The sequence below is a fragment of the Pleurodeles waltl genome, chromosome 10, assembly GCF_031143425.1.
Source record: "Pleurodeles waltl isolate 20211129_DDA chromosome 10, aPleWal1.hap1.20221129, whole genome shotgun sequence".
NCBI classification, from domain to species: domain Eukaryota; kingdom Metazoa; phylum Chordata; class Amphibia; order Caudata; family Salamandridae; genus Pleurodeles; species Pleurodeles waltl.
The window spans coordinates 569,191,229-569,335,407 of NC_090449.1; positions in this window are offsets into that span (position 1 = coordinate 569,191,229).

Genomic DNA, 144,179 nt, shown 5'->3' on the forward strand with positions numbered 1-144,179 from the left:
AGAGCAGTCCAGTGTGCCAGCAGCACCTCTGTTTCCAAGATGGCAGAGGTCTGGAGCACACTGGAGGATCTCTGGACACCTCCCAGGGGAGGTGCAGGTCAGGGGAGTGGTCACTCCCCTTTCCTTTGTCCAGTTTCGCGCCAGAGCAGGGGCTAAGGGGTCCCTGAACCGGTGTAGACTGGCTTATGCAGAATTGGGCACATCTGTGCCCAACAAAGCATTTCCAGAGGCTGGGGGAGGCTACTCCTCCCCTGCCTTCACACCATTTTCCAAAGGGAGAGGGTGTCACACCCTCTCTCAGAGGAAGTTCTTTGTTCTGCCATCCTGGGCCAGGCCTGGCTGGACCCCAGGAGGGCAGATGCCTGTCTGAGGGGTTGGCAGCAGCAGCAGCTGCAGTGAAACCCCAGGAAGGGCAGTTTGGCAGTACCAGGGTCTGTGCTACAGACCACTGGGATCATGGGATTGTGCCAACTATGCCAGGATGGTATAGAGGGGGCAATTCCATGATCATAGACATGTTACATGGCCATATTCGGAGTTACCATTGTGAAGCTACATATAGGTAGTGACCTATATGTAGTGCACGCGTGTAATGGTGTCCCCGCACTCACAAAGTTCAGGGAATTGGCTCTGAACAATGTGGGGGCACCTTGGCTAGTGCCAGGGTGCCCTCACACTAAGTAACTTTGCACCTAACCTTTACCAGGTAAAGGTTAGACATATAGGTGACTTATAAGTTACTTAAGTGCAGTGTAAAATGGCTGTGAAATAACGTGGACGTTATTTCACTCAGGCTGCAGTGGCAGGCCTGTGTAAGAATTGTCAGAGCTCCCTATGGGTGGCATAAGAAATGCTGCAGCCCATAGGGATCTCCTGGAACCCCAATACCCTGGGTACCTCAGTACCATATACTAGGGAATTATAAGGGTGTTCCAGTAAGCCAATGTAAATTGGTAAAAATGGTCACTAGCCTGTCAGTGACAATTTGGAAAGAAATGAGAGAGCATAACCACTGAGGTTCTGATTAGCAGAGCCTCAGTGAGACAGTTAGTCACTACACAGGTAACACATTCAGGCACACTTATGAGCACTGGGGCCCTGGGTTACCAGGGTCCCAGTGACACATACAACTAAAACAACATATATACAGTGAAAAATGGGGGTAACATGCCAGGCAAGATGGTACTTTCCTACACAACCCCCCCCCCAAATGAAGGACAATAAGACTAGCCATGACCTGATGAGTCTTCATTGTCTAAGTGGAAATATCTGGAGATTCCATCTGCATTGGAGTGGCTACTCCCAGGTCTATGTTCCACTGTATAGTCCATTCCCTGTAGGGATATGGACCACCTCAACAATTTAGGATTTTCACCTTTCATTTGTTTTAGCCAAAGTAGAGGTTTGTGGTCTGTCTGAACAATGAAGTGAGTGCCAAACAGGTATGGCCTCAACTTCTTCAGAGCCCAGACCACAGCAAAGGCCTCCCTCTCAATGGCAGACCAACGCTTTTCTCTAGGGGTCAACCTCCTACTAATAAAAGCAACAGGTTGATCCTGGCCCTCAGAATTAAGTTGTGATAGGACTGCCCCTACTCCTAATTCAGATGCATCAGTTTGGACATAGAATTTTTTAGAGTAACAAGGGCTTTTCAGGACAGGTGCAGAGCACATGGCCTGCTTCAGCTCCTCAAAAGCTTTCTGACAGCTTGCTGTCCATAATACCTTTTTAGGCATTTTCTTGGATGTGAGGTCATTAAGAGGGGCTGCAATGGAGCCATAGTTCTTAATGAACCTCCTGTAATACCCAGTGAGGCCTAGGAAGGCTCTCACCTGAGTCTGAGTGGTAGGGGGAACCCAATCAATGATAGTTTGGATTTTCCCCTGAAGTGGTGCAATCTGTTCCCCACCAACAAGGTGTCCCAGATAAACCACCTTACCCTGCCCTATCTGGCACTTTGAAGCCTTGATAGTGAGGCCTGCCTTTTGCAGAGCCTCCAAAACTTTCCATAGGTGGACCAGGTGATCATCCCAGCTGGAGCTAAAGACAGCTATATCGTCCAAATATGCTGCACTGAAAGCTTCCAGCCCTTGCAGGACTGTGTTCACCAACCTCTGAAAAGTGGCAGGTGCATTTTTCAAACCAAAAGGCATTACAGTAAACTGGTAATGTCCTCCAATGGTAGAAAATGCAGTCTTAGGTTTAGCATCTTCTGACAATTTGATCTGCCAATACCCTGCAGTCAAATCAAAAGTGCTTAGATACTTGGCAGATGCCAGTGTATCTATGAGCTCATCTGCCCTGGGTATAGGGTGAGCATCAGTTTTGGTTACCAAGTTGAGACCTCTATAGTCTACACAAAACCTCATTTCCTTCTTTCCATCTTTAGAATTGGGTTTTGGTACCAGTACCACAGGAGAAGCCCATGGACTGTCAGAGTGCTCAACCACTCCTAGTTCCAACATTTTCTGAACTTCTTGCTTTATGCAGTCCCTGACATGGTCAGGCTGCCTATAGATCTTACTTTTGACAGGTAAACTGTCTCCAGTATCTATAGTGTGCTCACACCAAGAAGTGGTGCCTGGCATAGTGGAGAAGAGTTCTGAAAATTGTCCTAGGAGATTTATGCAATTGTCTTTCTGCTCAGCAGTAAGACAATCAGCCAAAACTACACCTTCCACAAGAGCATCTTGATCTGTGGAAGAGAAGAGATCAGGTAGAGGATCACTGTCTTCTTCCTGTCCCTCATCTGTTGCCATGAGCAGGGTGAGATCAGCCCTGTCATAGTAGGGTTTCAGGCGGTTGACATGGAGCACCCTAAGGGGACTCCTGGCAGTGCCTAAGTCAACCAAGTAGGTGACTTCACCCTTCTTTTCAACAATTGTGTGGGGTCCACTCCATTTATCTTGGAGTGCTCTTGGGGCCACAGGCTCCAAGACCCACACTTTCTGCCCTGGTTGGTACTGAACCAAAACAGCCTTCTGATCATGCCATTGCTTCTGGAGCTCTTGGCTGGCCTGAAGGTTTTTACTGGCCTTTTTCATGTACTCAGCCATCCTTGATCTGAGGCCAAGTACATAATCCACAATATCCTGCTTAGGAGCTTTTAAAGGTTGTTCCCAACCCTCCTTTACAAGTGTGAGTGGACCCCTAACAGGGTGTCCAAAAAGAAGTTCAAAAGGGCTGAAGCCCACTCCTTTCTGGGGTACCTCCCTGTAGGCAAAAAGGAGGCATGGTAGAAGGATATCCCATCTCCTGCGGAGTTTTTCAGGGAGTCCCATAATCATGCCTTTGAGAGTTTTATTAAATCTCTCCACCAGTCCATTTGTTTGTGGATGATAGGGTGTTGTGAACTTGTAAGTTACACCGCACTCCTTCCACATGGCCTTTAAGTATGCAGACATGAAATTGCTTCCTCTGTCTGATACTACTTCCTTTGGGAAGCCCACCCTGGAAAATATTCCCAGGAGGGCCTTTGCCACTGCAGGAGCTGTAGTGGTCCTTAAAGGAATTGCTTCAGGATATCTTGTGGCATGGTCCACTACCACTAAGATAAACCTATTGCCTGAAGCAGTAGGAGGGTCAAGGGGGCCAACTATGTCAACCCCTACCCTTTCAAAGGGAACCCCAACCACAGGCAGTGGGATAAGGGGTGCCTTTGGGGTGCCACCTGTCTTGCCACTGGCTTGACAGGTTTCACAGGACTTACACAATTCTTTTGTGTCCTCAGACATCCTAGGCCAATGAAACAGTGGAACCAATCTGTCCCAAGTTTTCATTTGACCCAGGTGCCCAGCTAGGGGAATGTCATGTGCCAGTGTTAGGAGGAACTTTCTGTACTCCTGTGGAATCACTAATCTCCTGGCAGCTCCAGGTTTAGGATCCCTATGCTCAGTGTACAAGAGGTTGTCCTCCCAGTAAACTCTGTGAGAGTCACTGACATCCCCATTAGCCTGTTTGACAGCTTGCTGTCTGAGACCCTCTAATGTGGGACAGGTTTGCTGTGCCACACTCAGCTCCTCTCTGGCAGGCCCCCCTTCACCCAAAAGCTCAGCAGTGTCTGCTTCCAGCTCCTCTGGTGTAGGTTCTGCACAGGGAGGGAATTCTTCTTCCTCAGAAGTAGAATCCACTGTAGAGGGAGGGATAGTAGGAAGTGGTTTGCTTCTACTAGCCCTAGCTTTAGGGAGCACTTGGTCCATTGTTCCAGGATCCAAGCTTCCCTGTCCTTTTTGCTTTTTGGCCTGAGCCCTTGTCAAAGCAAAAATATGCCCTGGGATGCCCAGCATTGCTGCATGGGCCTCCAACTCCACATCTGACCAAGCTGATGTCTCCAAATCATTCCCTAATAGACAGTCTACCGGTAAATCTGAAGCTACCACAACTTTCTTTGGACCAGTTACCCCCCCCCAGTTGAGATTTACAACAGCCATGGGGTGGCTTTGTGTTATGTTGTGAGCATCGGTTACTTGGTACTGGTGTCCAAGTATGTGTTGTTCAGGGTGCACCAGTTTCTCAATCACCATTGTGACACTGGCACCTGTGTCCCTGTAGGCCTGGACCTCAACACCATTTATTAGGGTTAGTTGCTTGTACTTCTCCAAGTTATGGGGGCAAGCAACCAAAGTGGCTAAATCAATAGCCCCTTCAGAGACTAAAGTAGCCTCTGTGGTCTCCCTAATCAGACCAACCCCAACTAAATTACCAAAAGTGAGCCCAGCTACTCCCTTGGATTGGCTATTAGTAGGTTTGCTCCCACCACCACTGCTATTAGTAGGGACACTAGGTGTAGCAGTAGGGGTTATAGTGGTAGGAGCTGTGGTGCCTTTCTTTGGACAACTGGGATCTGTTGTCCAATGGCCTTTTATTTTACATAAATAGCACCATGGTTTCTTTTCCTTGTTCTGATTAAAGGAGGATTTGGACCCACCACCCCCACCAGAGTGTTTTTGTGGGCCTGATGAAGACTAATTTTTAGATTTGTCCCCACCCTTGTCAGAAGACTTACCATCCTTCTTTTTGTTGCCATCTTTGTCACCCCCTGTATGAACTTTTCTGTTCACTCTTGTTCTGACCCATTTGTCTGCCTTCTTTCCCAATTCTTGGGGAGAGGTCAGATCAGAGTCCACCAAGTGCTGGTGCAACAAATCAGACACACAATTATTAAGAATATGCTCTCTTAGGATTAAGTTATACAGGCTGTCATAATCAGTAACTTTACTGCCATGTAACCACCCCTCCAAGGCCTTCACTGAATGGTCAATGAAATCAACCCAGTCTTGTGAAGACTCCTTTTTGGTCTCTCTGAACTTTATCCTGTACTGTTCAGTGGTTAAGCCATAACCATCCAGGAGTGCATTCTTAAGAACTTGGAAATTATTGGCATCATTTTCTTTCACAGTAAGGAGCCTATCCCTACCTTTTCCACTAAATGATAGCCATAGGATAGCAGCCCACTGCCTTTGAGGGACCTCCTGTACAACACAGGCCCTCTCAAGTGCAGCAAATCACTTGTTAATGTCATCCCCCTCCTTGTAAGGGGGAACTATCTTGTGCAGATTCCTAGAATCATGCTCTTTTGCAGGATGACTATTTGGAATACTGCTGCTGCCACCATGGGGTCCAAACCCCAACCTCTGTCTTTCTTTTTCTAAATCAAATGCTTCCCTGTCTAGATCCAGCTGTTGCTTTTTAAGCTTCAGCCTGGACTCTTCCACTCTCAATCTACTGAGTTCCCTTTCTAACAATCTGTCTTCAGGGAGGGCGGGTTGGGCATGCCTTGACACAGAAGAATGGTGTAAATGAACAGAGGGAGACCTGTCCCTAACAGATGGCACTCTAACAGCCTGGCCTACAGAAGTCACACTCCTACTGTGATGAGAAGTAACACTTTTACTGTGATGTGAAGTCACATTAGTACCAGCTATGCTAGGTGGCCTGCTAAGGGGCAGGTTGGGAAGGTATCCTTCTAACCCTTTTCCTAGGGGTGCCCCAGAATCAGAGTGGGAACCATCAGCTAATTTCTCACCAGAAGTGCCAACTAAGGTCTTATCTTGTTCAATGAGCATATTAACTAACAGTTGTCTTGAGGGATTCTTCCCTACCCCTAAACCTCTATCTAAGCAGAGACTCCTTGCTTCCTTCCAGCTAAGGTTGTCATAAGCTATGCTAGCCAGATCAAGAGTTTGGCCTGTACCAGACATGATAGAAAAGGTTTAAGGGACAGAAAAAGAAAGAAAAAGTTTTCAGAACCTTTTAAAGGACAGAAAAAAAAACTTTTAAAGAACTTTTTGAAAGTTTTAGAGGTACTTTTCAGCACTTAGCAAAAGAGTAAGAGAAGAAAAGCAAAACTTTTTGGTTAGGTGTACATACACTGAACTTGTTTTGTATATTTTTCTCTTCTGAAAGTGTAGGAAAGTACCATCTTGCCTGGCATGTTACCCCCATTTTTCACTGTATATATGTTGTTTTAGTTGTATGTGTCCCTCAAAGGCAGTGGGCTGCTATCCTATGGCTATCTTTCAGTGGAAAGGGTAGGGATAGGCTCCTTACTGTAAAGGAAAGTGATGCCAATAATTTTACAGTTCTTAAGAATGCACTCCTAGATGGTTATGGCTTAACCACTGAACAGTACAGGATCAAGTTCAGAGAAACCAAAAAGGAGTCTTCACAAGATTGGGTAGACTTTGTTGACCATTCAGTGAAGGCCTTGGAGGGGTGGTTACATGGCAGTAAAGTTTCTGACTATGACAGCCTGTATAACTTAATCCTGAGAGAGCATATTCTTAATAATTGTGTGTCTGATTTGTTGCACCAGTACCTGGTAGACTCTGATCTGACCTCTCCCCAAGAATTGGGAAAGAAGGCAGACAAATGGGTCAGAACAAGGGTGAACAGAAAAGTTCATACAGGGGGTGACAAGGATGGCAAGAAGAAGGATGGTAAGTCTTCTGACAAGGGTGGGGACAAATCTAAAAATGAGTCTTCATCAGGCCCACAAAAACACTTTGGTGGGGGTGGTGGGCCCAAATCCTCTTCAAATCAAAACAAAGAAAATAAACCATGGTGCTATTTATGTAAAATAAAAGGCCATTGGACAACAGATCCCAGTTGTCCACTGAAAAGCACCAAGCCTCCTACCACTACAACCCCTGCTGCTACACCTAGTGCCCCTAGTAATAGCAGAGGTGGTGGGAGCAAACCTACTAATAGCCAATCCAAGGGAGTAGCTGGGCTCACTTTTGTAATTTAGTTGGGGTTGGTCTTGTTAGGGAGACCACAGAGGCTGTGTTAGTCTCTGAGGGGGCCATTGATTTGGCCACCTTGGTTGCTTGTCCCCTTAACATGGATAAGTACAAGCAACTTCACCTAATAAATGGTGTTGAGGTTCAGGCCTATAGGGACACAGGTGCCAGTGTTACAATGGTAATAGAGAAACTGGTCCACCCTGAACAACACCTACTTGGTCACCAGTACCAAGTAACTGATGCTCATAACAACACACTTAGGGGCATATTTATACTCTGTTTGCGCTGGAATTGCGTAGTTTTTTTTTACGCAATTCGACGCAAAACTAACTCCATATTTATACTTTGGCGTTAGACGCGTCTAGCGCCAAAGTCCATGGAGTTTGCGTAATTTTTTTGCGTGGACACCTACTTTGCGTTAATGATATGCAAGGTAGGCGTTCCCGTCTAAAAAATTGACTCCGAGGCATGTGCGCCGTATTTACACTCCCGGGCAAAATTCACGCCCGGGAGTGAGCGGGTCAAAAAAAATGACGTACGGCCGCTTTTGCGCCGTTTTTTAGCGCCTGGTCAGGGCAGGCGTTAAGGGACCTGTGGGCTCGGAAGGAGCCCAGAGGTGCCCTCCCATGCCCCCAGGGACCCCCCCTGTCACCCTTGCCCACCCCAGGAGGACGCCTAAGGATGGAGGGACCCATCCCAGGGACATTAAGGTAAGTTCAGGTAAGTGTTTTTTTTTTTTTTTTTGTGGCATAGGGGGGCCTGATTTGTGCTCCCCTACATGCCACTATGCCCAATGACCATGCCCAGGGGACAGAAGTCCCCTGGGCATGGCCATTGGGCAAGGGGGCATGACTCCTGTCTTTGCTAAGACAGGAGTCATTTCTATGGGGGTTGGGAGTCGAAAAAAATGGCGCAAATCGGGTTGAGGCAAAAAATTTGCCTCAGCCTGACTTGCCCTTTTTTTGGCGCCCAAGCTCCATATCCCCCTACGCCGGCGCTGCCTGGTGTACGTCGTTTATTTTCACGCACACCAGGCAGCGCCGGCGGCTTACGCCAGCTAACGTCATTGAATAAATACGGCGCCAGCATGGCTCTTCAGAATGGCGTTAGCCGGCGCTAATTTTTTTGATGCAAAACTGCGTTAGCGCAGTTTTGCGTCAAAAAGTATAAATATGGCCCTTAGCCACCCCATGGCTGTTGTAAATCTCAACTGGGGGGGGTTACTGGTCCAAAGAAAGTTGTGGTTGCCTCAGATTTACCTGTAGACTGTCTACTAGGGAACGATTTAGAGACATCAGCTCGGTCAGATGTGGAGTTGGAGGCTCATGCAGCAATGCTGGGCATTCCAGGGCATATTTTTGCTTTAACAAGGGCTCAGGCCAAAAAGCAAAAAGGACAGGGTGACTTGGATCCTGGAAGAATGGACCAAGTTCCCTAAAGCTAGGATTAGTAAAGGTAAAACACCACCTACTATCCCTCCATCTACAGTGGATTCAACTTCTGAGGAAGAAGAATTTCCACCCTGTGCAGAACCTACACCAGAGGATCTGGAAGCAGACACTGCTGAGCTTTTGGGTGAAGGGGGGCCTGCCAGGGAGGAGCTGAGTGTGGCACAGCATACCTGTCCCACACTAGAGGGTCTAAGGCAGCAAGCTGTCAAACAAGCAAATGGGGATGTCAGTGACTCTCACAGAGTTTACTGGGAGGATAACCTTTTGTATACTGAAGCAAGGGACCCAAAACCTGGAGCTGCCAGGAGATTGGTGATTCCTCAGGAATACAGAAAGTTCCTCCTAACTCTAGCCCACGACATTCCCTTAGCTGGACATTTGGGGCAAATGAAAACTTGGGACAGGCTTGTTCCCTTGTTTCATTGGCCTAGAATGTCAGAGGACACAAAGGAATTTTGTAAGTCCTGTGAAACCTGTCAAGCCAGTGGCACAACAGGTGGCACCCCAATGGCACCCCTTATTCCACTGCCTGTGGTTGGGGTTCCCTTTGAAAGGGTAGGGGTTGACATAGTTGGCCCCCTTGACCCTCCTACTGCTTCAGGCAATAGGTTTATCTTGGTGGTAGTGGACCATGCCACCAGATATCCTGAAGCAATTCCTCTAAGGACCACTACAGCTCCTGCAGTGGCAAAGGCCCTCCTAGGAATCTTTTCCAGGGTGGGCTTCCCAAAAGAGGTGGTATCAGACAGGGGAAGCAATTTCATGTCTGCTTACTTAAAGGCCATGTGGAAGGAATGTGGTGTTACATACAAGTTCACCACACCCTATCATCTACAAACAAATGGACTGGTTGAGAGGTTTAATAAAACTCTCAAAGGAATGATAATGGGACTCCCTGAAAAACTCCGCAGGAGATGGGATATCCTGTTACCTTGCCTCCTTTTTGCTTACAGGGAGGTACCCCAAAAAGGAGTGGGCTTCAGCCCCTTTGAACTCCTATTTGGACACCCTGTGAGAGGTCCTCTAACACTTGTGAAGGAGGGTTGGGAACAACCATTAAAAGCTCCTAAGCAAGATATAGTGGACTATGTACTTGGCCTAAGATCTAGAATGGCTGAGTACATGAAAAAGGCCAGTAAAAACCTTCAGGCCAGCCAAGAGCTCCAAAAGCAATGGCATGACCAGAAGGCTGTTTTGGTTCAGTACCAACCAGGGCAGAAAGTGTGGGTCTTGGAGCCTGTGGCCCCAAGAGCACTCCAAGACAAATGGAGTGGACCCCACATTATTGTTGAGAAAAAGGGTGAAGTCACCTACTTAGTTGACTTAGGCACTGGCAGGAGTCCCCTTAGGGTGCTACATGTCAATCGCCTGAAACCCTACTATGACAGGGCTGATCTCACCCTGCTCATGGCAACAGATGAGGGACAGGAAGAAGAGAGTGACCCTCTCCCTGATCTCTTCTCTTCCACAGAACAAGATGCTCTAGTGGAAGGTGTAGTACTGGCAGATTGTCTTACTGCTGAGCAGAAAGACCACTGCATAAATCTCCTGGGTCAGTTTTCTGAACTCTTTTCTACTGTGCCAGGCACCACTTCTTGGTGTGAGCACACTATAGATACTGGAGACAGCTTGCCTGGCAAACGTAAGATCTATAGGCAGCCTGACCATGTCAGAGACTGCATAAAACAAGAGGTGCAGAAAATGCTTGAACTGGGAGTGGTTGAGCACTCTGAAAGTCCATGGGCCTCTCCTGTGGTACTTGTACCAAAACCTCATTCCAAATATGGAAAGAAGGAAATGCGGTTTTGTGTAGATTATAGAGGTCTCAACCAGGTAACTAAAACTGATGCTCACCCTATACCCAGGGCAGATGAGCTCATAGATACACTGGCATCTGCCAAGTATCTAAGCACCTTTGATTTGACTGCAGGGTATTGGCAGATCAAGTTATCAGAGGATGCAAAAGCAAAAACTGCATTTTCAACCATTGGAGGGCACTACCAATTCACAGTAATGCCTTTTCGGTTGAAAAATGCACCTGCCACTTTTCAAAGGTTGGTGAATACAGTCCTGCAAGGGTTGGAGGCTTTTAGTGCAGCATATCTAGACGATATTGCTGTCTTTAGCTCCACCTGGGATGATCACCTGGTCCACCTATGGAAAGTTTTGGAGGCCCTGCAAAAGGTAGGCCTCACTAACAAGGCTTCAAAGTGCCAGATAGGGCAGGGCAAAGTGGTTTATCTGGGACACCTGGTAGGTGGTGAACAGATTGCACCACTTCAGGGGAAAATCCAAACTATTATAGATTGGGTTCCCCCTAAAACTCAGACCCAGGTGAGAGCCTTCTTAGGCCTCACTGGGTATTACAGGAGGTTCATAAAGAACTATGGCTCCATTGCAGCCCCTCTTAATGACCTCACATCTAAGAAAATGCCTAAAAAGGTATTGTGGACAGCTAACTGTCAGAAAGCTTTTGAGGAGCTGAAGCAGGCCATATGCTCTGCACCTGTCCTGAAAAGCCCCTGTTACTCCAAAAAATTCATTGTCCAAACTGATGCATCTGAATTAGGGGTAGGGGCAGTCTTATCACAACTTAATTCTGAGGGCCAGGATCAACCTGTTGCTTTTATCAGCAGGAGGTTGACCCCTAGAGAAAAGCGTTGGTCTGCCATAGAGAGGGAGGCCTTTGCTGTGGTCTGGGCACTGAAGAAGTTGAGGCCATACCTGTTTGGCACTCACTTCATTGTTCAGACAGACCACAAACCTCGACTTTGGCTAAAACAAATGAACGGTGAAAATCCTAAATTGTTGAGGTGGTCCATATCCCTACAGGGAATGGATTATACAGTGGAACATAGACCTTGGAGTACCCACTCCAATGCAGATGGACTCTCCAGATATTTCCACTTAGACAATGAAGACTCATCAGGTCATGGCTAGTCTTATTGTCCTTTGTTTGGGGGGGGGGGGGGTTGTGTAGGAAAGTACCATCTTGCCTGGCATGTTACCCCCATATTTCACTGTATATATGTTGTTTTAGTTGTATGTGTCACTGGGACCCAGTGCTCATAAGTGTGCCCTGTATGTGTTACCTGTGTTATGACTAACTGTCTCACTGAGGCTCTGCTAATCAGAACCTCAGTGGTTATGCTCTCTCATTTCTTTCCAAATTGTCACTAACAGGCTAGTGACCAATTTCACCAATTTACATTGGCATACTGGAACACCCTTATAATTCCCTAGTATATGGTACTAAGGTACCAGGGTATTGGGATTCCAGGAGATCCCTATGGGCTGCAGCATTTCTTTTGCCACCCATAGGGAGCTCTGACAATTCTTTCACAAGCCTGCCACTGCAGCCTGAGCGAAATAACGTCCACTTTATTTCACAGCCATTTACCACTGCACTTAAGTAACTTATAAGTCACCTATATGTCTAACCTTTACCTGGTAAAGGTTGGGTGCTAAGTTACTTAGTGTGTGGGCACCCTGGCACTAGCCAAGGTGCCCCCACATTGTTCAGGGCAAATTCCCCGGACTTTGTGAGTGCGGGGACACCATTACACCCGTGCACTACACATAGGTCACTACCTATGTGTAGCTTCACAATGGTAACTCCGAACATGGCCATGTAACATGTCTAAGATCATGGAATTGCCCCCCCAATGCCATCCTGGTATTGGGGAGGCAATCCCATAATTCCCCGGGTCTCTAGCACAGACCCGGGTACTGCCAAACTGCCTTTTCAGGGGTTTCACTGCAGCTGCTGCTGCTGCCAACCCCTCAGACAGGTTTCTGCCCTCCTGGGGTCCAGCCAGGCTTGGCCCAGGAGGGCAGAACAAAGGACTTCCTCAGAGAGAGGGTGTTACACCCTCTCCCTTTGGAAAAAGGTGCTAAGGCAGGGGAGGAGTAGCCTCCCCCAGCCTCTGGAAATGCTTTCATGGGCACAGATGGTGCCCATTTCTGCATAAGCCAGTCTACACCAGTTCAGGGATCCCCCAGCCCTGCTCTGGCGTGAAACTGGACAAAGGAAAGGGGAGTGACCACTCCCCTGACCTGCACCTCCCCTGGGAGGTGCCCAGAGCTCCTCCAGTGTGCTCCAGACCTCTGCCATCTTGGAAACAGAGGTGCTGCTGGCACACTGAACTGCTCTGAGTGGCCAGTGCCAGCAGGTGACGTCAGAGACTCCTTCTGATAGGCTCCTTCAGGTGTTGCTAGCCTATCCTCTCTCCTAGGTAGCCAAACCTCCTTTTCTGGCTATTTAGGGTCTCTGCTTTGGGGAATTCTTTAGATAACGAATGCAAGAGCTCATCAGAGTTCCTCTGCATCTCTCTCTTCACCTTCTGCCAAGGAATCGACTGCTGACCGCGCTGGAAGCCTGCAAAACTGCAACAAAGTAGCAAAGACGACTACTGCGACCTTGTAACGCTGATCCTGCCGCCTTCTCGACTGTTTTCCTGGTGGTGCATGCTGTGGGGGTAGTCTGCCCCCTCTCTGCACTAGAAGCTCTGAAGAAATCTCCCGTGGGTCGACGGAATCTTCCCCCTGCAACCGCAGGCACCAAAGAACTGCTTCACTGGTCCTCTGGGTCTCCTCTCAGCATGACGAGCGAGGTCCCTTAAACTCAGCAACTCTGTCCAAGTGAATCCCACAGTCCAGTGACTCTTCAGTCCAGGTTTGGTGGAGGTAAGTCCTTGCCTCCCCACGCTAGACTGCATTGCTGGGAACTGCGTGTTTTGCAGCTACTCCGGCTCCTGTGCACTCTTCCAGGATTTCCTTTGTGCACAGCCAAGCCTGGGTCCCCGGCACTCTAACCTGCAGTGCACGACCTCCTGAGTTGTACTCCGGCGTCGTGGGACCCTCTTTCGTGACTTCAGGTGAGCTCCGGTTCACTCCACTTCGTAGTGCCTGTTCCGGCACTTCTGTGGGTGCTGCTTGCTTCTGAGTGAGCTCTTTGTCTTGCTGGAGGCCCCCTCTGTCTCCTCACGCAATTGGTGACATCCTGGTCCCTCCTGGGCCACAGCAGCATCCAAAAACCTTAACCACAACCCTTGCAGCTAGCAAGGCTTGTTTGCAGTCTTTCTGCACGAAATCACCTCTGCACGACTCTTCACGACGTGGGACATCCATCCTCCAAAGGGGAAGTTTCTAGCCCTTGTCGTTCTTGCAGAATCTACAGCTTCTACCATCCAGTGGCAGCTTCTTTGCACCCACAGCTGGCATTTCCTGGGCATCTGCCCACTCCCGACTTGATCGTGACTTTTGGACTTGGTCCCCTTGTTCCACAGGTACTCTCATCTGGAAATCCATCGTTGTTGCATTGCTGGTGTTTGTCTTTCTTGCAGAATTCCCCTATCACGACTTCTGTGCTCTCTGGGGAACTTAGGTGCACTTTGCACCCACTTTTCAGGGTCTTGGGGTGGGCTATTTTTCTAACCCTCACTGTTTTCTTACAGTCCCAGCGACCCTCTACAAGGTCACATAGGTTTGGGGTCCATTCGTGGTTCGCATTCCACTTCTAGAGTATATGGTTTGTGTTGCCCCTATCCCTATGTGCCCCCATTGCATTCTATTGTGACTATACATTGTTTGCACTGTTTTCTATTGCTATTACTGCATATTTTGGTATTGTGTACATATATCTTGTGTATATTTGCTATCGTCATACTGAGGGTACTCACTGAGATACTTTTGGCATATTGTCATAAAAATAAAGTACCTTTATTTTTAGTATATCTGTGTATTGTGTTTTCTTATGATATTGTGCACATGACACTAGTGGTACTGTAGGAGCTTCACTCGTCTCCTAGTTCAGCCTAAGCTGCTCTGCTAAGCTACCTTTTCGATCAGCCCAAGCTGCTAGACACCCCTCTACACTAATAAGGGATACCTGGGCCTGGTGCAAGGTGTAAGTACCCCTTGGTACTCACTACAAGCCAGTCCAGCCTCCTACAATGAGCCAAAGATCAGTCTGCCATTCCAGGCATCCATGTGTGCTAGCCACCAGTGGATTTATTTCTTGGCTTCCGAAGATAAGGGTATGAGAGCCGAGTAACTGATATCTTTCTGAAGGGGAGAGATCTTTAGACATTGAAGGGCCCTATAATGAAAATAGCCTAAATCGAGGACGAGAGCAGGTCCACCATACGGACTATACATCTCAAAGATACCGTCTGTTTGGACAACATCAATTTCAGCTGTCTCTTTATGTTGTGGATCTTAACAGAGGGAAGAAGCAACTGGGCCAGAACAGAATCCACATGAACTCCCAGAAACTCCATCCACTGCGAAGGAATCAGAATGGACTTCTTACTTTTGCCAATGAAGCCCAAGTCCTGAAGAAGAGAAATTGTCCATTCCAGGTGAGTCAGGATTAACAGGGGACATTGGGACATGATGATGATATTGTCCAGAGAAGCCCATTACCCGAAGCAATTCCACTATCGGGCACAACACTTTTGTGAAGTCCCAAGGGGCTGAAGATAGGCCAAAGGGGAAGAGCTTGTAGCAACGACCCTTCCAAAGGAATTGCAGGAACCTCCAATAAGGAGGTAAAATAGGAATGGTCAAACAAGCATCCTTTAGATCCTTGCGTAGCATCCAATCCTTCTCTCGTAAGATGTCTCTTAACAAGTGGATGCCCTCCATCTTTAAATGGTGGTAGATAATCCAGCCATTGAAATCTTTTAGATTTAGAACTAAAGGGGACCAGATGCCGTTCTTTTCCATGAGGAAGATGGGACGGTGGAAACCGCGAGGATGAGGAAGAGCTTCCACTATGGCCACTTTGGCAAGGAATCTGAAACCTCATAGGGGATGAACTCCTGATCATGCAGGGAAAAATACATCTCGGAGGGGAAAAACTCCAACTTGAAACCCTGAATTGATTCCAGGACCCAAAACTCCTGAGTAATCTTTTGCCAATTGTGTAGAAACAATGCAGTTCTGCCCCCCAAAACCACATCTGAAATTGAAATTAGGCTCACTTGTAGAACTGGCATCCGAATTCGAGTCTTGGAAGCCTCTGGCTATCCCTCTTTGGAAACGGTTGCGGACTGTTAGGGGGCAGGAGAGGTAGAAGCAGGAGGAGGAATCCTGGTAACCCCCACTTGATTGATGATAGTAGCCTTTGGGAGGACCTTGGTAGTAGATGTGGCTGAAGACTCGCCCTCTAAAGTGTTCAGCCCTGGTTAAAAGGGGGCAACGAACTTTCCAGATTTAGGCAATCCCTTGAAAAACAGAGTTCCGAAGAGTAACCCTTGAGCCAAGGGTTGTGACTCTGAAGAAGCCAACTACATCAATTTGGGTCCATCTTAATAAGAATGGAACAACGCCTTCCACTAGAAATGGCGCAGTTGGCGTACCCATGAAAACATAAAGCCGTTGAGCCCATCCCACTGTAAGTTCAGGGTTAATTGGAGTACCAGATTCCTTCTGAAAACCCAACTCTAGAATGTTAGTAAGAGGGCCCGAGACATCCAAGAGCTTGTCTTTACAACCGCGCCAAGCACGGTCAATGCCCTTCTTAGGGTCTTTGGAAAATTTCTTCAGATAGGTCACCAGAATGAGGTCTATCTTTGGGGTCTTGGTGACCTTGGAAGAGAAATCAGGTCTGGGGCGCTCCGATCTAAGCTGGGATAAAAAGTCTTTGTCAAAACTGTGGCGTATGTGAGCTTTCACGTATTATGCCACTTCTGATGGAGGGGTCAAGAAGGACGACCCAGGATGTATGATATCCTCCGGCTCGAAAGTGAGGTCTTTCAGCGATTGGGAGGCCACCTATGAGTGGCATGATTTCATCTCACGTTTACGGGGGGAATACGTTTCTTTCTCAGGGCTCTGGGAGGAAGACGAAGAGTTGGAATCACCCTTAGCACTTTCTCTGGGGCCAGACTAAGAGGGGGAATAGTAGTGGTCCTTAGCCAAGAACCTCACCTAATGTTCAAAATTGGCCACGTGCGGGTTAGTATCAGAATTTGAGCTGAGAGGCTCTTGGGGGATTGAAAGATCTTTGTAGTTGTGAGCCAGCCTTGTTGTTCAGCAAAGCCCAATAAGTGATGCTTAGTAGGTTGGATAGCCTGAGCCAAGGCTGCATTGACTGTGTAGCTCAACTCAGTGTCAAGTGCACAGACAATGTCTTATTCAAAGGACCCCACAGAGTCATCATAGTAAATACCTTCCCCAGAATCCTCCTCATAACCAGATAAAATGGAGGAAGAAGGCACAATAGAAGCAAGAACAGGGATCTTAGTGAACAGAGAGCTTCTGCCAACAAATAATCTTCAAACTGAAGTGGGGAGGTAATACTTAACAAAGTTCCCACAAGGCAGGTGTAATCCAAGGTAATCCAAGGATATGGGTGTCAAAATCCAAAGAATGTAAGATGTGAAGGGAGATCTGCCTTTAGAAAAGTACTAGGCAGAACCTAAATTCTGATTATTACAGCACAACCAGGCGTAAATGGAGAGCAAAACAGCTGCGAGGCCAGAGACAGGAACACGCATCTCTCCTGTGTTTGTATATATCAAGATAATTAGCTGACTGAAGTCAGCCGTGCATGCATGCGCTCAAGGCCCGAGCACAGGAAATAGAAAGAGGACAGCGCAAAGGATAACGTACATCCTCGATGTCCAATCTCCCGCTCCACAAAAAGAAAAGCGTGGTGGCAAGCGAACCTCGCGGGGAGGATAAACGCTCCCCAAAGCCCACGGAATGGAGCAACGCTATCAGGATGTCACGCGCGCGTGCATAAAGAGCCTATGGGGCTAAATTGAAAAGCACATGCAAACAATGGCAGGCATAAACATAATAGAAGGTACTTAACTGGCTGCGGAGTAGCAAAGAAAGAGGAGGGTTTATGTCTAATGGGAGTTACATAGGGTTAGGGCTCTATGGTTAGTGATGTGATATGTACATGGTCATGGGATATGTAGTTGATATTAAACTTTGTTTTGATTGGCTGCTGAAAAATTAAAGCATAGAAGGAGAATCATAATCAGAGCCTCTGTTCCTGACATAGAATCAAGATAATTGTCATCCAAGCGCAAACCACAGGAGATCCTGCGTACCTATGTCGTGTATTACAGGAATGTGATCAGAAACCTCAGAGCACATGTGCTCCTATTAGGATACATAGGGTAAATTCCAAAAGATCCCCTGTCATGGCTGAAAACAATGCCAATGCGCAGAACTCTTTGCACCTGCACTAAACGTTATTGAGGACTCTCAGTGAGATCCCATATGCAGGCTCACGGCCAAGACAGCTGCCCGCAGGCCTTCAGCGCAGCTGCTTATATCAGTAAGTGGACAGGGCTGGAGCCCCCATGAAGGGATTCCATATTGGCATTGGATGGCAGCTCAAGGGTCCTCACAGCTCCCGGTGACTTTTAGAGCATGTGCACTGCCCCGATCCTTCTGCGGTGTGTGGGGGCCCTGAGCCAGCCATCGTGTTTCCTGCCAACTCAATGGTACGGCTCCTCACTTTGGCCCAACACAGGTCCTAAGACACAGCACGCAAGATTGCTGTTGGGAAGGGGGAGGCACTGACACCCTTCTCAGCTAAGGTGGGTGCTGCACGCCACAGGAGTGGGGTCCGTCATAACAGTCAGGCAATCAGAGTATTCTCAGTTTGGCCTCCAGAGCTCACAGTGCGCGGTTGAATGGCAGATGGGCCTCGTCACCCTCAGTGCCCTAGAGCAGGGTTCTGCAAAGTCGGCCCTGGAGAACCTGGTACATGCCAGATTTTTAGCATATCCACATTTAGAAACAAGATGTTGCAGAAATCTACATTTTTCTCAATGTGGATATGCTAAAAATCTGTCATGGACCCGGCTCTCCAGGACCGACTTTGCAGAACCCTGCCCTAGAGGGTAACCTTAGTATGGAGGCTCTGAGGAAGCAGGGGCCAGCCTGCAGGCCCCTGGAAAACACAAGGGGTGGGAGCCCAAAAGGAAATTGCAACCAGTAGGCCAGCACATTGGGTGGGCAGTCCATACAGCGGTCCCTCCTGGCAAAGCAGCAGTACTTTCGCAACCCCTGAGTCAAGGAACAGGCTTGAAGCAGGGCAGCAAGCAGTAAAGCAATCCAGGGAGTCCTGTGTGAAACCCAGCAGCAGCAGGTTGCAGGACAACCACAGCAGAGCAGTCCAGTTGGGTCCTTTGTGCAGTCCTTCTAACAGAGGATCTGTCCCAGTTCCAAAAGTGCTCTGAAAATAAGGAGGCTACAGCCCCTCTACTTATATTCCAAGTACCAGCTTCTAGCAGGTAGAAGAGGGTTCCAGTCAGATCTGACGAGCTCCAGGAATGCCCCTTCTCCTCCACCCAGGCTCCAGACGTCAGTAGGGGTTAAACAAGCCATTTGTGTAAGTGCAGGACACAGCCCATTTTGGTGTAAAGTGTACCCTCACTTCCAGCCCAGGAAGACCATCTGTATGCAGATGTGACCCTGTCACACTAACCCTCCCTGATGGATGGCTGTCTGGGGAGGATTCACAAAGCCCAGCTGTCACTCTACCCTAGATGTGGATTGGAGCCATACTGCAAAGCAACAGAGTTATAAGCACAGGGAAATGCCCACTTTCTAAAAGTGCCATTTCCAAATAGTAATATGAAATCGACCTACACTAGTAAGCAGGGTTTTTCACTACTATTTCAACCATACCAAACATGCCCACACCACTGCTTATGGATCAGAAATTAGCACTTTGACACTTGTAAGGGCATTTCCAATGCAATCCTTTGAGAGGAGCAGCACTCACAGTAGTGAGAGACTAAAAAAGTTGTCTGTCGCTACTAGGACATGTAATACATAATGAAAAAATGTCCTACCTTTTACATACACAGCACCCTGCCCATATGGCTATCTAGGGCCTAATTTAGGGCGATTTAGGAGTAGTAAAAAGGGAGTCTAGGTGTTGGCAAGTGGTTTGGCTTGCAAGTCAGTGTGGCAGTAAACTGCGCACACGGGCCCTGCAGTGACAGACCTGAGACATGTTTGAAAGGCTACTTCTGGGAGTGGCGCAATCATCGCTGCAGGCCCACTATTAGCATTTAATTTACAGGCCCTATGTATGTGATATACCACTTTACAAGGGGCTTACAGGTAAATTAAATAAGCCAAACAAGTGTAAGCCAATTATACAACGTTTTAGGGGAGAGAGCACAAGCACTTTAGCACTAACTAGCAGTGGTAAAGTGCCCAGAGTCCTAAGGCTAACAAAAAGAGGGTCAGAAAAATAAGAGGAGAAAGGCAAAAAGTTTTTGGATAACCCAGCAGAAAGGGCTGGTTTCCTACAATCACGAACCCAAAGAAACATAAGACCACCAGTTTGACACAACGATTTATAATATCTTAATTGTTTACGGGAAGGAGATGTGTTGTAATTTACCTTTTATTACTATGACTATCTTTGCAACCACGGTTTTACACCTTATCCTTTCCTGTTCTCCTCTTCCCTGTACTTCTTGCCAACCCTAACAGAAGTTGGTACATTCCTTTGTGTTTGACAGTTGGGCATGCTGTGATAGCAGTTTCACTGAGAGTGGAGCTTGGAGGGTTGTTTCTTTTGTTTCATGGAGCTTATCCTGAATACATCTATTCTGGCAACCTTCTTATTTTGTCGTCGTTCTAACACAAGTCTTCATGTACAAATGAGAACGTAGAGATAATGGCTTTATCAGAACGTGTTTCCCCTGTCTCCAGAACGTCTCTTGCAATTTTCAATTTTTGCCTATGAGTGAGTAACCTTAAACTAAGGAAATCGGCAAAGAGATGATCCATAAAGTCGGTAACTCCCATCAGGATAACAAATTTCCAGTTTCATCTGGGACTCGGGCTGCCTATAGCAGCGGTCATTTCCTGGGTGAAAAACCGGGGAACAACCTGCGGGAATGGAAATACCAGTTCTGTCATCTTATTCATAGAAAACCTGTAATTAAAAGATGGCCACTATTTCGTTAAATCTGAAAAGAGGAGTTAAAATGGGGCTAATTATGCCCGTTTGTAATCCCGCCACAAGTCGCAACAGAACCCTAAGGCCCGTATTTATACTCCGTTTGCGCCGAATTAGCGTCGTTTTTTTCGACGCAAATTCGGCGCAAAACGAACGCCATATTTATACTTTGGCGTTAGACGCGTCTAGCGCCAAAGTATGGGCAAATAGCGTCATTTTTTTGCGTGAACGCCTTCCTTGCGTTAATGAGATTCAAGGAAGGCGTTCCCGTCTAAAAAAATGACGGCGACGCAAATGCGTCGTATTTATACTCCCGGGCAAAAATCACGCCCGGGAGGTGGCGGGTCAAAAAAACCCGCATTTACGCCACTATTTAACGCCTGGGTCAGGGTAGGCGTTAAGGGGCCTGTGGGCTCAAAATGAGCCCACAGGTGCCCTCCCCTGCCCCCAGGGACCCCCCCTGCCACCCCTGCCCACCCCAGGAGGACACCCAAGGATGGAGGGACCCACCCCAGGGACATTCAGGTAAGTTCAGGTAAGTCTAATTTTTTATATTTTTTAATTTTTTTTGGGTGGCATAGGGGGGCCTTATTTGTGCCCCCCTACATGCCACTATGCCCAATGACCATGCCCAGGGGACATAAGTCCCCTGGGCATGGCCATTGGGCAAGGGGGCATGACTCCTGTCTTTACTAAGACAGGAGTCCTTTAAATGGCGTCTGGGCGTCGAAAATAATGGCGCAAATCGGGTTGAGGCGATTTTTTTGCCTCAACCTGACTTGCCCCATTTTAAGACGCCCTAACGCCATTTTCCCCCTACGCCGGCGCTGCCTGGTCTACGTGGTTTTTTTCCACGCACACCAGGCAGCGCCGGTCTGCTAGCGCCGGCTAACGCCATTCCATAAATACGGCGCCCGCATGGCGCTTCAGAATGGCGTTAGACGGCGCTAAATTTTTTGACGCTAAACTGCGTTAGCGCAGTTTAGCATCAAAAAGTATAAATATGGGCCTAGGAGTTTAAATATTACTTTTGTCAAAAAAGTTATTTCCTATGATTCTGCACTGGGCATTAATGGAGAACACAATCATTTGCCAAAAATGAGTCCATAGTTTGGAAAAGTCGTTTTTCGCCCTTCCTTAATTCGCCAGCAGCCAGCATGGTCAATAATAATTTGTAACACTGTTTGCCAGGTACGAAATCTTGTGAAATTCATGTGCCCTATGTAGGCGGCAAATCCCAGCCTCCTCATTACTTGCAATTGGAGACTAGTAGTTTAGATATATATTGTTTACCCACTGCAAACAAGAAAGGACAAATTCCTGGCACCTTCGAAAGTGAACAAGATCAAAGTACATTGCAGAAAGGAACAGAAAACTCACTTCAGGCATGGCAGCTCGATATTTGAGCCAGAGATGTTTTGAAAAAGAACTTGGCAGCAATCGGTGGCAGCCAGCGCCAAATAACACCATACATGTATTCTCCTACAAAAATCGCAGATATTAGAACGACTGATAGTAAAATGCCTTCTTTAAGGAATTGAGGTTTCTAATTCAATGCCTAAAACAAGTAGACGTTTTGATGTAGGAAATGCACAATGTAGCCATTTTGAATGAATGGAAACAACATGTTCTTGTAAATCAAATAAAAGAAAGAACAAGAGAAATAGACCTGATTATGTAACAAGTGACTGTAGTGCCAGTTTTATTTAGAACTTCACAACAGAACAGGGTTCACCCAAACTACCTCCAAGGATTGGGTCATATAGATATTAACAACATACATTTACGCTGTGGAATCGCTATGAAAGGCTTTTCTGTAATAAATAGAACTAATCACTATAGGGGCAATGAATTGTTATGAACATATCTGTGAGAAATTGGGTGGTTGGGTGACTAGGGTGTGAGCCCTGGTCAAGCAACAGCCACAATCCCTTGCTTGACGAATCACAAAAGTTACTAGTTTATTTGTGCTTAACTCTGGGGAGCTTGGCACAAAAATAAGTCAGGCTAAACTTAGAGGCAATGAGTTAAGTATTTATGCAGCACACATATAGCAATTCAGTGACAAAACAAGACAATAAAAATTGCAAACCAATTTAGAAAAATAAAGTATTTGACACCAAGACCATCAATATCCAATTAATAGAACCAGAGGCATGATTTTTTAAAGTTTACGGTTCAAAATAGCAAGTCCTCAGTTTTGGAAAATGGCCACCTGGGCACCTTTAGCACCTCAACCAAGGGTCCAGGAGTGAATGGAAACCCCTTGGGGGTTCAAGACTGACTCAGGCTAGGTCCAGGTGTTGGGTCAAGATGGTGAGAGACTGTTATGTCCCTTTGGCTCTGAACAGGATGCCAGCAAAACTAGCCCTTGGAGTCATTTCTTGAAGTTCTGTGTTCAGATTAAGATGCAGGGCGTCATAACACAGCTGGCGTCCAAAGGTTTCAGGGCAGGCTGCAGTCAGCAAAGCAGTCCTTCCAGGTACATCAGCAGTTCTGGCAGAGTGCACAACAGTGCACAGCAGCAGGTAGTCTTCTGAGAGCCCTTCTGCAGGTCCAGTAGTGAACTGAAGAATGGGTCTGAGAGCACTATTTTTATACCCTGGTGCCCTGCTCCTAGAAATTGAGAGACGTTTCCAGAAGGATTCTTTGAAGTTCCAGAATTTTTCCCCCTCCCTTGCCCTGGCTCCTACCTGGCTGCCCTGATAATACAGGGTCGTTAAGCCTATTGTGTGATGGCAGAGCCCAGTCTATTTAGGTGCAAGTGGAGCTGTGATTAGCTTCACCCCACCCACCATCAAGTCAATTAGTGGACCTGTCAAGGGGTGAATTCACAAAGTCTCAACTGTCAGTTACACCCAGTCATTTGACTAAAGGCAGGCTGCAGGCACAGAGGGTTAAGGGCAGGAAAATGGCAACTTTCTACAAGTAGCATTTTCAAACTTGTAATGCGAAATCCAACTTTACCATTAAAGAGGGTTTATCATTACAAGTTCATAGATACCAAATATGAGATATCTACCACCTCTAGTTTAGGAATTACACCTATTAAATATAATAAGAAATCTGTTAGAAATGGGGTCTTTGGTTGGCAGTGAGGTTACCCCCTGTTCAAGCAAGGACCCTCACTCTAGTCAGGGTAAAGGGAATCACTCTCAGTTAACCTCCGCTGCCCCCCTTGGTAGCTTGGCACGAGCAGGCAGGCTGAACTTCAGAAGCAATGTGTAAAGTACTTGTACCATCACACACAGTAACTCAGTGAAAACACTACAAAATTACACAACAAAGGTTTAGAAAAATAGGTAATATTTATCTAAAAAAGACCAAAACGACAAAAATCCAAAATACACAAGTCATGTTATGAATTTTAAAAAGAATGAGTCTTAATTCTTAGAAAACAGTTAGAACGCTGTTATTTCAGAAAAGTATCTGGGTGGCATCAAAATAGAACCACGCGGGTGTGTGTGAAACGAAAAAGGGCAGCAATGCATCGATTTCTTACCCGCAAGCAAGAACGTGTGTCGTTCCTCCTCCGTTCGGGTCTGCGTGCGTCGTTTCTTCACTCCCGCAAGAGAGCAATGCGTCGATCTGGGCGGGCACCTCGGGTCCGGGCAGGCTTTGGGTTGATTTTTCACGACCAGTGATGTTCCGTTGAAATCCAGTTGCACGGTGTCAAGAAACCCAAAAATTACTCTAAGCCCATAGCGCTACATTTATCCCTTGTGCAAAAATGGCGCAAGGGTGGGAGGCGGACCTAAATAATGGCGCTAAGCCTGTTTGGCGCCATTATTTAACGCCTGGGTCAGACCAGGCATTAAAGTACCTGTGGACCCATTTCCATGGCCAAACTCCATTGAATGGGCCCACAGGTGCCCACCCTAACACCTGGAACACCCCCACCAACACCAGAGAGACACCAGAGGACGGGGGACCCGTCCTGGGTAAGTATAGGTAAGTATTAATTAAATGTTTTTTCTGTGCCATTAGGGGCCCCTTACATGGGACACCTACATGGCACTGGGTCTAATGGCCATGCGTGTCCCCTGGGCATGACTCCTGTCTTTACTAAGACAGAAGTCATTTTTGGGTGCTATTGCATCAAGAGATGACGCTAGGCTGGTTAACGCCAAATATATTGGTGTTAACCAGTCTAGCGTCATTTCTAGTGCCCTAACGCCATATTCCCCTAAAGCAATTGCGCAGTTTTGCACCAAAAAGTATAAATATGCCCCTAAGTGTTAAGGTAGTCTAATTTATAGTGCTGTATTTTGCCTGAATGTTGTCCCAGAGCCCAAGTGATAGAAATTAAAGCAATGTGCACAGCTAATGTGTAGTGGATGGGATGCTCTTCTGATCAAGATAATGCTCGGAAGGCCAGAGCATGGGGAGCCTTATTTCGTGAAGCCTGAATATGGGATACGATAGTCCTTATTTTCTGGTGTGAACTCAGCAGGAGCCTACAAAGTCACAACCACCTCAGCCCTCATGTGACTGAAGACACTACAATTTCAAAACACAAAGGTCCATACTTTATACTTTTTTAGTGCCGCATTTGCGTCATTTTTTTATCCAAAATCGGAGCAAACTTACAAAATACAGTTGTATTTTGTAAGTTTGCGCTGCTTTTGCGTCAATAAATGACACAAATGCAGCGCTAAAAAAGTTTAAATATGGCCAAAGTCCTTCATCACGTTGGGGGTAAATCCTGCTTACCGCCACGGTGACGGCAGCCAACATACCACTGTGGTGGCAGATAACCGTTCTGCATATTACGACACACACACACACCATACCGACAGAATACAGCCACATATACAAATCCGCCAGCCCAAAGGTCAGTGATAAAGTGATGCCAACAGAACAACACCCACCACATCATGACCCACGGATCACCACGGCAGACATTCAATGGAGGTAAACCATTGGCGGTACACACCGCCATACTCAGAATGGACACCCAAAAACGAAACTACACAACATTGGCCAATTCAAACAACACACACCTGACACCCATACACACACCACCCACCCACACGCTATAAAACACACACCCACATTACCCACAAACCTTTATGTATACAAATCCTTGCCCCCAGACAGACATCAATACCACTGCAACAAATACACACACACCCATACATCCCTCACGCACTTCACTACGCACACCCAATCACAGCACCCAACACCCATACACTCAAACGCATCACACATCACCGATGTCCCCACAAAGGCACTCCCGTTTCACAGATGAGGAGTTGAGTGTCACGGTGGAGGAAATAGTCAGGGTAGAGCCACAGCTGTTTGGAGCACAGGTCCTGCAGCTATCCATTGCAAGGGAGATGGAGCTATGGCGGAGAATCGTGGACAGGGTGAACGCTGTGGCACAGCATCCAAGAACAAGGGATGACATCAGGAAGAGGTGGAATGACCTACGGGGAAGGTACGTTCCGTGGCAGCAAGGCACCAGCTCTCCATACAGAGGACTGGCGGTGGACCCCCACCTCCTCTCCCACAACTCACAGCATGGGAGGAGCAAGTCTTGGCATTAATGCATCCTGAGGGACTCGCTGGAGTAGCCGGAGGACAGGACACTGGTAAGTCAACATTTAACACTTATCACCCCCAATACCTGCATGCAATCTCACACCCTCACCATCACTCCCATCACTCCACTCCATCCCACACACTGCACCAACGCAGATGACTAACCCCAATGCCAAGCCCTGCATGCCATACCAATGCATGGACAGCCCTCCCAGCCCTGCATGGACACCCATCACCAAAGCATGTACAGCATAGGTGAACTAAGAATCCCACAATACATCACCATACACAATCAAAGGTGGCTGGGCAAAATCAACCATATAGGGGAGGATAGGAAAGTAAAACATGTCACAAGCATGAAGCATAATACATCTCTTACATACCCACAGGTGCCCCAGCCAATCTCAGTGGAGAGGAGGTGCCATGACTATCCAGTCCCCCAACAGAAGATGCCCCCAGTGATGACAGTAACTCTGGACTCCGGGATCTGGATCAACAACCTGGCCCATCAGGGACCACTGGACAGTCCACTCCCAGTCCACCACACAGCCTCCCCCATCAGTTGCCAACACCACATCACCCACCCAGCGTACCCACACCTCTGTCCCCAGGTCCGTCAATCAGCAGTGTGCCCACCTGTACAGGGACCCCAGTCCACACGCCATACCCAAGACCATTAGGGACCTGGGGTCAGGTGCAGTGAGCACACCGTTCAGGGGACAAGGGCACAGGGCAACAGGGACGCTGGGAGGACCGCCGTGCACCAGGGGGAGGACAGGCCCAGGGAACTGACTCTCCACGAGGTACTCACCAATGTCCTGGGTGCCTACCAACAATCCCAGGACACGATGGGCCAGATCCTAAACAACATGGAGGAGAATAAGCGGCTGCAGGAGGAACACCATCAGGAGATCAGGAAGGACTTGCAGACACTCATCACCACCATGATCTCTATAGCAGAGGTGCTGACCGACATGGCCAGCATCATGAGGGAATGGACAGCACACCAGCGGGCCCCTACCACTAGCCATTCTATTGACCAGCCCTCCACTTACGCTGCACCTAGTAGACAAGAGGCCCTGCCACAGGACCCACAGGCCACTAGCACCCCTTCCCTGCAGAAGGTGAACCACCCTGCAAATGTTCCCTGCGAACCAGACAGAATCCAGAGACACTGGCCAAGACCAAGACTACCGCCAGGAAATGAGACTCTCCTGATGTACCCCTTGTGTATCACCCTGTCACCTTGTCCACGTTGAACTGCCATTGCTTCCCTTCCTTTGGCCCCCTGGACACTGGACCTGTACTACAAACAGACTGGAACAATACCCTGGACTTTCGTCCACCATCACTGTAGGAAAGTACAATCTTTCTGGGCATGTTACCCCCATTTTTACCTGTATGTCAGTAGGTTTTTGCCTGGATCACTGAGATCCTGCTGGTCAGGACCCCAGTGCTCATATTTTATGGCCTAATGTGTGTGTCTGCAAAGTGCTTGATTGTGTCACTGAGGCTCTGCTAATCAGAACCTCAGTGCTTATGCTCTCTCTGCTTTTAAATTTGTCACTATAGGCTAGTGACTTCATTTACCAATTTCAACTGGCACACTGGACCCCCTTATAACTCCCTAGTATGTGGTACCTAGGTACCCAGGGCATTGGGGTTCCAGAAGATCCTTATGGGCTGCAGCATTTCTTTTGCCACCCATGAGGAGCTCAGACAAACCCTTTCACAGGACTACCACTGCAGCCTGCGTGAAATAACCACATGTTATTTCACAGCCATTTTCACTGCACTTAAGTAACTTATAAGTCACCTATATGTCTAATCTTCACTTGCTGAAGGTTAGGTGCAAAGTTACTAAGTGTGAGGGCATCCTTGCACTAGCAAAGGTGCCCCCACATAGTTCAGGGCCATTTCCCGTGACTTTGTGAGTGCGGGGACGCCATTACACATGTGTACTACATATAGGTCAATACCTACAGTATATGTAGCTTCACAATGGTAACTCCGAATATGACCATGTAAGGTGTCTAAGATCATGGGATTGTCCTCCCATTCCAAATCTGGTATTGGGGAGCCAATTCCATGCATCCTGGGGACTCCACTATGGTCTCCCAGTAGTGCCAAACCAGCTCTCTGAGGCTTGCACTGCAGCTACAGCTGCTGCCACCTCACAGACAGGTCTGCCCTCCTGGGGCCTGAGCAGCTCAGTCCAGGAAGACATAAAAAAGCATTTCCTTTGGGAACAGGGTGTTACATCCTCTCCCTTTCGAAATAGGTGTTACAGGATTGGGAGGGGTAGCCTCCCCAGCCTCTGGAAATGTTTTGAAGGGCACAGATGGTGCCGTCCTTGCATAAGCCAGTCTGCACCGGTTCAGGGACCCCTTGTCCCCTGCTCTGGTGCGAAACTGGACAAAGGAAAGGGGAGTGACCACTCCCCTGTCCATCACCACCCTAGGGGTGGTGCCCAGAGCTCCTCCAGTGTGTCCCAGACTCCAGCTATCTTGCTTTGCAAGGTGTGGGGGCACTCTGGAGGGCTCTGAGTGGCCAGTGCCAGCAGGTGACGTCAGAGACCCCTCCTGATAGGTCCTTACCTGATAAGGTAGCCAATCCCCCTCTCGGGGCTATTTAGGGTCTCTCCTGTGGGTTCCCTTCAGATTCTACTTGCAAGTTTCCAACAGGAATCATCTGCAACTACTACTTCATCCTCTGATCAACTGCAGCCTGCTACAGGAACTGCTGTAACAGCAACAAAGTATCCACAAGGGATACTTTTCTTCTGCAACTTCAGCTCCAGCTAGCAACTGCAACAGTTTCCACGGTGTGCATGCTCTGAGGACTCCCTGTCTACATCCTGCACCAGAAAGCTCCAGTTGGGTGAAGGAGTCCCTCCCATGCTCACGCAGGCACCTTCTAAGTCGATTACCGGTTCTGTTGGTCTCCTCTCACAGTGACGAGCGTGCTCCTTGGACCCCATTGACCCAGACTGTCCTGAGGTCCTGCTGTCGCAATTTGGAGGAGGTAAGACCTTGCCTTTCCCCAGAACGACAGTACCCCTGTGCACCGCGTCTTCTTCACCTCCTGAGGCCTCTGTGCACTATTTGAAAAATTCCTTCGTGCACATCCTGGCCCAGGTCCCCAGCACTCTATCCTGCAACGCTCAACTCGCTGAGTTATTCTCCAGCGGTGTGGGACCTTCCTCTGTAGTGCTACACCAACCGCATTTTGCACCTACTTTGTCCTCTTGTTCTGGCTATCTGGTGCTCTGAGGGGTCTCTGAAGTGCTGAGAGCCTCCTTTTCCTCCTCCCACAGAGTTAAGGCCCTCAGGTCTCCCCTGGGTCCAGATAGCGCCTATTAGACGCAAAACACGACTTTTCCAGAACCAATGCTTGGAGGAATCCAGTGCCAAAACTCACCTGCATCCAACTTCACAATGTGGGACATCCTTTGCATCTTGCTGGAACCCGCTGGCATCTTCCTAGGGTGCATTCCTGCAGTCTTCGTCCAACCGGGGACCCTTCTTTTGCACCCTATTCTGGGTTGGCAGGGGCTCCTTCCCTTCCTGGAACCTCTTTCAACTTCTCGACTTGGTCCCCTTCTTTTGCAGGTCTCCAGGTCCAGGAATCCAGTGGTTGTTGTTTGCAGACTTGGTTGGTTACTGCAAAATCCTAATCATGAGGTGTAGTGTATCCTAAGGAAACTTGCAGTACTTCACTCCTGCTTTTCTGGGCACTGGGGTGGGGTAATTTACTTACCGTTACTGTATTCATACTCTCCCAGCGATTCTGCACACACTACACTTGTCCAGGGGGAAATTCGTGATTTTCATTCCACTTTCTTAGTATGTGTTTTGTGTTGCCCCTAGACCTATTTTCTCCCATTGCATTCTGTAGCATTTCCTATTGTTGGCACTATCCTATGTCTAATTACTTACCGTATTTTGGTGTCTAGTGTATAAATTGTGTATAATACTTTACTCCAGAAGGAGTATTGTCTGTAAGATATTTTTGGTACTCACTACAACCCAGGCCAGCCTCTCACAATTACCCCATTCCATTGCACTTTAGCCTCAATTATATAGCACTACAATAAACGCCCTTGAACACAATTTGAGTAACACTGTTTTATGTGTCTTTAATGTGCATTTGTGGGAACCCTCACATCGAGTGCAAATGATCTGAACACTGTGATAGCTAACAACTAATGACCTGGAACAGTCTGTAGTGATCACATCAGGACAATGTTGTCATATCACCAACATCTGGAAAATGAGAAGCCATAGGTGACAGTATAAGTTGAGATGCAAAGGAAGTGAATGCCATCATGCCACAGGCACACAGATAAATCAATAGTCAGAGTAATGTTCAGTTCCACTGTCTCACCTGTTTGTCATTGGAAGTATTGTCGTATAACTGATGTTCTGTTGTCCTCATCCTCATTCTCTGCCTCCTCATCCTCACTGTCCTCAGGGTCCACTGCTGCCACTGGGTCATCTCCAGTCCCCTCCTCCTGCAGAAAAGGCACATATCGTCTGAGGGGCAGGTTGTGCAACATGCAGCATGCCACTACTATCTGGCAGACCTTTTCGGGTGAGTAGCACAGGGATCCACCTGTCAGATGGAGGCACCTGAATCTGGCCTGCAGTAGGCCAAATGTCCTTTCAATAATTCTCCTGGTTCGCCCATGTGCCTCATTATAACGCTCCTCAGCCCCTGTCCTGGCATTCCTCACAGGGGTCAGCAGCCACAACAGATTTGGGTAGCCAGACTCACCTGCAAGTATTGAGGGACAGCCTTTAGGCTTACACAATCCTATGGGGAGAATACCTGAAGGCATACACTGACATCCAGTGGGTGGGGGATCTGGCTCACCTATTAGCCCCACCCTGTGCCTCTATAGTTGGGCCATCACATTTGGAATGCTGCTATTCCTCAGGATGAAGGCGTCATGCACCGACCAGGATACTTGGCAGCGATGTGGGAGATGTACTGGTCCGACAGGCAAACCACTTGCACATTCAGTGAGTGGAAACTCTTACAATTCCTGAACACATGTTCATTCTGGTGGGGGGGGACTAACACAATATGTGTACCGTCAATCGCACCAGCTGTATTGGGGATATGGCCCATTGCATAGAATCCTGCTTTAACAGTGGCCAAATCCTCCACCTGGGGGAAAGCAATGTAGCTGCACATGGGTTTCACCAGGGCAGACAAGACCCTTGCCAGCACAATAGAAAACATTGACTGTGACATTCCAGTTGCCAAGCCCACTGTCACTTGGAAAGAACCAGTTGCCAGGAAATGGAGCACTGATAGCACTTGCACAAGAGGGGGGATCCCAGTGGGATGACGGATAGCTGATATCTGGTCAGGATCCAATTGGGCACACAGCTCTGTGATTGTGGCCCTGTCCAGTCTTTAGATGAGTATTATGTGTCTGTCCTCCAGTTTAGCCAGTCCACAAGGGGTCTGTACACAGGGATTCGTCTTCTCCTCCCATTCATCCACAGCGGTAGGTATCTAAGGGTCACAAGAGTGAGTAGGCTGTCACAATTTGAACAATGGAACCACAACCTCAGTGTACATAGTGGATTTATGTGATGGGACAGTGGGAATGACAGGTATGTGCAAATCTACGCAGTGACGCAGTAAAGGTTAATCTGATGGTTGTCCATCTCCATGACATGGTGTCCGCTTATCCTGTATCTAGGGACATGTGGAAGTGAGGTAACTCCACCAACGTTGGATGTCATGGCAGAGGGCGGTCTTGCACCGCTGTGCAATACCTCATTGGATAACATGGGGCTCTATGGAGTACAGTGGCCAATGGGGATCAGCGCCAGCGGTGAAGGTGTACACTGCCGTGGACATGACCGCCATTTTCTATCTGATTCCTCACTTGTTTCCTGACCTTCAACAGGAGATCATCTACACTGCGTGTGCTGCTGTGACCTGTGTCTGGAACCTACCATGGCCATGTGACCGGGGAAAGGGCCCCTGCCTTCACTTCGGAGGAGTTGGAGCGATTGGTGGATGTGGCCCTACCCCAGTACGGACTGCTGTATGGGCCTCCAGACCAACAGGTGAGCACACCTTGGGCGCGATGCATGTGAGAAGGATGCATGGAGATGTGTCTGCAAGCATCGTTTCAGTGGGGGAATGTCTTATGGTGGTGTACATGGTGTGCGCCGGCCGATGTGTGTGCCAATGGTGACGGAAACGGAATTGGTGGGCTATATTTGTGACAGGCTGGATTGTATGTGTAATTGTGTCCTCCCGTCTGTATCACCTCTGCAGGTCAGCGCCCATCAAAAGATGGGATTATGGCCTGCCGTCGTCAAGGAGGTGCAGACCCTGGGGGTCTATGGCAGACGGAGCATCCACTGTCGGAAACGGTGGGAGTCCCTGAAATGCTGGGCACAGAAGACCGCGGCGGCCCAGCTGGGGATGGCCTCCCAACGAGAAAGGGGTGCCTGTCGGAACCTGACCCCCCTGATGGCCCGCATACTTGCGGTGGCCTACCCAGAGCTGGATGGGCGCTTGAGGGTATCACAGCAGCCACAAGGGGGTGAGTACAGTGGGCATTACTACAATAATTGGTAGGTGGCATGGGTTCCGGGTGGTGGGTGTCAATTAGTGGGTGCCTCTTAATGCCCGGCCAGACATTGCAGCGTGATCCAGTTCATGGCTGATGGTTGAAAGGGAAAAAAATGTAACCTAGCTAGGTTGCATTCCATGTGAAACAGGGCTTATTGGGTTCTACGAGGCGTGCAGCTGGCAGTGTTTGGCCCTCATCTTGCTGTGGCATCTAGCTACATCAATGTCAGTGCAATGCATAGTGATCAATCCTGATCCCTATGTGCGACAGTGATGTGTATGCCAACAGTGGTGTTGGTGAAGTAATTGACCCTGTGTTCTCTTTCTCTCTCCCACCTTTTATCTTCTGTCATCCTGTCCATGTGTGCATTAGCGGAGGAGCAGGGGCACTGGCAAAAGAGGGAGCTGTATTCCACATGACCCAGGAGGCAGAGTCACCGATGCTGAGGGAACCAGTGGGGCAGAGGGCAAGAGGAGCACCATGGCGGAGACAGGAGGTGACAACACAGACTCAGATACCTCCTCTGATGGAAGCTCCTTGGTGGGGTGGCGGACACCTCTGTGACCACCCCAGCTGCAGGTAGAGCCGCCACCCCATACCAGCACCGCCCTGTCAGTAGCCCCTCAGCAAGTTGCCCGTGCCTGCTCACCCAGGAGGGTGGGCATCTCCTTCGCCCCAGCCACCTGCTGCCCTGAGTGAGGAGGCTATTGACCTCCTGAGATCCATCTCTGTAGGGCAGTCAACCATTCTGAATGCCATCCAGGGGCTGGCATCCCTGATGCAGCAATGCAATGCATTCTTGGAGGGCATCTACAGTGGATTGGTGGCCCAACAGAGATCGATTCAGGCTCTGGCCTCCTCTCTGACGGCAGCCATTGACCTTGTCCCTACCATCCCCCCTCCAACTACCACTTCTCAGTCTCCTCAACCCCAACCCATCCCATTCACACATACAGACGAGCATGCACACAAGACAACACACAAGAGTAGCTCAGTCAAACACAGGCACCACACTTCAACACACAAGCACTCAAGCAAACACCAGACATTTGCTGACACACCCACACCACTGCCTCCACTGTCTCCCCTCCTCCTCCTCCTCTACCTCCCTCACAGTCACATCCACACTCACACCTGCATGCACTGATTCAACAACCACCACCAGCATCACCACACCGAGCAGCACACACACATCACTAGCAGACACCTCCAAAACATCCATGCATGCGTCCCCTGTGTCCTCTCCAACCCTGTCTGTCCCCCCTAAAGCACACAAACACAAGCACTCAGACACCCAACAGCCATCCACCTCACATCAACTCCCCATGCACCTGCACCCAGCCAAACAGTCCATGCGGACAGTGGAGGCGCCTCCTAGTCGTGGAGGCAAGACAGTGATGGTTCCCACTCCACCAGCTAGGAAGAGTAAGGATCCCACAGCCACTGCCATGAAGGGGAAAAAGCCCTTGACTCCTGCCATGAAGGGGAAAAAGCCCTTGACTCCTGCCATAAAGGGGAAGAAGCCCTCGACTCCTGCCATGAAGGGGAAGGAGCCCGCACCTCCTGCCATGAAGGTGAAGAAGCCCTCGACACCTGCCATGAAGGGGAAGAAGCCCTCAACTCCAGCAGAGGCTGGCAGGGTGACACCACCACCACCACCAGTGGTCACAGAGCCCTCACCTCCAGCTGAGGCAGTGCAGCCCACTCGTCCTGCAGAGGCTGCACCTTCACCCGCTAAGACAGTGCAGCCCTCACCTCCAGCAGAGGCTGCCCAGGAGACACCTCCACCTGCTGACACAGTGCACGGAGCCCTCACCTCCAGCAGAGGCTACCCAGGAGGCACCTTCACCTGCTGAGACAGTGTAGCCCTCACCTCCAGATGAGACAGTGCAGCCCTCACCTCCAGCAGAGGGCATGTAGGCTACCCTCCTGCGACTGCTGTACAACGAGTCCCCTCCAGAAGCAGTGGGAAAGTCACCCACTCGAGAGACTGTGGCCTTGCACTCCCCAGCACAGAGAATTGGGCATGGAGCCCCCTCCACAACCAGTGGGATAGTCACCCACTCCAGAGACTGTGGTCTTGCACTCCCCAGCATAGAGAAATGGGCATGGAGCCCCCTCCAGAACTAGTGGGAAAGTCACCCACTCCAGAGACTCTGGCCTTGCACTCCCCAGCACAGAGGAATGGTAGTGGAGCCTCCTCCAGAACCAGTGGGCAAGTGCCCCACCTCAGCTTAGGTGCCCCCCACCCATCCTCCCCATGAGGTGCCTGCCCACTTACAACATGATGCCCCTGCAGAGTTCTGTGCAGATGATGTCAGGAGACAAGTTGGGCTTTGGAACTGTGCCCTGTGGCCATGTGGGCCCCTTGTACTTTGGGCTGGGCATTGGCCCTTTGTGGACAATTGTACGTATCTTGTTCATGTGGTGGCTTTTCCCTTGCTAATACACTTTCATTACTTATGTAATCTGGTCCCTTTTTTATTGTGCTGTTTGTCGTGTGTGATTGGTTTAGGTCTGCTGCTGGTTGTGTGGATAGTATGTGCCTGGTGTGTGTTGTGCGTGTGTGTGTCACTCTCGTTTTCCTCCCCCCCTCCCTTGTGTGCTAGGCTGCTGTACTCACCGTTATCGTCTTCGTCAGTGTTGGTGTTCCAGGTGGAGCATGGCGTAGAAGAGTATCAGGAGGACTTGCAGTTCCGGGTCCATGGCAGCGGCGGAGTCCTCTGTGTACTTGTTGGTGAGTCTTTTGTTTTCTGTGTTCGGTTTCCACCATGCTTTTGATGGCGTTGGCACCGCCCCAGAAATCGTGGCAGTGTGCTGTGTATTAATATGGTGGGCAGTATTTTGTCTTCTGCCTAGCTGTTGATGGCTACCGCCATGGTGCGTGGTGTTAACGCCCTGGCGGATGGTGTGGTACATTGGATGTCTATAGGAGTTCTCACCACGATGGTCATAATTTGGCGGTAATTACCGCCGGCCTGTTGACAGTATTTCCGCCACTTTCTCACTCAACGCCAAAGTTATAATGAGGGCCTTTGTCCACCCATGGTGAAAGGTTAATCAGTTAGGAAAAATTACTTTTTGATGAGTTAAAAACACATGAGCAGCTCTCCCATATTATGTCTCCAGATGAGTCCATGTCACTAAGGAGACAGTGTTCCTGTCCTGGGTTTTCCTTTAGTAACCTAATACATTCTAAGAGTTGCAATCCTAGATCACTTGAGTTTATACAATGGGCTTCCAACTCTTGATCCATCTAAATCTCAACTCCTATGAGTTGGTATAGTTAAATAAATTTAAAAAAGACATATGAAATCTCCCACAGGGGTTGTTCTGCATTGCAAGACTTGGTGAAACAGCGAGTGATTAACAGCAATGCCTGCACCACTGAAGGTGAAGAACTTTCGTCTCTGAACACATTTCATGATTTTTAGAACATGTTTCCAAATATTCCTTTGAATGTGATGTAACATTTCTATACAGTACCACTATTGCAACAGATACAAACATGGCTTTCATCTTTGTTGGCACTACCATTTACACTTGGTTCATTGGATCAAGTGGCAGATATGATCAAGAACATGGAAGCACGCTCATTGGAGTAATTGCCAGAAATAATCAAGAACTTGGAATCACACTCTGACAGGGATGGCATGTGACCGCAACCAGTAGCGCGTCACACACAGGTCCCCGCTCTCTGCCTCGCATCCTTCACCGCAATCCATGGAGAATGCAGCAATCATGACAACTGATTAGGGAGTAACTAGCCACCTGCCACAGAGGAAACCAGTGACATTGAGTGTTTCAGTTGGCAAGGGGAGAAATAGTTGGCTCGTCTGGGTTATTGTTGTACCCCCTACCTGGACGGACTTCGAGATCTGCAAGAGAGCTTACCCAGCTCCCCCATGGTCATTTGAGCTAACACACCCTACAATCTGCAGTCTGCTGGCTGACATTGATAAGCGCAGTACCGCACTGAATAATTATTTTCACAACTTATGGGAAGCTTTTATGTGAAGCGTCTGGGATATTTCTGAAGACTGCAGGTATGTGCAGGTCTAATTAATAAGCAGACCTTGAAATAAACTGGTTTGTGGACATTGATAGTTTTGAAACAAGGCCTCCCAAGCATATTTGACTCTAAGGGAGATGAGTTATGCCTGCAAAATTGCTCAGAGGAGGGGATAGACCTAGCAAAGCTTTTTTCTCATGGGAAGGTCTGCACTTTTCAGGGGGTAGCCCAAAGGACATTTTAAAAGACAGTGGGGGAGTCACCATGGTAACTTGAGAGTGAAAAACATGGAAGCACTCTTAGAGTCAAGCCCATTCCAGAATGTACAGCAAGAGGTTGGGATACTTCACCAATCAGCATCACAGAGTGCTTCTCCAAGGGGAGAAGGGATATCACTGGCTGGGTCCCCTAAGTCGGCCAATAGGGTAGAAGATGGACAACCAGAGACTACAGCGACAACAAAGACTTGTAAGATGGCGTACCTCTTCTCCCTTTTCTCAAGCTGGGCAAATACAACTGGCAGCACTGGGGAAGCTGCCAATACAGAATCCTCTCCTGTGAAGGACAGGACTGATGGGATTCTATCCGAAGACCCCATGGCTCTGAGGGACAACAAACTCTGAGAGAGGAAACAATCCCCCCGAATCTCATTTTAAACGGCTTCCCCTTCGATAGTGCCAGCAGTTATGCATCATCCTGAGAATAATCAAAATTGAAGTGCTGCAGACACAACAACCAAGAGCGAATTGCTAGCCGGCCTTACAACGGATCCTTCAGGAAATACTGAGGGAGATGAAAGAGATCAAGAAAACACAGCACAAAACTACAAAGTTAATGGCTGACCGCTTATTCAGCCTAGAGGAGATGAAATCTCAGGTACTAGAGAGAATGGACGAAATAGAACAACGTATTTGAGCCTGCGAGGACTCACTTGAACAGACTTCAGGGGCAGTGGTGAAAATAGAAACACAATTGATGATCCTCCAGACCAAGCAAGAAGACCTAGAAAACCATTCTCATAGGTCTAACTTAAGGAACCCAGGAATACCTGGACATAAGGAGGACGTGACAGATGCCATTAGCTATGTGAATGATATGATTTGCAAATTTGTCCTCTCAGGATTTGACCATTGTACTTGCGCATCAAATTCAGTCTCATCTTCCAGTGAATGTGAAGTATCCCTGTACTGAATTAGTGAATTTTGCCGACTTTCATGTCAAAGAGAAGATTTTGAGTAAGGCTATCCAACAGAAATGTTACATATTGATAACGAATTCTCAATCAAAATCCTCTCACACATGACTTTAGATTCAGCACGCCGATGCAAGAATTTTAAAATGATGATTCCTCTTTTTCAATGAGTAGGGGCACAGGCTGGTGTCATACAACCAGCAAAAGTTAAAGTAATACACAAGAGTCGCTTTCATGTGTTTGCAACCCCGGAAGAAGCTAAAAGATTTTTCAAGGAGTTGTCATGAGGCCACAGAGATTGTGATTAGGTCATTTATTTGGAATGAGCATTGAGGAGAAGGGGGTGCACAGGCAGGATGGTGGGAAGGCTGGTAGATCGGGAACAATTCCATGGTGCCCAATAGTGGGGTGAGGAGAGTGCTCTGGGGGCCAGCAAGTTGCACTCAGCAGCAGGGGGTGCAGAATGAAGGGTTGTGGGTGGTCAGTGGGGAGAAATTGCAGAAATAAAAAAGAGTTTACTATGGAAAAGTTTGTTATCAAAATATTTTGAATTGTTTGGTATGCACTGAATTCGGACATATGGCCTCATTACGAGTTGGCTGTCGGACCACCAGACCACCATGTTGGGGGTCTTTCAGACTGTCCTATTACGAGTCATACAGGCAAGACTGCCAAACAAAAAGGCACACCGGCAGCAGCCCAGAGGCCTGGCAATAGGCGGTCTGACTTCCACTGCCGACAGCACCGCAACCAACCACTGACCATATTACAAGCACACAGTCGTCATGACAGACCCCCATGGCGATCAGCCAATGGGGGTCCAAACCACGGCGGTCCGCAGTCACCAAAGTAATACACAACTGCACATCGGATGAATTTGAAATCAACACAGTTGACACACATCGCCACATTGGACAAATGTGCAAAGGACGCTATAAAACACACCACTTCACAGACCACAGTTCTTTGCATTAACACTGCAACAGACAGAAGCCAGAGTAAATTATTTTCCACAGAGTACAGATACTAGTCACCACTTTTTTTCACCATCCTATACGACACCCTGCACACACTTTCGTCCAGTCACACCCTTTTGCACTTCCCCTCTTTAGTAAGTCACTGCAACCCGTTTTCTTTTTTTTTTCCAACATAGCACGTTTAAAAAATCCTAATTTCTCAGAAGATTAGTTAAGAATCATGGTGGATGAAATCATAACAATAGAGCCACAATTGTTTGGAGCACAAGTCCAGCATACTCCTCTCAGTAGGAAAATGGAAATGCGGGGCAGGATCATCAACGGAATCAGTGCTGTAGCCACCACCTTGTGCAAAAAGGAGGATATGAGGAAGAGGTGGAACGACCTCAGAGGCAAGGTCCATTCCCTGGTCTCCAGTCACAGCTGCAGGCCCAGAAGACTAGAGGTGGCCCTCCCAGTGCACCATTACATTTCGTTGCCTGGGGGGAGAAAGTCTTGGCTATCCTGCATCCTGAGGGCTTAACAGTAATACCTGGGGAAGTAGAGTCTGGTAAGTCACAATACTAAAAATGTCACCAAAATGCTATGTCACAGCTCACCTTTTGCCACTTTTACTGTCACTCCACTCATCAGCCCAGTGTCCAAGAGTTCAAAGACCTCTATTTGGCAACTCACATTTGAAGTGTACTAACTTTGGGAGTCGACCCTTGTATGGTATAAGTAGCAGAGGGAGTGTTATGACTACAACCCAGAGCAGGTACTACTCTATAACTCTAAACACCAGACCAGTGGTCACTTCTCCAGATACCCCTGTTTGGTACATATCAATTTAAGGGGACACAGCTGGGGAGATAACATTTGTCAAGTGTGTGTAGTACAGGTACTGACATGACTATAACTCCCAGCGGGCCCTAGTCCTGTAACTACAAACACTAGCATAGTGGTGACATGCTACAATATATCTTTCAGTGAACTCTTAATTGAAGTGTACTCACCTGGGGGGAGAACATTGGTCAAGTGTGCCTACTATGGAGAGTGACCTGACTGCAACTCACTGGAGACACTGTTTCAGCAACTCCAAACATCAGAACGGTGGTCGGTTGTCCAAAGACCACTGTCTGGCAACTCACAATGTAAGTTTACTCAGCTGGAAGGATACCATTTGTCAAATGTAGGAATTAGAGGTAGAGACATGACTACTAAGGCCAGGAAGGCCCGTGTCTGTAAAACCAACCACCAACCCTGTGTTCTCTTGTCCAGATACCATTGTTTGGTAACTCTCAATTGAAGTGTACCCATTTGGGAGGACAACATTTGTATAGTGTGTGTAGTGTAGGGAGTTACATGACTGTAACTCACAGGAGCCTCTGCTATTGTTGCTGCAATCACCAGTATAGTGTCCTCTCTTCCAAAGACTCCTGTTTGATAACCCACATATGAGTGTACTCACCTGGGGGGGGGGTGAGAATATTTGTATAGTATGTGTACTATCGATAGTGACATGATTGTAACTCCCAGCAAGCCCTGTATCTGTAACTGCAAACACCAGATAAGTGTACTTGTATCCAATGACCCTGTGAATCAACTCTCAATTGAAGTGTCCTCACCTGGGAGGATACCATTTGTATAGTGTGTGTATTACAGGAAGTTGCATGACTGCAACTCCCAGGAGGCTCTCCTACTGTCACTGCAACCACCAGTCCACTGTCCTCACCTCAAAAGGCTCCTGTCTGTTAACTCACACATGAAGTGTACTCACCTGGGGGATAATATTTGTATAGTGTGTGTAGTACAGAGACTGACATGACTCCAGCTCCCAGCTTGTACTGTTTCTCTAACTCCAAATACCAGCACAGTGGTTACTTGCCCATCTACCCCTGTTTGACAACTCATAAATGAAGTATACTCGCCTGGGGGGATAATATTTGTATTGTGTGTGTAGCAAAGGGGATGACATGACTCCAACTCCCAGCAGGTCCCCTTTCTATGACTCCAAACACCAGAACAGTGGTCACTTGCCCACATACCCATTTGTCAACTCACAAATGAAATATACTCACCTGGGGGAGAACACTGGAAAAGTGTGTGAATTAGATGGAATAACTTGACTGCAACTCACAGGAGGCACTGTTTCAGCAACTCAAAACACCAGAACAGTGTTCTTCACCGAAAGACCCATGTTTGACAACCCTCAATGTAAGGTTACTCAGCTGGGAGAATACCATTTGTAATGTGTGTGTGGTAGAGGAACTGACATGACTGCTGAGGCCAGGATGGTCCGTCACTGTTACTTCACTCACCAGCCCAGGGTCCTCTTATCCAAAGACTCTTGTTTGGTAACTCCCACATGAAGTGTACTCACCTGGGGGGATTACATTTGTATGGTTTGTGTAGTACAGGGACTGACATGACTGCTAAGGCCAGGAGGACCTGTTTCTGTAACTCCAAACACCAGCACAGTGATCTCTTGTCCATAGACCCCTGTTTGGCACCTCACTCCCAAATGAAGTTTACTCAGCTGAGGGATACCATTTGTCAAGTATTGGGGAGTAGTGAGAGTGACCTGACTGCAACTCCCAGCAAATACTGTTTCTGTAATTGCAAAAACCAGCCCAGAGTTCTCTTGTCCAAAGACCCCTTGTAGGATGCTGGCCTGGTTTGTAGTGGGCACCTAAAGTACTTACACCTTATTCCAGGTCCAGTTATCCCTTATTAGTGAAATGTAGGCAGTGTTTTAGCAGCTTAGGCTGTCTAGAGGTAGCTGTAGCAGAGCAGCTTAGGCTGAACTAGAAGACATGCCAAGCTCCTGCAATACCACTATAGTTGCACAGTACTTATACACAATAAAAGACAATACTCAGTGTTACCAAAAATAAAGGTGCTTTATTTTAGTGACACAAGGCCAAAAATATTTTAGAGACAATACTCCTTCTGGAGGTAAGTATTATGCACAATATAGACACTAGATCCCCAAACCAGGTAAGGAAATAGTCATAGAATAGTGCAAACAGTAGAAAATACAATAGAATTCAATAGGCCTAGGGGCAACACAAATCATATACTAAGAAAGTGGAATGAGAATCAAGAATTCCCCCCTAGGCAAGTGTAGTGTGTAGAGGGGTGCTGGGGTGTAAGAGAACACCAAAGATAAGTAAAATACCCTACCCCAGAGCCCAGGAAAGTAGGAGTAAAGTACTGCAAGTTTCCTCAGGACACACTACAAGTAGTGATAAGAGTTATTGCAAGAACCAAGCAAGACTGCAAGCAACAAATGGTGGAATACTGGACCTGAAGACCTTTGAAGAGAGGAGACCAAGTCCAGAAGTCGCAGATGATTCCAGGAAGGACAGGAGCCCCTGCCAACCTGGAAGATGGTGCAAAAGAGGATTCTCTGGTTAGAAGAAGTCTGCAGAAGAGCACCAAAGAAGATGGTTGCTGGTTCCTGCATTATAGGAAAGTAGCCTCTTTTTAGCATGGTTATCCCCGCTTTTGGCCTGTTTGTGAGTGTGTGTCAGTGTGTTTTTACTGTGTCACTGGGATCCTTCTAGCCAGGACCCCAGTGCTCATAGATAAAAACCTATATGTCAGTGTGTTTTGCCTGTTTCACTGGGATCCTGCTAGCCAGGACACCATTGCTCATAGTTTGTGGCCTAATGTGAATGCCCGTGTAGTGCCTAACTGTGTCACTGAGGCTCTGCTAACCAGAACTTTAGTGCTTATGCTCTATCTGCTTTTAAATTCGTCACTGCAGGCCAGGGACTTCATTTACCAATTTCAATTGGCACACTGGACCCCCCTTATAAGTCCCTAGTATATGGTACCTAGGTACCCAGGGCATTGGGGTCCCAGGAGATCCATATGGGCTGCAGCATTTCTTTTGCCACCCATAGGGAGCTCAGACAAACCCTTACACAGGACTGCCACTGCAGCCTGCGTGAAATAGCGCACACACTATTTCACAGCCATTTTCACCTTTAGGGCACCCTTGCACTAGTAAAGGTGCCCCCCACATAGTTCAGGGCCATTTCCCCGGACTTTGTGAGTGCAGGGACGCCATTACACGCGTGCACTACATATAGGTCAATACCTGTATGTATCTTCACAATGGTAACTCTGAATATGCCATGTAACATGTCTAAGAGTTCATGGAATTGTCCCCCATTCCAAATCTGGTATTGGGGAGCCAATTCCATACATCCTGGGGGCTCCACCATGGACCCCCAGAACTGCCAAACAGCTCTCTGAGGCTTGCACTGCAGCTACAGCTGCTGCCAACTCACAGACAGGGTTATGCCCTCCTGGGGTCTGGGCAGCCCAGATGAAACTATCGAGGACAAGATGGACAGCTCACCCATTGACTAAAACAATGATCCCAAAGGCCTCAAGATGCATCACCAGAAGAGTATTAGCAGCAAACGCATTAACACTACACTAGGCACATGATGACTCCAGTCACATTTACAACAAAGTACCAGGTCTGCCTGCATAACAATCAACTAGGCCTCAAAATGGCCAACGACTTATCTTGCCTGACCACTGTTTTTCCTGCACTGGTGGGAAGATGGCATTTTCAGGCCATCCTCCCAAGGGCTAATGATCTGCACATTTTAGCAGCAGCATCACTTAGATGGAATTGGCATGTTTCACAAATGTCAGGTGAATACAAAAATTGGGTCTCTAGTTGGCATTCAGTTTACACCCTGTCCAAGTAGGGACCTTTACTCTAGTCAAGGTAAGGAAGCAACCTTCCTACGATAACCCTTGCTCACCCCCTTGGTAGCTGGACACAAGCAGTCTGGCTTATCTCTGAGGAAATGTGTTAAGTATTTGTACCCACACACACATTAACACAGTGGACACCACACCAGTATAGACAAATAGGTAATATTTATCTAAGTAAAACAAGACCAAAACGACAAAAATCCAACATACACAAGCAAAGATAGGATTTTTTTAAATTTTAAATCCCAATAAGGAGCTTAGAAACACATTAAATCCAACTGGGGCTATCACAACGTCATTGACAAAGTTGTTCCCAACAGTCTGACGCCACTCGCGATGGAGTGTGGTGCAGGTCATGGAGTCACAAGGACCCCAGGTACAGTACCTTAGAAATGAGGAAACAAAGATGTTGCATGGAGTCAGCGAGGTGAGGTGTTGTTCCTTACTGCTACTAGGGAGTGGAGGGGAGGTGTGGCTCCTTACTGTGAGGCAGGGGAGGTGAGGCCTGTTCCTTAAGGTTGCAGGGGAGGTGACAAGGAATCTGTTCCTTACGATCTAGTTGGGGTCGATGAGTCCTGAGGGTCAAGATGCGATGAGGCGACATCGCAGTGTAGTGGTCACACCACAGTGTCACAGGTGCCGTGGTCGAGTCGGGTGTCGAGTCGGGTGTCAGGGATGTCGGTGACACACCACTAGTGAAGGAGTGCAGCGCCGGTCACTGAGTCGCATGCACCCCAGGTACAGTACATTAAAATGAGGAAACAAAGACGTTGCACAGAGATAGGGAGATGAGGCAGTACTGGAGCCGCTGTGGCATTGATTCCTTATTGCTACCGGGAAGGGGAGGCTCGGTCTCTTAATGCGAGGCAGGGGAGGTGAGCTCCTTATGGTGGCAGAGGAGGTGATACGGTGTCGGTGGCGAGGCATTGGTTCCTTACGATCCGGTGAGGTCGAGGAGTCCAACAGGTCAAGACGTGATGGGGCGACATTCCAGTGTCACGGTCACACCACAGGGCCACAGGCACCGTGGTGGAGTCGGATATCACTGACGTCGGTGACATGGCACTCGGGACTCACGATGATGCAGGACATCAGAGGCCCTGTGGCAGCTTCAGGCCAGGAGCGCTGGGGCTGCGGCATTGGTCACGATCATTGCACTTCATAGGGGACCATGGCTTTGGGTGCAGGCAGTGGTGCGGAGTTGGGCAGTGGCGCCTGTTCTGGAGTCGTCCGGAGTCAATGTGTCTGGTTCTTAATTTTAGGCCAGCTTTTACTCCCAATGGCCCAGGAACTGGAGATGGCACCACTTGGCTATGCAGGGTCCTGAGCAAGAGAACCCCCAGGCTGGCAGGTGAAGTCTTCGATGTCCCCGAGAATTCTTAACAGGAGGAAAGCTCAGTCCAAGCCCTTGGATAAACTTCACAAGCAGGAAACACAGCAAAGTCCAGTATTTGTCTTCTTAAAAGCAGAAGCAGCAACTGCAGGCCAACCCAGCAAAGCACACACAGCAAAGGGCCAGTACTCCTCCTCACAGCTCTTCTGCTCTTCTCCTTGGTAGAGTCTCCTCTTGATCCAGAAGTGTTCTGAGATCGTGGGGTCAGCAGTCCAATACTTATACTAATCTCTTCCTTTGAAGTAGGCAAACGTCAAAGAAAAGTCTTTATAGTACACAAGACACTGCCTTTCCTGCCCTGGTCCCAGACACACTCTAGTGGGGTGGAGACTGCATTGTGTAAGGACAGGCACAACCCTATTCAGGTGCAAGTGTCAGCTCCTCCCACCACTCTAACCCAATAAGATCCATCAGGATATGCAGGCTACCTCAGCTCCTTTTGTGTTACTGTCTAGAGTAAATTCACAACCAGTTCAACTGTCATCCTGACCCAGACATGTATTTCACAGCCAGGCAGAGGGACAGAATAGTTAAGCAAGAAAATGCCCACTTTCTAAAAGTGGTATTTTTAAACACACAAGTTAAAAACCACCTTCACTAAAATATGTACTTTTAAATTGTGAGTTCAGAGACCCCATACTCCATATACCTATCTGCTGCCAATCAGAAATTTGACTTGAGATATTTCAAGGCAATCTCCAGGTAAACCTATGGAAGAGATAGGCCTTGCAATATTAAAATCCGAATTTGACAGTATTTCACTATCAGGATATCTAAAACACACTATTACATGTCCTACCTTTTAAATACACTGCACCCTGTCCATGGAGCTACATTGAGCCTAGACTAGGGATGCCTTACATGTACTAAAAGGGATGTTTTGTGCCTGCCAAGTGTGTACATTTGTCAGGTTGGCATGGCAGTTTAAAACTGCACACACAGGCACTGCAGTGGTAGGTCTGAGACATGTTTACAGGGCTACTCATGTGGGTGGCACAATCAGTGCTGCAGGCCCACGGTGCGTTTAACTAGGAACATACTGGTAAATAAAATATGCCAATCATGGATAAACCACTCACCAATACAACTTAGACAGAGAGCATATGCATGTTAGCACTGGTGAGCAGTGGTAAAGTGACAAGGGTCCTAAAGCAAAAACAAAAACAGGTCAGGAAAAATAAGAGGAAGAAGGCAAAAAGTTTTGGTTTGACCCTTCAAAAAGGGCCAGGTCCAACAACAACCAACGTCATGGCTACTTGCCACAATATGAGTAACTGCAGAATAGCTTTGTACAATGTCTATGCTTAATGTTACACTAAATTGTTGGAGGTAGATAGATGTCACAATACAACCAGTAATATTGTATCTTTCACATCAACAGATCAAGCTGCTACTGGGCACACAAAGGCCACAGAAGAGACTGCCACAATCCTCTTGGATGACGTCCTCAGTGAAACAGACTCTCCTAGACGTCTGGACGTGGAAGTCGATTCTGGCCCATGTGGGCAACCTGGTCAGACACCAACAGTGAGTCTCACTGTGGCCACATCAACACCTCCGAACCCAGTTGCCTCTATTTCACAAGCAACCTTTCGCCCCCAACCTGTGTTCCGAACACAGTGTCTACCATCCCATGACCCCCAGTCCTGGATCCTGAGTTGCAGCGCAACACTTCTGACAATGAGGGTCCAGGAACCAGTGGGAGAGGGCACCCTGTGGGAAGGACACAGGGTCGTGGGCGTAGGGTGTATGGGAAGGATGCTGTGGGCCAGCGGGGTGAGGCCACTGGGGCTACTCCTGGTCAGGACACCATCAGCCACATCTTGGGGGTCAATCAGGAGTCCCAAGGCGTGATGGACCAGGTTTTGACCAATCTCTGTGAAATAAAGCAGCTACAGAGGGACATCCATAGGAATATGCTTGAACAGTAGGAGGCTTACAATACGAACATGGCCTCCCTAACCAGGGTGATGAGGGTCATTAACACCACACTGAGCAGGGCTCTACAACACCACTATATCCATTCCTTTGGTGTATCAACACCAGGCGCTACTTCATTGGTGCAGCCACTGGAAGGGAGGTCCTACCAGAGGAATAAGACCCAGACACCCCTGCTTCTGTAGCAGCAGATCACTCCCCCCGCCACGAGAGCAGGGATATCCGGCAAAGAATCCAGGCAGTGAGGATGGCAAGACACCCACCACTGCAAGCAAGTGACCTCTTCCTAAAGGAACTTCTTTGTGTGCCACACATTCACTCTGTTGACTGATCCTGAACTACCCATCAGTTTCAATGGGAGGAGTACTCTGGACTTTGGATTCCCAATGGTGTGACATCTACTTCAATGATTTCATTCACCATGACTGACACCTTCACTTTATTATTTTTTGTTTTTTCTGTCAAAAGTGTATTTACTGCATCAGTACTGTTATAAACTCACCCATCACAAACTCATTGTCTGTTTGCTTAATTTCAACATTTTGCTATGTAGAGATGTAAGACCATGTGAACCATATTATGAAAACATAACTTAGTTGTGCAAGAAGGGATATGTTACAGGAACACAGCGTCCTGCTCAGGATTTCAACCATTACACACAAAAATGTCAGTACGAGTGTCTGGCCACACCAAACATTTTATTCAAATGTACAGCACATAGGCTGTCCATATGTCTGCACCTTTGTGACATAAGAATGTGTGATTCAGATTGAGTCAAAGTACATATTTCAGGGTACAAACCCAAGACAACAGGATAGGAGGGATTTGGCATACATTGTCCTGTAAAATAGGCAAACATTAAAGTGTATGATGTCAGCAGCTTCAGCCTTATCACATACCACACCAAAGTAATCCAACATCACATAATTCAAGATACAGCCAGATGGCAGTGACGCAGTCCCTGATCACAGGTCCATCATAATCCAATGACCATGCACCTGGTGGTATGACACAAACATATGTCAGTGTTGTGGCACAGGCACTGTGGCCTGCAATGATGAAACACATCTGCAGCTACATACAGGTCATACAAGAATGGTGTTTAGTCAATGTGAAGGGTGAATTACTTGCCTAAAAACAGTGACCTCAAATGCATGCCCACATGATGCACTTGGCCCAACACAGCACACAAAATAAGTCCAATGTGCACTTCTGACCTTCCACCCAACTCTGTGCAAGCTGCCTTGGCACAGGTCTCATATACACCAAATCTGTGCCCTACATTACCTGGAACACTCCATGCCCACTTTGTATGTCAGAACAGCATCAGATACCTGCCACTGTCACAACTCTGAAATGCCCACATGAGGATGTCATGGTGAAGGTAGTGGTACAAAGACAAAACAAGGTGTATAGGCTTGAAAACATACCTATTACACAAACTACAAAACAAGCTACTGGAAATGTAATTACATTGCAATGAAACTGACTTAAACAAACCAATATCATCAAGGTGGGGATATGTCAAGGGCTAACTCTTCAAGCAGCCTTTGGCTGAATATTGCAGAGTATCAGCTCCCTAGTTCCTGCTAAAACACTCCAAACCATTCTCACAATTACAGTTAATGCTAGTCACAGTCATTACATCACATGACATAATTACACTCATGACAAATAGCTGTTGATGAGATCTTCCTGCAAGTCAGCCCCTTCCTCTTCACCACTGTCATCCTCACTTGGCATTTCAGGAGTCTCACCTGGTGGCACTACAGGCTCCAACTCCTCTGGGATGTACAGGATAGTCCTCCGCAGGGTGATGTTGTGAGCATGCAGCACGCCACAGTGATCTGACACACTTTCCTGGGTGAGTAGAGGAGGTCTCCACCAGTCCGGTCAAAACACCTAAATCTGGCCTTCAGGAGCCCAAAAGCCCGCTCTTCTATCCGTCTTGTTCTCTCATAGGCCTCATTGAAGCTGACTTCCCCTGCCATGGTTGGATTCCTTCGTGGCATCAACAACCAAGGACAGTTTGGATATGTGGAGTCTCCTCCTAAGGAATGGGACAAATGTGCAACTATGAGACACTCACTTCATGATTGTAGCACCAGACCTTGCACACACAAACATGACAGATGTGACATACCAACCACCCAGGGCCTCTCTGGGTACAATTGTGACGTCAGCTGGGATATGGTGCTGTTCTGAATTATGAAGGAATCGTGGACTGAACCCAGATAATGGGGCAAAGACGTGAAATGTAGAGATCCGCCAAACAGACAACTTGCACGTTGATGGAATGGAAGTTCTTTCTGTTGACCAAGCCAACATGTGTGCCATCAGTGTGCCCCATCAAATGTGGGATGCATGCAAAACCATAAAAGTCATCCTTCACATAGGCTAATACCTCACATCGGGGAAAACGGATATAGCTGTCCAGATGTTTCAACATTGCTGAGAAGACATCCTTCTACACCACACAGAACATAGGTAGGGACATACCAACAGATAGGACCACTGTATATTGGAAGGACCCTGTAGCTACGAAGTGCAATGCCAACATGACTTGTACAATGGGCAGAATGATGGTTGGATAACTAATAGCTGGCATCAGATCTGGCTCCAACTGACAACATAAGTCCACTATTGTTTGCCTATCTAGGCAGTATAATATTATTATGTAGCTTTGCTCCATGGTCTGAAGGTCTGGCAGTGGACAGTAGACAGGACGTTGTTGCATCCTTCCTCTCCCTGGATACCTATGCATGACAAGACATGATTTGTAACACTAGTCAGTGTGTCCACAGCAACATACATGATACATGTCAATGATATAAGGTAGCAAGGCATTTCTGAATGGATAGACATGGCAACCAGTACACATCACAGCTGCAAATAATACAAGGGTCACAGGTGACCCCCATGGTTTTCCACACATGTGGCCACAACATGTATATGGATCAAACTTAAAAATGTGCAACACAATTGCCCCTCGAAATGTGACTGGATATCCCTACTGCCAAAATGACCGTTAGCGGTGGTGGACTGTGCCCCACTGTTAAATGCTCTCTGTGCCCTGCAACATAATACAATGGTGTTTGAGTAGTAGGGCCTACATGACAAGACAGGAAAAGCATGTTTCTGAGGTCAAAAATCCTATTTTGCAGGTGTTGACGCAGTTTATAAAGCCACATATAGCATTTCACGCCACCAAAATGGCGGCTGCCTGACCTACTCCACTGGACATTAGAAACAGCCTGTGACCGCCAGCGGAAGTCTTCGCAGTGGTAGGCGGTTGCAACCAAGGCAGACACAGCCATAGGCTAACATTGCCAATGGCTTTGTCCGCCAGTGGTGACGACCGCACACGTGGCAGACGTGACCACCATGTTCTGCAGATTCAATCACTTGACTCCTGACACCGCTGCAAGCAACACCTCCACAACCTGATCTGCTGAGTGCTGCCTCTGGGAGCAATCATGCCACATCCAGCAGTTGATAGGGTCCCTGCCCTCTCTCCAGAGGAACTGTAGAGGTTAGTTAATGAGATCCTACTCCTGTATGGACAGCTCTATGGCTCACCAGAGGAGAAAGTAAGTACCTCATGTACACAATTTTCTCTGTACTTCACCATCCTTTCCCTCCTCACAGGCTAGAATGTGCCCATGTGTGCCAGTTAGACTACTCATGTGCATGTTATTGCAGTCTGTGTGGCATCAATGAGATGGACAGTGTGCAGGTGTTGGTGGCCAGTGCCATTTGTTAGGTTCGGTCACATTGTGTTGTGTGAGGTTTTTGAGCTGCTAGATCCTCCTTATGTTGGATGCACATAACTAGGTGAGGAGGCATTACTGCCATCCAATGACATCTCTTGCCTCATGATTGTTGTAAATGGCAGATAACATGTATGTGCATGACAGCATGAGCTGTGTACGCATGCTGTATGAGTCAATTGAGAGATGTGAGCAATGTGTATAGCGCCACAGATCTTTCAAATCACATCTGCCCTTGCTAATGGCATATCATGAGTCACTCTGCCCTACACACACACACACACACCAGATGACGAATTGTTGTTGGCTACATGATGTACTGTCATGCATGGAAGTGATGGGAATGGAGTGTCATGTAGTTTCTGTCAGCTCAACCTGCAGAGATCAGGGCCTGTCAAATGTATCTCCCAGGATGGAACCTAGTCTACGTTGTAGAAGAGTCACTGTGGCTATACAACCTTGGCGTGGCACTGCAGCCACTCCCTGTCCTCCAGCAGATCCTGTCCTGAGGCCAAAATGAGTCTCTGGTGGCAAAATCTGGCCTTAATGCATCATTCCTTTGACTAGATTTGGAATGGGTTCAGAGGTAAATCTTCAATCTAGTCCATTTGTGCATTTAACATCATTGTCAATGTGTGTCTTTGACTCATGACAAGTCCCTTACTTCCACAGCTCTGTTGTCACCTTCACACAGGTCATATGTGCCTTGTACAGGTGTATTGCATAACTGACAGTCCTACACTGCAGACAGTGCGTTAATTCCAGAGAGGCCATGATATGTGACTCAGTAGTTTGGTCACATAGAAGAAACTGTACAGTGCGTGCCTTTATTTGTTGGATGCCATCTCTGTAGGATGGATACATATGCCCAAAGGAGTGTTCTGTGGTACAGGTACATAACACAGAGCCCCACCCCCTTAACTGGCATGCTTTTGCATTTGATAGGCCACATGTCCACATATGCAAGAGGAAGATATTTTCTGTTCCCACCATGCCAGCCCCTAGTATGTTACTCGTGTAATGTTGAAGTTTGTACTCTGGCAGTTGCCTGTAGGGACTGCATGCAGTGAGTCATTCTCACAGAGTGTGAATGTGTTGGTACATTCATGCCTAATGAGTTTACCCTTCAGAAGCCACATAGATGTGTGGTGTTTCATAGTGGCTCACATCACAGTACAGGTTGCTAGAGCATGGGCTACCTGATATCAGTAAGCTTGCTTAGTCATTGTAGGACATGAGCAGGGTAGTGGATTAGTCTGCAGTTGGAAATATATATGTCTGTAGTCATATCCCTGCACTTAATGGCTTGCGCGTTTCACACTTGGGGAGTATTGACAAATAGAAAAGTCCTAGCTTGATGTTACTGATATTTCTGTGACTCAACTATTTGTGATGAAACGCGTGATTCTAATTTCATGATTTCTCTTTTGCATCCATGCAGGTCAACACCCATCAAAACCAGGGACTATGGCGAGCCATCACCAAGAAGGTGAGTCCCTGGGGGTCCACAGCCGGCGGAGTGCCCACTGCAGGAAAAGGTGGGAGGACCTGAGACACTGGGCCTGGAAAATCGAAGAGGTCCAGCTGGGGCTGTCCTCCCAGCGTGGGCGGGGTGCCCGTCAGACCATGATCACCCTTATGGCCCGCATTCAGGTGGTGGCCTACCCAGACCTTGATGCATGTTTGAGGATAACACAGCAGCCACAAGGGGGTGAGTACAGGGCATATTCCTGCCTGTCATATTGCCAAGTGAGTGTATTAGATTCTGACAGCTCCCCCCGATGATTAGGGATGAGCCATGTGTAACACAGTAGATTAGTGATTGTTTGTGTAGACATATCATGTGTTTTATACTGACGTGCCTTGCTTATTGGCCCGGGGACCTAGGACACAACTGTGTACAATCCGCAAACAACTTGCTCTTCAGGGTCGACATTTGGCTGTGTACAGTGATCAATCAAGTACTGTTTTTTTGTTGTAGTGGATCTAAATTCTATGCAATAGACCACTACTCCTCAATATTACAAGCTAATGGTAAGGAAGTGATGGATTACTGTCCTCAGCCATGTGTCTGGGTAGATGAGTATATTGGCATGTGCCACCCAGAGGCTAGTTTTCTTCAACATATTACAGGTAATGGTGCCTCACTATAGTCCGAAATGTGAAGGTAGCCATAATACATGTGACAGAGCATATATTGTACTTTGGGTGCAGCTACAGATCAATCATTTCCCTTGGTAAGTGGGGAATGTCCATTGACATGATTTATGTGCCACCACTGTTGCCAACATCACTTGTGCCTACATGTCAGCATGTGTCCCTTTCTGATTAGCAAAATATTTGTAAGCTGCTGTTTTATGCATGGTCTACCTGTGTTGATGAGATGATGTCTGTATTCCCTCACATATTTGTGCATGGCAACCTGTGTGTGGAATAAGCAATTTACAATGGGGGTACATTTCATGTTGTGCGACATACAGGAGTGTGTCACCATTGTTTATTGGCTGACTCATTCCCTCATGCGTCGGGCATGTCATTAGGAATGTACAACTGCAGTAGCAATGAGGGACATGGCAGGTAGGCCTAGAGTTTTGAGCCACAATGTGCATTTCCAGGCCATTGATAAGCCAGCATGTAGCAAAGTACACTGCACATGTCAAATGGGTAAGATTTGTAACCTGACTGTTGGCATGCATCATGGAGTGACTTGCAGTTATGTTGAAATCACATGTTTGGGTACAAGCATTCATCCACAGACAGACATCTGGGTCAGTATGACCATAATAGAGACAGTGATGTAGCTTCCAAATGGGCAACATGTTGAGGGCCTTAAACAAATATTTGCAAATTTCTGGGTCTCTCCAACATCCAAGGAAGTAATGGCGTCTAGTAATGCACTCAGAGTATGTCATTGCAGGGTCATTGCCAGACATTAGTGGTTATTACCGTGGGCTTGCTAATTCATTGTGTTGTGGATTTTGAGGACATCTCTCCCTGACGTATTGCACATGTTGTCAACAGTGCCCATTTCCATGCCGCATTTGTGGCCTAACTGAACAACATTAGTACTACCTCCATTGGTCCCTGTGGGACAAATATCTCTTGGTGAAGTATGCATTGTGGAACTGCTTCCAGTGTGACATGAGTATTTTCATGTCACCTTCTCCAGGCTACTGTACTTTTGTCATCAACACAGCAGGATTTTGAGCATCATATCTCAGTGTTGTGCTATAATGTATGTGACAAATAGATGTGTGCATGACCTTGTGTGATATCTGTGGGAATGGACTTCGCATTGGCCTACTATTGTATGACAACAGGTAACTGAGGTCTGCTCCATGGGGCAAAGCTTTGAGGGTGTTGCGGTCTCCTACAAGCTCAATTGTTACTGTGATTACACAACTTCTGCCATGCAATTGTAGTTGTCTAAGATCCTGATTTTCCTGTTGGCAACTGTTGACAGTTCCGATGGCATGCATGCATATCGTATGGCACATATATTGGTCAATTAGGTGGAGTTTGTTGCTGGGGCCTACTTGACATCATCGTAATGTTTGCTAATCAGAGCTGTTGTTCAAGTGTGACCATGGACATGTGATTACCCTATTTCTCTTTGTATTTGTAGCATCAGCCCAGGGAAGGGAAGGAGACAGGGCACAGCCGAGTGTGGAAGCATTTGGCCAAGGGACCTCAGGTCAAGACACCATAGACACGGAGGGACCAAGTGGCCCGGAAGGTGAGTGGAGTGTTACGGGGGAGACCGGAACATCATCTTCATCATCAAAATATTCCTCCAATGGACACTCCCTAGTGATGGCAGACCCATCGGGCATACCCCTGTACCATGTTTGTCTAACACCCCCTGTTCTATCACCACCATCCCTGTTGCTCCCCACCCAGTTGGCCATGCCTGTTCACCCAAGAGGGTGGGTGTCTCCTTTGCTGAATGCACCTCTGCCCCAGTCCCTCTTACCCTTGCTGCCCTCAATGATGAGGCTATGGACCTTCTGAGAAGTATCTCTGTGGGTCAGACAGCCATTGTGAATGCCATCCAGGGATTGACAAGTCAACTGCAGCAGACTAATGCATTCCTGGATGGTATTCATGTTTCAATGTCTGGCCTACAGAGATCTTTTCAGGCTTGGGCCTATACACCTATTGCAGACAGTCACCCCTCATCTTCTGTCTCCTCTCCACCTCCCTCTTGCCAATTCAAATCCCCATTTCCCTACCTACCCCAGGCAAACAGACTGATCCGCATGCACCCACCTGATCACACAAGAGCAGCACACACAGACACAAGCACCACAAAACACACCAGCATGCAAGCAAACAACAGACACCCACAGACACAACATCAGTCACCACTTCCCCAGACACCCCCACCTGCCCACACACAACATCATGCATACCCACAGGGCACCGCCACAACAGTTAGTGACACACCCACCACACCCATTCTACCTGCAGACACCACCCCAACAGACACACAGGCATCCACCACAACCATCATACTCGCAGAGACCATCCAAACAGACACATAGACATCCAGCATACCCGCAGACAGCACCTCAACAGACCACACACATCTACCACTCCATCCCTCAGCACCTCCACCTCCCAGACCCCTAAGGCACACAAATACACCCACCCACCCACACAACAGACACCACCCAAACACAAACATACCTCCCACATGCACACATCCATGACATCCACACCAACACAGCAGACAACCACTCCCTCGACCTCCAAATCCCCCCCAATTCTGCTGACCATCCCGTGTACCTAAGAAAGCTTTTTGTTTGCCCTTGAACTTTCCCCTGTTCCCTCCACCCATCCCAAACCCAAGAGACCCTGACCCACCTCCCAACCCCTCTCTTCCACCTCCAAGTCCTCTCCTGTCACATCTGCCCCCCTTGCAAACACCCATACCCCTTTCCCCAAGAAGAAGCCCACGCCTCCCAAGACGGAGTCCACCCCTCCCAAACCCAAAACCAAACCCACCCATCCCAAATCCAACCGCACAAAGATGATCCCTGAGGTGACTGCCTTCCCACTTGTTGGCCCTTCCTGTGGAGGTTCCCTGCCAGTAAGGATGGACTGGCCAATGGCCTTGGACTTTAAAAACTTTAAATTTAACAAACCCAAACAGTTTTTTTTTTTAGGTAAACATTTGTACTGCAACTCCTTTTCTACCTTTATGTTGTTCCTGAGTGACTTGTGTTGTCTTTCTACAGTTGTGTGTGTTTCAGCCTGCTTGCTGATCCATTTGCTGTTGTTTGCTGTATTTACCTTTGTGGCCAGTGCTGGTGTCCCCCAAGACAAGGGTATATGTTGACTATACGGATATGTGGGTGTAAATGCAATGGTGGTTTCATGGCATTGTGTACTGTTTAGTATGGTAAGTATTTCATCTTGTGTTGCCCAATGTGAGCATGCATGGTGTTAGACTTGACCCCCTGATATGGATTATAGTTTCATCTAATGTGTGGTAGCTTGAATTTTGTTTGTGCAGACATGGAGTGTCTTCATTTGTGCTACCTTTTTTGCATTTGACTGTGCATGTGTTCATTTAGCTTTGTGTACCTTGCAGCTACTTTATGCAGAGGTATGTCACATGCAGTTGGAGTTGTATGTGCTTTTTTGACTTGTACATTGTGCAGAGAGGTATGTCATTTGGGTCTAGTATTTTTTGTCCCAGAGATACCCGAAGGGCTAGTTCCTGTGCAAAAGTTGTTTAAGGGGCATGTGCAAAGTGATATGTGTCTCAGTGCAGCCTCCTTCCCTGAGTGTTCCTGATGTCCCCATCACTATGGTGCAGGTGTTGTTTGCATAGTGAGCTTGGGATATTTGTCTCTGTGTCATTTGTGCATCCCATTGTCCTTCTAATGTGTTGAAATGTGGGTGATTTGTGTCCATTGCAGGGCTGTTTACTGGGAGTGGTGTTTATGTTCAATGCAACATCCATGCATATGTGTGTTGAATGTGGCAACAGTCCATGGCACATAAGGAATGTGAGCGTCTGAGTGGTATTTGTGGATGTGATGTTAGTGTGTTGTTGGTGTTGTGTGAGTCAGTGTTGTGTACTCTTAACTGTCCCTGTGCATGAGATGAGCAGATATGTGTTTTTGTGTAGTGTTGGGGTGCAGTGTGAGTGGCCTGCCCAAATATTGTGACTGTGAATGTGTCCTTCTTTGTGCCTGATTCTGATGCGGAACACAGCGATAAGTGTCCTTGGTGCCTGTAGCGTGACCCCCATATGATGTGCTGACGGTGCGACGATCTGTTGTTGAGCGTAATGACACAGGTAGGAGTATGTACCTGTGGTCAGTTGTGCCCACGGATGATCAGCAGCAGTGGCAGGACACGTGTAATGGGCTCCATGGTGGCACTGGATGTGTAAGGCTGCCTGCGGGTTAGTGTCTCCGATTATACTCTGCTCCACCTTGGTGGTTGGACCTCCACGGTCACATTGGCAGTGTTCAACCTCATAACGTGTCCAGGGGCAACACAGGTTCTGGCGACCTGTTTCTGCAGCCTCGTGACCACGGCGGGCTGTGCTGCCTGGCGGTGCCGGCAGGACCATGGAGGTCTTTGCCCCACAGGCCTGTATGACTTGTAATACGGCAGTCGGACCGCCAAACTCGTAATGAGGCCCAAGGTCTGGTATGTATCCAGGCACTTCAGTATTCCCTCATCTTGTCACGTGTCACTTTAGGACATTGAGTCAAAGGTACTACTTAACAAGGCTACGTAGGCAGGGAATAGTTTAGCATGTGGTACTACTTAACAAAGCTACGTAGGCAGGGCATAGCTAAGCACATTAGGGACTTTTAGATATCCCTGCATCTTGTTGGTACTGTATGCCTTACCCGGACAAGCAATATTTATGCATCTAGAAACTCTACTACTTTGACATTTTATCACTTCAACACTTTTACAGGCAACACTTTAGGTCCTTTGGAGAATAGGATTTTGTTGTTTGTACGTCCACCTCAATATGTAGGGACCTTTATTGAGTATAAAATAAAAGAAGTATATCACGTTGGTATCTTCGAGGGTTCATCAGCTACCGAATCAGCCCTGCTTTATTATCAGGAGGCTTATCCTTGTTTTCAGACTAATAGTTGGTCTGTGCAGCAAAGTAAAAACTCTGTAAGCTAGATGACGATGAAGGGGAGACAGGCCATGGAATTGAAGATCGTCTCATTTAAGGCCAATTGCCTGAATAATAAATTAAAAGCGAGAGCAATTGAAAACTGGACCAAACATACTCATCTGATATTGTAATGATACTAGAGCCCCATTTTAAGGAAGGTATGGATCAACAGACTTGGATGTTTAAAAACAGGCCCGGGCATCACTGCGTTTCAAATGCCGGTGCTGCTCATAGGGGAGTAGCAATATATATAAATAAAAATGTCAAGTGTAAAATCTGTACGTTTCACACTGATAAGGATGGTAGGTGGGCCTGGGTCAACATTCAAATAAATGGGGCCAGGATAACTTTAGCAACAATCTATGCTCCCTGTAGTGGGTTCCCGCTCTGTAGGGGTTTGTAGTTCTGAATGACTCTTGAGACACCTGGTTCGGTTGTACGTTCCCTTTATTTGTGATATGGTTTAAGTATAACGATCACTTTTAGATACTGTTTTCCTCCTTAGTTAATGGCTTGGGCCTTCCCGTCTTCTTTACCACCATTAAAGATATATATATGGTCTTTTTGTTTTTAGGGCTTCCTCTTGGGTCGCCACGATCCCGTGTGGATGGTCTTCAGGACGAAACTGGACCCCGTCCCCGGATGATGATGGCCGGTTCCCCAAAGAAAAATGGAAAAACAGGTAAGTGTGGGTGTTGGGCTATAGGTTATATAAGGGTTAGTAGGTGGTGTGCAAGGACAGGGGGTGCAGGGATGTGAGAGGGATATACTTTGTAGTGTACCACAATTTCCCGTGAATATAAGACACTCTCTTGTTTTCTTTTATAGGAGGGTGGTTATCTTCACCACCTCTCCTTGTGCAATTAGGTAACTATACCCTGAAAGCTTCCCTTTTCTTTAATCCCTTCCTCCAGATCCCACCCCTGCGTTCCCTCCTTGCTCCTGCCCCGAATCCACTTGGGTAAGAGGTTTACCCTAAGGTACGATCGTACCTGTGCTAGCCACGCCCCCCCAGAGATGTGGCGGCGTTAATCGTATCTCCTGTTGATCTCCGCGGGGGTCTTCGGACCTTCCTCCAGGCTTCCCGGTGAGGCTGGTTTCCTTCCTCCTTCGCCCGACTCCTCGCGACCGTCCTCCTCCGGCTTGGTTCCTGTTCCTGCTTTCGGCTCCGTTCTCCGCTCGTCCTCCGTCTTGTTCCACGTTTCTTCTTCGGGTTCACCAGCGCGTTCCCTCTCTGGCTTCTCCTCTTTTCTATTTGCCGCGTCTGTGACCTGGATATCCGGATCGGAGAACACTTCCGGGTCGGCGATTCCCCAGACGGTACCCGTAGGGTACTGTTCCGCCGGCTCCGGTTTACAGTCCAGAAACCGTGCCGAGGAACTCCCGGTTACATGTCCCTCCCCACGATTGGGGCTGTTCCAGTCCCAGGGCTATCGGATAGCAGGATAATTAGTCAGCATGGCCCATTAACTCCCCCGGAAGGTGGCAGACCTGAAAGGAAAAAGGTTGAAGTTCCATGAACCATCTTAGTATACGGTCGTTGGTATCTTTTTATTTCGCAATAGCCACGTAAGAGGAGCGTGATCAGTATACAGAACAAAAGGTCGCCCCAGAAGGTAATACTGTAAGCTTTCTATGGCCCACTTGATGGCCAAGCATTCTCTTTCTATAATCGGATAGCGTTGTTCCCGAGGCAGGAGCTTACGACTGATGAAAACAATGGGGTGACTTGTGCCTTCATCACCTTTTTGAAATAAAACCGCACCCAGACCCACATCCGACGCGTCAGTTTGTAAATGGAAGGGCCGACTGAAATCAGGACAGCACAAAATTGGTTTGGTCGTGAGACATTTTTGTAGAGTTACATAACTATGGTGTTGGGATGGGGTCAACCTCGCTATTTTTGTGGGCTGTCCCTTTTTCAAGAGGTCTGTTAAGGGAGCAGCTAGAGTTGAATAATGGGTTATGAACCTCCAATAGTAACCGACCAGACCCAGAAAGGAGCGTACTTCTTTCATGATGGTAGGGGGTTTTATACGAATAATGGCTTCCACTTTATTCAGCTGGGGTTTTATTAAGCCACCTCCTATGTGATATCCTAAGTAGGAGATATCGGTATACACTAGGTGACTTTTATTGGGATTAGCAGTGAGTCCAGCTTGGTGTAAAACTGAAAATATGTTATGTAGATAATTCAAATGGTCCTCCCAGGTTTTGCTATATATTACAATATCATCCAGATACGCGGCTGCATATCTGGTGTATGGTCTTAACAGGGAATCCATAAGACGCTGAAATGTGGCCGGGGCACCATGTAATCCAAAAGGGAAGACGTTAAAGTGGTAAAGCCCTGAGGATGTGGAGAAGGCTGCTTTCTCTTTGTCAGCTGCTGCTAATGGAATTTGCCAATAGCCCTTTGTCAGATTAAGGGTAGACATGTATCTTGCTTTTCCTAATCTTTCTATTAGTTCATCTACCCTGGGAAGGGAATATGTGTCAAAATGGGATATAGCATTGACTTGTCGAAAATCAATGCAGAAACGGACTGACCCATCAGGTTTGGGGACTAATACCACCGGGGAGCCCCAGGGACTCTTTGACGGTTCTATAATTCCTATGCACAGCATTCTCTCTATTTCTTCCTCTACCAAAAGCTTTCGGGCTTCGGGTATGCGATATGGTCGTAATCGTATTACCTTTCCTGGTAGTGTTTTAATATGGTGTTGTACTAATGTGGTTTTTCTTGGCTGAGTGGAGAATAATTTGTCGTGTTGGGAGAGCAGTTGGGTTAACTGTTCTTGTTCTTTTGGTAAGAGATGTGTATTCCTCTGTGGCTCTTCTGATTTGTTGTTTATATCAGTTGGACACCACCCAATATCGAGTTCTTTTATGGCATTAACCAGGTACCCGGCTGCCTGGGTCCTTGTAGGTTCAGGAGGTTCTTCCCATTTCCTTAAAAGGTTTACGTGAAATATTTGGGTTCTTTTTGGACTTCCTGTCATTTCAATGGTGTAGGTAACCGGGGTTATGGCTCCTAGAACTTTATAGGGTCCTTGCCACCTAGCTAAGAGCTTATTTTCAGAGCTGGGTAAGAGGACAAGAACTTTTTCTCCCCTATTCAAGGTTCGCATTTGGGTGTTCCTGTCATAATAATGTTTTTGTTTACTTTGGGCTTTCTATAACTTTTCTCTGACGTCTACCCATACTGATTGGATTTGGGATTTTAGGTCACTGGTGTACTCTAAAAGGGATTTCTCTCCCCCTTCTTCCTCTTCCCACATTTCAGCTGCCATGTCTAGCAGTGTTCGGGGTTGTCGTCCAAAGACTAATTCAAAAGGACTATGGGGCATATTTATACTCTGTTTGCGCCGGATTTCCGTCGTTTTTTTTTACGCAAATCTGACGCAAAATGAACTCCATATTTATACTTTGGCGTTAGACGCGTCTAGCGCCAAAGATCTTGGAGTTTGCGTCATTTTTTAGCGTGGACACCTACCTTGCGTTAATGATATGCAAGGTAGGCGTTCCCTTCTAAAAAATGACTCTGAGGCATGTGCGCCGTATTTACACTCCCGGGCAAAAATGATGCCCGGGAGTGGGCTGGTCAAAAAAAATAACGTCCAGCCGCTTTAGCGTCATTTTTTAACGCCTGGTCAGGGCAGGCGTTAAGGGACCTGTGGGCTCGGAAGGAGCCCAGAGGTGCCCTCCCATGCCCCCAGGGACACCCCCTGCCACCCTTCACCACCCCAGGAGGACGCCCAAGGATGGAGGGACCCATCCCAGGGAACTTAAGGTAAGTTCAGGTAAGTATTTTTTTTTATTTTTTTTTCGTGGCATAGGGGGGCCTGATTTGTGCCCCCCTACATGCCACTATGCCCAATGACCATGCCCAGGGGACATAAGTCCCCTGGGCATGGCCATTGGGCAAGGGGGCATGACTCCTGTCTTTGCTAAGACAGGAGTCATTTAAATGGGGGTTGGGAGTAAAAAAAAATGGCGCTAATCGGGTTGAGGGGAAAATTTTGCCTCAGCCTGACTTGCCCCATTTTTGGACGCCCAAGCTCCATTTTCCCCTACGCCGGCGCTGCCTGGTGTAAGTCATTTTTTTTGACGCACACCAGGCAGCTCCGCCGGCTAACGTCATTCCATAAATAAGGCGCCCACATGGTGCTTTGGAATGGCGTTAGCCGGCGTTAAATTTTTTGACGCACAACTGCGTTGGCGCAGTTGTGCGCCAAAAAGTATAAATATGGCCCTATGTCCGGTAGACGCCTGTTCATGTGTTCTAATGGCATAGAGAACTAAGGGTAATCTCCGATCCCAGTCTTTACCTGACTCGGATACCGATTTTTTAAAAAGAGTTTTTAAGGTGCGGTTGTATCTTTCTACTAGACCGTCGGGTTGTGGATGATAAACCGCGGTTCTTAGATGTTTAGGGGCATATTTATACTCCGTTTGCGCCGAATTTGCGTCGTTTTTTCCGACGCAAATTAGACGCAAAACTAACTCCATATTTATACTTTGGCGTTAGACGCGTCTAGCGCCAAAGTTCATGGAGGTAGCATCATTTTTTTGCGTGAACACCTTCCTTGCGTTAATGATATGCAAGGTAGGCGTTCCCGTCTTAAAAAATGACTGCGATGCATATGCGTCGTATTTATACTCCCGGGCACAAATGACGCCCGGGAGTGGGCGGGACTAAAAAACCCGCATTTGCGGTGGATTTTAGCGCCTGGGTCAGGGCAGGCGTTAAGGGACCTGTGGGCTCAGAATGAGCCCAGAGGTGCCCTCCCAAGCCCCCAGGGACACCCCCTGCCACCCTTGCCCACCCAGGAGGACACCCAAGGATGGAGGGACCCATCCCAGGGAAGAAAAGGTAAGTTGTGGTAAGTATTTTGTTTAATTTTTTTTGTGGCATAGGGGAGCCTGATGTGTGCCCCCCTACATGCCACTATGCCCAATGACCAGTCCCCTGGGCATGGCCATTGGGCAACGGGGCATGACTCCTGTCTTTGGTAAGACAGGAATCATGTTAATGGCGTCTGGGCGCCCAAAAAAAATGGCGCAAATCGGGTTAAGACGATTTTTTTGCCTCAGCCTGACTTGCCCCATTTGTGGACGCCCAAATGCCATTTTTCCCTACGCCGGCGCTGCCTGGTGTACGTGGTTTTTTTTCACGCACACCAGGCAGCGCCGGTCGGCTAACGCCGGCTAACCCCATTCAATAAATACGGCGCCCGCATGGCGCTTCAGAATGGCGTTAGTCGGCGCTAATTATTTTGGCGCAAAACTGCGTTAGCGCAGTTTTGCGTCAAAAAGTATAAATATGGCCCCTAATTTCCAGTAGCTGACATATCTGGGTCATTACATTTGACATAAACTGTGTTCCTTGGTCAGTTAGTATTTCTTTAGAGAAGCCTACTCGGGCAAAGAACCCGATCATGGCGTTAGCTACGCTTTTTGTATTAATGTTGGTTAGGGGAATGGCCTCTGGATATCTGGTGGCGTAGTCCACTAATACTAGCACATATCTGTAACCCTTTGAGGAAGGTATGAGGGGTCCTATTATGCCCATCCCTACTCGGGAAAAGGGTACTTCGATAATAGGTAAGGGCTGTAAGGGAACCCTTCTTTTGGGCCCAGGATCTATAAAGTGACATTTGGGGCATTGCTGGCAAAACCTCCTGATCTGGGAAAACATTCCTGGCCAATAAAATCTTCTTACAGATATTCTTCGGTTTTCTCTCCACCGTAGTGGCCCCCTCCTGGTTGACTATGGGCTAAATGTAAGACCTGGAGCCTATCAGGTCCGTGTGACCGGGTAGGTCAATGACGACACGAAGAGAGTGGCTGTTTGTGAAGGCAGTTGTAATTTATTTAAGTTTTAGGAGTATTTGTAGTAACATAAGAGTGTCCTTCGGGTGTTGATTCCTCTTCAGGATTCTGCAACTAGGCTTTCACCTCTTTTGGGGTCTCTTCTCGTACAGGGCTTCCAGGAAGCGCATGTAGGGAAAAGAACAAGATAGGATAGAGGTAACTCTTTTTGTCTCTCTCTGGTTCTTTCCTTCCCTACTCTGTTCTTTTCTTCCCTTCTCTCTCTCTCAGAAGAAGTTGCTCTCTCTCTCTCTTCTTTTACCTTTTTCTCTTCTTTTCTGTTACTTTTCCTTCACTATCCCCTTTCTCCAGTTGTTTTGGCTTTTCTGTCTTGGTGTTTTTTCTCTGGTTTACTGTCCTTTTTCTGATGTATTCTCTTGTCTGTCTCTTCTTTCTTCTCTCTCTCTGTCTTTGCCTTTCTCTCTTTCCATTGTTTTACTTTTTTTTTCTTCTGCACCGTTCAGTCTCTTTCTCGTTTTTCTGGGCCGTATTTCAATATTCTGCCCCTGCCCTTGAGCTTCTCACTCTGGGATCTTATGTGGCCCCTCTCTCTTTTGTTTTGTTTTGCAGTATTGCCGTCCCGCTCCTATCTCTTGCAATCTCCCCACTCCCCCTTGGTTCCTGCTCCCCTGCCACTGGTTCTCCTTCCCCAACCACCCTGTTTTTTCCCCTCCCCTTTTAACTGGTCCCGGGACGCACCTGAGTATGCCACGCTTCTCCTGAAGCATGGCAGGTATTCTCGCGTTGCACCTCCTGGTCGGCCGCTGTTTCCGCCCCGTCGTACCACGTCTCTCCTCCTAGAATTTGCCTTTTTACTTCGTCCGGACCTCCTGCGCCGCTCCTCAGGATTCCCTTGCTGCCGCGAGCCTCTTCTTTGAAATTCACTGTTTTTATGGCGTTTTCTGGGTTCCCGCAGCATTTTCCCGGCTCTGCCTTTGAAGCCGGAAGTTCTTTGGGATTCGCTGGCCACGGGAGCATAACCGGGTTACTCCCGGCAGCGTCAGCACCAGTCAACACACTGGATGGGCCGCATCGTGCCGGCCCGTCACAGTTCGGGAACGAGCAATTGTTTCTTTTCTTGGTTGTCAGAGTTGTGATCCTGTATAGTAGGTTTTTAAATATGGAAAAAGAGGGACCCTTTTAGGATTTCTAGGTCGCGCGGCTCTCCAGGCACTAAGGAGGGTGGGGTCTTCCCTCTGACAAGAGTGAAAAGGGGGAAGACTATTGAGGGTACAGACTCGTGTAATTACCCCGATTAACTCCATATCCTTAGGTCCATATAGTGTTTTTGTCTCTCTTTTCTCATTCTTACTCGGTTGATAACAGGTTACAGTGGGGTGTATTGGTTCGCTAGCAAAAGGGGCTTCTTTCCACCAGGGATCGCTTTCTTCGATTTTCCTTGTACTGTCTAAAAGAGTAGCAAAGTGTATATAGTCGGTTCCAATTATGGCTTCTTCTACTAGGCGGTCCACTACTCCCATCCTGATTTTGGATACTTTCCCCTATGATGTAAGCGAGACCCATGTCATAGGATACTCTCTGGATTCCCCGTGAATACAACAGATCGTCACTGTGACCCCGGGAGTGAGGGTATTGTTATCTATCAGTTCGGCTCTCACGACTGACTGGCTGCAGCCAGAATCGATGAGTGCTAAAGTTTTGCGCCCGTTGATTATTAACTCCTTTTTGTATTGTTTATCTTCACTTCCTTTATAGTAGACCTGTCCTCGGGTGATGCCTATCTCCATGGGTTCAGGTTTGTCGGTTTTGAGGGGACATACCCGGGCTATATGGCCCCACTCCCCGCAACTATAACACTGAGGTTGTTGGAGGAAGGGCCTCTCCACTACTCAGGGTTTTACAGTGTCATCGGGGTTTCTCCTTCCCAAGGAGGGGAGCTGCCCAAGGGTCTGACGGGATGGAGTAGGGGTCACACGATGGGGTGGGTTTTTAAATTCCATGGAACGATGGTAGGCACACGCTAACTCAATGGTGGTGGTAGTATCTGGATTAGGATGTTGTTTAATCCAGTTACGGGTGGAGACAGGTAGAGCTTCCAGGTATTGTTCCAACAACACGGCTTCTATAATGTCCTCGCGGTTTGTTCCTATGGGTCCCAACCATTTGAGACCTAAGTCTTTTATCCGGAAATGCAAAGCCCTTGGGTTTTCTGAAGGCCCCCATTTAGCCTTCCTGAATCGGAGTCTATAGTGTTCTGTGTCGAACCCTACCCGTTCTAATGTACTTTTCTTAATATCCTGATAGGGTGTTGTACCTCCAGGGTTCACGGCTTGATAAGCCGCCTTGAGGGTCCCTGTCAATAAAGGGGCTATGTACTGTCCCCACTGATCTTGGGGCCAGGTGGCTGATGTGGCAACTCTTTCAAAGATTGTAAAAAAGGCGTCCGGGTCTTCGCCTTCTTGGTTCCTTTGTAACACTGAACTAGGCACGTTGGGATGAACCCTGGTAGCCGCAATGGTATCCGTCAATGACTTTAAGGCATTCTCATGGACCAACTGATTGTTGGCCATAATAGTCGCTTGACTTTTTAGTGCGTTTTGAAGGGCTTCCCGTTCTGTTTTGGCTTCTTTCTGTTGCTCTTCCCACACAATCTGGAGGTGTCTTTGTCCTTCTGCTAATTGTTGCATCATGTCGGCTATGGTAGGTTTACCCTCCATTTTGGAACGTTTGTGTCCTGGTGTCTGCGTTTAAAGTCCCACTTCTAACACCACTGTAGTGGGTTCCCGCTCTGTAGGGGTTTGTGGTTGTAAATGACTCTTGAGACAGCTGGTTCGGTTGTACGTTCCCTTTATTTGTGATAAGTCTTAAGTATTACGATCACTTTTAGATACTGTTTTCCTCCTTAGGTAATGGCTTGGGCCTTCCCATCTTCTTTACCACCATTAAAGATATATATATGGTCTTTTTGTTTTTAGGGCTTCCTATTGGGTCGCCGCGATCCCGTGTGGATGGTCTTCAGGAGGAAACTGGACCCCGTCCCCGGATGATGATGGCCGGTTCCCCAAAGAAAAATGGAAAAACAGGTAAGTGTGGGTGTTGGGCTATAGGTTATATTAAAGTTAGTAGGTGGTGTGCGAGGACAGGGGGTGCAGGGATGTGAGAGGGATCTACTTTGTAGTGTACCACAATTTCCTGTGAATATAAGACACTCTCTTGTTTTCTTTTATAGGAGGGTGGTTATCTTCACCACCTCTCCTTGTGAAATTACTTAACTATACCCTGATAGCTTCCCTTTTCTTTAATCCCTTCCTCCAGATCCCTCCCCTGCGTTCCCTCCTGGCTCCCGCCCCGAATCCACTTGGGTAAGAGGTTTACCTTAAGGTACGATCGTACCTGTGCTAACCACGCCCCTCCAGGGACGTGGCGGCATTGATCGTATCTCCTGTTGATCTCCGTGGGGGTCTTCGGACCTTCCTCCAGGCTTTCCGGTGAGGCTGGTTTCCTTCCTCCTTCGCCCGAGTCCTCGCGACCGTCCTTCTCCGGCTTGGTTCCTGTTCCTGCTTTCGGCTCCGTTCTCCGCTCGTCCTCCGTCTCGTTCCGCGTTTCTTCTTCCGGTTCGCCAGCACGTTCCCTCTCTGGCTTCTCCTCTTTTCTATTCGCCGCGTCTGTGACCCGGATATCCGGATCGGAGAACACTTCTGGGTTGGCGATTCCCCAGGGTGCCCCCGGGGTACTGTTCCGCCGGCTCCAGGTTACAGTCCATAACCGTGGCGATGGACGCCCGGTTACACTCCCATAGCAGATGAACCGGTCCGCTTACTGAACTCTTTCCATCGTTAATGACCATCCTGGGTAAATTAATCCTTTGAGGAGATTTTAATTTCCTACAGAATCCTGTGCTAGAGTCCTCTATGGGCACCTGAAAACAAAATAAGCCAAGAACAACCAAACTGATTTCTGAATATATGAGGGTATTGAACCTTATTGACCCCTGGCAGAACAGAAATCCGGTTTAACAAGAATATACGTGTATTTCAGAAAGGTACAAGTCTGCTGCTAGATTATACTATTTTTTTAATTACATCAGATTTACCTTGAATAAATATTATCATATTCCAAATGGTTTTTCGGACCACTCTTTAGTGGAAATTATGGTGATAGGTATTGGCATGGATAGACTTGTTTACAGATGGGCTTTTAATCAAGTAACAATAGAGGATAAATCCTGGATCCAAGAGATGAAAGTAGCAATTGTGAGTTATTTTGAAGCAATTAGCAATAGCACCAGCATAGAAATGATGTGAGACCCTTTTAACGCTTCTATTCGCGCAGTAATAACCTCAAGAAATATAGTAAAAAGGAGAGGGCTGATTGAAAAGCGAGCAGGTCTAGAACAGGATTTGCAACAAGCCGCCGCAGAGTTTGTGTGAAAGAAAACAGGTGAATCTTGGCAGAAATTATGGAAAGCTAAACAGCGGATGCAAGAGTACTACCACGAAATAGGTCATATCTCGAATAGTGCCTATTTGCAGAAATCATATGAGGAAAGTGAGTATGCAGGTCAGTTTTTTTCCTTGCAAGCTCGGAACAGACAAGCCCAAAATATCATTGCCTCCTTTTAGCAACTGTAACACAAGTCTCTGATCCCTTAGAGATATATGCCCTGTTTAGGCAGCATTTTGACCGTATTTATAATTTGGAGCAAGGCTTATATATAGAGCAACTTTGCTCCTTTATTGATGGGATTAAATGTCCAAATTGAAACAAAGCCAGGTCCTGTATCTGACAACCTCGCTCATGTTGACGAGGTGATTAAAGCTATGGCAAATGGCAAAATGTTTGACAGCTCTCGCACACTGGAAGCAGAGTGTTTGCTCTGACTTGGCAGGAGCTGGCAAAGTCCCACCATATCAAGGGTAACAGCTAGGTCCCAGGGTTGGGCAGACAGGTATATAGCAGGAGCCGGGATGGGCGAGGGGGGGTCCCCAAGGCTCTACAACGGGTCAACCAACATTTGAACTTAGCCCCGGGGAGGGGGTGCTTCCCGGGGCCGGGTGTCTTCAACAGCCACCCTTCATAATTTAATTTCAGCCCTGGGGAATTGGCTGTCCAAAGGGCTGCAGGGTGGGGGCCTGAGTGCCCCCCTTATTTTGTTACAATTACCCTGTGGAGGTGGTAGTACCCAGGGCTGTGGGGGGCTGCCACCTGGGAGGAGGCGGTCCCTGGGACTGTGTCCCCCCCCTCATATAATCAAAACAGCCCTGGGCCACGGGAGGTCGGCAGGACCCCCCCTATTATGAATGACAAATTATGCCCCAGGGAGGTGGTGGTCCCCGGGGTGCTGGGGGGCACGCCCGCATACTATTTCATTTCAGCCCTGGGGAGGTGGAGGTCCCCAGGGCATACATAAACCCAGGAGGGGGGTCCCCCTGCCTTTTACATGCTCCTGGTACCGGGCCCACCCAGGGGCTTTAGCAAAACAAGCGCAGGAGACTCCACTTGTTGTTTTTTTCTAATTTTTGCTGTAAATTTCTGACTTTGTTGCAATTTCACAGTACATTTTTGCTCTGGGGGACACCTAGCACCAGAGCTAAGGGGCCAGGGTGTCCCTACACTGCCCCCTTTTCTTTGTTTACACTATTTTCAGGGACTCAGCTGAAGCCGAGTCCCAAGATGGCTACCAACACTTCCTGGTTGAAAGGTTGGCAGCCAATCAGATCTCAGCACAAGATCAGCAGTATTCGGGAAGCCTATCTTAATTTTTCTTTTTCTTTTAATATCTCAAAAATTACTGAATGAATTTACAGCAAACAACAACAAAAAGGCTTCTTTCTAGACCAAAATCTACCTTTCAGCCAAATGGGGTGTAATTCAATATTGCAAATCGAGCAGTAGTCAGGTTTAAAATCCCTATGGGAATTATCATGGGAAGTGAACTTTTTTTAACACCCTTTTCTCTCCGCTCCCTCTTGATGAATCACCCTGAAACTTCCCATGTACAACAAGACTCTCAAGAATACCTTTTTTGGGAAAATTTTGTGAAGATTTGTGAAACGGCACCAAACATATATGAAAGTCAAAAAACACTTTTTCTATGGAAACTTGGTCTTAACTAAAACTACCTACTGGCAACTGTCACTTATAGGTAAATTAAATATGGCAATTGGGAAATAAAACAATATTCCCATGTTTTAATGAGTAAGCACATGCACTTTAGCACAGATTAGCAGAGATAAAGTGCTCAAGCCAACAAAAATAGGTCCAGCAAAAATGAAGGAGAAGCAAAGTCTGGGGGAAGACCTCCCTAAGGCTGACAGGTCTAACATATCAAATGTATTTTACATACCTCTGTTAAATGTTTCATTCTTCCCACTCTCTCACTCCCTCCATATCTTGCATACCCCTACTCTTTCCTACTTGTCTCTACTATTTCATTCTCTGTCTTCAAAACCTAGGGCCAGCTTCCATACATTATTATTTACTACCCATTGACCCAATGGTATCACATTTGCTGCTTGTCCTGGAAATATGGCACTCCCTGTTGGTGGCAACCGAGGCATTCACTTAGTATCCTCTTCCCCATGAATTTGCCCGCTCTCCTGTGTCTCTATTCTCCCAGCTATGTTCCTTTATCGTTCATTCCATACCTTTTCTTAAATGCATGAGCCTACACTTTGTCTTCTCGACCCTCCACCCCCTTTCTTGTCTCCCAGATCATCTTCCCTCACACTTTTCACACTTGTCATTTACACACCCATTTCTGTCTATCCTCTGATACCCAGCTATCTTTGTCTTTCTTGCTTCCCTCAAGCACAGCACACACATTACTCTTCCTAATGGTTGCATTTCATACACTCCCTTCTAACAGCTTTCTTGTGCTCACATATCTTCTAGATGAAATTTATTTTCACAACATTTTCTCGAAGGCCCTCGTTTCTGCCCCACACCCTGCTCCTACAATCCCATGTTTACTCACACACACTGTCTCACGCTCAACTGACAATGAAATGCTTCTCTTGCAAATATATGCACACATTCTATTCCCTATTTAAAATCCTCCTTTTCTTCACAAAATCCACATATGTGCCCTTCTCACACACTTAGCCTAACGTGAATGAGCAGTATAAAAAATGAAATCAATAGTGGAAAACATTTTTAATTTAATAAATTAGGGGAGTGAATTAGGAATGCATATTACTGTACTGCATTTGCTTTTAAAGTGACTGTATATAGAACTAATGTATGCTGATGAAAAGATGTTACAAAACTAGTTCAACTGGTTGCACTATCCTTCTCTCTGTCATACTGCAAGGTACAGAATGGGGCAGAGGCGGAAGTAGGTGTAGATCCGGCTATTGTGTGCCAAGTTTCAGTAATTATTTCATTTTAATAAGCTCCTGTGTGATGAGATGACTGAAAAGCAAAGAGCGAACAGAGAGGCCATGATCTGTTTTCAGTCAGTGATCTATCAGATGGAGCATGTCAACACTTGTCCACTTAGATCAGTAAAATACCTGTGAGAGAGCGTAGCTTATATAATCTATATTAACATGAAATGTTTATGAATCAGAGTGTGATGATGCCGCATAGAAACTATAATAATGGTAATTCTGCTTAGACGTGCGCTTGAACTGTGACCACGATGAGTGGCCACCAATGTATACGCGAACTAATAATGATAATCAAAATGTTTTAATTACGTTTAAATAAGTTTATACTAACATTTGCGTTATTAAATCTGTACTGAAAACCTCATAGGCCTTAAGTTAGCATGAGCCGAAGCTTAGCTGCCTGGCTCTCATATTAAATGCATTTTCTATTTTCCGGTGTGCTGACTCACAAGGGGCCATGACCCTGTTTATTCTTTTTCTTCGACTTGGAAGATGAATGTAACCATGTTAGATCCGTTCTCACCATCTCCCCTCGTCCACAGACTAAGGGGGTCATTACAACCCTGGCTGACGGTGTTAAAGCGGCGGTAAGACCACAAACAGGCTGGCGGTCTTACCCCAGCGTATTATGACCATGGCGGTTACCGCCATGGTCATCCGCCGGTTCTCCGTTCCGCCCACCAGGGCGGAGACGACCGCCGGGCTGGAGACCTGGGTCTCCAGCCTGGCGTCCGTCACTATACCGCCGGCGGTATTTTGACCTTGCTTACCGCCGTGGTTTTCCAGCGGTCTGAACCGCCATGAAAACCATGGCGGTAAGCACTATCAGTGCCAGGGAATTCCTTCCCTGGCACTGTTAGGGGTCTCCCCCACCCCCACCCCCACCCGACTCCCTCCCCTACCCCTCCACCACCCCTGCCACCCCCCAAAGGTGGCAGGGCCCCCCTCCCCACCACGACCCCCAACATCACATCACTCACTCACACACGACACGCACGCAGGCACCACCTACATACTTACATACTTACACGCACACACGCCGACATACATGCCTACATCCACACACACAGTCATACACGCACACCCACATTCAAACATACACGCACACATCCATACAGACATACCCTCTACATACACACACTCCCATGCACGCACACAACACACAACGCCCCCCCACGCCCCTCCCCTCACGGACGATCGACTTACCTGGTCCGACGATCCTCCGGGAGGGGACGGGAGCCATGGGGGCAGCTCCGCCGACACCACACCACCAACAGAACACTGCCACGGTGAAGCAAAGGACGTGATTCGCTGGGCGGTGTTCTGTTGGCGTCGCGGTGGAGTTGGAGCAACCTCCACTTCCCCGCCTCCCGCCAGGATGGCTGTTGGCGGCTCTCCGTCGGAACAAGGACGGCGGGCTGCCAACGGTCATAATACGCCGAGCGGAAGACCGCCACCACTGGCGGTCTTCAGCACGGCGGTACCTCGGCGGTCTTGCGAAAAGTAATTATGACAATGCAATTGTAATTTGTCTGTTTGCTTTTCCTTTCTAAGTACCAACTGCTTGCTTTTGACAGAGACCTTAGCTAGATGTTTTCCAAATTGGTGTTCTAAACTGTTTTGCATGAAGCCCAACATGCGAATGCTAATCAGTGGTTAGGACAGGGGTTCATCAAACTGACGCAAATAGACAAACAACCTAGATTATGTTTTGTAGAACTGACACGTTATTGACACTCTGCTAAACTGATCTATGTTCACGCCGTGTTATGTTCTGATGTTTGTGATGCTCACCTTTATGAAAGCTTATCAAAGTTGCCATATTGTGACTATGCTATTATGTTTCTTGGTGTTGAGATTAACGCATTTGCTATTAGACTGTAATTAATAGGGAACAAAACTCATAAAATTCTACTAAACAAGGTGTGGTTATTCATGGCTGAAAGGTCATGGTAGTGTCTTTGAATTGATTAATGACTCTGACAAAAGTGAAATGCATTGTCATGATAAATATTGATGCCATTATTGATGTATTCATTGATATATTGATTAGCTATCTCGTCCTAAGGTGTCTCTCAACTGGGTCAAAAGATTCATTGGCCTAAAACGAGTCCTGATGTGTAATAAAATATCTTAAAGGGACGCGTTAGCACCTGTACTGAGATTATTTCAGTTATTTTATTATCTTGCACGAGGGTCAGGGTTCAAATAAAAAAATAAACTGCATATTGATGGTTTTAAATTCAAACAATGCCTGTCTGGGAGACGGGATAGTTTTTACTCTGTAAATGGCCGGATGACATGGTCACAACGCAGACCCATGGAGCGGAGGGGGAGCTCCAAGCTTTGAGGGGCCACAACCATTCAAGGGGCCACAATTCAGCCAAAGCCAATAAATATCTGTAAGATATGGGAGACTAAGGGGGCCCTTTTCACATTTCAGATGGAGCCATATTATATTGCATTACGCCACTGCAATCGTCTCTCGAGGCAAGCTGCAAGCACTCAGGGGGGTAACTCATCACAGCGAGCAGGTGCTTACTCAGTTTGTCAACTTTCAAAAAATGTACACTGAACATCTGGCTTCAAGACAGTTCTTTCCCTGGGACAGTAATATGGCTAGACCTACCAACCTCCAAAAACAACTCACAGTGTGACAGGAGGGAAGGGAGGGTGGAACTGGGCCTGGGGTGAGGGTGGGACCCTGAACTTATTACCTCACCCACCTTTAAAGTGCTTCTTAGGGACTTATAGATAAAATAAATATGCCAATTGGGGAAAAAGCCAATATTACAATGTTTTAAGGAGTTAGCACATACATTTAGCAATGATTAACAGTGGTTAAGTGCTCAGAGTCCTAAAGCCAACAAAATAGGTCCAGCAAAAATAGAGGAGAGGCAAAAAGTATGGCGAAGACCACTTATTACCTCCCTCACCATTAAAATGTTTCTTAGGGTTTGTAGCAATGGAAAGGGGGCAGGCATCTGTGCAGATCACTGGCTGTGAGCGACTCTAACCGCAATAAAAAACTCAGACTGAGACTTAAAATCCTGCTCCTCATGTCCTGAGGAGTTTGTAAAACCCCAATGGACATCAGCTGTGCTCAGCTTCCACACAACATGAATAGAAAAATTGTTTCTGTTGGGGTTTCCAACTCACATTGTGGGCCACTGTGTGATATCGGCTCCTCAACCAGTGACTGTGTGAAATAAATTAATATTGAGTGACATGCGGGTCTTCTATGTAAGTCAGCAGTTCTGTATGGCATTTATCTTATACATAATCAGTGCTTTAAGAGGGATGACAAAAGGCACAGGAGTCTCCAAAAGGGGATTGGCAAAAGCATACAGAATCCTCCCAACGAGCCTTGCCTTATGTAATTACGTGAATGGCTTAAGACATATATGCTAAAATACTTTGCCCCTCATAGCGAGTCACCTAATGAGTTTTAAGCACCTCTCTGGAAGTTATCTGTTAGTGCATTCAGCCACATCATGCAACAGCCAACACATATACTTAAAACAAGCCAGACCTACTGGCTTTGCAAATGTTTGTTAGTAGTATAAAACAAATAAATAAATAACAACAGTGATTTTGTTGTGACTTACTAGAATTGAAAATATTTCAATTCTGAAAACACTGCACTGTGAATTAAAAATGACTACGGGCTGTGAGAGGGGTAGTAGCCGTCTGAATGTCTCTATCACTCCCATCTCTCCTTCATACCACTTTCTTCTCCAGTTTATTACAGTCTATTACACCGTTGCATATGCTGGCCCTTTTTCTCCCGACATCTTTCTTAAATCCTCCATTTGTATATCTCACAATTCGTCTCTTTCCTTTTCAGCACTGCTTTTCACTCTTTCCTTCTACAAGTTTGCTTTCATCTCTCTACTTCTCCATCCCCTCCTCCGACCCACACAGGCCATCCCCTGTAAGCACTGCGTTTTCTTTTCCTTTGGCACTGTCCACATTTTGTCAGCTGTACAACTCCTTTACACATTTTCTCAGAGGCTCACAATAACTTTTGACACATATGAACTGTTAACGCGTCCTTCTATGTTAATTTGTTACACATTAGGACTCGTTTGAGGCCAATGAATCTTGTGACCCAGTGGAGAGACACCGTAGGACGAGATAACTGATCAATATGTTAAGCAATATATCAATAATGTCATCGATATTTACCACCTCAATGTACTTTACTTTAGATAAAGACATTAATCAAATTGTCGACGCAATCATGACCTTTCAGCCATGAATAACCACACCTTGGTAGAATTTTATGAATTTTATTCCCTATTGATTACAATCTACGAGCAAAAGAGTTAATCTCAATATCAGGAAGCATAAGAGCATAGTCACGATATGGCAACTGTGATAAGATTTCATTAATGCAAGAATCACAAACATAAGAACATAGCACGGAGTGAACATAGATCAGAATACAGTGAATGCCATATATGTCTTAGTTCAGCATAGCGTAACGTCAATCATTTGTCTATTTGCGTCAGTCAAAGTGGACTCCTGTACTAACCTCTAATTAGTATCAGCATGTTGGGCTTCATGCGAAAACAATTTAGAACACCAATTTAGAAAACGTCTAACTATGGTCTCTATCAAAATGAGCAGTTGGTACCTAGAAAGGAAAAGCAAACAGACAAATTACAAATTGCATTGTCATAATTACCCTCTAAAGATCAGGTCAGCACACAGGATCAGTCTTCGTCTTCAGGACATCAGTCAAAACGCCATCAGTCTAAACCTTGTCTAGAGAACAGGGGACACTTCCCTCATAAGGAGGAGAAGTGTATAGGGCAGTCTATGGGTGAAGATGGTTTTAATAAGTATTCAAAGTCACCAAACAGAGTGACAGAGTTTCTGGATAAAATCAATAGCATTCCCTACCTAGTTCTCTTGACCCTTTAGTGACATGGGTTTTTATCCCTTTTTCGTAATACCTTCCCTCAAAATTCTATTGGACATTTGCTGTACCCCACTATCTTTAACCTATCAAATTATACATTAGGTAATTCTAATTGTCACCCCACGATAATTCATAACACTTTGATTGGTCTTTATAATTGACATCTTCGGAGGTGGCACATCCGAAGATTACTTTACGGGTTGGCACGTCTTCTCGGGTCATGAGTTCCTTTGTCCATGGTTTAAACGTCCTTGTACATTACATTAATCTACATTTGTTTCAACTTTGTATATAAACTCATACAAAAACAGCAAGCATGCGGATGAGAACAGAGTTGTACCGATACAATCATCTTCCAAGTTGAAGAAAAAGAATATTTGCAGGGTCATGGCCCTTTGTGAGTCAGCACACTGGAAAACAGAAAAATGCTTTTAATATGAGAGCCAGGCAGCTAAAACCCACAGCTCCCGCTAACTTAAGGCCTATGAGATTTTAATATAAATGCAATATCGTAAATATTAATATAAACCATAGCATGAACAGTTTTACTCATCATTATTAGTTCACGTGTATATATTGGTGGCCACACACATTATAGTCATAATTCAGATGGGCGTTTAAGCAAAATCACTATTATTGTCGTTTCTATGCAACATCGTTAAGCAATGATATGAGCATTTCATTCTAATATATGTTATTTAAACTACGCTCTCTCAGTCCCTCCTCTGATGGCCCTCGTCATCACACAAACCTTGTCCTTTGAACTTTCATTTTAATTTTTCACCTTGCGCATAATGCGCATTTCAACATCTTGCCCTTTATGTGAACTTTCCCAAATTTCATTGAACATTTTCTCTCTCTCACTTTCTTCACTTCTTCTGGTTCTTTTAGTCCAATTTTTCTTAATTTTGCCATTGATTTTGCACCCCCCCCATAATCCTAATAGACAGGCCAGAACAATTAATAGACCCATTAGTATTTTGCAAGCACCCCATTCCAAATATTGGTAAACCAGCTCCCTACTCTGGCAATTGCCTTTCCAAATTTCTCCCAGACACCAAGTTCTTTCAAATCCTTCAAATCTGTACTATCTCTAGTTAGGTTAGTAAGCATACCTCTAATCTTTTTACTATTATCCGGAATGAACGAGCAACAATGGCGCTTGTTGAGCACCTTGCAGACCCCTCCACTCTTTGCTAAAAGAATGTCTAAAGCAAGCCGATTTTGAAGAGTCATAGCTCTTTCTGCAGCAAGTTCAGTATCCATCAGGAGTATAGCCCCTGTGAAATTTGTCAGCATGTTATCCACGATAGTAGACAACTTTTGAATCTTCATAGAATTCAAGATAACCCCCACTGAAGGGATTATAGCTCCAAATATGTCACCAATGACAGCAGCCACTGATTCTCGTTTTTGTCCAGCATGTTGTATTTCAGACGTTTTAGGTATTTGCTTTAAGTCATCAGTCTGGTAGATCTTTGGGAAAACTATTCCCAAATAACATGTCACATACCATCCCCTAGGGAGACGGTAATAAGCATTAAGCCCACAGATGTAATAGATCCCAGGGATCACTGGATCCTGTCCATTCAACAGAAATGTCCATTTACTCTGAAACAAAAACACATGTCTGCATTCACTCGTTCCCACAAACAAATTGTCCTGCTCAGATTTTGGCCTATATATACAAAGCCTACCTACATGTAATGCATCTATAGCTAGCTTGCCTTGTGTCTTGATTGCAGTGTAAGCATAATCATTTGCATATGTGCGTTTTTCTAATCCTTTTTCTAGCCTTTCTTTTAATGCTTTGCGTCTATCATCAGTATGATCTAAAAAGCTTTTCTCTACAGGTGATAGCAAGCAAGTCAAATTGTTGCGATGTGCATAAGCAGTTCCAAATGTAAGCGTCGGCTCAAAGAATCCTCTAACTATTTTTATATCATGTTCCTTAGCTAACTTGTTCAGGAATTCAATCACAGGCACAAAAGAAAACACAACATCCAGATTCGAATAAAAGTATTGCACGTGCTCTTGATTATAGAACCTTGTTAGTAGCAGACTGCAGCTAATCCCGTAGGTTAGAGGAAGGCTATGGTAAGTAACTCCCTCCTGCACAGATGAAGGAATTTTAGTGCACACATACCAGTCTTTCGCATCCATGGTCTCCACATACTCATTCAGCAAACGATAGAAGACATTAGTAGAAAGTTCCCCTTTTGAATTTGTTCCCTCATGCAAGTGTCTTGCATCTTGCTCAAATCTTTCCCACGGTGTTAGTGTTGTAGTTTCAGGCTTCGAAGTAGCGTTAATAGTCTCTTTCTCTATCCATGGCATTCCCACAATCACTCCCACAATTATTATTGCACACACAACACCTATTATTAGACCTAGCCAACCACACACTTTACTTCCCTTGTTACTTCCTCTATTATAAGCCATGTCTGTATAGAATCAGATAGTAGAATAACAATCAACTTGAGGACGATTTAGAACTTTTCTCTTGTTCTCTGCACGTATTTACAGCGTTTTCACTCACTCCAGGACCCCCTTTTGTCAAATCAGGTTAGCAGCTTGTCATAATCGGGTTTCTCAAAGTCAATTCGGTTCTAATGTCACATTCAGTAATTTATAAAGTCTCTTTTCTCAGTTTTCAATTTTCGATTTTAACCAAGTCTCTCCTTTTGATATGTTTAAGTACCGTAGTATTGGCCTGGTACTTCTCGGTCAAAACAGAATGCTAGGAATTCTTGTTGCCACTCAGATGTTATAGCATATGCCCATTCAGGACCTGTATATCTTCTGTTTGCAACTCTCTTTCTTTTCAGCCTTCGTTCACCTTGCTGTTCTCCTTCACTTAGGTCTTCCTCTCGGGATGTATCATTCTCCTCTGTTATTGTTTCATTTGGTGTGTCTCTTATCCTTAGGAGTGGTTTCTCTGGCCAGTTATCACCCTTATGCGTCTTCTTTCAATGTGTCCTTTCAGGACGCTGGACAGCACCCTCCTCTTGTGATATGATGTTTTCACTTGATGGACCTGCAACTGGTTCAGGAGACTCTGTCACACTCCGATTTCTCTCTACTATTTCTACTTTTTCTTCTTCTTCTTCTGGGTCTGTACCGGGTTCGAGTTCTAACCCGTATCTGTCTACTTCTGGGAGAACCTCTCCTTGATTTAGTTCTCCTGCTGCCTCTAATGAGATAGGCACTCTGTCACCTCTCTCAAACTCATTCACTGTTTGAGGGACGAGACTGTTCTCAGTGGGCCCTCCGGCAGTCTCAGTTTCTTCTTGACTGTTTTCTAACTCTGAGACTTCTCTTCCTGAAGCTGTTGTGCCGGAAACTTCAAGTTCCTCTTCAACCGGACACGTTACCTTTTTTGTGTGACTGGCATGTATCCAGTTTGGAACTCCTGCACACTTTACAGCAGTAGTGGTTGTCAAGATTACTTGATACGGCCCTTTCCAGCGTGGCTCCAGACACGATTTGCTCACGTGCTTCTCGACAACCACCCAGTCACCGGCTTGTAGGGTGTGGCCTGGATCTCCAATCGGTGGCAATGTGTTAGCTTCCACCTGGTGAGAGAAAGAGCGAATCACATCAGCCAAACCTTTGCAGTAGTCCAACACCATATCATCTGTGATATTCACTAGAGCATTTGCAGGTACTGCTGGCAACCTCATAGCTCTACCCATGAGGATTTCATGGGGGGATAGTCCAGTTTTCTTGTCAGGGGTGTTTCTCATTGACAACAGTACTAAGGGCAATGCATCTGGCCATTTCATATTGGTGGCTGCACACATTTTTGCCATTCTCGATTTCAAAGTACCATTCATTTGCTCCACTAGTCCTGATGCTTCAGGGCGGTAGCTACAATGCAGCTTTTGTTCGATGTCAAGTGCGGCACACAGGAGTTTAATCACCTCATTGTCGAAGTGTCTGCCCCTATCTGACTCTATAGAGACCGGAAACCCGAACCTTGGTATTAGTTCCCTAAGTAGCAATTTTGCAACTGTAAGACTGTCATTCCTACGTGTGGGGTATGCTTCAATCCAGTGACTGAAAACACACACAATCACCAACACATATTTCAATCCTCCACAAACAGGCATTTCAATGAAGTCCATTTTCATTTTGCTGAATGGACCGCCAGCTCTCCCAATGTGACTCAAAGTTACCACCGTCCCTTTTCCAGCATTCATCTGTTGACAGATGATGCACCTATGACAAATAACCTCAGCAGCATGTCTGAATTTTGGGTTGAACCAGTCGATTTTAAATGACCTAATCATTGCATCCCTCCCAAGGTGAGCCTGTCCGTGATACAGTCTGGCAAATTGAGACAGAAGACTGTTTGGCAAGACTAATTTTCCTTCCTCTGAGACCCACAAATCATCAGCCCTCTGTACACATTGCATTCTTTGCCAGGAACGTTTTTCCTCTTTGCTTGCACATCCTTGTAATGTTTTTAACTCATCTAGAGTATCGACCACCCTTAATGCAAGGTTCAAACATGTGTCATTGTCAGTTTGCGGTAACAATTCCCACTGTTCCTTGAACGATATACAGTTCAATGCACAAAACCTTGCGACTTGATCTGCATAACCTTTTCCCATGGACACAAAGTCTTGCGACTTAACATGAGCATTGCATTTCACCACGGCAATTTCAAGAGGTAACTGAATTGCATGCAACAAATCCTTTATTTATTCACCATTTTTCACAGGAGAACCAGAAGAGGTCATGAAACCTCTCTGTGACCAAAGTTGGCCAAAATCATGTACAATTCCGAATCCGTATCTGCTGTCAGTATAGATAGTGACTCTCAGATTCACAGCTGCGTGGCATGCCTTGGTAAGGGCAATTAATTCTGCCACTTGTGCGGAAAACACTTTCTCGAGCCAGGAAGCTTCAATGATACCAGCTATGGTACACACAGCATATACCCGGCTCTCAGTGTTCCAACCGAATCTCTTAAACAGGACCCATCGACAAACATGATACAGTCATTTTCTTTTAACTGTGTGTCCTGAATATCTGGACGTGGTTTGGTACATAGTTACCTCAAGAAAGTCATGCTCAAATTCTTCCTCATTGTTAATTTCAGTGTTTTCAACAGGAAGTAAAGTTGCCGGGTTCAATACAGTACATCGCTTTAAAGAGACATTTGGTGACCCCAATATGATTGTCTCATACTTGGTGAGACGAGCATTTGTCATGTGCTGAGTTTTAGTTCGAGTCAACAAAATTTCAACTGAATGCGGAACCATTACTGTTAGGGGGTATCCCATGACTATGCCTTCACACTGCGTAAGGCTCTGACCAACTGCTGCAACTGAGCGCAAACAACCTAGTAAGGCTGCTGCGACGGGGTCCAAGGTAGCTGAAAAATATGCTACAGGGTGATTTGCACCTCCATGGACCTTTGTCAAGACAGACAAAGAACAAGCATCACGTTCATGACAAAACAATAGAAAAGGCTTTGTATAGTCAGGCATACCTAACGCTGGTGCCCTGCACATGCATTCTCTCAATTCCATAAATGACTCAAGCTCTTCTTTGGACAAAGCTATGGTGTATGGCTCATCCTTGATCTCTTTTCCCGTCAGTCTTATTAAGGGTTACGAGATCATCGAGAAGTTGGGTATCCACTGGCGACAGTAGCCCACCATTGCCAGAAACATCCTGACATCTCTTTTTGTCATCAGGGGGTTCATTTGCAAAATGGCTGTTATTCTTTCTTTTGATATTCTCCTGGAACCTTTTTCGATTAGATGCCCTGGGTATTTCACCTCTTTCTGACAGTATTGCAGCTTCTTAGGTGACACCTTGTGTCCATTCTTTCCCAAATGATTCAGTAAGGCAATGGTATCATATTTACAGTTGTCCTTTGTTTTGGATGCAATCAGCAAATCATCGATGTACTGCACTAGAGTTGAGTTAAAAGGCAGCACTAGGGATTCCAAATCCTTTTTCAGTATCTGGTTAAAAATGGACGGTGATTCAGAAAACCCTTGTGGAATTCTGCACCAACTGTACACCTTATCCAGGAATTTGAAACTGAACAAAAATTGGCTGTCCTCATGAAGAGGTATCGAAAAGAAGGCTTGTGACAAGTCTATAACTGTGAACCATTCAGCATCGCAGGGAACCTGAAACATGATCACTGCTGGATTAGGCACTACGGGGCAACATTTTACCACAATCTTGTTTATTTTTCTCAAATCCTGCACAATTCGAACCTTTCCACAGGGCTTCTTTAAACCCATTATGGGAGAGTTACACGGACTGCTCAAAACCTCTTTCAGGACTCCCTGTCTATGATATTGCGGCACCTGAGGAAACACCGCATTCGGCTTTACCTGGACTCTAACTGGTTCTACGCCTTTTATTAGTCCCACTTCCTTTCCCGTTAGATCCCACACTTTCTCTGTCACAATTCCTTGTAACTCAACAGGTAGATCAATCATGGTAAGCATCGGAAACATGGTAATTAAAGGGTAATCCTCATTTGTTGTTCCTGTCTCTTCCTCTGAAAACTGACCTTCGTCTCCTTCATCATCACTATTTGTCTGTACTTCGATTCCATCATTGGAACAGGTAATCGGGCATTTTGTTTTACACAGTAAGTCCCTTCCGAGTAGGGATACTGGACTTGAATCACAGACAACAAACCTATGTAGTCCCTGGAAGTTGCCGATCTCAACCTGCACTGGATCAGTAATCGGGTTTGTCAGATATTGGTTTGCTACTCCGACTACCCTTATGGTATGCCCTAAAAGTGGTAATTTTGGAACCTCTGCACTCCTGACTGTAGAGCATGTAGCTCCGGTGTCAACCAGAAACAAGACCTTGTAACCCATCACCTTGCCTTCCACATATGGACCCCTCTGATCCACCTCTAAGGATGCTGCAAGCCTGCATTCTTCGCTGTCTGAACTATCATCTGACCACTCTCCATTCATACCATTTTCACCTCGCAATGGAAACTGTTGTACCGTATTATTTTGACTCATTACCTGGCCTGTGACCTGTTGAGGAAGCATCACCTGTTGCTGTCCCATTGGAGCCATTGGTAATTGCATTTGCTGTCTAGGTACCACGGGAATCTGCTGTTGTACTGGTTGCATTTGCGCTGGCTGTAAACGCGCCATTTGCATTTGCTGCTTGGGCTGTACCCCTTGCATTTGTACCAGATTGTTCTGAAAATTCTGGTTTTGGTGTCTTATTTTTGTGCCTCTTACATTTAGTAATGTACCAACGTTAGCACCTTGCTGAACAACACCATCCTGCACCATATTCGGGCACTCCCGTTTCCAGTGCCCCACGCCCCGCTCGTGTGACATGGCAACATCCTTTTTGCCCCTTGTACGTCATTTTTAACAAAAAACAGTATTTAAGTCCGGACCGCGATTCACAAACCCTCGGCCTGGACCTCTCGGCTGTGTCTGAAACACCCCATTCATTTGCGGTTGTTGCTGTATCATCCGTTGAACTCCATTTCCCTGTATTCCTGCCTGTGCAGCCCTTATCTACATCACCATCACTTTCTCTTTCAGCTTTTTCTGCTTCAGCTCGATCTCATCACTACAGTATTTCGCATACTGCCACACCTCATCAATCGGCTTCGCTTGCCAACAAATCAAATGATTCTTAATCATCTGGCTAACTTCTAGTCTCAGCCCTTCGACGCATCTGAACACAAGATGGTTCATGTCTTTTGGTTCAATAGTCTCAGTACCACTGTAGTGCTTGAATGCATTAGTAATCTCTCAAAGTAAGCGTGTATTGACTCCTTAACCTCTTGAGAGGTCCGGTTGATTTTCTGCCAATCTGTCACCTTCGGCGACACCTTCTGCTTCAAAAACTCAATCACTTTATGATAATACTTCATCACCTCTTCAGAGGGTGCCCCGGTCACCTTATCCCTTGCCGGCTCCTTCGTCTGCCAATCTACTCCTCTCTTGCACTCAAGCCACAAATCAGGCGGAACAATGATTTCAAACAAGGTATTCAAGTCTTCCCAAAGACATTTTGCAAATTTCACAAACCTATCTGTCTGTTGGTACCACTCGATCGGTTTCTCCCTCAATCTAGGATAATCATTGGTAAAAGATAGGATGTCTCCTCTGGACCATGGTACATGAACTAAGACACCACCAGCTGTTTCTCTCATGGGTAATATTTTTACTGATTCCATTTCGGGTGAGGCCTTGGCTTGATTAGACTCTGGACTGTCACCCTTTTCCTCATCTCTTTTCTTTGCCCACCTGCCTTCCCATTTTTCCAGCGCACCCCAAACTTGCGCACTTTGCAACAATTCCTTCAAATGTGCCTTCATTCCCGCAGACCTCATGTGCTCAAAATCTTTAGAGTCAAAGTCCAATCTGTAACTTCTTTTCAGGTGTTTAGTGTTTCCGAGATCAATATTGTATTTATCTGCCAGGTTCGCTAATCTCTGATGCACCTTACCTACTTCTTTGGTAATCTTGGTGCATAGGAATCTTAATTCTGCTTCCGTGTATGACTCCAATCTATTTACTCCCATCGTACCTTCCACTAATTCAGCAGCTTCTGCCCCTAACCTTACAAAGTTTAGGTACTCATCTTGTTTTTTCTTTTCTGGTTCGACTGCAACCACTGCATCCCTTTGTGAAGTATAAGTCTTTTCTAGCCATTCGTTTAACTGTTGGACTGTGAAACCCTGCGGTGAGATGTTCCCTGTATGTATCATCGGTGAATATGAGGTGTTTGTACTCATTGTCTGCGGGGTTAAAACCCCTAGCCCTGCTTGACGCATTGCTTCTATGGGTGCTCCCACTGGGCTATGGTTCATTAAAGACCTCGGCTGTTCAACTGTTTGTTCTCCTGGGGCCATTATCTGGGGAGTTCCCATGGACCTTCCTCTTATCACATCTTGAGTCATTACCCCCGGTCACATACGCCAGCTTTGCCCTGCGCATACAATGGCACTGGTGGACCGACAGTAATTGGTAACGATATGGCAGCAGGTGTCTGACCCGGTCCCAGACTCCGTGGAGCAGTAACTCCATAAGTCTGTTCCAAAGTACCCAGGACAGGTATTAACGGCGGACCAGCTACTGGGTTGTACCCTGGTATCAGCTGTGGCTGCGGTTGGGACAGTAATTTCAGAGTTGACTCAATCTGCACTGATTTTGATTTCGTGTATATCGGGTCGGGTGGAACTATCAGGTTTGTAGTAGTCTCAAGTACTGGGATGTCTGGGTAGATTCTCTGTATCTGCGGTGGAGGTTGCAACTGTATCGGTATGTCTGGTGCAGCGGGTACACTGACACCATTCTGTATCGAAGCCGTATCACTAGTCTGTACTGTATCAGCAACTCCCTTTTCCTGCGTCTGGTTCCCAGGGTCTATGCTAGTGCTTGGAGCACTATCGCTCACCGCATAAGGTGGCGGGCGATCATGTAATAATCTGTCCATGAATTCTTCATCGTCTGAATCATCTTCCTCTTCCCAAGGTCTTTTACTTTCTTTAGAATTGTTCGAGTCTTTGTCTTTCTTACAGGAGGCTTTCTTTCCCTGTGTCTCTTCTCCCTGTGCTATCGCTGGAAACAATTTTAATCCGTCAACAATTCCCCTTCTCCACATTTTACTCTCGTTATCCCATCTAGCCTCTGCATAAGATTTTTCTGCCCTTCTCAGTCTTCTCTGAAACTTTTCTTGCCTTTGTTTAAGAGCCATTAGATCCCAAACCGCAAAAGCTTCATACTGAGCTGGCCTCGGAGGTGGTTTCTGTACACTTAACATCCACCTCAAATTTTCGAGCACCCTCGTATTGAATGTCCCTTGTTCTGGGAATGCTAAACATCCCCCCTTCTCTGTTAATTTTTGCCACTGTTTCATCCATAAACAAGGCGCGACACCTTTCTCTTCCATGACTATATAAGCTGGAGTACTCTCGGGTGGTGTAGGCTCCCCATCAGTTGCTACAATATATGCGTCTCCTTTCAGAGCGCTCTTAAATGCCTTGACAAAATTCATTTTGCGTTTTTCTCTATTGGTATTTTAATCAGAAGTGACTTAGTTCCCAGGACACTCTTCACCCACCTTTCTCAATCTATTGCCTCTCACAGACGGCAGCCAATCCGTGCGCGACCCCTCTCGATAACTGACCTATCTCAGCGCGGCACCACTGACGTCACACTCACACACACTGCAGCTGACAAAGTCTTGCGGCTCGTCCGCTCCTTACTGAATTCATACAAACTAATGCAAATTATTGCGAGCACCTTAAATGACAACACAAATCTGACGGTTTACTACAGGAAGGGTAACACATTCGCTTCAGAACTTTACAGAGATTTTACTTGAAGCCTCGGCCGCTATTTTCTCCTTATCAGCTCCCGCATACACAAGTAGAATTTGACCCGCAATTTCTAATCTCAACTTGTCAATGGCTCGTCCTAGTGCACTTTAGAATTTGCAAAATCTCCATCGAAGTTTTCACACATGCGTTTCAACTCAAACTTGACTTGTCAACCACGCCCGATTGACCTATTAAACCGCACAGATTACAACATAAATCCAAGTGTCTTCTACACTTGTCAACATACTCCGGAGTCTTAGACCACGACGGTCCATACATAAACAACCAACCACGTGGATAATTTTTTTGAGCACTAAGTGCCACACTCATGTGAAGTACGCCGACTTCCCTACTCGCGTACTGCGGAGTACGCCTACTCCTACTAAATAACACATATTTGACCTAAATACACACAAATCTCACAACCACCTGCAAAAGGCATAAGCTAGCAAGCGCAAAACCCTAAACCACACACATCATGGCGCCAAGAACATCCCCAACTCACTTAGGCAGGCTCTGAGATCCCGGGAAAGTCATGGTGAACTTAGAAACCCATCATACCTCCAATTTGCATCATCACATAAAAACAAATTAAACAATGATTCTCCGTCCTAGGGCCCCCAAGGGCCAAAACCGTCGCTCTGCTACCAGAACTGTTAACGCGTCCTTCTATGTTAATTTGTTACACATTAGGACTCGTTTTAGGCCAATGAATCTTGTGACCTAGTGGAGAGACACCGTAGGACGAGATAACTGATCAATATGTCAAGCAATATATCAATAATGTAATCAATATTTACCACCACAATGCACTTTACTTTAGATAAAGACCTTAATCAAATTGTCAACGCAATCATGACCTTTCAGCCATGAATAACCACACCTTGGTAGAATTTTATGAATTTTATTCCCTATTGATTACAATCTACGAGCAAAAGAGTTAATCTCAATATCAGGAAGCATAAGTGCATAGTCACAATATGGCAACTGTGATAAGATTTCATTAATGCAAGAATCACAAACATAAGAACATAGCACAGCGTGAACATAGATCAGAATACAGTGAATGTCATATATGTCTTAGTTCAGCATAGCGTAACATCAGTCATTTGTCTATTTGCGTCAGTCAAAGTGGACTCCCGTCCTAACCACTAATTAGCATCAGCATGTTGGGCTTCATGCGAAAATAATTTAGAACACCAATTTAGAAAACTTCTAACTATGGTCTCTATCAAAATGAGCAGTTGGTACCTAGAAAGGAAAAGCAAACAGACAAATTACAAATTGCATTGTCATAATTACCCTCCAAAGATTAGGTCAGCACACAGGATCAGTCTTCGTCTTCAGGACATCAGTCAAAACGCCATCAGTCTAAACCTTGTCTAGAGAACAGGGGACACTTCCCTCATAAGGAGGAGAAGTGTATAGGGTAGTCTATGGGTGAAGAAGGTTTTAATAAGTATTCAAAGTCACCAAACAGAGTGACAGAGTTTCTGGATAAAATCAATAGCATTCCCTACCTAGTTCTCTCGACCCTTCTGTGACATGGGGTTTTATCCCTTTTTCGTAATACCTTCCCCCAAAATTCTATTGGACATTTGCTGTACCCCACTATCTTTAACCTATCAAATTATACATTAGGTACTTCTAATTGTCACCCCACGATAATTCATAACACTTTGATTGGTCTTTATAATTGACGTCTTCGGAGGTGGCACATCCGGCGATTACTTCACGGGTTGGCACATCTTCTCGGGTCATGAGTTCCTTTGTCCATGGTTTAAACGTCCTTGTACATTACATTAATCTACATTTGTTTCAACTTTGTATATAAACTCATACTAAAGCAGCAAGCATGCAGATGAGAACAGATTTGTACCGATACAATCATCTTCCAAGTTGAAGAAAAAGAACATTTGCAGGGTCATGGCCCTTTGTGAGTCAGCACACTGGAAAACAGAAAAATGCTTTTAATATGAGAGCCAGGCAGCTAAAACCCACAGCTCACGCTAACTTAAGGCCTATGAGATTTTAATATAAATGCAATATCGTAAATGTTAATATAAACCATAGCATGAACAGTTTTACTCATCATTATTAGTTCACATGTATATATTGGTGGCCACACACATTAAAGTCATAATTCAGATGCGCGTTTAAGCAAAATCACTATTATTGTCGTTTCTATGCAACATCGTTAAGCATTGATATGAGCATTTCATTCTAATATATGTTATTTAAACTACGCTCTCTCATGAACATTGCTCTTCTTGCTCTGTTGAGAGGCAAAGGATTGGATGTGCATGCAGTCTGCACAGGTTTATGATCCACTGACATGCACTGTGAGAAACTCGCACTGCTGTCAGCTTCGAATTTAGAGCTTTGCATTGTGCGCCATTGTTAAATATCACCGCAACCTGAGTGTACTAAGATACTTGGAAGCGAATCCATCAAGAAAATGTTCACCAAACAAGAACCATATGTTGCAAGAAAAAAACCTGTGGAAATGCACCTTGAAAAAACAAGCACTCTTAAGGATGACGTGAAACATGTGAAGTGTAAATAGCGACTGAATTGCTGCATTGATTACCTTAAGGGTTTTAAGAGTAATTGTTGAGAAATTGAAACATGTTTCTGTCTGTAAAGAATATAGAATCCAATAGGGACCTACTTAAAAGTCATTTTTTAAATTACTGGCAGTTCTGAGACCTGGCAGGTCCCACCTCACTTATATTCCTCTGATAATGAAGTGTGAATATAAAACAGTCATACATGAGATTGCATTATTACGATGTGCAATACTAAGGTAAGTGATTTGGGGGTCTAAATACATTATTTCTGCTGGGCACAGATACATTTAAAAGTCCTGCAAACTCTCTGATTCCTGTGTCACATCTGGTATAAACAAGCATTTGCAATGCAATGGGTCTAGCATTTGCTCGAGTTGGAGCTATTAGCGTTGTGAACTGCTAACCAGACTTTTCTTGCCACATTAATTGAAAATGAAAAGGAATACAGTTTCACATAAGTGAGCCGATTCAAAGCACCATGCCATCAGCGTGAAGCAGCACACAAAAGGAAAACAAAGTTCGCTCGCAGTCAAACGTGTCACAAAAGTGTAATTAGTCATGTAACAGGGCAATGTCCAATGCGGTAACTAAACCACCTAAGGAGGGACAAACGTAAAGCATTTACCAACGAAAACAAAGCATTTTTGAAAGGCATGCCCATGAACGAGTGATAGTGATGGGCCTGGTTAAAAGCCCAGATACATACCAACACATCGGAAAAGCAGCGCTTGGGCGCTGCTGTGCTTGACCTAAAAACACTTCTGAAGTCCTCGGGACACAGATGCAAGAATTGGAGCTGTCCCCCCAAATGGCCCTTCAAAATGTTGGGCTCTCTTGCTGAAATTCAGGTTAGGTGTTTAGACCCCACCACTTTAATATGTCAGATCAAATCAAATTGGATTTGTATAGCGCGGCTAATCACAGGGTATCCAGGCGCTGAGAACATTGCTGCAGGTGACTCAGTTGAACAGCCAGGTCTTAAGTCGTTTTCTGAATTCCAGCAGAGAGAATAAGGTTTTGAGGTGAAGTAGGTGGTTGTTCCAGGACTTCGCAGTGAGGTAAGAGATCATTTGGTGCTGTAGTGGATGCTGGGGGCATGGGTGAGGCACAGGGCGGCGGAGTGCAGGTGTCTGGATGTTTGGTTGAAGTTCAGTCGGTGGCATATGTAAGCTGGTCACTTGTTGTGGAGGACCTTGAAGGTGTGGATCAATAACTTGAACTGACATCTCTTCTGAATGGGGAGCCTGCTGAGCTTCTTGAGGTATGGGGTAAAGTGAGTCCACTTAGGGATGTCTCAGATGTGTCTAGCCAGTGAACTCTGTATTCTTTGCAGTTTCTTAAGGAGGTGTGAGGTGATTCCCATGTAGACAGAGTTGCAATAGACAACTCAGCTGGTGACAAGGGCTTGTGCATCTGGTGTCAATGGGGAGCTACTTGAAGATCTTACAAAACATGCGAAGGGTGAGGAAGCAGGCAGATTAAACTGAATTGATCTGGCTTTTCTTGGTGAGCTTACTGTCCAGGATGATGCCAAGATTGCAGGGGTGCTCGGTCCCTTGTTATAGGTGCAAGCCGTTCAGGGCTTTAGTAGCCAGTAAAGCCGGGCCTTAGAATTATGTGTCAGGAAAGGGCCAAATTATGTGACAGGTTTGAATAATTCATGCAGCAAAAAAAATCTAAATGTTGTGGCATAACGAGGCACATTCTATGATAGTATTATTTATATTGTCATCTTTACGCTTATTAACAATGACTGGGTTTGGTTGCATCTCCAGTGCAATACTCAAATATAGCAATTAACAACAGAGAAGCAACCAGTCAACCTTTGCTAAGGGCCTTCACTGCAGGCCAACATGTGTCACTGTGTTTTTAATTTGCAGATTAAGCAGCTAATGATAGATTATGTGGCAAATGTGCCAAATCTGTACCTATGCAAAAACTGCACACCCACACAATCGCATAATTCCAGTGGCCCTAGCCATAAGGCTACGTGAAACATTTCATGAACAATAGCTCATAGAACTCACATGTCTTCAGCGGAACTTCCTGCAAACGTAACTGAAAATGATACTTTGGGTATTGCTAGCACAGGTGTCTTTAATAAATTGTATTAATGAGTGTTTATGTATTTTGAATAATGAGATTATGTAGAAAATGAAATAACATAGAAAAATAATGCACACATTTGAAAATGTGACCTCGAAAGAATGGCCACCAATATTAACGAACTGTACTAATTAGTGAATAATAAATATGAAATGTTGAATATATGTTATACTGATGCAGTACTATGTTATATTAAGGGTTACAACGTATGCTTTAGCTTTATTAATTTTAGGCCTTAACTTAGCAAGTGTCTTGGCCTATGTTGCCAGGCCTTATGCAGAAACTGTATTTCTTAGTGTTTAATAAAAATGCTGACCAAGTGAATTAAACTGTGAAATGTCTATTGTATTGTTAAATGTGCTTAACGGAAGCTTTTCGTGAGAACCGACTGCTAGGAGATGATATTCTTGCTAATGTAACATTTTATGTGTAATGTGTGTAATATGGGCTTTCCCAGGACAAGAACAATTAAGATACTGACTAGAGTGTAAGCTGCAACAATATTGTTACCTGACAAGCCGGATGATGAGAACTTCGTCAGATGAACCAAACAACAGTATAGGAATGGAGAAATATTAGAAATATTAGAATTTATAGATTTGGTATAGTAGTGTTATTTGACAGAGTGTGAACATACAATTAATTGACCAATAGGGAATTAGGGGATAGTTTAGGTGACTTTGATATAACAACACCGTAGAGGGAAAAGACCAGAAGCCTTTAGGAGAGGGAGAAACTTGTTCAGATATTGAGAAATGTGAGACTTAATGAAAGAGACTATTCACTCTGGCTCAATGGGCTCATATTCCCTGACTGAGAGCTTGATGCCTTGCTGATCGACTGATGTCCTGAGGACCTAGACTGATTCTGCTTTGCTGACCCATACTGAGGATAGGTTATAAATTGAAATGTGATTATCATGCATATTTGCTTTTTCTTTCTAGGTATCAACTGCGCTGTTTTGATAGAACCATAGTTAGATGTTTTCCAAATTTGTGGCACTAAATTGTTTTGCATGAAACCCAACATGCTGATGCTATTTTGGTGTTAGTTGAGGATTCTGACTTATGACATTTCTCTGATTAACTACATGTATTACGTCTCATTAACACAGCTGACTCTGCTATTGATTTACACTGTAACTCTAGAAAGTGTTTTAGTTCAAGCCTTGATTAGACTGGGTTTCTTCCGCCGCTTTGGACAACCAGTGTTGTTTTTGTATGTGTTTCATCTGAATTTGAGATTAATCTACATGACCTTAGCATTGTTAATATAGGGAAATAAACATTCTAAATTTTACTACAGGTGTGGTTATTCATGACTGAAAGGTCATGGTGCGTGATAATTACTGACTCCATTGATTATTGATTTTATTGATCACTAATGATTGTTGATTATTGTGTATTGATTTTTGATTTATGTACTGGAGCTATGGTAAGAACATGTTAATTGTGAGTCAAAAGGTTCATCGACCTATTCGCGTGCCCTTGTAAGTTTACTTATAAAAGTCTGACGTGCTAACAGTACATAATGGAAGTTTCATTCACAACACACAGTTTATAACAAGATATTAGACACTACTAATTCATAAACGTCATCTGCTTGAGTCTTCTCACAGCAAAAGGAGAGATGCTTTTCGGTGGGACACTGATTGGGAGAAGGAATAAGCAGAAGAGATTGTATAGAAAACAAGAAATGGCATCCATTTAAAAAAATATTGGTGCACAACACAAAAATGTGGCATAGATATTCATAGCATTACCTAGACTTTTATATAACCTATGTAACTCGTTCTAGGTCAATTTCATCAGTTCATCGGTTATGACTCTATACATCATTAAAACTAAGCTTTTCAAAATTTATTTTCACATGTTACTTGCGCATTTTGCATATTTCAAAGAAACGCTTTCATTCTACTTGTAGACAAAATTAGTTTTTGGTATTCATATCATGCTGGAAATGAAGAGGCATATTCTATATAATGTATTCCAGTGGAAAATAAATAGCAATAAAGCGCTAAAACATTTATTAAATCCTTTGTCCTTGATACTTCTAAATACGATAGGAAAGAGCCAGATGTACAAAAACTCAAATTAGCGATTTCCTAATTGAGAATTTTTGTGAATTTGAATTAGGAAATCACTAAATGGCATTACGTTCCCAAGGGAGCTGATTTTGTGACTTACTATTGAATCAGTTTGCATAACAGGTAACCATTATTTGTGATTACCAATCCGGTCTCAATTTTCTGAATATAATCGCATATTGCGACCAGAGTTACAATAGTGACTAGTGCAAAAAAAGCATTTTTCCCTTCTTGGGTCAGGGAAATGACCCATGAGACAGGAAGTGCATGGTCACAGCAGCCATGAAGGCAGACAGAGAGTGAGGCAGGAGTGCAGCACAGCACAGTCAGTGAAGGGAGAAGCCCAAAAAACTAGTAGTCCAACAAAAGCAATGACCAACCAGGAGCAGCAGAAGGAGGCAGAGGGAGGAAGATAAAACTGAAGTTTTCTGAGCAGGAACTGGAAATCCTCATGGAGGAGTGTGCACTAACCATTACCTCCTATTTGGCTGGCAATCCATGAATGTTCCAGAGTCACAGAAGCAGCTGCCGCAGAAGAATAATGCTGTGAGGCTGGCTGAGCGCTCTGTGGAAGAGATATGCAAGAGGTGGAACAACCTCCGTTCACACACCAAGGAAAAGATTGCAACACGGCTGAACAAGTTCCATGCTACAGGATGTGGACCCTCCACTGCACCCCCCAGAACAACACTTGAGGAAATGGTGGAGTCTACCCTGGAGCATGAGGCTGCTGTAGCATTTGCAATCTGGACACATCTGCACCTGTACCCACACAAAGTAAGGGCAAAAATGTTATAACAGCAACATTTATGGGCTTGAACATTGTGACCACATGTATATATAGCAGACATATCTGGTTGTGATAGTTCCATGTTCTAAATATCCCACATGGTGCATCATGGGAATTGTAGTCATAGACAGTAATAGTGTAGTCAGTGTTAGAAGTTTATGCATTAAAGTACAACAATTGAGATTGTGTTTTGCATGTTACATATTTTAATGGTATCTCCATTATCCTATTAGATGCCTCTGGAAAAGATATTGAAGGGCCAACAGATGAAGAAAAAGAACAGGAGACAGATGGAGAAAGAGGAAATTGTAGCACTTGAAAGTGAGCCCCTTACATCCCATAGCCACTTCAGCAGTGTGCCCTTGTTGCAGCTGATATGCCAATATGAGAAAATGCTAATGTTTTACGTATATTTGCTAATAAGAACATTTGACATTTGATTACCAGTAAATGAAAATAACGTGAAATGTGAAAAATGTGCCCACGGGAAGTGGCCACCATCTGTGTTAACAGTACTGATTAATGTGAAAGTATTTTAAAGTTGTATCAATATGTCATATTTAACTATATAATCTCTGTTTTGTAATGCCATACGCTTTTAGCTTACCCAGAGGCCTAGCTGGCTCTGGGCCTTGCTTGCTTAAACATGGAGACGTGATGAGCTGCAGCAGACTGGAACGGGAGAGAAGAACCTTGAACTGCACAGACTTCAACAACGAACTGTATTAAGAATAATGCAAACTCACCAGCGGACAGGAGACGATCAGAACAAATTGATACAATTATGTGTAAGAGTAGGCCAAATGTACTTTCCCAGGACTTGAACAATGGAGCTACAGACTAAGAGCTGGGAGCAGCAATTTTGTTACCTAAAGAACTGGATGATGTTCTCATTCACAGAAGAACCAATCATGTTAATGGAACTTGACTCTCAAAATAATGTAGACAAGTGGTAAACAAAAATAATAGGTTAGAATCATAACCCCTGATAAAGTTGACCAATGGGCAAATTGTGGGACAGCCTGAGAGACCCTAATAAAAAGTCATGACATGAGGGGAAAAAGCAGAACGGAGGGTGGAAAACGGAGAGGCGAAAGTTGGTGGCGCCAGGAGACGCTGTCCGAAGTGCTGAAACTTGGGCTTGCTTCTTGTAAGTCCGAGTCTTATTGATGCCTGTTGGAAAATGGGTTATTGGTAAGGGCAGGTAAGTACCTACACTTAGCAATAGGCCACTAACCTCCATTTAGGTCCAATTAGGTCTCAGTAAATTAAACCAAGCTCAACCCTTGGTAGCTTGGCAACGAGCGACAAGGCTTAACTTAGGAGACAGAGGGGGTCATTCTGACCCCGGCGGTCTGAGACCGCCGGGGCCAGGGTCGGCGGGAGCACCGCCGACAGACCGGCGGTGCCCCGCAGGGCATTCTGACCGCGGCGGTTCGGCCACGGTCAGATGCGGGAAACCGGCGGTCTCCCGCCGGTTTCCCGCTGCCCTGCAGAATCCTCCATGGCGGCGGAGCGCGCTCCGCCGCCATGGGGATTCTGACACCCCCTACCGCCATCCTGTTCCTGGCGGGACTCCCGCCAGGAACAGGATGACGGTAGGGGGTGCCGCGGGGCCCCTGGGGGCCCCTGCAGTGCCCATGCCAATGGCATGGGCACTGCAGGGGCCCCCGTAAGAGGGCCCCACAAAGTATTTCAGTGTCTGCTATGCAGACACTGAAATACGCGACGGGTGCCACTGCACCCGTCGCACCTTCCCACTACGCCGGCTCAATTCTGAGCCGGCTTCCTCGTGGGAAGGCTGATTTGCCCTGGGCTGGCGGGCGGCCTTTTGGCGGCCGCCCGCCAGCCCAGGGCAAATCCCAAAATACCCTCAGCGGTCTTTCGACCGCGGAGCGGTATTTTGGTGGGGGAACTTCGGCGGGCGGCCTCCGCCGCCCGCCGAAGTTAGAATCACCCCCAGAGTGTAAAGCATTCAAATATCACAAAACAGTAATTAGATAAAACACAGGAAACAGTTTAAAAATCCAAAACCAATTTATAAAAATAGATTATATTTTTATCTTTAAAATTACACAAAAACGAATAAAATCGGATAAGGGGAACCGGAAATATGAATTTTTAAAGAATTATTGTTTTTTTAGTGCCTAGAAACAAAAAGCGCCAATTGGGTCATCTGGTTGCACCTCGACCGGGGCAAAGTCAAACTTTAAGGCCGACCGCGATGGAGCCCTGCTCGGCTACAGCTCGTGGGAGGCCTCGGTCAAAAGTTTACCTTCGGACTTAGGGGGTCATTACGACCTTGGCGGGCGGCCTAGCCTATGCGGCCGCACTCCCACCGCGGCCATTTGGAGATCCCCGATGGGACGGCGGACGGAAACCTGGTTTCTGCCCGCCGGCCCAGCGGGGATCTCGGCCGCAACACAGGAGCCGGCTCCAAATGGAGCCGATGTTGCGGCTGTGCGATGGGTGCAGTTGCACCCGTCGCGCTTTTTACTGTCTGCTATGCAGACAGTGAAAAGCTCCATGGGGCCCTGTCAGGGGCCCCTGCACAGCCCATGTCGGTGGCATGGGCTGTGCAGGGGCCACCAGGGGCCCCGCGACTCACCTTTCCCCCAGCCTTTTCCTGGCGGATACGGGACTCGTAATCCCCTGGGCAGTGCTGCTAGCAGCGCTGCCCAGGCGGATTATCACCGCCGGGGCAAATGTGGCGGAATACCGCGGCGCTTCCTCCGTGGTCGGAATAGGCCAGGAAGCACCGCCAGCCTGTTAGCAATGCTTCCATCATTTTAGCCCTGGTGGTCTCGTACCGCCAGGGTCAAAATTACCCCCTAAGTCTCTTTTCTGAAGATTTTCTTCAGCGGGACGAACCTGCCAGTCCAATCTGACCTCCTGGAACTCTTCTCCGGAAACACGTCGCGGGAACCCTCAGTGGAGATTTTTACCTTCGGACTTAGTCGTTTTATTGAGGTGAAAATCCTTCGACCGGGGTAAACTGGATCTTGATCCGACGTCCTTGGAGCCCTCCTCGGATACGAGGGCTGGGAGGTCCCAGTCAACTTTTTACCTTCGGACTTAGTCTCTTTTTTTGAGATTTTCTTCACCGGGACGAACCTGCAAATCAGGCCGGGTCATGGTTGAGGCAAGCCGGCTGGAGTTGCCGCGGCTGGTTGGTCCCTTTATGGAGTTTTTTCAAAAGTTCTCCAAACTTCTGGATCTTCTCCCAGATGTTCTTTTAAGGTTCTTTTGGAGTCCACAGCTCACCCCAAGGGTCCAGAAGCTCTCAGATGATCCTTGGAGTTGCGGACTACAACTCCCAGAATGCACCTGGCGCAAACTCCTTTTTGGCCACTGGGCAGTGGTCAGCTGGTTGATTTCTTTAAGCGTTGGTGCAGGGGACTCTGGTTAGCAATTTGTCCCCTGTAGCAAACAGGGAGTCCCTCCTTGAACCAGTTTAGGCCAGGCAAAGTCCTTCTTGTGGTGAAGCCCAAGTGTTCATCTGGTGCAGTCCTTCTGAGTGCAGGTTCCAGGTGCAGGCCAGGGGTCCGGCAGGGCAGTCCTTCTTCTTCTGTAGTTCTTCCTGGTAGGGATGTGGTAGGGAACTGAGGTGTGGGTGCAGGTCTGCCAGTTTTATCCTTGCTCCTGGGTGAAAAACAGGGGGGTCCTGAGTCTCAAATCAGGAGCAGGATCCTTCCCCCTTGTGATGACCACTTCCTGGGAAGTGTGGCAAAAATCAATCCCAGGAGGCAACATTCTTCAAAAATCCATCATGGCTGAATCTGATTTTTGGAGGTTACATCTGGCTGAGCCCACCCACTGGTGTGGCTAAAAATCATAAACACACCCCTCTCCTGCCCTCTCCTAATCTAATCAAGGGGCACCTAGTTGTCTGGGGTTGCAGGATGTGGGGGTGTTGCTTGGGTGCTCCAAATGTCCTTCTCTTCCTTTGAAGACCAGTTTGGCAGCCTTCCCCCTTCCTGCCTCACTATCTGCTGAGGGGAAAATCCCTCCCATAGGCACATCTCTTTGTGTGAAGCCAGGCCACTTCACACCTCATCAAGTCAGTCTGGCCAGGCTGCCAGAGTCTGGCCAATCAGAGCACAGCAGTAAAAGCAATGCAGGGCTGAAATTGGCAACTTTTCAAGTAAAGTTCAAAACTCTTTACCTGAACAAGTTATATTAAATCCCACAACTGGAAGTTGTGGGATTTATTATAACAATTAATTTGATACCAAACTCTTGGTATCCATTACTTAAGGGGACTTTAAAAATTAAAATAAAGTCTCCCCATTCTAGCCTATGAAGGCCATTCACTAAAAAGAGGGAAAACAAATTTGGCTCTTTTTACCTCACCAGGGCTTATAAAACTACTTTTATAAGGTCCCTGCTTATAGTTACACGGCACCCAGCCCGTAGGGGCACATAGGGCACACCTTAGGGGTGACTTATATGTAAATATAAGGTCGTTTAAGGCTTTGGAACTACTTTTAATTCCAAAGTCGAATTTGCATATAACTTTAATTTAAAAGCAACCAGCAAGGCAGGCCTGCCTTTACAATGACACTGGGCACCTCAGCAGTGCACCTATGGGTGCACCACCTATGGTGTGGTCCCTAAACCTACATGCCCTACCATATACTAGGGACTTATAGGTAGGTTGACTTAGCCAATTATAATTAGCCTAATTTGCATATTGATTTTACACAGAGCACAGGCCCTGGGACTGGTTAGCAGTACCCAGGGCACCCTCAGAGTCAGGGAAACACCATCAAAAAGTGGAAAATGGGGGTAAAAAGTTAGGGGGCCTCTGCAATCAGCCCTGTTTTCTCACAATGACTGAAGACCTGGAGACGAAGCCTGACTCGTTGCTGATCTATCTTGGATAGGTAGCTATAACAAGAATTATTAATTGATGCCTTTCTTTCTAGGTACCAACTGCGCTGATTTAACGTTTCTTAGATTTTTCCAAATTGATGATTTTTGACTAAATTGTTTTAGCATGAAGCCCCACATGCTGATGCTAATCTGGAGATAGGTAGGCTGACTAGGGTGATTTACGGTCACTCAGACTGGCTGACTTATGTTGCTGAATCATTCAATAATCTCATGAGTTGCTATTGCTTTGTTTAAAAATCAACTGCATTATTAACAAGGTGATGAGAATGCATTGCTTAAGTTGCAAATAATACATTTTTGCTAATTAATAAATTTGAAATCATGACAATATTGAATAGAGGTTTATGATTAGAGCTGTGACTAATAGGGAATAAACTGAACTAACTTTTCATATGAGTCATGTGGTTTTTCTGATTAGATTAGTTCATGGTATATTGAAGTTGATTGGATTGATTTGTTAATACTGTCTTCTACTCGCTATACTTGACTAGGACACCATATGTGATCCAAAAGATTCATCGACCCAAAAGCGTCCCCTTGTAGGTTTACTTACTATGGACAAGGAGCACCAACACCCTCCTCTCCACAGGAATCAGCAGTAGGGTGTGAGGACACCATACAGGCACCCACTCCAACCCTCCAGCTAATTGTCATGTCCGACAGCAGCGCTCCACCCTGCATGGCCGTAGGCAACGTCAAAGACCTCAGGCTTCTGGTTCTCAGGGCACTGGCGACCAAGAGGCATTGTCCGGTGGGCTGAAGGCATCAATGCTGCAGATTCAGCGCCTGCAGCACAAACAAATAAAGATGATCAACCACAAATTGCAGGTCATGCAACAGTCCATTACCCTGGGGTTCAGCATAATGGACAAATCAGCTGGCTGACAATCAGGCCTGCATGGACACAAAAATGGACCTACTGACAGGTCCCCTTGAAAATCTGTGTGCTGAGATGTTGGAAGACAGGAATACTCAAAGACGAGGGAGAGAAGCAATGCAGTACAAATGGATGCCATGACCATTGCCATTGGGGGACTCACACAGGCCACCACTACACTACCCAGGCATACTGTGGCTCTACAGGTGGAGATGGGCCACTTCAGTGGGGATGAGTCCAGGGGTTTTGCCAGATCACAGCTGCAGTGGAGACAATCCAGTCAGCATATATTGCCACTGATGTGAGTGCAGGGGCTCCTGACCATGAAATCTCCAGCGTCAGTAGCATATCTGCCACAGGCACGTGTGGGGCAACGCAGTACCAGTCACACTTCTGCACCTCAACATGAAAGTACTACATAAACCAGAGGCACTTCCAGGAAATAATGGTGGTGCTCCACTCAGAGTGGAAATCGTTATTTTCTTTACTTCATTTTGTTGGTGCTGTAACCAACCACATGCTGAATGCATGGTGTATGATTTATTGTCAATGACAGCTTGTCTGTCAACTGTATGTAACACCTGCCATTAAAGGTACCTTTAGTTTGAGCATGCAATCAAGTGTGGTGCAAGCTTTTTAACAGTATTGTGCAATGGAGCATGTCTTACCTTGTGAAGTAATGGGTAGCAATGTGGACCCTGCGCCTTCTCCCTTCCGCTACTCTGGGATGCATGTTTTTCCGGTTCTGAAACAGGTATTCTATATTGGATAGTGGACATATGGGCACTTGTTTTCCATCTATGCTCCCTATGACCTGGAGAAATTTAGCAATGCGGTAAAGTTGCAATTTTGAAATCTGCAATTCCTCATCATTCATGGGCATGTATATGTGGTGGACGATATTGAGGATCATGGCATAAAGGAAAGAGTGAAAGAAACGCGAGAGCTCACCTGCAACAGTTAGTGGCTAATAGGTGTAACCAGCACAGGATCTGGACATGGGTTGGAATGGAGCTGCTGCACAGAGTACTATTTTATAGGTGTGGCTTTAAGAGGTCAATTACATCTAAAATCATAGTGCTACTTAGCCTGCATTTGTCATATATCTCTTTCTCAGTTTGGTCAAAAATGGCCACCCTGACTCTCAATATCCTCTCTTGTCTCCGCCTCTGCTGAGCTGCCAGTATTCGCATCCTCCTTGCTATCACATACAGGGCAGCCATTGTGGACATTCATGGTGCATTCTGGGCCTGCTTTTATAGTTTGCACCCATTTACCACCTGGTTTGAATTGGTGGTAAATTGCATGTGCAAGCGGGCAAAATAGTGACTATTTGCGACTGCCTCATACATCCAGGGCCAGATGTAGGTAAGTAAAAAATTGCAACTTGCAATTTGCGAGTCATAGCGACTTGCAAATTGCAACTCGCAATACGAGATGCAGAAAGGTGTCTCAGACACCTTCTGCGACTCGCTATGGGGTCGCAAAGACCCACCTCATGAATATTTATGAGGTGGGTCGCAGTTTGCGACCCCATAGCGAGTCTAGGGACTCACAGGGATGGTGGCCTGCTGGAGACAGCAGACCACCATGTCCGTGACTGCTTTTTGAATGAAGCAGTTTTTTTTTTTTCTTTTTGCAGCCCGTTTTCCTTAAAGGAAAACGAGCTGCAAAAAGCAAAAATACCGAAACCATTTAGTTTCGGTTTTTTAAGAGTAGGCAGTGGTCCATAGGACCACTGCCTGCTCTGAAAAAATATTTTTTTGGGCATTCACAAAGGGGAAGGGGTCCCATGGGGACCCCTTCCCTTTTGCGAATGAGTTACCATCCACTTCAAGTGGATGGTAACTGCGAGTTGGTTTGCGACCGCATTCACGGTCCCAAAGCAGCTCTGCATTGCGATGTGGTCGCAAATAGGAAGGGAACACCCCTTCCTATTTGCGAGTCGCAGCCACAAATTGCGAGTCGGTATCGACTCGCAATTTGAGGTTGTGCTTCGCGTTTGGACTTTTGCGCCTCGCAAACTGCGTTTTTCCCAGTTTGCAAGGCACAAATGGCTTGCTACATCTGGCCCCCAGTGTGCTAATCTGTATTAGCGATTCCCTAAAACCGACTTGCTATGTGGCGTCACAATTTTTGCGAGTTGGAGTTCAGTTGCAACTCAGTTTTGGGTTAGCAAATGGGTTGCAACTCGCAAATCCTTCGTACATCTGGCCCAAGGCGAATATCTGGTTTGAATTAAGCGTGATTCACTTATGAAACTAGTAAGACATGAATAGCCGCACAACAGGCACAATCCTGAACTACATGTAGCATTTCTGGAAAAGAAATATACACCTTTCATACAAACCACCAAAAGGACGAAACATTATATTAAAGGCCTGATCACAAGTTGGGGGATGAATTCCGTCCTGCGCTTAAACCCCAATTTATGCACAGGACGGAATTATGAGTTTGCTTTTATTTAACACATTCGATAATTGTCATATATTAAATACCTCAATATTTGTTTAATTTTGGCAGGTCAAACCTGCTGAAATTTAACAGTGGAAAACATAAGGCATTTACCGTAAAATGCAGATTTTGGTGTGTTAACCCCTTCGCTGCCAGGCCTTTTCCCCCTCCTGTGCCAGGCCTTTTTTTGCCTATTTGGAGCAGTTCGCGCTTAGGCCCTCATAACTTTTTTGTCCACATAAGCTAACCAAGCCAAATTTGCGTCCTTTTTTTCCAACATCCTAGGGATTCTAGAGGTAACCAGACTTTGTGGGTTCCCCTGAAGGAGGCCAAGAAATTGGCCAAAATACAGGGAAAATTTCGTTTTTTTCAAAAAAAATTGAAAAAGTGGCTGCAGAAGAAGGCTAGTGGTTTTTCCCCTGAAAATGGCATCAACAAAGGGTTTGCGGTGCTAAACTCAGCAGCTTTCCAGCTTTCAGGAACAGGCAGACTTGAATCAGAAAACCCAATTTTTCAACACAATTGTGGCATTTTACTGGGAAATACCTCATTTTTGCAATTTTTTGTGCTTTCAGCCTCCTTCCAGTCAGTGACAGAAATGGGCATGAAACCAATGCTGGATCCCAGAAACCTAAACATTTCTGAAAAGTAGACAAAATTCTGAATTCAGCAAGGGGTCATTTGTGTAGATCCTACAAGGGTTTCCTACAGAAAATAACAACTGAAAAAGAAAAATATTGAAATAGAGGTGAAAAAAACGTAAATGTTTCTCTACGTTTTACTCTGTAACTTTTCCCTGCAATGTCAGATTATCGAAAGCAATATACCGTTACATCTGCTGGACTACTCTGGTTGCGGGGATATAGAGGGCTTGTAGGTTCATCAAGAACCCTAGGAACCCAGAGCCAATAAATGAGCTGCACCCTGCAGTGCGTTTTCATTCTATACCGGGTATACAGCACTTCATTTGCTGAAATATAAAGAGTAAAAAATTGCTATCAAGAAAACCTTTGTATTTCCAAAAAGGGCACAAGATAAGGTGTTGAGGAGCAGTGGTTATTTGCACATCTCTGAATTCGGGGGTGACCATACTAGCATGTGAATTACAGGGCATTTCTCAAATAGATGTCTTTTTTACACACTCTCCTATATTTGGAAGGAAAAAATGTAGAGAAAGACAAGGGGCAATAACACTTGTTTTGCTAATCTATGTTCCCCCAAGTCTCCCGATAAAAATGATACCTCACTTGTGTGGGTAGGCCTAGCGCCCGCGACAGGAAACGCCCCAAAGTGCAACGTGGACACATCCAAATTTTTGGAAGAAAACAGAGGTGTTTTTTGCGAAGTGCCTACCTGTAGATTTTGGCCTCTAGCTCAGCCGGCACCTAGGGAAACCTACCAAACCTGTGCATTTCTGAAAACTAGAGACCTAGGGGAATCCAAGATGGGTTGACTTGCGGGGCTCGGACCAGGTTCTGTTACCCAGAATCCTTTGCAAACCTCAAAATTTGGCTAAAAAACACATGTTCCTCACATTTCTGTGGCAGAAAGTTCTGGAATCTGAGAGGAGCCACAAATTTCCTTCCACCCAGCGTTCCCCCAAGTCTCCCGATAAAAATGATACCTCACTTGTGTGGGTAGGCCTAGCGCCCGCGACAGGAAACGCCCCAAAGCGCAACGTGGACACATCCAAATTTTGGGAAGAAAACAGAGGTGTTTTTTACGAAGTGCCTACCTGTGGATTTTGGCCTCTAGCTCAGCCGGCACCTAGGGAAACCTACCAAACCTGTGCATTTCTGAAAACTAGAGACCTAGGGGAATCCAAATAGGGGTGACTTGTGGGGCTCTGACAAGGTTCTGTTACCCAGAATCCTTTGCAAACCTCAAAATTTGGCTAAAAAAACACATGTTCCTCACAATTTTGTGGCAGAAAGTTCTGGAATCTGAGAGGAGCCACAAATTTCCTTCCACCCAGCGTTCCCGCAAGTCTCCCGATAAAAATGATACCTCACTTGTGTGGGTAGGCCTAGCGCCCGCGACAGGAAACGCCCCAAAGCGCAACGTGACACATCCAAATTTTTGGAAGAAAACAGGAGGTGTTTTTTGCGAAGTGCCTACCTGTAGATTTTGGCCTCTACCTCAGCCGGCACCTAGGGAAACCTACCAAACCTGTGCATTTCTGAAAACTAGAGACCTAGGGGAATCCAAGGAGGGGTGACTTGCGGGGCTCGGACCAGGTTCTGTTACCCAGAATCCTTTGCAAACCTCAAAATTTGGCTAAAAAAACACATGTTCCTCACATTTCTGTGGCAGAAAGTTCTGGAATCTGAGAGGAGCCACAAATTTCCTTCCACCCAGCGTTCCCTCAAGTCTCCCGATAAAAATGATACCTCACTTGTGTGGGTAGGCCTAGCGCCTGCGACAGGAAATGCCCCAAAGCGCAACGTGGACACATCCAAATTTTTGGAAGAAAACAGAGGTGTTTTTTGCGAAGTGCCTACCTGTAGATTTTGGCCTCTAGCTCAGCCGGCACCTAGGGAAACCTACCAAACCTGTGCATTTCTGAAAACTAGAGACCTAGGGGAATCCAAGGAGGGGTGACTTGCGGAGCTCGGACCAGGTTCTATTACCCAGAATCCTTTGCAAACCTCAAAATTTGGCTAAAAAAACACATGTTCCTCACATTTCTGTGGCAGAAAGTTCTGGAATCTGAGAGGAGCCACAAATTTCCTCCAACCCAGCGTTTCCCCAAGTCTCCCGATAAAAATGATACCTCACTTGTGTGGGTAGGCCTAGCGCCCGCGACAGGAAACGCCCCAAAACGCAACGTGGACACATCCAAATTTTGGGTAGAAAACAGAGGTGTTTTCTGCGAAGTGCCTACCTGTAGATTTTGGCCTCTAGCTTAGCCGGCACCTAGGGAAACCTACCAAACCTGTGCATTTCTGAAAACTAGGGACCTAGGGGAATCCAAGATGGGGTGGCTTGCGGGGCTCGGACCAGGTTCTGTTACCCAGAATCCTTTGCAAACCTCAAAATTTGGCTACAAAAACACATGTTCCTCACATTTCTGTGGCAGAAAGTTCTGGAATCTGAGAGGAGCCACAAATTTCCTTCCACCCAGCGTTCCCCCAAGTCTCCCGATAAAAATGATACCTCACTTGTGTGGGTAGGCCTAGCGCCCGCGACAGGAAATGCCCCAAAGCGCCACGTGGACACATCCACATTTTTGGAAGAAAACAGAGGTGTTTTTTGCGAAGTGCCTACCTGTGGATTTTGGCCTCTAGCTCAGCCGGCACCTAGGGAAACCTACCAAACCTGTGCATTTCTGAAAACTAGAGACCTAGGGGAATCCAAGGAGGGGTGACTTGCGGGGCTCGGACCAGGTTCTGTTACCCAGAATCCTTTGCAAACCTCAGAATTTGGCTAAAAAAAACACATGTTCCTCACATTTCTGTGGCAGAAAGCCCTGGAATCTGAGAGGAGCCACAAATTTCCTTCCACCCAGCGTTCCCCCAAGTCTCCCGATAGAAATGATACCTCACTTGTGTGGGTAGGCCTAGCGCCCGCGACAGGAAACGCCCCAAAGCGCAACGTGGACACATCCAAATTTTTGGAAGAAAACAGAGGTGTTTTTTGCGAAGTGCCTACCTGTAGATTTTGGCCTCTAGCTCAGCCGGCACCTAGGGAAACCTACCAAACCTGTGCATTTCTGAAAACTAGAGACCTAGGGGAATCCAAGGAGGGGTGACTTGCGGGGCTCGGACCAGGTTCTATTACCCAGAATCCTTTGCAAACCTCAAAATTTGGCTAACAAAACACATGTTCCTCACATTTCTGTGGCAGAAAGTTCTGGAATCTGAGAGGAGCCACAAATTTCCTCCAACCCAGCGTTCCCCCAAGTCTCCCGATAAAAATGATACCTCACTTGTGTGGGTAGGCCTAGCGCCCGCGACAGGAAACGCCCCAAAGCGCAACGTGGACACATCCAAATTTTGGGAAGAAAACAGAGGTGTTTTTTGCGAAGTGCCTACCTGTAGATTTTGGCCTCTAGCTTAGCCGGCACCAGTGGGAAACCTACCAAACCTGTGCATTTCTGAAAACTAGGGACCTAGGGGAATCCAAGATGGGGTGACTTGCGGGGCTCGGACCAGGTTCTGTTACCCAGAATCCTTTGCAAACCTCAAAATTTGGCTAAAAAAACACATGTTCCTCACATTTCTGTGGCAGAAAGTTCTGGAATCTGAGAGGAGCCACAAATTTCCTTCCACCCAGCGTTCCCCCAAGTCTCCCGATAAAAATGATACCTCACTTGTGTGGGTAGGCCTAGCGCCCGCGACAAGAAACGCCCCAAAGCGCCACGTGGACACATCCACATTTTTGGAAGAAAACAGAGGTGTTTTTTGCGAAGTGCCTACCTGTAGGTTTTAGCCTCTAGCTCAGCCGGCACCTAGGGAAACCTACCAAACCTGTGCATTTCTGAAAACTAGAGACCTAGGGGAATCCAAGGAGGGGTGACTTGCGGGGCTCGGACCAGGTTCTGTTACCCAGAATCCTTTGCAGACCTCAAAATTTGGCTAAAAAAAACACATGTTCCTCACATTTCTGTGGCAGAAAGTTCTGGAATCTGAGAGGAGCCACAAATTTCCTTCCACCCAGCGTTCCCCCAAGTCTCCCAATAAAAATGATACCTCACTTGTGTGGGTAGGCCTAGCGCCAATGACAGGAAATGCCCCAAAGCGCAACGTGGACACATCCAAATTTTGGGAAGAAAACAGAGGTGTTTTTTGCGAAGTGCCTACCTGTAGATTTTGGCCTCTAGCTTAGCCGGCACCAGTGGGAAACCTACCAAACCTGTGCATTTCTGAAAACTAGGGACCTAGGGGAATCCAAGATGGGGTGACTTGCGGGGCTCGGACCAGGTTCTGTTACCCAGAATCCTTTGCAAACCTCAAAATTTGGCTAAAAAAACACATGTTCCTCACATTTCTGTGGCAGAAAGTTCTGGAATCTGAGAGGAGCCACAAATTTCCTTCCACCCAGCGTTCCCCCAAGTCTCCCGATAAAAATGATACCTCACTTGTGTGGGTAGGCCTAGCGCCCGCGACAAGAAACGCCCCAAAGCGCCACGTGGACACATCCACATTTTTGGAAGAAAACAGAGGTGTTTTTTGCGAAGTGCCTACCTGTAGGTTTTAGCCTCTAGCTCAGCCGGCACCTAGGGAAACCTACCAAACCTGTGCATTTCTGAAAACTAGAGACCTAGGGGAATCCAAGGAGGGGTGACTTGCGGGGCTCGGACCAGGTTCTGTTACCCAGAATCCTTTGCAGACCTCAAAATTTGGCTAAAAAAAACACATGTTCCTCACATTTCTGTGGCAGAAAGTTCTGGAATCTGAGAGGAGCCACAAATTTCCTTCCACCCAGCGTTCCCCCAAGTCTCCCAATAAAAATGATACCTCACTTGTGTGGGTAGGCCTAGCGCCAATGACAGGAAATGCCCCAAAGCGCAACGTGGACACATCCAAATTTTTGGAAGAAAACAGAGGTGTTTTTTGCGAAGTGCCTACCTGTAGATTTTGGCCTCTAGCTTAGCCGGCACCTAGGGAAACCTACCAAACCTGTGCATTCCTGAAAACTAGAGACCTAGGGGAATCCAAGATGGGGTGACTTGCGGGGCTCGGACCAGGTTCTGTTACCCAGAATCCTTTGCAAACCTCAAAATTTGGCTAAAAAAACACATGTTCCTCACATTTCTGTGGCAGAAAGTTCTGGAATCTGAGAGGAGCCACAAATTTCCTTCCACCCAGTGTTCCCCCAAGTCTCCCGATAAAAATGATACCTCACTTGTGTGGGTAGGCCTAGCGCCCGCGACAGGAAACGCCCCAAAGCGCAACGTGGACACATCCAAATTTTTGGAAGAAAACAGGAGGTTTTTTTGCGAAGTGCCTACCTGTAGATTTTGGCCTCTACCTCAGCCGGCACCTAGGGAAACCTACCAAACCTGTGCATTTCTGAAAACTAGAGACCTAGGGGAATCCAAGGAGGGGTGACTTGCGGGGCTCGGACCAGGTTCTGTTACCCAGAATCCTTTGCAAACCTCAAAATTTGGCTAAAAAAACACATGTTCCTCACATTTCTGTGGCAGAAAGTTCTGGAATCTGAGAGGAGCCACAAATTTCCTTCCACCCAGCGTTCCCCCAAGTCTCCTGATAAAAATGATACCTCACTTGTGTGGGTAGGCCTAGCGCCTGCGACAGGAAATGCCCCAAAGCGCAAGTTGGACACATCCAAATTTTTGGAAGAAAACAGAGGTGTTTTTTGCGAAGTGCCTACCTGTAGATTTTGGCCTCTAGCTCAGCCGGCACCTAGGGAAACCTACCAAACCTGTGCATTTCTGAAAACTAGAGACCTAGGGGAATCCAAGGAGGGGTGACTTGCGGGGCTCGGACCAGGTTCTATTACCCAGAATCCTTTGCAAACCTCAAAATTTGCCTAAAAAAACACATGTTCCTCACATTTCTGTGGCAGAAAGTTCTGGAATCTGAAAGGAGCCACAAATTTCCTTCCACCCAGCGTTCCCCCAAGTCTCCCGATAAAAATGATACCTCACTTGTGTAGGTAGGCCTAGCGCCCGCGACAGGAAACGCCCCAAAGCGCCACGTGGACACATCCACATTTTTGGAAGAAAACAGAGGTGTTTTTTGCGAAGTGCCTACCTGTAGATTATGGCCTCTAGCTCAGCCGGCACCTAGGGAAACCTACCAAACATGTGCATTTCTGAAAACTAGAGACCTAGGGGAATCCAAGGAGGGGTGACTTGCGGGGCTCGGACCAGGTTCTATTACCCAGAATCCTTTGCAAACCTCAAAATTTGGCTAAAAAAATACATCTTCCTCACATTTCTGTGGCAGAAAGTTCTGGAATCTGAGAGGAGCCACAAATTTCCTCCAACCCAGCGTTCCCCCAAGTCTCCCGATAAAAATGATACCTCACTTGTGTGGGTAGGCCTAGCGCCCGCGACAGGAAACGCCCCAAAGCGCAACGTGGACACATCCAAATTTTGGGAAGAAAACAGAGGTGTTTTTTGCGAAGTGCCTACCTGTAGATTTTGGCCTCTAGCTTAGCCGGCACCTAGGGAAACCTACCAAACCTGTGCATTTCTGAAAACTAGGGACCTAGGGGAATCCAAGATGGGGTGGCTTGCGGGGCTCAGACCAGGTTCTGTTACCCAGAATCCTTTGCAAACCTCAAAATTTGGCTAAAAAAACACATGTTCCTCACATTTCTGTGGCAGAAAGTTCTGGAATCTGAGAGGAGCCACAAATTTCCTTCCACCCAGCGTTCTCCCAAGTCTCCCGATAAAAATGATACCTCACTTGTGTGGGTAGGCCTAGCGCCCGCGACAGGAAACGCCCCAAAGCGCCACGTGGACACATCCACATTTGTGGAAGAAAACAGAGGTGTTTTTTGCGAAGTGCCTACCTGTAGATTTTGGCCTCTAGCTCAGCCGGCACCTAAGGAAACCTACCAAACCTGTGCATTTCTGAAAACTAGAGACCTAGGGGAATCCAAGGAGGGGTGACTTGCGGGGCTCGGACCAGGTTCTGTTACCCAGAATCCTTTGCAGACCTCAAAATTTGGCTAAAAAAACACATGTTCCTCACATTTCTGTGGCAGAAAGTTCTGGAATCTGAGAGGAGCCACAAATTTCCTTCCACCCAGCGTTCCCCCAAGTCTCCCGATAAAAATGATACCTCACTTGTGTGGGTAGGCCTAGCGCCCGCGACAGGAAACGCCCCAAAGCGCAACGTGGACACATCCAAATTTTGGGAAGAAAACAGAGGTGTTTTTTGCGAAGTGCCTACCTGTAGATTTTGGCCTCTAGCTTAGCCGACACCTAGGGAAACCTACCAAACCTGTGCATTTCTGAAAACTAGGGACCTAGGGGAATCCAAGATGGGGTGACTTGCGGGGCTCGGACCAGGTTCTGTTACCCAGAATCCTTTGCAAACCTCAAAATTTGGCTAAAAAAAACACATGTTCCTCACATTTCTGTGGCAGAAAGTTCTGGAATCTGAGAGGAGCCACAAATTTCCTTCCACCCAGTGTTCCCCCAAGTCTCCCGATAAAAATGATACCTCACTTGTGTGGGTAGGCCTAGCGCCCGCGACAGGAAACGCCCCAAAGCGCAACGTGGACACATCCAAATTTTTGGAAGAAAACAGGAGGTTTTTTTGCGAAGTGCCTACCTGTAGATTTTGGCCTCTACCTCAGCCGGCACCTAGGGAAACCTACCAAACCTGTGCATTTCTGAAAACTAGAGACCTAGGGGAATCCAAGGAGGGGTGACTTGCGGGGCTCGGACCAGGTTCTGTTACCCAGAATCCTTTGCAAACCTCAAAATTTGGCTAAAAAAACACATGTTCCTCACATTTCTGTGGCAGAAAGTTCTGGAATCTGAGAGGAGCCACAAATTTCCTTCCACCCAGCGTTCCCCCAAGTCTCCTGATAAAAATGATACCTCACTTGTGTGGGTAGGCCTAGCGCCTGCGACAGGAAATGCCCCAAAGCGCAAGTTGGACACATCCAAATTTTTGGAAGAAAACAGAGGTGTTTTTTGCGAAGTGCCTACCTGTAGATTTTGGCCTCTAGCTCAGCCGGCACCTAGGGAAACCTACCAAACCTGTGCATTTCTGAAAACTAGAGACCTAGGGGAATCCAAGGAGGGGTGACTTGCGGGGCTCGGACCAGGTTCTATTACCCAGAATCCTTTGCAAACCTCAAAATTTGGCTAAAAAAACACATGTTCCTCACATTTCTGTGGCAGAAAGTTCTGGAATCTGAAAGGAGCCACAAATTTCCTTCCACCCAGCGTTCCCCCAAGTCTCCCGATAAAAATGATACCTCACTTGTGTGGGTAGGCCTAGCGCCCGCGACAGGAAACGCCCCAAAGCGCCACGTGGACACATCCACATTTTTGGAAGAAAACAGAGGTGTTTTTTGCGAAGTGCCTACCTGTAGATTATGGCCTCTAGCTCAGCCGGCACCTAGGGAAACCTACCAAACCTGTGCATTTCTGAAAACTAGGGACCTAGGGGAATCCAAGATGGGGTGGCTTGCGGGGCTCAGACCAGGTTCTGTTACCCAGAATCCTTTGCAAACCTCACAATTTGGCTAAAAAAACACATGTTCCTCACATTTCTGTGGCAGAAAGTTCTGGAATCTGAGAGGAGCCACAAATTTCCTCCAACCCAGCGTTCCCCCAAGTCTCCCGATAAAAATGATACCTCACTTGTGTGGGTAGGCCTAGCGCCCGCGACAGGAAACGCCCCAAAGCGCAACGTGGACACATCCAAATTTTGGGAAGAAAACAGAGGTGTTTTTTGCGAAGTGCCTACCTGTAGATTTTGGCCTCTAGCTTAGCCGGCACCTAGGGAAACCTACCAAACCTGTGCATTTCTGAAAACTAGGGACCTAGGGGAATCCAAGATGGGGTGGCTTGCGGGGCTCAGACCAGGTTCTGTTACCCAGAATCCTTTGCAAACCTCACAATTTGGCTAAAAAAACACATGTTCCTCACATTTCTGTGGCAGAAAGTTCTGGAATCTGAGAGGAGCCACAAATTTCCTTCCACCCAGCGTTCTCCCAAGTCTCCCGATAAAAATGATACCTCACTTGTGTGGGTAGGCCTAGCGCCCGCGACAGGAAACGCCTCAAAGCGCCACGTGGACACATCCACATTTGTGGAAGAAAACAGAGGTGTTTTTTGCGAAGTGCCTACCTGTAGATTTTGGCCTCTAGCTCAGCCGGCACCTAGGGAAACCTACCAAACCTGTGCATTTCTGAAAACTAGAGACCTAGGGGAATCCAAGGAGGGGTGACTTGCGGGGCTCGGACCAGGTTCTGTTACCCAGAATCCTTTGCAGACCTCAAAATTTGGCTAAAAAAACACATGTTCCTCACATTTCTGTGGCAGAAAGTTCTGGAATCTGAGAGGAGCCACAAATTTCCTTCCACCCAGCGTTCCCCCAAGTCTCCCGATAAAAATGATACCTCACTTGTGTGGGTAGGCCTAGCGCCCGCGACAGGAAACGCCCCAAAGCGCAACGTGGACACATCCAAATTTTGGGAAGAAAACAGAGGTGTTTTTTGCGAAGTGCCTACCTGTAGATTTTGGCCTCTAGCTTAGCCGGCACCTAGGGAAACCTACCAAACCTGTGCATTTCTGAAAACTAGGGACCTAGGGGAATCCAAGATGGGGTGACTTGCGGGGCTCGGACCAGGTTCTGTTACCCAGAATCCTTTGCAAACCTCAAAATTTGCCTAAAAAAACACATGTTCCTCACATTTCTGTGGCAGAAAGTTCTGGAATCTGAGGGGAGCCACAAATTTCCTTCCACCCAGCGTTCCCCCAAGTCTCCCGATAAAAATGATACCTCACTTGTGTGGGTAGGCCTAGCGCCCGCGACAGGAAACGCCCCAAAGCGCCACGTGGACACATCCACATTTTTGGAAGAAAACAGAGGTGTTTTTTGCGAAGTGCCTACCTGTAGGTTTTAGCCTCTAGCTCAGCCGGCACCTAGGGAAACCTACCAAACCTGTGCATTTCTGAAAACTAGAGACCTAGGGGAATCCAAGGAGGGGTGACTTGCGGGGCTCGGACCAGGTTCTGTTACCCAGAATCCTTTGCAGACCTCAAAATTTGGCTAAAAAAACACATGTTCCTCACATTTCTGTGGCAGAAAGTTCTGGAATCTGAGAGGAGCCACAAATTTCCTTCCACCCAGCGTTCCCCCAAGTCTCCCAATAAAAATGATACCTCACTTGTGTGGGTAGGCCTAGCGCCAATGACAGGAAACGCCCCAAAGCGCAACGTGGACACATCCACATTTTTAGAAGAAAACAGAGGTGTTTTTTGCGAAGTGCCTACCTGTAGATTTTGGCCTCTAGCTTAGCCGGCACCTAGGGAAACCTACCAAACCTGTGCATTCCTGAAAACTAGAGACCTAGGGGAATCCAAGATGGGGTGACTTGCGGGGCTCGGACCAGGTTCTGTTACCCAGAATCCTTTGCAAACCTCAAAATTTGCCTAAAAAAACACATGTTCCTCACATTTCTGTGGCAGAAAGTTCTGGAATCTGAGGGGAGCCACAAATTTCCTTCCACCCAGCGTTCCCCCAAGTCTCCCGATAAAAATGATACCTCACTTGTGTGGGTAGGCCTAGCGCCCGCGACAGGAAACGCCCCAAAGCGCCACGTGGACACATCCACATTTTTGGAAGAAAACAGAGGTGTTTTTTGCGAAGTGCCTACCTGTAGGTTTTAGCCTCTAGCTCAGCCGGCACCTAGGGAAACCTACCAAACCTGTGCATTTCTGAAAACTAGAGACCTAGGGGAATCCAAGGAGGGGTGACTTGCGGGGCTCGGACCAGGTTCTGTTACCCAGAATCCTTTGCAGACCTCAAAATTTGGCTAAAAAAACACATGTTCCTCACATTTCTGTGGCAGAAAGTTCTGGAATCTGAGAGGAGCCACAAATTTCCTTCCACCCAGCGTTCCCCCAAGTCTCCCAATAAAAATGATACCTCACTTGTGTGGGTAGGCCTAGCGCCAATGACAGGAAACGCCCCAAAGCGCAACGTGGACACATCCAAATTTTTAGAAGAAAACAGAGGTGTTTTTTGCGAAGTGCCTACCTGTAGATTTTGGCCTCTAGCTTAGCCGGCACCTAGGGAAACCTACCAAACCTGTGCATTCCTGAAAACTAGAGACCTAGGGGAATCCAAGATGGGGTGACTTGCGGGGCTCGGACCAGGTTCTGTTACCCAGAATCCTTTGCAAACCTCAAAATTTGGCTAAAAAAACACATGTTCCTCACATTTCTGTGGCAGAAAGTTCTGGAATCTGAGAGGAGCCACAAATTTCCTTCCACCCAGTGTTCCCCCAAGTCTCCCGATAAAAATGATACCTCACTTGTGTGGGTAGGCCTAGCGCCCGCGACAGGAAACGCCCCAAAGCGCAACGTGGACACATCCAAATTTTTGGAAGAAAACAGGAGGTTTTTTTGCGAAGTGCCTACCTGTAGATTTTGGCCTCTACCTCAGCCGGCACCTAGGGAAACCTACCAAACCTGTGCATTTCTGAAAACTAGAGACCTAGGGGAATCCAAGGAGGGGTGACTTGCGGGGCTCGGACCAGGTTCTGTTACCCAGAATCCTTTGCAAACCTCAAAATTTGGCTAAAAAAACACATGTTCCTCACATTTCTGTGGCAGAAAGTTCTGGAATCTGAGAGGAGCCACAAATTTCCTTCCACCCAGCGTTCCCCCAAGTCTCCTGATAAAAATGATACCTCACTTGTGTGGGTAGGCCTAGCGCCTGCGACAGGAAATGCCCCAAAGCGCAAGTTGGACACATCCAAATTTTTGGAAGAAAACAGAGGTGTTTTTTGCGAAGTGCCTACCTGTAGATTTTGGCCTCTAGCTCAGCCGGCACCTAGGGAAACCTACCAAACCTGTGCATTTCTGAAAACTAGAGACCTAGGGGAATCCAAGGAGGGGTGACTTGCGGGGCTCGGACCAGGTTCTATTACCCAGAATCCTTTGCAAACCTCAAAATTTGGCTAAAAAAACACATGTTCCTCACATTTCTGTGGCAGAAAGTTCTGGAATCTGAAAGGAGCCACAAATTTCCTTCCACCCAGCGTTCCCCCAAGTCTCCCGATAAAAATGATACCTCACTTGTGTGGGTAGGCCTAGCGCCCGCGACAGGAAACGCCCCAAAGCGCAAGTTGGACACATCCACATTTTTGGAAGAAAACAGAGGTGTTTTTTGCGAAGTGCCTACCTGTAGATTATGGCCTCTTGCTCAGCCGGCACCTAGGGAAACCTACCAAACATGTGCATTTCTGAAAACTAGAGACCTAGGGGAATCCAAGGAGGGGTGACTTGCGGGGCTCGGACCAGGTTCTATTACCCAGAATCCTTTGCAAACCTCAAAATTTGGCTAAAAAAATACATCTTCCTCACATTTCTGTGCCAGAAAGTTCTGGAATCAGAGAGGAGCCACAAATTTCCTACAACCCAGCGTTCCCCCAAGTCTCCCGATAAAAATGATACCTCACTTGTGTGGGTAGGCCTAGCGCCCGCGACAGGAAACGCCCCAAAGCGCAACGTGGACACATCCAAATTTTGGGAAGAAAACAGAGGTGTTTTTTGCGAAGTGCCTACCTGTAGATTTTGGCCTCTAGCTTAGCCGGCACCTAGGGAAACCTACCAAACCTGTGCATTTCTGAAAACTAGGGACCTAGGGGAATCCAAGATGGGGTGGCTTGCGGGGCTCAGACCAGGTTCTGTTACCCAGAATCCTTTGCAAACCTCACAATTTGGCTAAAAAAACACATGTTCCTCACATTTCTGTGGCAGAAAGTTCTGGAATCTGAGAGGAGCCACAAATTTCCTTCCACCCAGCGTTCTCCCAAGTCTCCCGATAAAAATGATACCTCACTTGTGTGGGTAGGCCTAGCGCCCGCGACAGGAAACGCCCCAAAGCGCCACGTGGACACATCCACATTTGTGGAAGAAAACAGAGGTGTTTTTTGCGAAGTGCCTACCTGTAGATTTTGGCCTCTAGCTCAGCCGGCACCTAGGGAAACCTACCAAACCTGTGCATTTCTGAAAACTAGAGACCTAGGGGAATCCAAGGAGGGGTGACTTGCGGGGCTCGGACCAGGTTCTGTTACCCAGAATCCTTTGCAGACCTCAAAATTTGGCTAAAAAAACACATGTTCCTCACATTTCTGTGGCAGAAAGTTCTGGAATCTGAGAGGAGCCACAAATTTCCTTCCACCCAGCGTTCCCCCAAGTCTCCCGATAAAAATGATACCTCACTTGTGTGGGTAGGGCTAGCGCCCGCGACAGGAAACGCCCCAAAGCGCAACGTGGACACATCCAAATTTTGGGAAGAAAACAGAGGTGTTTTTTGCGAAGTGCCTACCTGTAGATTTTGGCCTCTAGCTTAGCCGGCACCTAGGGAAACCTACCAAACCTGTGCATTTCTGAAAACTAGGGACCTAGGGGAATCCAAGATGGGGTGACTTGCGGGGCTCGGACCAGGTTCTGTTACCCAGAATCCTTTGCAAACCTCAAAATTTGCCTAAAAAAACACATGTTCCTCACATTTCTGTGGCAGAAAGTTCTGGAATCTGAGGGGAGCCACAAATTTCCTTCCACCCAGCGTTCCCCCAAGTCTCCCGATAAAAATGATACCTCACTTGTGTGGGTAGGCCTAGCGCCCGCGACAGGAAACGCCCCAAAGCGCCACGTGGACACATCCACATTTTTGGAAGAAAACAGAGGTGTTTTTTGCGAAGTGCCTACCTGTAGGTTTTAGCCTCTAGCTCAGCCGGCACCTAGGGAAACCTACCAAACCTGTGCATTTCTGAAAACTAGAGACCTAGGGGAATCCAAGGAGGGGTGACTTGCGGGGCTCGGACCAGGTTCTGTTACCCAGAATCCTTTGCAGACCTCAAAATTTGGCTAAAAAAACACATGTTCCTCACATTTCTGTGGCAGAAAGTTCTGGAATCTGAGAGGAGCCACAAATTTCCTTCCACCCAGCGTTCCCCCAAGTCTCCCAATAAAAATGATACCTCACTTGTGTGGGTAGGCCTAGCGCCAATGACAGGAAACGCCCCAAAGCGCAACGTGGACACATCCAAATTTTTAGAAGAAAACAGAGGTGTTTTTTGCGAAGTGCCTACCTGTAGATTTTGGCCTCTAGCTTAGCCGGCACCTAGGGAAACCTACCAAACCTGTGCATTCCTGAAAACTAGAGACCTAGGGGAATCCAAGATGGGGTGACTTGCGGGGCTCGGACCAGGTTCTGTTACCCAGAATCCTTTGCAAACCTCAAAATTTGGCTAAAAAAACACATGTTCCTCACATTTCTGTGGCAGAAAGTTCTGGAATCTGAGAGGAGCCACAAATTTCCTTCCACCCAGCGTTCCCCCAAGTCTCCCGATAAAAATGATATCTCACTTGTGTGGGTAGGCCTAGCGCCCGCGACAGGAAACGCCCCAAAGCGCAACGTGGACACATCCAAATTTTTTGAAGAAAGCAGAGGTGTTTTTTGCGAAGTGCCTACCTGTAGATTTTAGCCTCTAGCTCAGCCGGCACCTAGGGAAACCTACCAAACCTGTGCATTTCTGAAAACTAGAGACCTAGGGGAATCCAAGGAGGGGTGACTTGCGGGGCTCGGACCAGGTTCTGTTGTCCAGAATCCTTTGCAAACCTCAGAATTTGGCTAAAAAAACACATGTTCCTCACATTTCTGTGGCAGAAAGTTCTGGAATCTGAGAGGAGCCACAAATTTCCTTCCACCCAGCGTTCCCCCAAGTCTCCCGATAAAAATGATACCTCACTTGTGTGGGTAGGCCTAGCGCCCGCGACAGGAAACGCCCCAAAGCGCAACGTGGACACATCCAAATTTTGGGAAGAAAACAGAGGTGTTTTTTGCGAAGTGCCTACCTGTAGATTTTGGCCTCTAGCTCAGCCGGCACCTAGGGAAACCTACCAAACCTGTGCATTTCTGAAAACTAGAGACCTAGGGGAATCCAAGATGGGGTGACTTGTTGGGCTCGGACCAGGTTCTGTTATCCAGAATCCTTTGCAAACCTCAAAATTTGGCTAACAAAACACATGTTCCTCACATGTCTGTGGCAGAAAGTTCTGGAATCTGAGAGGAGCCACAAATTTCCTTCCACCCAGCGTTCCCCCAAGTCTCCCGATAAAAATGATACCTCACTTGTGTGGGTAGGCCTAGCGCCCGCGACAGGAAACGCCCCAAAGCGCAACGTGGACACATCCAAATTTTGGGAAGAAAACAGAGGTGTTTTTTGCGAAGTGCCTACCTGTAGATTTTGGCCTCTAGCTTAGCCGGCACCTAGGGAAACCTACCAAACCTGTGCATTTCTGAAAACTAGGGACCTAGGGGAATCCAAGATGGGGTGACTTGCGGGGCTCGGACCAGGTTCTGTTACCCAGAATCCTTTGCAAACCTCAAAATTTGCCTAAAAAAACACATGTTCCTCACATTTCTGTGGCAGAAAGTTCTGGAATCTGAGGGGAGCCACAAATTTCCTTCCACCCAGCGTTCCCCCAAGTCTCCCGATAAAAATGATACCTCACTTGTGTGGGTAGGCCTAGCGCCCGCGACAGGAAACGCCCCAAAGCGCCACGTGGACACATCCACATTTTTGGAAGAAAACAGAGGTGTTTTTTGCGAAGTGCCTACCTGTAGGTTTTAGCCTCTAGCTCAGCCGGCACCTAGGGAAACCTACCAAACCTGTGCATTTCTGAAAACTAGAGACCTAGGGGAATCCAAGGAGGGGTGACTTGCGGGGCTCGGACCAGGTTCTGTTACCCAGAATCCTTTGCAGACCTCAAAATTTGGCTAAAAAAACACATGTTCCTCACATTTCTGTGGCAGAAAGTTCTGGAATCTGAGAGGAGCCACAAATTTCCTTCCACCCAGCGTTCCCCCAAGTCTCCCAATAAAAATGATACCTCACTTGTGTGGGTAGGCCTAGCGCCAATGACAGGAAACGCCCCAAAGCGCAACGTGGACACATCCAAATTTTTGGAAGAAAACAGAGGTGTTTTTTGCGAAGTGCCTACCTGTAGATTTTGGCCTCTAGCTTAGCCGGCACCTAGGGAAACCTACCAAACCTGTGCATTCCTGAAAACTAGAGACCTAGGGGAATCCAAGATGGGGTGACTTGCGGGGCTCGGACCAGGTTCTGTTACCCAGAATCCTTTGCAAACCTCAAAATTTGGCTAAAAAAACACATGTTCCTCACATTTCTGTGGCAGAAAGTTCTGGAATCTGAGAGGAGCCACAAATTTCCTTCCACCCAGCGTTCCCCCAAGTCTCCCGATAAAAATGATACCTCACTTGTGTGGGTAGGCCTAGCGCCCGCGACAGGAAACGCCCCAAAGCGCAACGTGGACACATCCAAATTTTTTTAAGAAAGCAGAGGTGTTTTTTGCGAAGTGCCTACCTGTAGATTTTGGCCTCTAGCTCAGCCGGCACCTAGGGAAACCTACCAAACCTGTGCATTTCTGAAAACTAGAGACCTAGGGGAATCCAAGGAGGGGTGACTTGCGGGGCTCGGACCAGGTTCTGTTGTCCAGAATCCTTTGCAAACCTCAGAATTTGGCTAAAAAAACACATGTTCCTCACATTTCTGTGGCAGAAAGTTCTGGAATCTGAGAGGAGCCACAAATTTCCTTCCACCCAGCGTTCCCCCAAGCCTCCCGATAAAAATGATACCTCACTTGTGTGGGTAGGCCTAGCGCCCGCGACAGGAAACGCCCCAAAGCGCAACGTGGACACATCCAAATTTTTGGAAGAAAACAGAGGTGTTTTTTGCGAAGTGCCTACCTGTAGATTTTGGCCTCTAGCTCAGCCGGCACCTAGGGAAACCTACCAAACCTGTGCATTTCTGAAAACTAGAGACCTAGGGGAATCCAAGATGGGGTGACTTGTTGGGCTCGGACCAGGTTCTGTTATCCAGAATCCTTTGCAAACCTCAAAATTTGGCTAACAAAACACATGTTCCTCACATTTCTGTGGCAGAAAGTTCTGGAATCTGAGAGGAGCCACAAATTTCCTTCCACCCAGCGTTCCCCCAAGTCTCCCGATAAAAATGATACCTCACTTGTGTGGGTAGGCCTAGCGCCCGCGACAGGAAACGCCCCAAAGCGCCACGTGGACACATCCACATTTTTGGAAGAAAACAGAGGTGTTTTTTGCGAAGTGCCTACCTGTAGGTTTTAGCCTCTAGCTCAGCCGGCACCTAGGGAAACCTACCAAACCTGTGCATTTCTGAAAACTAGAGACCTAGGGGAATCCAAGGAGGGGTGACTTGCGGGGCTCGGACCAGGTTCTGTTACCCAGAATCCTTTGCAGACCTCAAAATTTGGCTAAAAAAACACATGTTCCTCACATTTCTGTGGCAGAAAGTTCTGGAATCTGAGAGGAGCCACAAATTTCCTTCCACCCAGCGTTCCCCCAAGTCTCCCGATAAAAATGATACCTCAGTTGTGTGGGTAGGCCTAGCGCCCGCGACAGGAAACGCCCCAAAGCGCCACGTGGACACATCCACATTTTTGGAAGAAAACAGAGGTGTTTTTTGCGAAGTGCCTACCTGTAGGTTTTAGCCTCTAGCTCAGCCGGCACCTAGGGAAACCTACCAAACCTGTGCATTTCTGAAAACTAGAGACCTAGGGGAATCCAAGGAGGGGTGACATGTGGGGCTCGGACCAGGTTCTGTTACCCAGAATCCTTTGCAGACCTCAAAATTTGGCTAAAAAAACACATGTTCCTCACATTTCTGTGGCAGAAAGTTCTGGAATCTGAGAGGAGCCACAAATTTCCTTCCACCCAGCGTTCCCCCAAGTCTCCCAATAAAAATGATACCTCACTTGTGTGGGTAGGCCTAGCGCCAATGACAGGAAACGCCCCAAAGCGCAACGTGGACACATCCAAATTTTTGGAAGAAAACAGAGGTGTTTTTTGCGAAGTGCCTACCTGTAGATTTTGGCCTCTAGCTTAGCCGGCACCTAGGGAAACCTACCAAACCTGTGCATTCCTGAAAACTAGAGACCTAGGGGAATCCAAGATGGGGTGACTTGCGGGGCTCGGACCAGGTTCTGTTACCCAGAATCCTTTGCAAACCTCAAAATTTGGCTAAAAAAACACATGTTCCTCACATTTCTGTGGCAGAAAGTTCTGGAATCTGAGAGGAGCCACAAATTTCCTTCCACCCAGCGTTCCCCCAAGTCTCCCGATAAAAATGATACCTCACTTGTGTGGGTAGGCCTAGCGCCCGCGACAGGAAACGCCCCAAAGCGCAACGTGGACACATCCAAATTTTTTTAAGAAAGCAGAGGTGTTTTTTGCGAAGTGCCTACCTGTAGATTTTGGCCTCTAGCTCAGCCGGCACCTAGGGAAACCTACCAAACCTGTGCATTTCTGAAAACTAGAGACCTAGGGGAATCCAAGGAGGGGTGACTTGCGGGGCTCGGACCAGGTTCTGTTGTCCAGAATCCTTTGCAAACCTCAGAATTTGGCTAAAAAAACACATGTTCCTCACATTTCTGTGGCAGAAAGTTCTGGAATCTGAGAGGAGCCACAAATTTCCTTCCACCCAGCGTTCCCGCAAGTCTCCCGATAAAAATGATACCTCACTTGTGTGGGTAGGCCTAGCGCCCGCGACAGGAAACGCCCCAAAGCGCAACGTGGACACATCCAAATTTTTGGAAGAAAACAGAGGTGTTTTTTGCGAAGTGCCTACCTGTAGATTTTGGCCTCTAGCTCAGCCGGCACCTAGGGAAACCTACCAAACCTGTGCATTTCTGAAAACTAGAGACCTAGGGGAATCCAAGATGGGGTGACTTGTTGGGCTCGGACCAGGTTCTGTTATCCAGAATCCTTTGCAAACCTCAAAATTTGGCTAACAAAACACATGTTCCTCACATTTCTGTGGCAGAAAGTTCTGGAATCTGAGAGGAGCCACAAATTTCCTTCCACCCAGCGTTCCCCCAAGTCTCCCGATAAAAATGATACCTCACTTGTGTGGGTAGGCCTAGCGCCCGCGACAGGAAACGCCCCAAAGCGCCACGTGGACACATCCACATTTTTGGAAGAAAACAGAGGTGTTTTTTGCGAAGTGCCTACCTGTAGGTTTTAGCCTCTAGCTCAGCCGGCACCTAGGGAAACCTACCAAACCTGTGCATTTCTGAAAACTAGAGACCTAGGGGAATCCAAGGAGGGGTGACTTGCGGGGCTCGGACCAGGTTCTGTTACCCAGAATCCTTTGCAGACCTCAAAATTTGGCTAAAAAAACACATGTTCCTCACATTTCTGTGGCAGAAAGTTCTGGAATCTGAGAGGAGCCACAAATTTCCTTCCACCCAGCGTTCCCCCAAGTCTCCCGATAAAAATGATACCTCAGTTGTGTGGGTAGGCCTAGCGCCCGCGACAGGAAACGCCCCAAAGCGCCACGTGGACACATCCACATTTTTGGAAGAAAACAGAGGTGTTTTTTGCGAAGTGCCTACCTGTAGGTTTTAGCCTCTAGCTCAGCCGGCACCTAGGGAAACCTACCAAACCTGTGCATTTCTGAAAACTAGAGACCTAGGGGAATCCAAGGAGGGGTGACATGTGGGGCTCGGACCAGGTTCTGTTACCCAGAATCCTTTGCAGACCTCAAAATTTGGCTAAAAAAACACATGTTCCTCACATTTCTGTGGCAGAAAGTTCTGGAATCTGAGAGGAGCCACAAATTTCCTTCCACCCAGCGTTCCCCCAAGTCTCCCAATAAAAATGATACCTCACTTGTGTGGGTAGGCCTAGCGCCAATGACAGGAAACGCCCCAAAGCGCAACGTGGACACATCCAAATTTTTGGAAGAAAACAGAGGTGTTTTTTGCGAAGTGCCTACCTGTAGAGTTTGGCCTCTAGCTCAGCCGGCACCTAGGGAAACCTACCAAACCTGTGCATTTCTGAAAACTAGAGACCTAGGGGAATCCAAGGAGGGGTGACTTGTGGGGCTCGGACCAGGTTCTGTTACCCAGAATCCTTTGCAAACCTCAAAATTTGGCTAAAACAACACATGTTCCTCACATTTCTGTGGCAGAAAGTTCTGGAATCTGAGAGGAGCCACAAATTTCCTTCCACCCAGCGTTCCCCCAAGTCTCCCGATAAAAATGATACCTCACTTGTGTGGGTAGGCCTAGCGCCCGCGACAGGAAACGCCCCAAAGCGCAACGTGGACACATCCAAATTTTTGGAAGAAAACAGAGGTGTTTTTTGCGAAGTGCCTACCTGTAGATTTTGGCCTCTAGCTCAGCCGGCACCTAGGGAAACCTACCAAACCTGTGCATTTCTGAAAACTAGAGACCTAGGGGAATCCAAGGAGGGGTGACTTGCGGGGCTCGGACCAGGTTCTGTTACCCAGAATCCTATGCAAACCTCAAAATTTGGCTAAAAAAACACATGTTCCTCACATTTCTGTGGCAGAAAGTTCTGGAATCTGAGAGGAGCCACAAATTTCCTTCCACCCAGCGTTCCCCCAAGTCTCCCGATAAAAATGATACCTCACTTGTGTGGGTAGGCCTAGCGCCTGCGACAGGAAATGCCCCAAAGCGCAACGTGGACACATCAAAATTTTTGGAAGAAAACAGAGGTGTTTTTTGCGAAGTGCCTACCTGTAGATTTTGGCCTCTAGCTCAGCCGGCACCTAGGGAAACCTACCAAACCTGTGCATTTCTGAAAACTAGAGACCTAGGGGAATCCAAGGAGGGGTGACTTGCGGGGCTCGGACCAGGTTCTATTACCCAGAATCCTTTGCAAACCTCAAAATTTGGCTAAAAAAACACATGTTCCTCACATTTCTGTGGCAGAAAGTTCTGGAATCTGAGAGGAGCCACAAATTTCCTTCCACCCAGCGTTCCCCCAAGTCTCCCGATAAAAATGATACCTCACTTGTGTGGGTAGGCCTAGCGCCCGCGACAGGAAACGCCCCAAAGCGCAACGTGGACACATCCAAATTTTTGGAAGAAAGCAGAGGTGTTTTTTGCGAGGTGCCTACCTGTAGATTTTGGCCTCTAGCTCAGCCGGCACCTAGGGAAACCTACCAAACCTGTGCATTTCTGAAAACTAGAGACCTAGGGGAATCCAAGGAGGGGTGACATGAGGGGCTCGGACCAGGTTCTGTTACCCAGAATCCTTTGCAAACCTCAGAATTTGGCTAAAAAAACACATGTTCCTCACATTTCTGTGGCAGAAAGTTCTGGAATCTGAGAGGAGCCACAAATTTCCTTCCACCCAGCGTTCCCCCAAGTCTCCCGATAAAAATGATACCTCACTTGTGTGGGTAGGCCTAGCGCCCGCGACAGGAAACGCCCCAAAGCGCAACGTGGACACATCCAAATTTTGGGAAGAAAACAGAGGTGTTTTTTGCAAAGTGCCTACCTGTAGATTTTGGCCTCTAGCTTAGCCGGCACCTAGGGAAACCTACCAAACCTGTGCATTTCTGAAAACTAGGGACCTAGGGGAATCCAAGATGGGGTGACTTGCGGGGCTCGGACCAGGTTCTGTTACCCAGAATCCTTTGTAAACCTCAAAATTTGGCTAAAAAAACACATGTTCCTCACATTTCTGTGGCAGAAAGTTCTGGAATCTGAGAGGAGCCACAAATTTCCTTCCATCCAGCGTTCCCCCAAGTCTCCCGATAAAAATGATACCTCACTTGTGTGGGTAGGCGTAGCGCCCGAGACAGGAAGCGCCCCAAAGCGCAACGTGGACACATCCACATTTTTGGAAGAAAACAGAGGTGTTTTTTGCGAAGTGCCTACCTGTAGATTTTGGCCTCTAGCTCAGCCGGCACCTAGGGAAACCTACCAAATCTGTGCATTTCTGAAAACTAGAGACCTAGGGGAATCCAAGGAGGGGTGACTTGCGGGGCTCGGACCAGGTTCTGTAACCCAGAATCCTTTGCAAACCTCAAAATTTGGCTAAAAAAACACATGTTCCTCACATTTCTGTGGCAGAAAGTTCTGGAATCTGAGAGGAGCCACAAATTTCCTCCAACCCAGCGTTCCCCCAAGTCTCCCGATAAAAATGATACCTCACTTGTGTGGGTAGGCCTATCGCCCGCGACAGGTAACGCCCCAAAGCGCCACGTGGACACATCCACATTTTTGGAAGAAAACAGAGGTGTTTTTTGCGAAGTGCCTACCTGTAGATTTTGGCCTCTAGCTTAGCCGCCACCTAGGGAAACCTACCAAACCTGTGCATTTCAGAAAACTAGAGACCTAGGGGAATCCAAGATGGGGTGACTTGCGGGGCTCAGACCAGGTTCTGTTACCCAGAATCCTTTGCAAACCTCAAAATTTGGCTAAAAAAACACATGTTCCTCACATTTCTGTGGCAGAAAGTTCTGGAATCTGAGAGGAGCCACAAATTTCCTTCCACCCAGCGTTCCCCCAAGTCTCCCGATAAAAATTATACCTCACTTGTGTGGGTAGGCCTAGCGCCCGCGACAGGAAACGCCCCAAAGCGCAACGTGGACACATCCAAATTTTTGGAAGAAAACAGAGGTGTTTTTTGCGAAGTGCCTACCTGTAGATTTTGGCCTCTAGCTCAGCCGGCACCTAGGGAAACCTACCAAACCTGTGCATTTCTAAAAACTAGAGACCTAGGGGAATCCAAGGAGGGGTGACTTGCGGGGCTCGGACCAGGTTCTATTACCCAGAATCCTTTGCAAACCTCAAAATTTGGCTAAAAAAACACATGATCCTCACATTTCTGTGGCAGAAAGTTCTGGAATCTGAGAGGAGCCACAAATTTCCTTCCACCCAGCGTTCCCCCAAGTCTCCCGATAAAAATGATACCTCACTTGTGTGGGTAGGCCTAGCGCCCGCAACAGGAAACGCCCCAAAGCGCAACGTGGACACATCCAAATTTTTGGAAGAAAGCAGAGGTGTTTTTTGCGAAGTGCCTACCTGTAGATTTTGGCCTCTAGCTCAGCCGGCACCTAGGGAAACCTACCAAACCTGTGCATTTCTGAAAACTAGAGACCTAGGGGAATCCAAGGAGGGGTGACTTGCGGGGCTCGGACCAGGTTCTGTTACCCAGAATCCTTTGCAAACCTCAGAATTTGGCTAAAAAAACACATGTTCCTCACATTTCTGTGGCAGAAAGTTCTGGAATCTGAGAGGAGCCACAAATTTCCTTCCACCCAGCGTTCCCCCAAGTCTCCCGATAAAAATGATACCTCACTTGTGTGGGTAGGCCTAGCGCCCGCGACAAGAAACGCCCCAAAGCGCAACGTGGACACATCCAAATTTTTGGAAGAAAACAGAGGTGTTTTTTGCGAAGTGCCTACCTGTAGATTTTGGCCTCTAGCTTAGCCGGCACCTAGGGAAACCTACCAAACCTGTGCATTCCTGAAAACTAGAGACCTAGGGGAATCCAAGATGGGGTGACTTGCGGGGCTCGGACCAGGTTCTGTTACCCAGAATCCTTTGCAAACCTCAAAATTTGGCTAAAAAAACACATGTTCCTCACATTTCTGTGGCAGAAAGTTCTGGAATCTGAGAGGAGCCACAAATTTCCTTCCACCCAGCGTTCCCCCAAGTCTCCCGATAAAAATGATACCTCACTTGTGTGGGTAGGCCTAGCGCCCGCGACAGGAAACGCCCCAAAGCGCAACGTGGACACATCCAAATTTTTTTAAGAAAGCAGAGGTGTTTTTTGCGAAGTGCCTACCTGTAGATTTTGGCCTCTAGCTCAGCCGGCACCTAGGGAAACCTACCAAACCTGTGCATTTCTGAAAACTAGAGACCTAGGGGAATCCAAGGAGGGGTGACTTGCGGGGCTCGGACCAGGTTCTGTTGTCCAGAATCCTTTGCAAACCTCAGAATTTGGCTAAAAAAACACATGTTCCTCACATTTCTGTGGCAGAAAGTTCTGGAATCTGAGAGGAGCCACAAATTTCCTTCCACCCAGCGTTCCCGCAAGTCTCCCGATAAAAATGATACCTCACTTGTGTGGGTAGGCCTAGCGCCCGCGACAGGAAACGCCCCAAAGCGCAACGTGGACACATCCAAATTTTTGGAAGAAAACAGAGGTGTTTTTTGCGAAGTGCCTACCTGTAGATTTTGGCCTCTAGCTCAGCCGGCACCTAGGGAAACCTACCAAACCTGTGCATTTCTGAAAACTAGAGACCTAGGGGAATCCAAGATGGGGTGACTTGTTGGGCTCGGACCAGGTTCTGTTATCCAGAATCCTTTGCAAACCTCAAAATTTGGCTAACAAAACACATGTTCCTCACATTTCTGTGGCAGAAAGTTCTGGAATCTGAGAGGAGCCACAAATTTCCTTCCACCCAGCGTTCCCCCAAGTCTCCCGATAAAAATGATACCTCACTTGTGTGGGTAGGCCTAGCGCCCGCGACAGGAAACGCCCCAAAGCGCCACGTGGACACATCCACATTTTTGGAAGAAAACAGAGGTGTTTTTTGCGAAGTGCCTACCTGTAGGTTTTAGCCTCTAGCTCAGCCGGCACCTAGGGAAACCTACCAAACCTGTGCATTTCTGAAAACTAGAGACCTAGGGGAATCCAAGGAGGGGTGACTTGCGGGGCTCGGACCAGGTTCTGTTACCCAGAATCCTTTGCAGACCTCAAAATTTGGCTAAAAAAACACATGTTCCTCACATTTCTGTGGCAGAAAGTTCTGGAATCTGAGAGGAGCCACAAATTTCCTTCCACCCAGCGTTCCCCCAAGTCTCCCGATAAAAATGATACCTCAGTTGTGTGGGTAGGCCTAGCGCCCGCGACAGGAAACGCCCCAAAGCGCCACGTGGACACATCCACATTTTTGGAAGAAAACAGAGGTGTTTTTTGCGAAGTGCCTACCTGTAGGTTTTAGCCTCTAGCTCAGCCGGCACCTAGGGAAACCTACCAAACCTGTGCATTTCTGAAAACTAGAGACCTAGGGGAATCCAAGGAGGGGTGACATGTGGGGCTCGGGCCAGGTTCTGTTACCCAGAATCCTTTGCAGACCTCAAAATTTGGCTAAAAAAACACATGTTCCTCACATTTCTGTGGCAGAAAGTTCTGGAATCTGAGAGGAGCCACAAATTTCCTTCCACCCAGCGTTCCCCCAAGTCTCCCAATAAAAATGATACCTCACTTGTGTGGGTAGGCCTAGCGCCAATGACAGGAAACGCCCCAAAGCGCAACGTGGACACATCCAAATTTTTGGAAGAAAACAGAGGTGTTTTTTGCGAAGTGCCTACCTGTAGAGTTTGGCCTCTAGCTCAGCCGGCACCTAGGGAAACCAACCAAACCTGTGCATTTCTGAAAACTAGAGACCTAGGGGAATCCAAGGAGGGGTGACTTGTGGGGCTCGGACCAGGTTCTGTTACCCAGAATCCTTTGCAAACCTCAAAATTTGGCTAAAACAACACATGTTCCTCACATTTCTGTGGCAGAAAGTTCTGGAATCTGAGAGGAGCCACAAATTTCCTTCCACCCAGCGTTCCCCCAAGTCTCCCGATAAAAATGATACCTCACTTGTGTGGGTAGGCCTAGCGCCCGCGACAGGAAACGCCCCAAAGCGCAACGTGGACACATCCAAATTTTTGGAAGAAAACAGAGGTGTTTTTTGCGAAGTGCCTACCTGTAGATTTTGGCCTCTAGCTCAGCCGGCACCTAGGGAAACCTACCAAACCTGTGCATTTCTGAAAACTAGAGACCTAGGGGAATCCAAGGAGGGGTGACTTGCGGGGCTCGGACCAGGTTCTGTTACCCAGAATCCTTTGCAAACCTCAAAATTTGGCTAAAAAAACACATGTTCCTCACATTTCTGTGGCAGAAAGTTCTGGAATCTGAGAGGAGCCACAAATTTCCTTCCACCCAGCGTTCCCCCAAGTCTCCCGATAAAAATGATACCTCACTTGTGTGGGTAGGCCTAGCGCCTGCGACAGGAAATGCCCCAAAGCGCAACGTGGACACATCAAAATTTTTGGGAGAAAACAGAGGTGTTTTTTGCGAAGTGCCTACCTGTAGATTTTGGCCTCTAGCTCAGCCGGCACCTAGGGAAACCTACCAAACCTGTGCATTTCTGAAAACTAGAGACCTAGGGGAATCCAAGGAGGGGTGACTTGCGGGGCTCGGACCAGGTTCTATTACCCAGAATCCTTTGCAAACCTCAAAATTTGGCTAAAAAAACACATGTTCCTCACATTTCTGTGGCAGAAAGTTCTGGAATCTGAGAGGAGCCACAAATTTCCTTCCACCCAGCGTTCCCCCAAGTCTCCCGATAAAAATGATACCTCACTTGTGTGGGTAGGCCTAGCGCCCGCGACAGGAAACGCCCCAAAGCGCAACGTGGACACATCCAAATTTTTGGAAGAAAGCAGAGGTGTTTTTTGCGAGGTGCCTACCTGTAGATTTTGGCCTCTAGCTCAGCCGGCACCTAGGGAAACCTACCAAACCTGTGCATTTCTGAAAACTAGAGACCTAGGGGAATCCAAGGAGGGGTGACATGAGGGGCTCGGACCAGGTTCTGTTACCCAGAATCCTTTGCAAACCTCAGAATTTGGCTAAAAAAACACATGTTCCTCACATTTCTGTGGCAGAAAGTTCTGGAATCTGAGAGGAGCCACAAATTTCCTTCCACCCAGCGTTCCCCCAAGTCTCCCGATAAAAATGATACCTCACTTGTGTGGGTAGGCCTAGCGCCCGCGACAGGAAACGCCCCAAAGCGCAACGTGGACACATCCAAATTTTGGGAAGAAAACAGAGGTGTTTTTTGCAAAGTGCCTACCTGTAGATTTTGGCCTCTAGCTTAGCCGGCACCTAGGGAAACCTACCAAACCTGTGCATTTCTGAAAACTAGGGACCTAGGGGAATCCAAGATGGGGTGACTTGCGGGGCTCGGACCAGGTTCTGTTACCCAGAATCCTTTGTAAACCTCAAAATTTGGCTAAAAAAACACATGTTCCTCACATTTCTGTGGCAGAAAGTTCTGGAATCTGAGAGGAGCCACAAATTTCCTTCCATCCAGCGTTCCCCCAAGTCTCCCGATAAAAATGATACCTCACTTGTGTGGGTAGGCGTAGCGCCCGAGACAGGAAGCGCCCCAAAGCGCAACGTGGACACATCCACATTTTTGGAAGAAAACAGAGGTGTTTTTTGCGAAGTGCCTACCTGTAGATTTTGGCCTCTAGCTCAGCCGGCACCTAGGGAAACCTACCAAATCTGTGCATTTCTGAAAACTAGAGACCTAGGGGAATCCAAGGAGGGGTGACTTGCGGGGCTCGGACCAGGTTCTGTAACCCAGAATCCTTTGCAAACCTCAAAATTTGGCTAAAAAAACACATGTTCCTCACATTTCTGTGGCAGAAAGTTCTGGAATCTGAGAGGAGCCACAAATTTCCTCCAACCCAGCGTTCCCCCAAGTCTCCCGATAAAAATGATACCTCACTTGTGTGGGTAGGCCTATCGCCCGCGACAGGTAACGCCCCAAAGCGCCACGTGAACACATCCACATTTTTGGAAGAAAACAGAGGTGTTTTTTGCGAAGTGCCTACCTGTAGATTTTGGCCTCTAGCTTAGCCGCCACCTAGGGAAACCTACCAAACCTGTGCATTTCAGAAAACTAGAGACCTAGGGGAATCCAAGATGGGGTGACTTGCGGGGCTCAGACCAGGTTCTGTTACCCAGAATCCTTTGCAAACCTCAAAATTTGGCTAAAAAAACACATGTTCCTCACATTTCTGTGGCAGAAAGTTCTGGAATCTGAGAGGAGCCACAAATTTCCTTCCACCCAGCGTTCCCCCAAGTCTCCCGATAAAAATTATACCTCACTTGTGTGGGTAGGCCTAGCGCCCGCGACAGGAAACGCCCCAAAGCGCAACGTGGACACATCCAAATTTTTGGAAGAAAACAGAGGTGTTTTTTGCGAAGTGCCTACCTGTAGATTTTGGCCTCTAGCTCAGCCGGCACCTAGGGAAACCTACCAAACCTGTGCATTTCTAAAAACTAGAGACCTAGGGGAATCCAAGGAGGGGTGACTTGCGGGGCTCGGACCAGGTTCTATTACCCAGAATCCTTTGCAAACCTCAAAATTTGGCTAAAAAAACACATGATCCTCACATTTCTGTGGCAGAAAGTTCTGGAATCTGAGAGGAGCCACAAATTTCCTTCCACCCAGCGTTCCCCCAAGTCTCCCGATAAAAATGATACCTCACTTGTGTGGGTAGGCCTAGCGCCCGCAACAGGAAACGCCCCAAAGCGCAACGTGGACACATCCAAATTTTTGGAAGAAAGCAGAGGTGTTTTTTGCGAAGTGCCTACCTGTAGATTTTGGCCTCTAGCTCAGCCGGCACCTAGGGAAACCTACCAAACCTGTGCATTTCTGAAAACTAGAGACCTAGGGGAATCCAAGGAGGGGTGACTTGCGGGGCTCGGACCAGGTTCTGTTACCCAGAATCCTTTGCAAACCTCAGAATTTGGCTAAAAAAACACATGTTCCTCACATTTCTGTGGCAGAAAGTTCTGGAATCTGAGAGGAGCCACAAATTTCCTTCCACCCAGCGTTCCCCCAAGTCTCCCGATAAAAATGATACCTCACTTGTGTGGGTAGGCCTAGCGCCCGCGACAAGAAACGCCCCAAAGCGCAACGTGGACACATCCAAATTTTTGGAAGAAAACAGAGGTGTTTTTTGCGAAGTGCCTACCTGTAGGTTTTAGCCTCTAGCTCAGCCGGCACCTAGGGAAACCTACCAAACCTGTGCATTTCTGAAAACTAGAAACCTAGGGGAATCCAAGGAGGGGTGACTTGCGGGGCTCGGACCAGGTTCTGTTACCCAGAATCCTTTGCAGACCTCAAAATTTGGCTAAAAAAACACATGTTCCTCACATTTCTGTGGCAGAAAGTTCTGGAATCTGAGAGGAGCCACAAATTTCCTTCCACCCAGCGTTCCCCCAAGTCTCCCAATAAAAATGATACCTCACTTGTGTGGGTAGGCCTAGCGCCAATGACAGGAAACGCCCCAAAGCGCAACGTGGACACATCCACATTTTTGGAAGAAAACAGAGGTGTTTTTTGCGAAGTGCCTACCTGTAGATTTTGGCCTCTAGCTTAGCCGGCACCTAGGGAAACCTACCAAACCTGTGCATTCCTGAAAACTAGAGACCTAGGGGAATCCAAGATGGGGTGACTTGCGGGGCTCGGACCAGGTTCTGTTACCCAGAATCCTTTGCAAACCTCAAAATTTGGCTAAAAAAACACATGTTCCTCACATTTCTGTGGCAGAAAGTTCTGGAATCTGAGAGGAGCCACAAATTTCCTTCCACCCAGCGTTCCCCCAAGTCTCCCGATAAAAATGATACCTCACTTGTGTGGGTAGGCATAGCGCCCGCGACAGGAAATGCCCCAAAGCGCAACGTGGACACATCCACATTTTTGGAAGAAAACAGGAGGTGTTTTTTGCGAAGTGCCTACCTGTAGATTTTGGCCTCTACCTCAGCCGGCACCTAGGGAAACCTACTAAACCTGTGCATTTCTGAAAACTAGAGACCTAGGGGAATCCAAGGAGGGGTGACTTGCGGGGCTCGGACCAGGTTCTGTTACCCAGAATCCTTTGCAAACCTCAGAATTTGGCTTAAAAAAACACATGTTCCTCATATTTCTGTGGCAGAAAGTTCTGGAATCTGAGAGGAGCCACAAATTTCCTTCCACCCAGCGTTCCCCCAAGTCTCTCGATAAAAATGATACCTCACTTGTGTGGGTAGGCCTAGCGCCTGCGACAGGAAATGCCCCAAAGCGCAAGTTGGACACATCCAAATTGTTGGAAGAAAACAGAGGTGTTTTTTGCGAAGTGCCTACCTGTAGATTTTGGCCTCTAGCTCAGCCGGCACCTAGGGAAACCTACCAAACCTGTGCATTTCTAAAAACTAGAGACCTAGGGGAATCCAAGGAGGGGTGACTTGCGGGGCTCGGACCAGGTTCTATTACCCAGAATCCTTTGCAAACCTCAAAATTTGGCTAAAAAAACACATGTTCCTCACATTTCTGTGGCAGAAAGTTCTGGAATCTGAGAGGAGCCACAAATTTCCTTCCACCCAGCGTTCCCCCAAGTCTCCCGATAAAAATGATACCTCACTTGTGTGGGTAGGCCTAGCGCCCGCAACAGGAAACGCCCCAAAGCGCAACGTGGACACATCCAAATTTTTGGAAGAAAGCAGAGGTGTTTTTTGCGAAGTGCCTACCTGTAGATTTTAGCCTCTAGCTCAGCCGGCACCTAGGGAAACCTACCAAACCTGTGCATTTCTGAAAACTAGAGACCTAGGGGAATCCAAGGAGGGGTGACTTGCGGGGCTCGGACCAGGTTCTGTTACCCAGAATCCTTTGCAAACCTCAGAATTTGGCTAAAAAAACACATGTTCCTCACATTTCTGTGGCAGAAAGTTCTGGAATCTGAGAGGAGCCACAAATTTCCTTCCACCCAGCGTTCCCCCAAGTCTCCCGATAAAAATGATACCTCACTTGTGTGGGTAGGCCTAGCGCCCGCGACAAGAAACGCCCCAAAGCGCAACGTGGACACATCCAAATTTTTGGAAGAAAACAGAGGTGTTTTTTGCGAAGTGCCTACCTGTAGATTTTGGCCTCTAGCTCAGCCGGCACCTAGGGAAACCTACCAAACCTGTGCATTTCTGAAAACTAGAGACCTAGGGGAATCCAAGATGGGGTGACTTGTGGGGCTCGGACCAGGTTCTGTTACCCAGAATCCTTTGCAAACCTCAAAATTTGGCTAAAAAAACACATGTTCCTCACATTTCTGTGGCAGAAAGTTCTGGAATCTGAGAGGAGCCACAAATTTCCTGCCACCCAGCGTTCCCCCAAGTCTCCCGATAAAAATGATACCTCACTTGTGTGGGTAGGCCTAGCGCCCGCGACAGGAAACGCCCCAAAGCGCAACGTGGACACATCCAAATTTTTTGAAGAAAACAGAGGTGTTTTTTGCGAAGTGCCTACCTGTAGAGTTTGGCCTCTAGCTCAGCCGGCACCTAGGGAAACCTACCAAACCTGTGCATTTCTGACAACTAGAGACCTAGGGGAATCCAAGGAGGGGTGACTTGTGGGGCTCGGACCAGGTTCTGTTACCCAGAATCCTTTGCAAACCTCAAAATTTGGCTAAAAAAACACATGTTCCTCACATTTCTGTGGCAGAAAGTTCTGGAATCTGAGAGGAGCCACAAATTTCCTTCCATCCAGCGTTCCCCCAAGTCTCCCGATAAAAATGATACCTCACTTGTGTGGGTAGGCCTAGCGCCCGAGACAGGAAGCGCCCCAAAGCGCAACGTGGACACATCCACATTTTTGGAAGAAAACAGAGGTGTTTTTTGCGAAGTGCCTACCTGTAGATTTTGGCCTCTAGCTCAGCCGGCACCTAGGGAAACCTACCAAATCTGTGCATTTATGAAAACTAGAGACCTAGGGGAATCCAAGGAGGGGTGACTTGCAGGGCTCGGACCAGGTTCTGTTACCCAGAATCCTTTGCAAACCTCAAAATTTGGCTAAAAAAACACATGTTCCTCACATTTCTGTGGCAGAAAGTTCTGGAATCTGAGAGGAGCCACAAATTTCCTCCAACCCAGCGTTCCCCCAAGTCTCCCGATAAAAATGATACCTCACTTGTGTGGGTAGGCCTATCGCCCGCGACAGGAAACGCCCCAAAGCGCCACGTGGACACATCCACATTTTTGGAAGAAAACAGAGGTGTTTTTTGCGAAGTGCCTACCTGTAGATTTTGGCCTCTAGCTTAGCCGCCACCTAGGGAAACCTACCAAACCTGTGCATTTCAGAAAACTAGAGACCTAGGGGAATCCAAGATGGGGTGACTTGCGGGGCTCAGACCAGGTTCTGTTACCCAGAATCCTTTGCAAACCTCAAAATTTGGCTAAAAAAACACATGTTCCTCACATTTCTGTGGCAGAAAGTTCTGGAATCTGAGAGGAGCCACAAATTTCCTTCCACCCAGCGTTCCCCCAAGTCTCCCGATAAAAATGATACCTCACTTGTGTGGGTAGGCCTAGCGCCCGCGACAGGAAACGCCCCAAAGCGCAACGTGGACACATCCAAATGTTTGGAAGAAAACAGAGGTGTTTTTTGCGAAGTGCCTACCTGTAGATTTTGGCCTCTAGCTCAGCCGGCACCTAGGGAAACCTACCAAACCTGTGCATTTCTAAAAACTAGAGACCTAGGGGAATCCAAGGAGGGGTGACTTGCGGGGCTCGGACCAGGTTCTATTACCCAGAATCCTTTGCAAACCTCAAAATTTGGCTAAAAAAACACATGTTCCTCACATTTCTGTGGCAGAAAGTTCTGGAATCTGAGAGGAGCCACAAATTTCCTTCCACCCAGCGTTCCCCCAAGTCTCCCGATAAAAATGATACCTCACTTGTGTGGGTAGGCCTAGCGCCCGCAACAGGAAACGCCCCAAAGCGCAACGTGGACACATCCAAATTTTTGGAAGAAAGCAGAGGTGTTTTTTGCGAAGTGCCTACCTGTAGAGTTTGGCCTCTAGCTCAGCCGGCACCTAGGGAAACCTACCAAACCTGTGCATTTCAGAAAACTAGAGACCTAGGGGAATCCAAGATGGGGTGACTTGCGGGGCTCAGACCAGGTTCTGTTACCCAGAATCCTTTGCAAACCTCAAAATTTGGCTAAAAAAACACATGTTCCTCACATTTCTGTGGCAGAAAGTTCTGGAATCTGAGAGGAGCCACAAATTTCCTTCCACCCAGCGTTCCCCCAAGTCTCCCGATAAAAATGATACCTCACTTGTGTGGGTAGGCCTAGCGCCCGCGACAGGAAACGCCCCAAAGCGCAACGTGGACACATCCGAATTTTTGGAAGAAAACAGAGGTGTTTTTTGCGAAGTGCCTACCTGTAGATTTTGGCCTCTAGCTCAGCCGGCACCTAGGGAAACCTACCAAACCTGTGCATTTCTAAAAACTAGAGACCTAGGGGAATCCAAGGAGGGGTGACTTGCGGGGCTCGGACCAGGTTCTATTACCCAGAATCCTTTGCAAACCTCAAAATTTGGCTAAAAAAACACATGTTCCTCACATTTCTGTGGCAGAAAGTTCTGGAATCTGAGAGGAGCCACAAATTTCCTTCCACCCAGCGTTCCCCCAAGTCTCCCGATAAAAATGATACCTCACTTGTGTGGGTAGGCCTAGCGCCCTCAACAGGAAACGCCCCAAAGCGCAACGTGGACACATCCAAATTTTTGGAAGAAAGCAGAGGTGTTTTTTGCGAAGTGCCTACCTGTAGATTTTGGCCTCTAGCTCAGCCGGCACCTAGGGAAACCTACCAAACCTGTGCATTTCTGAAAACTAGAGACCTAGGGGAATCCAAGGAGGGGTGACTTGCGGGGCTCGGACGAGGTTCTGTTACCCAGAATCCTTTGCAAACCTCAGAATTTGGCTAAAAAAACACATGTTCCTCACATTTCTGTGGCAGAAAGTTCTGGAATCTGAGAGGAGCCACAAATTTCCTTCCACCCAGCGTTCCCCCAAGTCTCCCGATAAAAATGATACCTCACTTGTGTGGGTAGGCCTAGCGCCCGCGACAAGAAACGCCCCAAAGCGCAACGTGGACACATCCAAATTTTTGGAAGAAAACAGAGGTGTTTTTTGCGAAGTGCCTACCTGTAGATTTTGGCCTCTAGCTCAGCCGGCACCTAGGGAAACCTACCAAACCTGTGCATGTCTGAAAACTAGAGACCTAGGGGAATCCAAGATGGGGTGACTTGTGGGGCTCGGACCAGGTTCTGTTACCCAGAATCCTTTGCAAACCTCAAAATTTGGCTAAAAAAACACATGTTCCTCACATTTCTGTGGCAGAAAGTTCTGGAATCTGAGAGGAGCCACAAATTTCCTGCCACCCAGCGTTCCCCCAAGTCTCCCGATAAAAATGATACCTCACTTGTGTGGGTAGGCCTAGCGCCCGCGACAGGAAACGCCCCAAAGCGCAACGTGGACACATCCAAATTTTTGGAAGAAAACAGAGGTGTTTTTTGCGAAGTGCCTACCTGTAGAGTTTGGCCTCTAGCTGAGCCGGCACCTAGGGAAACCTACCAAACCTGTGCATTTCTGAAAACTAGAGACCTAGGGGAATCCAAGGAGGGGTGACTTGTGGGGCTCGGACCAGGTTCTGTTACCCAGAATCCTTTGCAAACCTCAAAATTTGGCTAAAAAAACACATGTTCCTCACATTTCTGTGGCAGAAAGTTCTGGAATCTGAGAGGAGCCACAAATTTCCTTCCATCCAGCTTTCCCCCAAGTCTCCCGATAAAAATGATACCTCACTTGTGTGGGTAGGCCTAGCGCCCGAGACAGGAAGCGCCCCAAAGCGCAACGTGGACACATCCAAATTTTTGGAAGAAAACAGAGGTGTTTTTTGCGAAGGGCCTACCTGTAGATTTTGGCCTCTAGCTCAGCCGGCACCTAGGGAAACCTACCAAACCTGTGCATTTCAGAAAACTAGAGACCTAGGGGAATCCAAGATGGGGTGACTTGCGGGGCTCAGACCAGGTTCTGTTACCCAGAATCCTTTGCAAACCTCAGAATTTGGCTAAAAAAACACATGTTCCTCACATTTCTGTGGCAGAAAGTTCTGGAATCTGAGAGGAGCCACAAATTTCCTTCCACCCAGCGTTCCCCCAAGTCTCCCGATAAAAATGATACCTCACTTGTGTGGGTAGGCCTAGCGCCCGCGACAAGAAACGCCCCAAAGCGCAACGTGGACACATCCAAATTTTTGGAAGAAAACAGAGGTGTTTTTTGCGAAGTGCCTACCTGTAGATTTTGGCCTCTAGCTCAGCCGGCACCTAGGGAAACCTACCAAACCTGTGCATGTCTGAAAACTAGAGACCTAGGGGAATCCAAGATGGGGTGACTTGTGGGGCTCGGACCAGGTTCTGTTACCCAGAATCCTTTGCAAACCTCAAAATTTGGCTAAAAAAACACATGTTCCTCACATTTCTGTGGCAGAAAGTTCTGGAATCTGAGAGGAGCCACAAATTTCCTGCCACCCAGCGTTCCCCCAAGTCTCCCGATAAAAATGATACCTCACTTGTGTGGGTAGGCCTAGCGCCCGCGACAGGAAACGCCCCAAAGCGCAACGTGGACACATCCAAATTTTTGGAAGAAAACAGAGGTGTTTTTTGCGAAGTGCCTACCTGTAGAGTTTGGCCTCTAGCTGAGCCGGCACCTAGGGAAACCTACCAAACCTGTGCATTTCTGAAAACTAGAGACCTAGGGGAATCCAAGGAGGGGTGACTTGTGGGGCTCGGACCAGGTTCTGTTACCCAGAATCCTTTGCAAACCTCAAAATTTGGCTAAAAAAACACATGTTCCTCACATTTCTGTGGCAGAAAGTTCTGGAATCTGAGAGGAGCCACAAATTTCCTTCCATCCAGCTTTCCCCCAAGTCTCCCGATAAAAATGATACCTCACTTGTGTGGGTAGGCCTAGCGCCCGAGACAGGAAGCGCCCCAAAGCGCAACGTGGACACATCCAAATTTTTGGAAGAAAACAGAGGTGTTTTTTGCGAAGTGCCTACCTGTAGATTTTGGCCTCTAGCTCAGCCGGCACCTAGGGAAACCTACCAAACCTGTGCATTTCAGAAAACTAGAGACCTAGGGGAATCCAAGATGGGGTGACTTGCGGGGCTCAGACCAGGTTCTGTTACCCAGAATCCTTTGCAAACCTCAAAATTTGGCTAAAAAAACACATGTTCCTCACATTTCTGTGGCAGAAAGTTCTGGAATCTGAGAGGAGCCACAAATTTCCTTCCACCCAGCGTTCCCCCAAGTCTCCCGATAAAAATGATACCTCACTTGTGTGGGTAGGCCTAGCGCCCGCGACAGGAAACGCCCCAAAGCGCAACGTGGACACATCCAAATTTTTGGAAGAAAACAGAGGTGTTTTTTGCGAAGTGCCTACCTGTAGGTTTTAGCCTCTAGCTCAGCCGGCACCTAGGGAAACCTACCAAACTTGTGCATTTCTGAAAACTAGAGACCTAGGGGAATACAAGGAGGGGTGACTTGCGGGGTTCGGACCAGGTTCTGTTACCCAGAATCCTTTGCAGACCTCAAAATTTGGCTAAAAAAACACATGTTCCTCACATTTCTGTGGCAGAAAGTTCTGGAATCTGAGAGGAGACACAAATTTCCTTCCACCCAGCGTTCCCCCAAGTCTCCCGATAAAAATGATACCTCACTTGTGTGGGTAGGCCTAGCGCCCGTGACAGGAAACGCCCCAAAGCGCAACGTGGACACATCCAAATTTTTGGAAGAAAGCAGAGGTGTTTTTTGCAAAGTGCCTACCTACAGATTTTGGCCTCTAGCTCAGCCGGCACCTAGGGAAACCTACCAAACCTGTGCATTTCTGAAAACTAGAGACCTAGGGGAATCCAAGATGGGGTGACTTGCGGGGCTCGGACCAGGTTCTGTTACCCAGAATCCTTTGCAAACCTCAAAATTTGGCAAAAAAAACACATGTTCCTCACATTTCTGTGGCAGAAAGTTCTGGAATCTGAGAGGAGCCACAAATTTCCTCCAACCCAGCGTTCCCCCAAGTCTCCCGATAAAAATGATACCTCACTTGTGTGGGTAGGCCTAGCGCCCGCGACAGGAAACGCCCCAAAGCGCCACGAGGACACATCCAAATTTTTGGAAGAAAACAGAGGTGTTTTTTGCGAAGTGCCTACCTGTAGATTTTGGCCTCAAGCTTAGCCGGCACCTAGGGAAACCTACCAAACCTGTGCATTTCAGAAAACTAGAGACCTAGGGGAATCCAAGATGGGGTGACTTGCGGGGCTCGGACCAGGTTCTGTTACCCAGAATCCTTTGCAAACCTCAAAATTTGGCTAAAAAAACACATGTTCCTCACATTTCTGTGGCAGAAAGTTCTGGAATCTGAGAGGAGCCACAAATTTCCTTCCACCCAGCGTTCCCCCAAGTCTCCCGATAAAAATGATACCTCACTTGTGTGGGTAGGCCTAGCGCCCGCGACAGGAAACGCCCCAAAGCGCCACGTGGACACATCCAAATGTTTGGAAGAAAACAGAGGTGTTTTTTGCGAAGTGCCTACCTTTAGGTTTTAGCCTCTAGCTCAGCCGGCACCTAGGGAAACCTACCAAACCTGTGCATTTCTGAAAACTAGAGACCTAGGGGAATCCAAGGAGGGGTGACTTGCGGGGCTCGGACCAGGTTCTGTTACCCAGAATCCTTTGCAGACCTCAAAATTTGGCTAAAAAAACACATGTTCCTCACATTTCTGTGGCAGAAAGTTCTGGAATCTGAGAGGAGCCACAAATTTCCTCCAACCCAGCGTTCCCCCAATTCTCCCGATAAAAATGATACCTCACTTGTGTGGGTAGGCCTAGCGCCCGCGACAGGAAACGCCCCAAAGCGCCACGTGGACACATCCAAATTTTTGGAAGAAAACAGAGGTGTTTTTTGCGAAGTGCCTACCTGTAGATTTTGGCCTCTAGCTTAGCCGGCACCTAGGGAAACTTACCAAACCTGTGCATTTCAGAAAACTAGAGACCTAGGGGAATCCAAGATGGGGTGACTTGCGGGGCTCGGACCAGGTTCTGTTACCCAGAATCCTTTGCAAACCTCAAAATTTGGCTAAAAAAACACATGTTCCTCACATTTCTGTGGCAGAAAGTTCTGGAATCTTAGAGGAGCCACAAATTTCCTTCCACCCAGCATTCCCCCAAGTCTCCCGATAAAAATGATACCTCACTTGTGTGGGTAGGCCTAGCGCCCGCGACAGGAAACGCCCCAAAGCGCCACGTGGACACATCCAAATTTTTGGAAGAAAACAGAGGTGTTTTTTGCGAAGTGCCTACCTTTAGGTTTTAGCCTCTAGCTCAGCCGGCACCTAGGGAAACCTACCAAACCTGTGCATTTCTGAAAACTAGAGACCTAGGGGAATCCAAGGAGGGGTGACTTGCGGGGCTCGGACCAGGTTCTGTTACCCAGAATCCTTTGCAGACCTCAAAATTTGGCTAAAAAAACACATGTTCCTCACATTTCTCTGGCAGAAAGTTCTGGAATCTGAGAGGAGCCACAAATTTCCTTCCACCCAGCGTTCCCCCAAGTCTCCCAATAAAAATGATACCTCACTTGTGTGGGTAGGCCTAGCGCCAATGACAGGAAACGCCCCAAAGCGCAACGTGGACACATCCAAATTTTTGGAAGAAAACAGAGGTGTTTTTTGCGAAGTGCCTACCTGTAGATTTTGGCCTCTAGCTTAGCCGGCACCTAGGGAAACCTACCAAACCTGTGCATTCCTGAAAACTAGAGACCTAGGGGAATCCAAGATGGGGTGACTTGCGGGGCTCGGACCAGGTTCTGTTACCCAGAATCCTTTGCAAACCTCAAAATTTGGCTAAAAAAACACATGTTCCTCACATTTCTGTGGCAGAAAGTTCTGGAATCTGAGAGGAGCCACAAATTTCCTTCCACCCAGCGTTCCCCCAAGTCTCCCGATAAAAATGATACCTCACTTGTGTGGGTAGGCCTAGCGCCCGCGACAGGAAACGCCCCAAAGCGCAACGTGGACACATCCAAATTTTTTGAAGAAAGCAGAGGTGTTTTTTGCGAAGTGCCTACCTGTAGATTTTGGCCTCTAGCTCAGCCGGCACCTAGGGAAACCTACCAAACCTGTGCATTTCTGAAAACTAGAGACCTAGGGGAATCCAAGGAGGGGTGACTTGCGGGGCTCGGACCAGGTTCTGTTGTCCAGAATCCTTTGCAAACCTCAGAATTTGGCTAAAAAAACACATGTTCCTCACATTTCTGTGGCAGAAAGTTCTGGAATCTGAGAGGAGCCACAAATTTCCTTCCACCCAGCGTTCCCCCAAGTCTCCCGATAAAAATGATACCTCACTTGTGTGGGTAGGCCTAGCGCCCGCGACAGGAAACGCCCCAAAGCGCAACGTGGACACATCCAAATTTTTGGAAGAAAACAGAGGTGTTTTTTGCGAAGTGCCTACCTGTAGATTTTGGCCTCTAGCTCAGCCGGCACCTAGGGAAACCTACCAAACCTGTGCATTTCTGAAAACTAGAGACCTAGGGGAATCCAAGATGGGGTGACTTGTTGGGCTCGGACCAGGTTCTGTTATCCAGAATCCTTTGCAAACCTCAAAATTTGGCTAACAAAACACATGTTCCTCACATTTCTGTGGCAGAAAGTTCTGGAATCTGAGAGGAGCCACAAATTTCCTTCCACCCAGCGTTCCCCCAAGTCTCCCGATAAAAATGATACCTCACTTGTGTGGGTAGGCCTAGCGCCCGCGACAGGAAACGCCCCAAAGCGCCACGTGGACACATCCACATTTTTGGAAGAAAACAGAGGTGTTTTTTGCGAAGTGCCTACCTGTAGGTTTTAGCCTCTAGCTCAGCCGGCACCTAGGGAAACCTACCAAACCTGTGCATTTCTGAAAACTAGAGACCTAGGGGAATCCAAGGAGGGGTGACTTGCGGGGCTCGGACCAGGTTCTGTTACCCAGAATCCTTTGCAGACCTCAAAATTTGGCTAAAAAAACACATGTTCCTCACATTTCTGTGGCAGAAAGTTCTGGAATCTGAGAGGAGCCACAAATTTCCTTCCACCCAGCGTTCCCCCAAGTCTCCCGATAAAAATGATACCTCACTTGTGTGGGTAGGCCTAGCGCCCGCGACAGGAAACGCCCCAAAGCGCCACGTGGACACATCCACATTTTTGGAAGAAAACAGAGGTGTTTTTTGCGAAGTGCCTACCTGTAGGTTTTAGCCTCTAGCTCAGCCGGCACCTAGGGAAACCTACCAAACCTGTGCATTTCTGAAAACTAGAGACCTAGGGGAATCCAAGGAGGGGTGACTTGCGGGGCTCGGACCAGGTTCTGTTACCCAGAATCCTTTGCAGACCTCAAAATTTGGCTAAAAAAACACATGTTCCTCACATTTCTGTGGCAGAAAGTTCTGGAATCTGAGAGGAGCCACAAATTTCCTTCCACCCAGCGTTCCCCCAAGTCTCCCAATAAAAATGATACCTCACTTGTGTGGGTAGGCCTAGCGCCCGCGACAGGAAACGCCCCAAAGCGCAACGTGGACACATCCAAATTTTTTGAAGAAAACAGAGGTGTTTTTTGCGAAGTGCCTACCTGTAGATTTTGGCCTCTAGCATAGCCGGAACCTAGGGAAACCTACCAAACCTGTGCATTCGTGAAAACTAGAGACCTAGGGGAATCCAAGATGGGGTGACTTGTTGGGCTCGGACCAGGTTCTGTTACCCAGAATCCTTTGCAAACCTCAAAATTTGGCTAAAAAAACACATGTTCCTCACATTTCTGTGGCAGAAAGTTCTGGAATCTGAGAGGAGCCACAAATTTCCTTCCACCCAGCGTTCCCCCAAGTCTCCCGATAAAAATGATACCTCACTTGTGTGGGTAGGCCTAGCGCCCGCGAAAGGAAACGCCCCAAAGCACAACGTGGACACATCCAAATTTTTGGAAGAAAACAGAGGTGTTTTTTGCGAAGTGCCTACCTGTAGAGTTTGGCCTCTAGCTCAGCCGGCACCTAGGGAAACCTACCAAACCTGTGCATTTCTGAAAACTAGAGACCTAGGTGAATCCAAGGAGGGGTGACTTGTGGGGCTCGGACCAGGTTCTGTTTCCCAGAATCCTTTGCAAACCTCAAAATTTGGCTAAAACAACACATGTTCCTCACATTTCTGTGGCAGAAAGTTCTGGAATCTGAGAGGAGCCACAAATTTCCTTCCACCCAGCGTTCCCCCAAGTCTCCCGATAAAAATGATACCTCACTTGTGTGGGTAGGCCTAGCGCCCGCGACAGGAAACGCCCCAAAGCGCAACGTGGACACATCCAAATTTTTGGAAGAAAACAGAGGTGTTTTTTGCGAAGTGCCTACCTGTAGATTTTGGCCTCTAGCTCAGCCGGCACCTAGGGAAACCTACCAAACCTGTGCATTTCTGAAAACTAGAGACCTAGGGGAATCCAAGGAGGGGTGACTTGCGGGGCTCGGACCAGGTTCTGTTACCCAGAATCCTTTGCAGACCTCAAAATTTGGCTAAAAAAACACATGTTCCTCACATTTCTGTGGCAGAAAGTTCTGGAATCTGAGAGGAGCCACAAATTTCCTTCCACCCAGCGTTCCCCCAAGTCTCCCGATAAAAATGATACCTCACTTGTGTGGGTAGGCCTAGCGCCTGCGACAGGAAATGCCCCAAAGCGCAACGTGGACACATCAAAATTTTTGGAAGAAAACAGAGGTGT